This window comes from Canis lupus, chromosome 17 (assembly GCF_011100685.1).
Source record: "Canis lupus familiaris isolate Mischka breed German Shepherd chromosome 17, alternate assembly UU_Cfam_GSD_1.0, whole genome shotgun sequence".
Lineage (NCBI taxonomy): Eukaryota > Metazoa > Chordata > Mammalia > Carnivora > Canidae > Canis > Canis lupus.
Window position 1 is genome coordinate 56600440 of NC_049238.1, and position 144179 is coordinate 56744618.

General features: G+C 44.5%; 1 protein-coding gene and 1 long non-coding RNA gene across 6 annotated transcripts; one reads left to right on the top strand and one right to left on the bottom strand.

The window, feature by feature from the left end:
• Positions 1–10433: 10433 nt before the first annotated feature.
• Positions 10434–120595, bottom strand: TBX15 (T-box transcription factor 15). Of its 5 annotated transcripts, none has more exons than XM_038561905.1 (8): positions 119879–120595; positions 60659–60872; positions 55579–55680; positions 53645–53816; positions 52199–52366; positions 40432–40496; positions 25207–25304; positions 10434–12889 (listed from the first exon to the last, which is right to left on the bottom strand). In XM_038561905.1, the coding sequence occupies exons 1-8, from the start codon at positions 120081–120083 to the stop codon at positions 12105–12107; spliced, it is 1809 nt and encodes a 602-aa protein (XP_038417833.1). In that variant the 5' UTR covers positions 120084–120595; the 3' UTR covers positions 10434–12104. The 5 variants fall into 5 exon arrangements, with proteins under 5 accessions (XP_038417833.1, XP_038417837.1, XP_038417836.1 ...); XM_038561909.1 differs by lacking the exon at positions 119879–120595 and adding an exon at positions 116895–116999; XM_038561908.1 differs by lacking the exon at positions 119879–120595 and adding an exon at positions 93261–93353.
• On the top strand, positions 12537–18847 carry LOC111090688. Its single transcript, XR_005372665.1, has 3 exons — positions 12537–16572; positions 16789–16817; positions 17772–18847. It is a non-coding gene; the product is annotated as an uncharacterized LOC111090688 (long non-coding RNA).
• Positions 120596–144179: the final 23584 nt, after the last annotated feature.

Consider the following 144179-nt stretch of genomic DNA (forward strand, 5'->3'; position numbering starts at 1 on the left):
TCTGCTGCAAATATTGACCAAAAACATAGATAAGACCCAGCTATGTCTCATGGAGCATCAGAGATGGCAGAGACCCTAAAAAACACCTCTTGTCCCATCTCTATTTTTAAGACAGGAAACTGAGGCCCAGAAAGACCTGAAGACTGTCACACAGCTGACCAGGGACAGGACTAGGATTTGAATCTATGGCCTTTTCAGCATATTCATGCCACGCTCCTCCTCATGAATAACCTAGTGACACATCAAACTAGCACTCCTAGGTATCCCAGTTAATGAGGCAGGTGCTCCCACCAAATGCAATCTAACGTTGGTTCAAAGTCTCCCAAATCAGCTTTGATGGAGCAAGCAGTCATTCTCCTCTAATCGTGTCTTCCTTGGAACAGTTTTTGCTATCCTGGTATTTTCTACCAGGAAGACAGGACAAACACCAGCACAATGAACATTTACCAAGTGCCTGTTATACAGCCCTCACTGAGAGTAGGGCTTTCGATTATATTATCTTTTAACAATCTAGGAAGTAGACTATGATCTCCATTTCACAGCTAATAAATGATATAACCAAAGGCTCAAATCCAGGCCTTTTAAAAATATGTCTAAGACATGTTCCCTGTGTGCTGCCTTCCATGTAGCAGGAAAAAAAAAAGAAAAAGAAAAGAAAAGAAAAGAAAAGAAAAGAAAAGAAAAGAAAAGAAAAGAAAAACCCATTGGATATGGCCCAAAGACTGTAGCTTCTTTAGAAGCAAAACATGTTAATAAAATCTCTGCTTCCAGGGGTGAGTCAATGAAAATCAAATAAGAGTGCATTTCATTCTGTCATCTCCTGACCTATAAAAGTGAGTTAGAAGACTAGACTCCTGGAGAGTCACTGCCTCCAGGCTCTACAAGAATCTCTGCTCATTTCTCAATGTTCCAGATTTCTGGATCTTGTCTTTAGGCCAGCTTCCTGCTCTCCTCTAATCACAGCAGCACTCCATTCTGTGCTTGGACAGTCTGTGAAATCTGTGCTCCCTTGGAGCTGATGATAGGCCTCAGGCTTAAAAATCCTATAAATTCCATCCTCTGAGTTTCTTGAGGTAGCCACTGAGGAGAGCTGAAAGCAAAAATTGATGTACCTCAGTGAAGTCTAAGTGTTACTCTACCACCCTCCCACTCCTCCTTAATGTCTCCTAGTTCTGATCAGATCTACTGTGTAGTGAGTGCAGTGGAGAAAAAGGATGATTTTGTGTGCACCAGCAGGTCCCTTTAAAGCTCATGCTCCTACAGTACAACTCTTTGCAAAGCAGCATTTTCCAAGATAATGAGCTGGAATGAATAAATCCCCTACTGCTGGTTCTTCTTTAATTATTTCCCTAAACAGAAAGGACTATGTCATTGAAAGTATAAAATGCACCTAAAATAATATTCTTCAGTAAAGTGCAACAGAATCAAGGTGTGACATCCCCAAGAACGGCCAAGTCACAAAAGACCTAGTCATGCTAGAGGCCAAGGTAAATAACTCATAATTTTGGATCTCTGGGTCCTGCTAGCACTCCTGAGTGGGCTTATGAAATGCCTGAACAGGCAAGACGGCCCCTGTTGAATCTTGCTTGACTTGGCCCTCGCATGGGTAACTCTTCTGTGCTTTGGCTTTCCCCACACATCTCACACCTTCCCACAAGTGACCTTTTCACTCTGTGCTTGGCTTTTCTATGGTGGGTTAAGTGTCTGCACACATTCACGTCATCAGGTTTATGGTGTGAAGATGACGTGGTATTGCTCTCCAAATATGCAAGAGGGGTTGAAGTTCTGCTTTTGTTCCTACGATCTTTTCTGGGATGATTATGGATAAAAAGGACAAAGTAAGAGGATGTATGTCCTCCCTTTTCTCCATGACACTGCCTCTTATAGCTCTTTGAGCTGCCCAGTACTTTTTATCAAAGTGAGATTCCACATATCCAGTGGTGCTTACTTCCTTGGATTCCTAAACTTAGACCTTTGCTGTTGCTATTTTCTACCACCCCAGAGCCTTTTTCTCTCATATGAAATTTCCCAGAATTCCACAGGTATACTGCATCATGCAGCACTGGATACCTAAATTTCCTTAGAACATTACTATAGGACACCCTGATTACAATCATCAGTCCTCCACTTATCCTACGTCTGTGCTAAGCAGTCTTACTTTTTTTTTTTTAAGCAGTCTTACTTTTAACTATCCATTGTCATCTCCAAGAAGTCTTCCTCGACCTCTGGATTGACCCAACTGCTTCTCTTTTGTGCGTAACATCCATGTTTATCTCCATCATAGCATTTTCTTACTACAATAATTGCTTCTGCTTATGATCTGCCTCCATGCTGGGCTGTGAGCTTCTAAAATGTATGGACTAGTGCTGGCCTGTTTCAGGAGAATGAGCCCATTAGGGCAGGGCCTGGAGAGCTTAATAAGAAGACATATGTAAGCCCATATAGCAAAAAAACAAAACCAACATTTAGGAAAAAGACTTTATTGATGAAGCATTAAATCCTCTGAAGAACAGAGTAGACTGATAATGGGGTATGAAACCTGTGACCATTGACCGAGGTGTTTCTGGGAATCATTTCTGGATGATGGAATTGCTAAACTAGTTCTTCTCTGAAAAGAATATGATTGGTGAAGGGACATGAGATGGTTGTTGGCTTGTACTGGGTGCTTCACTTTGTAAGCATCCTTTCTGAAGAGCATCACCAGCAGCATTCTGAGGCCCAGATCTTGTGCTGTAATAGGGTTAAACAAAGCCTAGTTCTAGAAACCTAGTTTGGAAGCCACATAGGAAGATTTTACTGCATCTTTGGGTCTCTGGGTCTTTGCACAGTACCCCATGTTCTTACTTTGGGGTAGAAAGTGTCACCTGAACACCTGCAAAACTACAAGCTGAACAGAATGTGATCCTGACACTCTAGAAAGATGGCTTATATGTCCATGTTCACTTTGTGTTGGCCTCAGCCTATTGATAGTGATTATAGGAATGACTGGGGTACTCACCTGAGCCCCAACTACTCTTGGCAACCCCCCACAATCTCCCTGATTGACTGGAACCAATTCTGTGGCTGAACCAGCCCTTGTGGTCCTTACTATAATTGCAAGGTACATCTTTGAAACAGCCATCAGGGAACTTTGAAAAAAAAAAAAAAAAAAACAAGGTTCTTTTCACAGGTTCTGGAGGGTACATGGCATACCCAGAGCTACACAATGAGGTCACGAGGGACATGGACCTGACCTGGGACTCTCTCTTGCTGGGGCTGCAAGTGGGGTGCCTAGAGTTTCTCAAGTTCACTCTTTATTGGTGAATTTAAAACATAAGAATAGGAAATAGAGCATGGGAAGAAAAAAGCAGGGTCACTCCAGTGGGCTTTTCTAAAACGGGGAACTTCATGGGCAGGGTGGCTTTATTTAGTTGCATAATTATCAGTATGTTGGATGTTTTTAAAAAACAGTAATCTAAAAAAATTTAAAAATTAAATAAAAAATTTAAAAAATTAAAAAAACAGTAATCAAAAGCTTACTATTGAGCACTTATATTACAATTTTTTTTTAAAAGCTAATTGTTAGGCACTTAACACTACAGGGTTATGCTTGGGATCTTTCTGGATGAAACCCAGTAAGAACTGAGAATGGTGAAAATTAACAAGGCAGGAAACAACAAATGTTGGAGCAGATGTGGAAAAGGGGGAATCCTTTCTTTTTTTTTTTTAATTTTATTTATTTGTTCATGGGAGACACAGAAAGAATCAGGGACGTAAGCAGAGGGAGAAATAGGCTCCATGCAGGGAGCCTGATATGGGACTCATCCCAGGACCTCGGGATCATGCCCTGAGCCAAAAGCAGACGCTCAACCACTGATCCACCCAGACATCCCCGAAAGGGGAATCCTCTTACACTGTTGGTGGGAATGCAAGCTGGTACAGCCACTCTGGAAAATAGTGTGGAGGTTCCTCAAAAAGTTAAAAATAGATCTACCCTATGACCCAGCAGTTGCACTACTGGGTATTTATCCCAAAAATACAGATGCAGTGAAATGCTGGGACACCTGCACCCCAATGTTTATAGCAGGATTGTCCACAATAGCCAAACTGTGGAAGGAGCCATGGTGTCCTTCGACAGATGAATGGATAAAGAAGATGTATATATATAGAATGGAATATTACTCAGCCATCAGAAAGGACAAATACCCACCATTTGCTTCAATGTGGATGACACTGGAGGGTATTATGCTGAGTGAAGGAAGTCAATCAGAGGAGGACAACCATTATATGGTTTCACTCATATGGGGAATATCAGAAATAATGAAGGGGATTATAAGTGAAAGGAGGGGACCTGAGTGGGAAAATTTAGAGAGGGAGACAAACCATGAGAGACTCCTAACTCTGGGAAATGAACAAAGGGTTGTGGAAGGGGAGGTGGGGAGGAGGCTGGGGTAACTGGGTGATGGGCACTGAGGAGGGCACTTGATGGGATGAGCACTGGGTGTTATGCTGTATGTCGGCAAATCAAACTTCAATAAAAACAAATAAACAAGGTCAAAAAAAAAAAAAAAAGAACTGATTCTTTCTGGGCAGCCCAGGTGGCTCAGCGGTTTAGCGCCATCTTCAGCTCCAGGCGTGATCCTGGAGTCCTGGGATAGAGTCCCATGTTGGGCTCCCTGCGTGGAGCCTGCTTCTCCCTCTGCCTGTATCTCTGCCTCTCTCCCTCTCTCTGTGTGTGTGTCTCTCATAAATAAATAAAATCTTAAAAGAAAAGAACTGATTTCTTCTATAGTATAAGCTTTCTTACGGTAGGGAATATGACTTATCAATAGTATTCTTGGCATTTTGCACAAGTAAATAAATATAAAATTAAAAATCCATAACTACCTTATGTTAATGAACAGTGCAAACTCTGAGTAGGATTGCCTGAGTATGACCCTGTGCAAGATTCTTGGCCTCTGTAATTTTTCTCTTACCTGCTTGATATAGGCATAAAAATAATAATATTTTGGCTCACCTGGGTGGCTCAGTGGTTGAGCAACTGATTTTAGCTCAGGTCGTGATCTCAGGGTCCTGGGATTGAGTCCCGCATCATGCTCCCCACTGGGAGCCTGCTTCTCCCTGTGCCTATATCTCTGCCTCTGTGTGTGTGTGTGTATGTGTGTGTCATAAATAAATAAGAATCCTTAAAATAATAATAATAGTAATGCTGGCATGTAATAAGCACTCAATAAACATTTCTTGTTTTAGAGTTATTACCACTTGGGAAAAGTTCATTCTGCATTGCATAAATCTTTGAGATATTTTAGGAGAATAGGAAGGAACTCCTACTGAAAGATACATCTTACTGATGAGCTGACCTCTAGTGGGGTAAAGTCAACTGCTCCAGATAGTTTTGCCAAACATTCGAGAAGCTGGGACTTGATGTTAGCCTTACCTTTACCGGCTGGGTTTACAAGAAAAACAGATCAGAGAAAGTAAGTGTAGTTCAGTTCCGGGGCTTGCAGGGACTCCCTGATGCCTACCAAATCTGTCCCCAATTCTTCCTAGGCACTCACCTAGACTGTATATTTCCCAGTTTCTGCAGGTAGACATGGCCATTGGAGTTCAAACTACAAAGAGGAAGCCATGCAACCAGTTCCAGGACTGATAAATCTCCCAAATTCAAGTTTCCACTCTTTCTCCATCTGCTGCCTGAACAGAGAGGTACCAAACTTAAGTGTTGAAGACAGTAGGGCCTAAAAGGAGCCTAGTTTCCAGAATTGTTGCTTGGAGGAGAAGCCACCTAACCAGGAAGCCCAGATCGGATTGCAAGATGAGTGAGAAGTTAACACTAATGTGTTACTATTTGAGGGTTCATATGTTACATCATCCAAAGACAACTTAGAGGGGCTCTCCCTGCTGGTAGGTAGAAGAGGGATGTGCAGCATGGCAAGAAGGGGAAACTCCACAAATCCTTCTCATGGAGCCCAGAAACTTCCAGAGTGAGGACTGCTGGAGGATTGACCTGGCAGTCCTCTGGCAGTCTCCTTTGTCCACTTCAGCTTCACTGGGTGAAAACACTAAAAAGGATTCAAAACCTCTTTGGTTTTCTGTGCCTCTACAGGGCCTGCAATAAAGTCTAATAAAAGCAGAAAGTGTGAGTAGGAAGCATCTGAAGTGGGAAATGCCGTTAGGCTGGCCCATAAAAGATGAGTGCTATGAGCAGTAAAATGAGCTAAGAAGGAAAACATGATGAATGTTTTCTCGGCCTTAAACAGCAAGATCCCCTTTCACAGTCCCACGTGGCACTGCAGGCCTGGCTGGAGAAGCAAGGGGCTCTGTGCAGAGCTTGACTCAGGGACTGTGGCAGTGAGCCTGTGCCTATGGACCCTGGTGGGTTTGGGGGGATGTATATCGATGTATATTATCACGTCCCAGCCCCCCTGGTCCTTACCAGGATGAAGGCTTCCACAGAGGCCCTGGAGGAAATTCTGAATTGCCCATGTTACAGAGCTAGGACATCTCACATATGGAAAGGAAATCCAGATTCACAGTACCAGGAGCAGACAGGGAGAACATTTGACTTAAGAAGTTTGAGATTTGACTTGAGAAGGTAAACATCCTCCCCCCACTGCCTACTGCCATAACTCACTGTCCCATATAGAAAGGACTTGTATTTCCTGTGCTGCTCCCCACACTCACACTTAGACACCTCTCTCCTCAGTTTATGTAGTTGCCAGGAGTTCCTCAAACAATTCAAGTTTGTCTTCCTCCATGAACACTTCTCTCTTTATTACAGTCCCTTTGAATCTCATTTTTAGAAAAACATCAGAGTGGAAAGACCTGGGCTGAAGCCCTGTCTTTGTTACTTACAAGCTCTGTGATTTTGTGCACATTGCTAACCTCTAGGAGTTTCTATTTCCCCATCTATAAAATAGGGATTAAAATACAAATTCTGTAGGGTAGTTGCAAAGATTATGGGATAAACTTGCATAATGTGTAACATGTAATAAAAACTCAATAAAAACATGTTTCCTTCTAAAATTCTGCAGAATATATGGTCATTACTACAAGTGTAATGCTTTTTACTGTTCACTGTTTCTTATGCACGTATCTTGACTTCTCAACCAAACCGAAATCTTCTTGAAGGTAGAAATTTTCTACATCTCTGTATTATATAGAACAGTTCTGAGAAAAATTATAGAATATCAAGCCATATTTAGTACTTTTTTATTAATTGTTACACATAATTTATCTGATTGCTATTAGTTAACAAATAGTTTTAACCTTCTAAGGAAGTCAGATAGAAGGGTTGGATGACACTCATCCTTGGCCAAGGAAGTCATGAAAATAGGACTGTACCGGGGCCATCAGAAGACAGATCAAATTTGAGGAGTCTCTAAATGGCCCCAGTCCCAGAAGACCAGCAGCCAGGCTTCAGCAAATAAGAATCAATGCCACAAAACCCTGGGAAGAACAAAAATACCTGGTCTCAGCTGGTGCCAGACTAGCAGAGCATGTCCTCCAGTGAGGATATGGCTGCCCTCAGGGTAATCTGGAGCAAGCAAATTCTGAGATGTTTACATGTGTACTTGACCAAATGTCATCTCCTTAGAGCAGTGCTCTTAGAAAACACTATTTAAATGAGTGTTCATCCTCATTCTCCAATCACTCTCTATCATCCTGTTATTTGTAATTCCTTCAGGATGATTCTTACAACCTGAAATTATATTATTCATTTGTTTGCTAGTGTATCCTACAGCAGTCTCTCACCAGACCATGAACTCCTCAGAAGCAGGAATATGTCTAATTTTCCACCTCTGTGTCCTCATGCCAAGGACAGTGCTTGACACAGAATAGGCATGAAATAAATGTTTACTGAAATTGAACCAGATGAATGAATGAAGCTAGTCACAGGCATGGCCCTCTCTGGAATTCAGATCTCCAACTGACAACTGTAAGCACAAAAGAGAAAATTTATCTTTGTGTCTAGGTTTCCTCAGGAGGATAACTGTCCTTTAGCTTATTGAATGCAAATTAATACAGCAGAGCTTCTCTGAAATCCTCCAAGTACTAAGCAATGAATCAAACATTTGGCATCAGCCAAACTGCTCTGTCCTTTCATCTCTACTCTCTATATGCTCACTAATGATAACATATTTCACAGGAGAGAATATTAGTTTATAGGCTACAAGAAGATTATGAATTCTTATTTTATTAAATTACTAGGCTTGAATTGAGATGCTATCATTTTTCCTCCAAAACTTGTTTATTTATTGACTTTTAAATTATCTCATTCTTAACCCACCATTTCTGCTATAAAAATTCTGAGCATGATTCAAAGTTCAATCAGGTACTACCTCCCAGAGAAAACAGTTCCAACCTTACCTTCTTACACTGAGCATCTCCTCTGAATTTTCAGTCTTTTATATCATTTGACTCACAGGCACATGACTGCCTGAAAAGCGAACCCTTTCAAGAAAGAAACCATGACATGCATTTTTTTTTTACCCCTCCATTATGTATTAGTGGATCCCAACAAGCTAGTATCTACATTAGATTTATATTAATCTGCCATGGAATGCTATATGGGGAATAATCTTTGTTCATTTGGGCCCATTAATTTGGAGTGAATGATAATTCAGCCATACAACCATTTTGCACTATTCTTGAAAAATGGGCTTGGTCAACAAATTCAGCAGTAAGAATAACTATGCATTGAGATTCTGTTGCAGGCCACAAACTTTCCAAGGATGCAAAGAGGAACAAGACAGCCTTTCCTCCAGAAACATGAGTGAGGGCAGAACAGATTTCTAATAGCTCTTTGTATGTAATCAGTGTGCCAATTATAAGGAATTTTCACCATTACATTAAAGAGAATTGGGTAGAGCATATTCTCAACAATTTTTTATCCAGTTTGTTAAAATAAATATTTTTATTACTTCCCCATTTGTAGATAGAAACACATGCCATAATTGAGATGTAATTGACTTGGACTGCTCTAATTAATCCAAATAACAGAAATTTTGTACTTAACACTCATAAATGATTACTGAAATTCTTATTCTGTTAAATGAAATTTCTATGTAAAGCTTGCTCTTTGGCATACAATGATTATCTATTGCCTAAAAAACCTCAAACACAATTAGGTCAGTGCATAATATCTGGTATGCTGCTAAGTCATAAAGAAATAACTGTAAGCTTTATATGTGGTTGCTTTCAGTCTGCCATTATGAAGCCAAAGATTTCCACATAAATAGAATTCAATGGAGATCGGATTCTACAATCCATGGAGATTCTCATCAGCCATCATCCCAGCTCTTTCAGCAACCATGTGATAGCTAATGGAATTACTCCGCATTTCAGTCTTTGAAGTTATTTATAAAATCAATGCAATGATTAAAATTTTTGCTTCCCCAAATCAAGCTCCATTTCCAGTGAATGAGTGTGTGGTAGTGGACAACTTGACCCCTCAAATTAAGCTCTGGTGAAATGGGTCATGGGGCTCCCAGTGTCACTGTCAACCAGGGAAACAGTCCCAGATAGAGGTAAAGTGGGAGGTGTAGAGTTCTGGCTCTGCTGCTTCCCAGCCACTTTGAAGTACAAGCAGGTCACAACCTTTAGAATCCTTGTCTCCCATTTGCAAAACAATACTTCCTACCTTTTCCATCCATTGTGGTTACTGTGAAGCACAAATGAGAGAATCTAGAAAGAGAGAAGATGGAAAAGTGCTCCTAAGTGGAACAGCCCGAGGCACTTTATTGATCTCTTATAAGTCGTCATTTGGTATAGGACAATTCAAAATCACTCCTCCAGCGCTGTGGTGACCCATTTAAAGGGGAGGGTATAAATGTATGACTAAAGGGCCTCAGAGGCACACTCACCTCACTCCCTTAGGTTGTAACTTCTTTCCTGATTGTTCAAGTGCCTCATGGGACTGCTGCTGGGGCTCTGGCAGCAAGACTCATGCTAACTGCACAGACCAGGAGGTGAAATTGCCAGCTTAATCACCTGCTACCTGAGGGACTTAATCAAGTACTTAATATTTTAAAGGCTTGTCTCCAGATCTCTGAAATGATGATAAAAAACAATACCTATCTCACAGTACTGTGGGAGGATGAGGTGAGATATGCACATTAAGAATGGTATAATGCACGGGGCACAGAGCCGGGGTGAGGATCACTGCTGGACTCCCTGGTTTCTGCAGCCAGCATGAAAGCGAACATCCCACTGGAGTCAGACCTGGTTTCAAGTCCTCTTTCCCTCTCCAACTGGCGCTAGGGTCCCGGATAACCCGCTCAACCTCTCTGGAGCTCAGTTACTACTCAAAATGAGAATGGCAAAACCTACATCATGAAGCCTTATGTATAAAGATCACATAAAGTAGCCTAGACGAGGGCACTGGGCTCATTGTAAAGCATAATGCAAATGCATACACGGCTCTTTACTTTTTCCGCACAAACACGCAATAATACAATTGCAAAGATTTTATTTAGCGGCTTTCTGTGCTTGGCACTTAGAAACAGAGTTCCGTGCATAAGGGCAAACTTTTTATACACCTTTACTTCATACATATTTTACATACCCTTTTTATTGCCCCCTTTTTTAATATTCATAATATTGGATTCCCCACTAGGCACATAAATACATTTATCTACAACACCTCAAAACCAAAAAATCTTAATAATATCTGTATTATTTTACTTGGTATTATTTGCATTTCCACACCACTTAAAAAGTTTAGCTTGCACCAAACTTCACTTGTTTTCTTAACATTAAAGGATCTGAAGGGGAAGGGAAAGATAAGGAAAAAAAAAAAAACCCAAACTTCAAAATGCAATAAACTATTTGATAAAAATGGAGATCTAAGGGCAGGTGGAAGGATGTAGAAGGCCCATCTGCTATTCCCTGGGACGTGCCCGGATTTCTCCTGCCACAGGGGCTACAGGGCAGCCAATCCAGGTCAGGTGTCTGGATCTGGCATATGAAAGGTCAGGCCTCTATTTGTCGCCTCTGCTCTTGGTATCATCTGTTGGGATTATAACACCCTTCCTTCTTCACATTCCTTCTGTTCCCCCCTCCCTGCCAGGCTGTGTGCTCTGGAATCGGCCCTCCCTCTTACAGGGTACCCCTCTTCTAGATCACGGTGCTCAAAGCTGTGGGATCGAAGTGCATTCCTTGCCCGGGTCCCTGTCACCAGCACCTTGACTCTGCAGTGTCCCAGAGAGGCTTCCTCCTTAGTAATGCCACAATTCTTTCTATAACCTGTAAGGGGGAGGGCAGGAAACAAACCAAAACCAATTTCCTTGGTGCGTTAAAACTTCCACCATTGCTCATACTTCCTCTCTCTCAGTCTTGCTCACCGCCTCTCTCTTGCTCATTCCTCCTTCTCCTCCTTTCTCCTTCAGCTGCTCTAAGCTCTAACTCTTTCCCCAGGCACCGCTGGGAACGTCAGCGACAGCACACCGAGCCCGGGAGCCAAAGTTCAAAAGCAATCTTGTTCAGGAAGCCCAGTCCAGTTGTAGTGCTGACGTCTGTCTACGCTCGTGGATGGAAAGGGACTCCAGGATACATGGTTCATTCCAGAAACAGGGTAGGCTGTGGGGGAGAAAGGTTGACAGCTACTGCTGGCCCAGTCCATCTAGTGTTGTACCTAGACCAATTCTTGGTGAAAGCACCCATCTGGGCCCCCCCCTCCAGAGTTCACCCACTTCCGAGTCAGTGTGCATGTATGTTGGTGTGTGTAAGAGTCTATGTGTGGATATATATGTGTGTGTATGCATGCATGCACGTATGTATGTATGTATCATGTATAGGTAGGTCTGTATTTGTGTAGGGGTAAATTTTCATGGCTGCTACATGCTAGCATCTCCCTTAACATTATTATAAAATGATTATTCAGTTTCTTCAAAGGCCACTCTGGAGTAGACAATGCTTTATAAAACTAAGGTTTGGGAAGGCAGGGGAATGGCCACCGAGTCAGAGATGATACCACTGCAAGTATCCTTCAGTGGCTTAAACGTCTTTTGCTGTTCTTGGGTATGTGCTTTCCTCCTCCAGAAAACAAAACAAAACACAGTTCCCGTTCTTCAAAGGCTTGGGCTCCCAAAGAGGACCTGCCCATGGAGACTCTGGGCTGGCCCTTAAACCATGTGCACGGACATCTGGGAGGAGGAGCCCGGGACCGCCCCATACTGCCGGCCATCACAGGTGTTAGTCGCCTGCTGGTTATTGGGCGAAGGGCTAATCATGTGCATGCTGTGCTCCATCCCCGTGGGTAGGTACTGCCTCTCTCCAAAGGCCCCATTGGAAGGAGAAGAACAGAGTAAAGTGCTTTGAGAGGCGCTCAGTTTTTCTGGGCTTGCAGCTAGCCTGGGAGAAGTGGGGAAATTGTATCCATAGAGATTGTAAGGGTTGTGGAGAGAGAAGGCGTTGTAGGAGCTCTGCTGCATGTGGCTGCCCCCGAACATGTGTGGGGATGAGGAGCTAGAGGCTGCGTTGCCGGCCTGCATGACGTACTGGAACTGGGAGGTGGGGAAGGACCCCAGCTGGCCACCATAGGCTTCCATCTTGCTGTTGCTAGGCAACGAGGGAGGAGTCGGTATTCCTGAGATCAGGGATGGAGTCCTCTGAGGCATGAAGGTTTCGGAGGGCTGAGTGGCGGAAGCAGTGCCACTCTGAAGCCTGTTGTAGCCACTGTCACTCAGCCCTGGGTAGCTCTGCAAGGCAGCCATGTTGCTTCGGGCACAGGGCGGATAATCAGAGAGGTTGAGATTGCACAGCTGGCTCTCTCGACAGCCCACGTTGAAAGTGTTGGGGGCCAGATGAAATGTTGGAGGAGAACAGGATGGAGACAGAAGGTGAGAGGAAGCTGAAGGGGATGGTGTCCCGGTGCTGGAGGTGGTCGGGGAAGTGCCTGTGCTGCCCCCTGAAAAATAAAAGGTGAACACCATTGAGCCAGAGGCCTTTCAAGAGGAGTCTGTCTGGCCAGATGCAAGCCACACAGGAGGAAGCTTCAGATGTCCAAGATGGGCTGATTTTTACAGAACCATAGCTTTCTCTTAACCGACGTACGCTAAGTGATTCCAACTGTGCACACAAACACATGCACACACACACCTCCGAAAGAGAAGAGGACAAAGAGGTGACACACAAGAACACTAAACTCTTGTGTCCCTGTGTGTAAGTGCCTTCAAAGTCTTGTTTGAGAAAGCAATAAGGCTTCCAGTATCCACTTTGCCATCTCTCACCGTCAGATCCACTTTCCAGTAAGACCTCTGGTAATCAGCATTAAAATCCACCACCTCAACTTCCCCCCTTGTCCACGGAAATATGTTAAATACGTGTTGTCACCTGAGACTATTGCTGACCTTGCCAGCTAAAAACAAATCTCAGGCCCTGACCCTCAGAGGAAATGGGGTACTGGGGTAAGGTGTCAAGTCAAGGTTGAGGCCTGGAAAGGCTGAGCAGGGAGGACCAGGCAGTGGGAAGTGAGGTATGGGATCGAAGTTCTGTCGTATGATATTACAAGCACAACCAGAAAAGCTAAGCTAACCTGTAACAAAACCGTTATAATCCAGAGGCTCTGCTAATGTCTCTCTAGAAGAGCCTGCCATCTGTCTCAGAGACTGGAACAAAGACTGCAAATGTAGTCTGTGGATTTGGGGTATTTCTGAGGGCAAGAGTCCAGACAGGTCACAAAGTCAAGAGATCTGGGTTCTCACAGCTCTGCCACACAAACCCCCCATCTGACCCTGGGCATGTCACTTATCTTCTCTGGGTTTGTTTCTTTATCCAGAAGATGAAAAATTGAATTAGCTCAGTAGTTCTTAAGCTAGGAGAAGCTGCAAACTTCAAGTTCCAGGATCCCACCCACCTCAGACCAACTAAATGAGAAGCAAAGGATTCTAATGTGCAACCAGGGTTGAAAACCAGTGATACCACCCAAATCCCTTATATCAGAATACCTAGCAGAGTGATTCTTAAACTTTAGGGTGCAAGAGAATCACCTGGAAAGCTTATTAAAACAAATTGCTGACTCTGTCCCCAGAGTTTCTAATTCTACAGGTCCAGGGCAGGGCCAAAGAATTTGCGTTTCTGAGACTCATGCTGCTTGCTAGCCTAGAGACCACACTTTGGGTTAGGAGATCTCCACGTCCCTTTCATCTCAAGTTCCTGAAACTGCATTTGACAGAGTTGCTCTTCTGACGTGTGGATATTAGAAATGGATTGGTGGCTGATGCACCAACAGATAAAGGGAAGGTTCAACCCAACCTACTTCATGTGTGTTCTCACATAGTCTACGAAGGTAAAAATGACCTTTCCAAGCCTCTCCTTTCACGGGCTACAAAGCAGCTGGGCAGCAGCCACTTCTTGCCTCAAGGGCCGGGGCTGCTGAACCTTCCAATTGAATTCCAGAATGGGAGGCTGCTCTGTCTTCCATAGGCATGCTCCCATGATGGAATTCCTCCTTCAGGACAAGGTTGGGAGCTTCCCAGAGTTGTTGAGAGCCCCAGTTCCCCCAAGGAGCATGGTACCCTTAGGTCATCCACAACTCAGGTGAGGATTTTTAGAACCTAAGATTCTATAAAAGGGTAAAGGATATTTTAAGTGGGAAGGAGTAGTAATAAAGTTTTTATTAGTGAGAAAAATGTGAAGAAAACTGGCAGGATTCCAGAGATATTGGAATAGAGAGAAACCATCAACAGTGTGCCAGGGAGGTGGGTCCAGATGTGCAAATTTGGAGGCAGATACCTCAAAGAGAAACCCAAAGTTAATTTTTAGCCTCAGCCTACATACACAGATATGGTAGTAGTATTGACTATGGAAGTACAAATTTATATCCTGTTAATAGTTTTTCAATTTTCACAAAACCCAACTAGTATCATCTCTTCCTTGGTCAAAAAAATTTCCCAATGAACTTCCAAAGTAGAACAGTAAACAGTTGCTGATTTTAAAGTCATTTCAGGAAATTCACCTTCCTGTTTCTTCTTTATGCCTTAAATTCCTTTAAGAGAGGTAAAAAGAGTTTTATTCCACAAAGCCAACAGCTGACCATTGGTAGGAAGAGCACCCAGTCTAATTCTAGGTCCGTTGGCCTCTGTCCATCTCATGACCACAGGCAACATGGGCTACCTCTTCATTCTCCCCATCCTTAAAGAGAGTCTCAAACTGATAGGCTTCAGTCCTTCTCAGAATTACATGTGTGTCTAAGGATTAAATTTGTGGTAGAGTGTACATGGGCAATAACAAGTACTTTTCAAGGAACCATTTTAATACAAAGAAGGAGTTTTGGAAGGGGAGAGCTGAGCAGAAAAAGGAAGAACATTTCCCACTTCTTGTCTATGGACCACTGAGTGGCCTAGCCTACCGGGCCTTATAGGAAGTTCAGAGATTCATTTTCTGCAGGAGGCATTCTACACATTTTCCTCCTCTTCCACCCTAACCACTATGAGCTTCAGTGAAATAAGTGCTATGGCACACATGGAGAAACTTGACTCCAGCTGTAAAGAGATTTGTGTTTTATGGGATATGTATCTGGTCTCCTCTCTTTGAAAGTCCGTCCTTGCTTTCCCAGATCTGGTGTTTATGTGATCCCTGAAGAGACCCCCTGTTCAGCACCCCGCACTGTCCTGTTATAGGTACACTCCATCAGGCACCAGCCCTAGCCCTGCAGCAGGAAGTGCAAGATGGAGCAGATGACTTTTTACAACTCTAAATGGTTTTCTCAGATGGCCCAAGATAGAACGAATGGTACTGATTTAAGGCCTCAATTGGTTTCACTACAAAAAAATAAGAAGGGAACTATTAACAAGTTACAGAGATTTCTGCTGAGCAGATGAGAGGTACATGTTAAAAAGTTTGTAGTCAGCTTGCTTTGGCTTTTAAATGACACTCACTGGAAATGAGACTTGGTGGCCTGCTGAGTTTCAGGGGGTGGGAACCCCCACATGAACTAGCGTTTGAAGAAATGCTCTTCTGCATTAAAAAGACTCAATATAAATAACAGCTATTTTTCAAGGTCCATGGAGAAAGAGAAGACTATGGTACTCATTTTGTAGAGAAGCAAATCGAGATACTGAGAGGTCTTTACTCTCTTATGATCTCACAGCTTGTCGGCTGTTAAACAAGATCAGGAGTGCCAGCCAAGTGCTAAGTAAGCACAAGGAGGCAGGCTGCCCTCCCTGTGCATTTCAACACTTGGCTGCCTTGAGGCCTCACATCACCAAAGAGCTAGGGCAGAGTAGGAGGCCAGGCCACACTGATACAGAAGGGTCAGAGCTGCCTCTCAAAGAAAAGCATACCTCCCTTTCCTGCGTAACATTCTCATCTCACCCCCTCTGGTTCAGCCAGGTCCTGAATGCTCTAAGGGTCTTGATTTAAACCTGCTGTAATAGATGAGAATGGACTGGATGGATCTGGATATTTTTTTTAATATTTGTCAAAATTAAATACATTGTAAATATTGTTTCCTTTTTTCTTCCCTTCTGTAAGTGAAGGAGGAGTGAAAGAAGGAGTAAGGAATCCTAGTGCATTTGAGTTCTGATGGAAAGACTCTCAGGTGTTGGCTTCTGTCCATGCAGCTGAGCATCTTGGCCTCCCCACACACTGGTGAGCACATGTCATAGCTAGATGCCTGGATGTAACAGGCTGGAGGAGCCTCCATGGCTGCCAATGATAAAGCACTGGGCCCTTGACCCCTACAGGCCCATTAAGCCTGTATTCCCAAAAGTTAAACCAACTCTGTTTCCCTTCTGACCTGTCTTTTCCTCCCCACCCCCACCCAGAATGGAAATTTGATGCCCCATGTCTCTTTTCTCTTCTCAGACCAAGCAAGTGGAATTGAAAACAAGTAGGTAGGTTGGTATCTTTCCCACTGTCCTCAGAGGCCCTAATCCACTTCTGAGAGGTAATTAAAATGTAATGCCCTAAGTAGCTGAAAACTCCCTGGTATTCCAGGACCAATCCCCTACCCGCCACACCTCCCTGCATCCTGTCTTACCCATTGACTTAAGTCAGGAGGTACTCCTTGAAATTCATATTCAACATTAACTTGCTCTAATGTTCAAGGCTCACAGCCAAATTAACCAAAAAGACTGTGTTTAGCAGTGATTCCATATGAGGACAACAACCTAGAATATACTTGTATACCATGAGGACAAGTTAAATGTGACCATGAAAATCCTGGATACCAAACCTGCTGACTTTTGCATCTTTAAATTGATCACTTCCAGACTGTAATATGGAGGCTTTCACATACAGTTTCCTTTTGGGTTTATTTTGTTGTGTTTTATTCCCCCCTGCCCTCTCCTTATACACACAAAAATTGAAAAACAGTAAAAAAAAAAAAAAAAATCCCATCTGAGCTAGAAAATAATGAATTTCCATGTAATTACTTGGTTCTACGAGCCAGACTCTTCTCTCATATAACTTGGTGGCTTGTGTCTCTGAAGAATGTGGAATCACTGTGTCCCTGAGTGGCCTTCTTTGAGGCTTTCAGATAAAAGATAAAATGTCAGTACTCTATGGACTTAACCCAGGAATAAACCCAGAGGCCATAAAGTTAATGATCATGATCACAGCCTGCCCATCCCTATTAAGGAATCACCCTTAGTTGAAATGAGTACCCTTTTTAAAATGCAAATGTGTAACATTACGGTACTAATGAGAATTGTGTAGTTTCAAACTTAGAAGACTCCTAACGCAACATTCTCCATAAAGTTTAAAGATATACATTGATCTGAACCTCTTCCTTTTAAAATAGCTTTTAATATATTCACCCCTTCCCCATTTTTCACATTGGTCCTCAGGGTTCTGAGTCTCTGTGCTTCCTGGATGGTCCTGTTTCACACTTGCCACACTGCCCAGGTGGGCTGTTCCTGGTGTTTCCCCTTCCATTAACTGGTTTGTTTTCTCTGCTACTTCTTTTACTGCCTTCCTTGCTACCACGTACACTTCAGTTGTGATTGCCATTTAGAGCTGATCCGCCTCTCTCCTAGTCACAGTACCCAGCTTCCCACTGAGTATCCTCCTCCCCACTCTCAACCCTTCACTCCTACCTCTAGGAAGGCATGTGACTAAGGGCAGGATGGTGCAAGCACCGTATTCCCCAGTCCCCACCATAGTAATTGGTTCAGAGGTGATGAGAGTTAGAGTTAATGAGACTCCATGAGATTTTGCTAGGAACCTTAAGGACACATGGCCTTTCCCATCAGATTTAAATTTAAGAAGATGTAGGTCTAGGGCTACTGGCAGCTATGTTACCACCATGGAGCAGAGGAGGTGCCTGAGAATGAAGTCAGGTGGGAGCCTGGAGCAGGGTGGTGGCAAGGGAAATTAGAGGTATGGATGGATTCCTGAACTTGATGACATTTAGCTATGCTGGATAGGGATGGAGGGAAACACCCAGGATGGTGAGTGGATAGCAGAGTCCTTCCCCCAGGAGAGGGCGCCAAGTCTGCGAGGTAAATCATGGACTCAATTTTGGACATGTTGAGCATAAAGGACTTTGGGACGAAATAGAATATGTCACCAATAACGGCTTGTTTTAGCGGACTGAATTGAGATGCTCTCCAATCCCTGTTATAAGCGCCTCACGGGCATCATTCCTGATCTCAGTGATAAATGAGATATGCATAAGTGGCTATCTGAATTGTTAGAGTGATCCACAATAGTTCAAAGACAAGCTGTTCATTGAACTGTCTTCCATTCCTGATCTTTTACTGGTATGAATTTCTCAGTATCTGATCCTCTTCAAGGATCAACCTCTAATTATTACAAATCAAACTGATGAAAATCCCAACACTGAGAGAAATGCTCACAATCCCATTAACTGCCTGACAAACATTAAAAGACCCAGTGGAAAAAAAAAAAAAAAAAAGACCCAGTGGTGTTGAAATCTCTCTAGTGATGTCTGCTCTCAGCTGAGGATAAGGGAGGGCTTCTGTAAATGACAGGTCTCCTTATCTCAGCAGATGGAGATGTACTGCCACCTCTGGTGTCCCTGATCCAGGATTATCCCTTAGAGTACAGCAGCTGTCAGACCCCTTGGAGATGGATGGTGCTCACAGCAGCTCCCTCAGCTTGGGCCATACAAATAGCTCTGCTGTATGTATCATCAGAACAATAGGACTGCACTTGGCCACAACAGACCCAAGCTCTTGTTTCTCTCTTTCTTCTCTATCTGTGTTGCCTCGGTCAGTGTCCCCAAGCACCACTTACTTGGTGAGTTCTTTTTGTCCCTGCCACCAGCAGTATTCAGGCAGAAGCCACTCCTGAAATATAATCCCTATCTCCAGACTCTCCAACCACATAAACTCCCTTGCTGATTCTAAATAAAGATATCTGAAGGTTAAAACCATCTACTTGACTTGATATAAAATAAAATAAAATAAAATAAAATAAATAAAATAAAATAAAATAAAATAAATAAAATAAAATAAAATATTGACCTAGAGTTAATGCTCAAGCTGTTGACAAGAAAACATCAAGTGGAAGAGTAAACTAATTTAATTTGTTGTGGCAAATTAAAGCTCTAGTAAGTAGGAATGAAGAGAGCAAAGGTGGTCTGGTGGAAAGGAGAGTGCCCTGTCAAGATGGAGATCCACTTGGGAATCCTCAACTCAGTTCCTCAGCTATGTGAGTAGCCTGCTCTGTGCCTTGGTTTCTTTTTGTGTAAAGGGCAGACAATGATGAATCCTATGCACTCTTCTCCATGGGAGAAAACCACTATACAGACTAACCCACTCAATATATCTTTCAAAATATAAAGATTTGAGTTTTTACAAAATGGTGGCCAATTCAACTAGGGTGCTTTCCTTGAAATTTTATCAACAAATGGGTCTTAATGCAGGAGGAACAAAAATGACAGCAAGGGTGGGATGAAGAAAGCCTCCTTAACCTCACTCAGAAGAGTGGGTTCAGCCTCCAGCAGCAGCAGTGGCAGCAGGAGCCCAAAACTGGCCTAAGGCCATGGATGTGATGTGTCAGATATTCATGTGTTTGAAGGAATGAGGTTATATGGATACTGGGTGAGTCAATCGTTATATGGAGCTTAGGTTTGGTGCCAATGCTGCCAATACTGTCTTCACCAAGAGGGAGTTACTCCAAAATCAGTCTACCACTAGAAGTTTCCACTAGAAGTTCAACACTCTCTACTTCTTCTAAGACACAAAACAGTTCAACACAGATGGCTCTCTTTTCTTCATTTTATGGGTGATACTGTCCAGAGCTACTGGAACTTTTAGTTCTTAAGGGAAGAGGGAGTGGATGTTGTTTCTTTTACGTCAAGAAACCAAGCCACATATTTTTTAATAATGAGAATCTGGATCAAGTTCAGTGTATAGTTCAAAAATGTATTCCAATTAAACAGTTTAATAGAATTTTGGCTTTTCCTCTAGCCCCATCCCACTACCATATGTATCCAATAATTCCAAGTTCATCCTCCACCCCACTAATAAAAAATGGAGTCACTAAATAAGTGTGACATTTTGCTTTAAAAATTCAGTTTCTCCAACCAGCAAAACTAAAAGGCAGCCAATGGAATGGGAGATATTTGCAAGTGACATATCTGATAAAGGGTTAGTAACCAAAATCTATAAAGAACGTATCAAACTCAACACACAAAAAATAAATAATCCAATTTAGAAAAGGGTAGAAGACACGAATAGACACTTTTTCCAAAGAAGACATTCAGATGACTAACAGACACATGGCAAGATGCTCATCATCACTCATCACCAGGGAAATACAAATCAAAACCACAATGACCTATCTCCTCACACTTGTCAGAATGGCTGAAATCAACAACACAAGAAACAAGTGTTGGCGAGGATGCAGAGAAAGGGGAACCCTCTTACACTGTTGGTGGGAATGCAAACTGGTGCAGCCACTCTGAAGAACAGTTTGGAGGTTCCTCAAAAAGTTAAAAATAGAATTACCCTGTGATCCAGTAATTGTACCACTAGGTATTTACCCGAAGGATACAAAAATACAAATTTGAAGGAGTAGATGCACCCCAATGTTTACAGAAGCATTATCAAAAATAGCCAAACTGTGGAAAGAGCCCAAATGTTCATCAACTGATGAATGAATAAAGAACATGTGATATATATACAATGGAATATTATTCAGCCATCAAGAAGAATGAAATCTTGTCATTTGCAACAACATGGATGGAGCTAGAGAGTATAATGCTAAGTGAAAAAAGTCAGAGAAAGACAAATACCATATGATCTCACTCATATGTGGAACTTAAGAAAGAAAATAGATGGACATATGGGAAGGAGGAAAAGAAAAAAAAGAGGGAAACAAACCATAAGAGACTCTTAACAATAGAAAATAAACTGAGGGTTGATGAAGGGAGATGGGTGAAGGGAAGGGCTAGATGAGTGATGGGTATTCAGGAGGGCATTTGTGATGAGCACTGGTGTTTATGTAATTGGTGAATCACTGAATTCTACTCCAAAAATCAATATTGCATTGTATGTTCACTAAAATTTAAATTATTTTTTTTAAAAAATAGGGGTGCCTGGGTGGCTCAGTCAGTTAGGCATCTGCCTTCAGCTCAGGTCATGATCCCAGGATCCTGGGATTCAGCCTCACATTGAGCTCTCCTTTCAGCAGGGAGTTTGCTTCTCCCTCTTCCTCTGCCTCTCCCTTGCTCATGCGTTTTCTCTTTCTTTCTCAAATAAATAAGCAAAATCTTTAAGAAAATTAAAAATAAACATTCTTCAAAAAGTTAAAAATAAAATTACTCTATGACCCAGAAATTGCACTGCTGGGGATTTACCCCAAAGATACAGATGCAGTGAAACACCGGGACACCTGCACCCCAATGTTTCTAGCAGCAGTGTCCACAATAGCCAAACTGTGGAAGTAGCCTTGGTGTCCATCGAAAGATGAATGGATAAAGAAGATGTGGTCTATATATACAATGGAATATTACTCAGCCTTTAGAAGCGACAAATACCCACCATTTGCTTCAATGTGGATGGAACTAGGGGGTACTATGCTGAGTGAAGTAAGTCAATTGAAGAAGGACAAACATTATATGGTCTCATTCATTTGGGGGAATATAAAATGTAAAGAAATAGTGAAAGGGAATAAAGGGAAAGGAGAGAAAATGAGTGGGAAATATCAGAGAGGGTGACAGAACCTGAGAGACTCCTAACTCTGGGAAACGAACAAGGGGTGGTGGAAAGGGAGGTGGGCAGGGGGGTGGGGTGACTGGGTGATGGGCACTGAGGGGGACACTTGATGGGATGAGCACTGGGTGTTATGCTTATATGTTGGCAAATTGAACTCCAATAAAAAATATACAAAAAATAAAATAAGCAATCCAAAATAAAAGAAATAAGAAATTTTAAAAAAGAAAGAAAGTTCAGTTTCTCTTAAACCACTGTTTTCCAAGGGTCAACACTAAATTTATCATATGGACAAATTTTCAGTAGAAGCCCTGTGAAACCTGCCATGCTACACACCTAAGTACTCCGTGCCTGCTTCTGCTCAACCGCCCCACATGCCAGTGAAATGTAGATTGTCAACTCCAAACAATCATCACTCCACATCCATATCCACACACATATTAGGTGGTTGTGCTCCAGACACGTGTTTCAGCGACCCTGCCTACCTGAGCCACAGTGCCACCAAGTAACTTCATTTCATTAGGTACATTAAGAAGTACCTGGGTGCAAGGCCCTGTGACAGTTCTTGAGAAGACAGCAGTAAACACAGTGTTACCACCAGTGCCTGTTCTTGGCAACTGGCAATATCCCCACCAATATTCTCATGCCAGCCTCCACGATACGAACTCCTGCTTAGATAGAGTTTGGGAGGTCAACCAGTAAAGCAAGGACAGAGAAGCAAGAAGCCACCTCAGAAATAAACAGAATCAAGTAAGTGTCTTTGCATGAAAATGACCTCACACAAAATTTACCCCTCTTTGGTAGGTGAGAGAACAGACTCACTAGAAGTAACTTCCCCAAGGTTATAGAGAGAATCAAGTTGAAGGCTCAGATCTCCAAATTGTCATAAAACCTCTGCCTCTCTAGGGCCACAAGGGCCTTAGAGGGAGATCAACACTCTGAATATGAACTGACCCTGCTTCTCTCACAGAATTATGAGAAGAAAGTTGCTTCATGCAGAGTGCTTCCCTTTCTCCTCTATTTATTAAAAAAACAAACAAACACTAGATGTAATTTCTGCCTCCCCAGATCCTTGTGAAGATGGTCTAATCCTGTTTTAAATAGCTAATCATCAGAAAAGCAGTATCTCTTGTTGCTGATGCATCTTCCTCAGGTATCCACGTCCAGGGCCATGGAGGGGGCGGGGGGGGGGGGGGCAGTGGTACAGATGATGTGGTCATAGTGGTCATGGTGGTGATATGATGATGATCACCACCACAATTGCTGAGCACTTACTCCATTTTTAAATGCATTCATTTAATCCTCACAAGAATTCTATTACAATCTTCCATTTTGCAGATGAGAAAACGAAGTGTCAGAAAGGATGGGGGACTTGGCCAAAGTCACAAAGCTAGGAAGGAGCAGTGATAAGAGCCTAAGCCAAGGGGTGCCTGGGTGGCTCAGTGGTTGAGCATCTGCCTTTCGCTCAGGGCATGATCCCAGGGTCCTGAGATCAAGCCCCGCATTGGGCTCCCTGTAGGGAGCCTGCTTCTCCCTCTGCCAATGTCTCTGCCTCTCTTTCTGTGTCTCTCATGAATAAATAGATAAAATCCTAAAAAAAAAAAAAAAAAAAAAAAAAAAGAGCTTAAGCCAAGTGGTCTGATCCCAGAGCCTATACTTTTAATCACCTTTTCTTCATTTTAAAACCCGAGAGACTTCAGTAATTTAGGTTACAGAACCTAATTTAGTTTGCAGACTCCTGGAAGCTCCTCTGGGAGGGCAACGTAATGTCACATGTTATCAAGTCCTAGAAGGGTTTCCCATACAGCAGAGCCACAATTTGAAAACTTAGGGTTCTGTTAATGGCAGCCGTGTGACAGAACAGAATAAGCTCTATATGTAAGTGTCACTTCGGGGTGGGAGGAGGTTGTATAAAGAGACTCAAAAAGTGTCTGACACTCTGGGAAGCTTCCTGAGCTAAAAGGGTGCTGCCATGGGAAGAGCACAGACTGAGGAAGAGAAGTGAGGTCAGCCCACAAGCCTTCTGTGCTAAGGCTACAGGCTTCCCCACCTGAGCTGCCAGAGAAGGAGAAACGGGAAGAAAAGCACAAAGCAGTGCAAGGAAGAAGTTCACCCAGCCCATCAGCTTGAGACAAGTGTTGAGGGAGCAAGTTGCAAGCTTCAGATGGGCTCCCAGAAGTCCCCTCCTCACTGTAGGGCCTGAGCAATCTACTTCCATTGTTCGGACTGAGGTTTTTCTCTCCTCTATATAACCAGAATAAGGTTTTTGCCATGAGGTATCAATGAAGTGCTGGAGAATCTGGTAAAAGCACCATTGTGAAGCAGATGAGGATCCTGCATGTTAATGAGTTTAATGGAGAGGGCTTCGAAGTGGACCCGCAAGCTGCGAGGAGCAACAGCGGTGGAATATATTATCCCTAGATGATGGCTACAGTTTCTCATCTTCCTGGCTATGTCCTATCACACTTTGCATGCTGGAATTGCCTGGTCTTAGGAACTTCTAATAAGAATAGTATTCTGTTGTGGAGGGGCGGGGGATGGGGCCCTACCATCCTAACCTCTAAAGATAACCGAAAACCAAAAAAATTTCAAAAAAAAAAAAAAAAACAATTTACAAAAACCCCACAAAAGAAATACATGACATGAAATCCTTCATTGGCAAAAACTTAGTGTAACAGCAATCCAAAGGCATCTACGTAAAAGTGACCGTTTACTGTACCAAAAGTTGGCGTTTGAGAACTACCTGACAAGCCCTTAACTGAACCACCTACTGTGTACTAGACCCTTGCACCCTACTAATACCTTGCCTGCACTTCTGTGACTCTGTTCTGCAAGTAAATATAAGAATTAACATACGTGATAAATAAAAATTCTCTGCATGTCTCAGCAAAAAAAAAAAAAATACCAAGGGCTTTGCTTAGGCAAAGAAATAAAAAATTCACTGCCATCATAATCATGAACATAACCTTGCTTTTCGGAAGGGGGAGAGAGTACTGCCTCTGGGGCAGGTCTGTTCGCACAAGTGGTGATGCTTTGGTTATTAACAGAGCTACCGGGTACTCTTCATTCTAGAAGAATTGGTGTGACCCCAGGACTCTACCTTGCTGCTTTTGCATGGTGGTGAAATCCTCAAAGGTGAGTGTGCGCACAGGGGGTCTCCAGAATGCATAAGTCTCCATAATGGCTTCCAGGCCAGTTCTGCAGAGAGAAAAGCCAACAGAGGAGGTTGTAAATACTGCCAAGAAACACATTGACTTTTTTAAAGATCCTGTGGTGATTTGTCTGACAAGTGGTATATATGTAGGCACTGACAGACATCACCACCAGGTAAACCAGTCTAGAAGAGCACAAGGTACCGATGACACCGATATGCATAAGGAAGAAGAAATGAACGCAGTTCAGATTATTTGCCAGAAAGTCACAACTATGATGAAATTTAACTCTAAGCCTTCTTCCAAGAAGGTTCCAGACTGCATGAAAAAAAAAAAGCCAATATTAATTGTTAAAAGTCAGAGTCACTAATATCATGAATGGAATTGAGCCAAGAGTAGCACTGACTGCTTCTCAAGCTCAGTACAATATCATTATTACCACAGCACATAGACACAGCTTGCAACAGAGTCAACTCCAGCAATGGGTATGAGGAGTCCATGAAACTGTGAAATTGCTGTGGCTTTACAGTTGTCTTAAATCAACAGAAATAAAATAAAAGAAGAGGTGAGCAAGCAAATATGCCTGAGTTTCTGTTGCGACAAAAAATAACCACCTGAAGGTAAAGAAAAGGGCTTGGCCCAGAAATTATACCTCAGGCAAAAAGGCCAACACATTTCCATAAATATTTATCTGTATTTTATAATCTGATAATCAAGCTGGCCTTTGAGGGTCACATACCTGAGACTGTCAGACCTCAGAAAACATCCAGTATTTTACAAATTCACTAAGGCCTCTGTTTCATCGATACTGGAGATTCTATTAATTAAAATATGTACATACTGCCTGATTTACCCTTGAATAAGTTCTCTCTCTAGCATATGTATGAGGTACTAATGGATATCATTTCAACATAACTCTCCAAGTTATCTCAGAGGTCATATTCTTGTGGATATTCCATATCCTCAAAACAGAGCATTAGTTGGGGGCTTTGTTTAAAGCTTTGAACACAGCCTCTGATTATGGACTTTTCTTTAAAACTAACTGCTTCACTTGCCTTCACTAACTGGAGGGAGTGGAAGTAAAGGGCCTATGGAGACCGTAGGACAAGGAGGGCAGAGAAGAGTGGGTGTCATTGTCCCTTCATTGCCAATTTACTAGAAGGTAACATGGTGTCCCATCCTGCAAAAGATAAGCGTTCCCTCTTTAGATGAAATTTATGCTGCCTGTCCTTCTCCCTAGACAATACATTTCCAAAGTTCTCTTCAGTCCTGCAGACCAAGAATAAAGTGAGAAGTTTTATTCCAAGTGAGAACAAATATTCTTTCCTATGAACAACTATAAGAACCCCTGAGGTTCTTCTCAGATGAGCTACTGATACACTGATTGGCTCTTTGTGTTGGAAAATTTCCTCTCTTAACAGACTTTACTTGCACAGTTAACTTTCTAAAGTCTTCCCTGGAATCTTGGAGGCTTTAAATACACCAATGTTGGCAAATCAAACTCTGTATTTTTAGAAGAGGTTGAGAAGAGAGGGTGTTGCATGGTGTTTATTAGCTGTTAATCTGTTAAAAGTAGGAATAGAAGACATGTCCACATAGTCAACTACATTAATGCCGAATACAGTACATGCAACTATTTGTAGAGAGAAAGTGTCCAGGCAATTAGGGAGTTCAGAATAATAAGGGGATAGGCAGATAAAGCCATGCCGAGCTTTGAAGAATATAAGAAAGAGATAGGCCAGACATGGATCTCACTGCCTTGTTTTGGAATGTTGGCTGCCCACCAGAACATCTTAGGATTCCCTTTAATGGTATGGGAGGCTCACTGCAAATGGCAAGGGCTTTGTTGTTCACCTCCTATTCCATTCTTCCCAGGAACATGTACCAATGAGGGACAAAATATTAGCTCAAGGACAAAGAACAGTCCCTTCTCATTTCACAAGAAGGTGGCAAAAGATTGAAGTAACAGTTACACACTGATACATTGCCCATATTCTGTTTATTCAAGAAGTAGAAAAAGCTTTGATTTTGTTTTCATAACAGGCAAAAAAGACTGCGGCAAAGGTATTAATAATTTTTTAAAGATTTTATTTATTTATTTGACAGAGAGAGAGCACAAGCAGGGGGAGCTACAGGCAGAAGGAGAGGAAGAAGCAGGCTCCTTGCTAAGCAGGCTTGATTCCGGGACCCTGGGATCATGACCTGAGCCAAATGCAGATGCTTAACCAACTGAGCCACTCAGACACCCTAGGTATAATTTTATGTAAGCTGTCAATTCTGTGTAGGATAGTAGCCACTTACTCATATGTCCAAATCTAAAATCCAACAGAAAGACTGAGTTATAGAATCACAGATTTAAAAATTGGGAAAGTTGTTGGGTATCAGCTACTTCTACCTACTTCTACCTCTAACCTTGGATGGCTACCCAGCCTCTGTTGGGGTATTTCCCAAGGAAAACATTCAGTTTTCTAACAGATGTTAGAAAGTTCTTTCTGACCTTGGGCTGAAATCTCTGATGAAACTTTTACCCTCTGTTTCCATTAGCAATGAGTAAATGGTGACAGTGACACACACTTTCCACATCCTCACCAGGAAGACTTTCCTTAACTGCTAAGAATGTAAATACAGGGGTGCCTGGGTGGCTCAGTTAATTAAGAAGCTGCCTTCAGCTCAGATCATGATCCTAGGGTCCTGCAATCAAGCCCTGCATCAGGTTCCCTGCTCATTGGGAAGCCGGTTTCTCCCTCTTCCTCTGCCTACCACTCCCCTTACTTGTGCTCTCTCTCTCTCCCTCTATCAAATAAATAAAACCTTTGAAAAAAAAAAAAAGAATGCAATTTACCAGATGGCACATGTGGACACAGCTACGGTCCAGGGATCTGTCACAACATTCATTTTGGTGGTGGAGTTATGGAGGAGGGGTCCCAACTATTGAAAAATAATGACTAAGACCACACGTTTCTCACCACACTTTGCTGTGGATCTACCTCTCTTGGATTTATCCCAGACACTTCCTGAACCTACTTATATATTCAAAGTATATCTCTTTTTAGAAAAATTAATCCTATTTGTTTACTATCTGCCACATCTTATTTGTCCTCAAACTCCAGTAGGCCTCATTGGATAGATCTAATTGTTAGAAAGTACTAGTCCTAGATATCAGGATTTGGTGACATGCCATGGTAAGATAAGTATTAGATAATCCACCTCTTTCCACCACCAGCATGTCTACTTTGGATCCCATGTTCCTCAATGTCCCAGTGCTTAGGATGATGCCTGTTGCATGGTAAGATCTCAATTTGCATGCATTGAATTTATAAATAAAGGAGTAAGTTTTCACCCTATGTTTTATGACTGTGCCATGATTTCATGAATTTTAGCCAGCCTAAAATTTAGAAAAGCAACCTAATGTAAAATCAAGATTCCGAAGACAAAAGGAATCCTTTAGTTCTGGAGACTTGGGAATTGTTTCTATAGCTTCTGGTGCCTTTCTTGACTCAGGTCTCAGAGGAGTTTCAGTTTCCCTTTGGTTTCATCTTTTCCGGTCACAGAATTTCTGACCTGTAGCAAGCAGTCTGAGTCCCCTTTCCTGGGCCAGTCATTTCTACCCTCATATTCTCTTACACGAGTCTTTGCCAACTACCCATTAACATCTTTGGCCACTTGGACATCTACTCAAAGCCTATCATGAGCAATATATTGCTTACTTATTCATCATCATCCTACCCTAGTTTTGGAAAATTTTATCTTAAGGGGTTTTTTTTAAAGATTTTATTTATTTATTCATGAGAGACACAGAGAGAGAGGCAGAGAGATAGGCAGAGGGAGAAGCAGGCTCCCTGCAAGGAGCCCGATGTGGGACTTGATCCCGGGAATCCAGGATCATACCCCAAGCTGAAGGCAGACACTCAACCACTGAGCCACACAGGCATCCCTATCTTAAGGTTTTTAAAGTGAATTCATTGTCTAACAGATAAAAGAGCAGTCTTAGGTAACCTCACATCGTTAACATGTTCCACATGGTGGGCCTCTCAGGTCTGTTACACACCAGAGACCTGATGTCTGAGGTTTACAATCAGAAATGATCATATTGACAAGTGCCTCCCTCTTGCTTACTTTTCCCTGTTTTCTCCAATGACAGCTGAGGCCATATCCAATCCCTCTATGTTCAACAGTCCTTTGGCTGGAATCACCTCTCTGATTTCTAGGCCTCTTCCCTTTAGACTTTTCAGTCTGCTCAGTGGCCAAACCAACAGAATGTGCTGAAGAGGAGGGAGAAAAGGAAGGAAAGGAAGCAAGCCAAGGATCTCTTTTGCAAATTGATGATGCCTCAAGACCAACTGCTTTGGAAAAACAGCCAGACTGTAAAGAATTTTTTCTTCTGAACTTTCTCATAAAAAAAAAAAAAGTGGGACTACCACCTTTGAAGCTCAGCAAATATGTGATAACAACTATGATTACATTCATGAACCTATTAGGTAGCGCACTGCTGCATACTTTCTGTGATTTATTTGTGTTGAGATAGAGGGTTGCTTTTTATGTTTTTTCCATTTATTTTCTCTGTAGTTCTGACTTTTAACCCTTCCCCAGACTATTGGCTGGTGATTCTGGCAACAAAGGGAACACACTCAAGGGGTTGATAAGGTCATTGGTCATCTGTCAACAGAAGACAGTCAAGCGCTACAGAGATGGGGTTTTGAAATCATAAAGAAGTTTTCCAACCAGTAAATATGCTCAGTTCAGGAGATATAGAGACAAACAAGGACATAGGATCTTTACCCTAATTTAAGAGTGTCTTGTTCAACAAAAAGAGAACGGCATGTAAAAGACTAATTTCTGAACAGTGAGATGAATGTTACATTGAAGATACATAGAAGAGGTCAATGGAGCAAGAAGTACTTCATACACCTGGAAAATTCAAGGAACACTCCTTAAAAAGACCAGTCATTTCAGCTGAATATTAAAGGATTCTCGGCAGTTTTCCACACAAAAAAGAGACAGAAAGAACTTTCCCAGGAGAGTTCACAGTATGTACAAAACCTTGGAGGTATGGAAGAGAAGGAATGTTCTGGAAACTGAAAACGGTTGAGTGTGGCTGGAGCTCCAGTTGCAAGATGAGATGATGGGGTGGATACCAGGGATACTCACTCCATGTTAGGGGCTTGGATTTTATCCCAGGGGCGGTACTGCACCTCTGATCTTCTTTCCTTTCTCCTCCCGTTCCAGCATTTGAAAAGACACAGACCTAGAATATACTGTTCTTTCAGATCTAATTACTGTATCTCAACTTTCTAATCCTCTTCCTTAGACTGTCCTTTACCCACTGAGGTGAGGTCAAACCTTCCACACATCCTTCTCCTTCCCTGGATCTGGAGTTGGCTCCTAAAGATTTGTTGTCCAGGAATATTCTAAAAGACCTCTCAGCAGAGGTCTGTAGATTGGCAGGAAAAAAAAGCCATCAATCAAAACTTGGCTTTAGATGGTACAATAAGCCTATCTACATGATGAACTGGCTGTCACTGATGTGCCTTATGGTGGTTTGGAAGCACAGGTATCCAGTGGACAGATTCTGGGAGCTGAGTCAAAATCACTCGTTGCCCAGTGATCCCCAACTTGAGACCCCTGTCCCCACATGGAGTCTGAACAGGCAGCTATGGCAGTCCCTAAGGAGTTTTCATTGCCTCAAGAAGTGTGATAAAAATCCCTGATGACACAACACAACCCTAACTAAAAATGAAGTTTTTTTAGTGACTGGAATGGTCTGACTTTAACTCAGTAACACAAAACTGCACGTGGGGCAGAATGGTTAAGAAGAGAAAAAGCTGGGACTCCTGGGTGGCTCAGCGGTTGAGCATTGGCCTTTGGCTCAGGGTGTGATCCCAGGGTCCTGGGGTCGAGTTCCACATCGGGGTCCCCGCAGGGAGCCTGCTTCTCCCTCTGCCTATGTCTCTGCCTCTCTCTGTGTGTGTCTCTCATGAATAAATAAATAAAATCTTTTTAAAAAAGAAGGAGGAGGAGGAGGAGGAGAAGGAGAAAGAAGAAAGAAGAAAGAAAAGAAGAAGAAGAAGAAGAAGAAGAAGAAGAAGAAGAAGAAGAAGAAGAAGAAGAAGAAGAAGAAGAAGAAGAGGAGGAGGAGGAGGAGGAGGAGGAGGAGGAGGAGGAGGAGGAAGAGGAGGAGGAGGAGGAGGAGGAGGAAGAGGAGGAGGAGGAGGAGGAAGAGCTCTGGAGCTGGTCTGCCTGGATTCACGTGGCAACCCTGCTGCTTACTGGTGCCATCTCAGCCGGGTCATATCACTTTCTCATGCCTAAGGCTCCTGACCTATAAAACGGAGATAACAGTACTCCCTCCTAATTGTTACTTAACAAATGCAGATAGATTGATTAAAGACAAAATATATCAAAGCAAGGGAAAAAAAAAGAATGAAAGCTTGTGGACCACTGGTCTACAAAGAAACACCACCACCGTCTGCTCAGGTTGTGACTTGTAACTAGAGAAAACATTCTCACTTCACTGGTATTCCAACCTGTGTCAGCCCTCTGGCTCTGGACTGAACGTGGAAGGACCTGCATGTTACCTAATCCCATTTCTCATTCTCTCTTCAAAGAACCAAAAACGTGTCCCTCAAGCCTCTGTAGGCTTCATTATCTTGCAGATATTTCAGACTCCAATATGTTAGCCATTAAAAAGACGTCACTCTGTTAGATGACACCATCCCTGGGCTAGAGCCATAGATAATAAAACAACTGCCAACTTTCCCTGGCAAACCCACATGGCCAAGAGGACAATGGTGGAAAAGGTTCATGACAGGAGGGAGAACAAATAACAAGGCAGAGAAAAATGTCAAATACTGGCTGGAAGACAAGCTAGGGGACATGATAAACAGCCAGGGTGTGGAAGAAGAGGGGGAATCTGGCAGGAGGCTGCCACCAGGGCCTAGTACGGAGCCAGCTACCTTGAACTGTAGATGCAACAGTTCCTGAGAGGGAGCCCAGCACTGATGACTTACTTTCGATCTGCTAAAATGGCACCCGTGCCAGGGATAACAAAAGAGTCTGTAAAATCCACAGGGGCTAGTAAGATTGCCAGGAATGAGCAGGATGAGATTGGCTGGAAAAATACAGTCAATGGCTCCAGGGAGGACAAACAAATACAGAAATTGAAAGTGAGGGAGATCCTTGGAAGTCGTGCTGGTTGAAAGAAGGCAAGTGGTCAGCTCACTGCCTCTCCACTTGCTACATGAGCCCTTCAGGAGCAACAGGGACCGGGACAGGGACACGGGCAGCCCTGTCTGCTCGCTGGCAAGTTATGCCTCACAGAGTTGAGGGACAACACCCTCTGGATGCTGCCACAGGCTGGATTTGAAAATTCTGAAAGCTAGTACCTCACTCTACTCAGTTTTACCATCTATAAAATGAGAAACACTCTAGCAATACCAATCAGGTCAGAGATAAAAAGGGACTGCAGATACTCTGTGAAATGATTATTACTATTTTTACTGTATTCCTAGGATCTGAATACCTAGAAATAAATATGCAAGGTTGAACTGTATGAAATTACCGGTATTTTACCTCTCTGGCCCACAAATATAATAATTTCATAGGTTCAGCTTAATAGGTTGGTAAAAGTGTGGACGAGAGTTGAGACACTTGGTTAAAACAGAGAACCCTTCTGACAGACTTTGAGACCCATCCTGCACACTTCTTCCCCAACTCACAAAGAAAAATGGCTTCTTTCAGATCTAAGCACAGATGACCTGGGCCTGGGGCTGGTGTCTAGCTGACTCTTCCTTTTTTTTTTCCTTCTCATTTCCATTAACTGGAGGCACTCCAATTTCATACTGGGTTTTGAGAGAAGGAGCTGGGCCTTGACAGGGCTTCCTGTCTGTGCCCGAGGAGATGGGTCTTCACTCTATGAACGTGGCCTTGAGGCAACAGCTGTTTAAGAATGGGTCAACAGGAAAATCCTTTACTCCCAAATATTTTTCTCCCCATCCATGGAGATTCCTTCCTTTGGGTTAAGGACTAGCCTCATTAAGCATCCTCCTCCAGCAAGCAAATATATCTATTCCCATAATGCAGTTAATGGCTCCATTTTTAGATCACTCTCCCCTGACACATTATGTAAAGGGACGCTGGGTACCAAGCAGGACTGGCAGCCACATTCCCAGAAGACAGCAGTGCTGGGTGAGAATTAGCTCAGGCTCACACTGCCTCATACACCTCATCCTGCAGGCCCTCTTGCTTTTTCAGTGAGGGGCAACCTATCAAAGCTAGTTACCCATATGAACCAACCACCCCACGATACAGGGCCTGTCCCCAGTTCCTTTCTGTCACTTCCTAAATTGTGGAATTTAAGTGTCATGGTTAAGCCTCCAAGGGTGGCCTCCCTAGAGAAAAAGATACCCTTTTAAAGAGCTGCACCAGTTCCCTGCACTGCAGAAGGCCCACCCAACCTGGGACCTATTGTGGCACCAACAGCGATGGCTCCTGGGGCACCATGATGGCTAGGAGTATCCAGAGGAACCCATGTCACATGGGACAGTCCCCCCTGCAGTTGCCTTAGATGCAATGAAACCCAGAGTCGTATATTCCGTGGCACTTTTTAAAACAAGTTCATAGAACCTTTACTCTCCAGACAGATCATAATTTTAATCCTCTCCTTTTTATGTACATGTTTGCTTTGGAGGAAGTCCCTGGGAATTATATAAAATTTCCTAAGCTTACTTGGGCTTTCTGTAAAATCTTGGCAGCCATTCTCAGCAGAGACAAGGCTCTCACATCAGATGTGGACTGGGGACTCACAGAGTCCTTTTTCTTTCTGCTCCTCCAGCTATGCCTTTAAACTACAAGGTCTTTGCAGTTGTGATGCTCCCTCTAGCTGAGCACAGTGGGTTCACCAGGTATGTGGACAGAGGTGCCTCCCAAGGCTGCTTAGTGATCATGGGACTCAATGTAAACACTCTTGCTTCTCTTCAGTCCATGACTTTTGTCTTCTCTTTGGAATGTGCTGCCCACTGGGGTGGCCCCCCATAAAGATGTAATTTTACCTCTCTGCTCACCACTGAGCAACTTTTCTCTCTCTTTTTAAGATTTCATTTATTTATTTGAGAGAGGGAGAGCACAGAGGGAGGAGCAGAATCCCCACTGAGCAGGGAGCCCGATGTGGGGCTCAATCCCCACATCGTGATCCTGGGATCACGATCTGAGCCAAAGGCAGATGCTTCACCAACTGAGCCACCCGGGTGCCCCTGAGCAACCTTGCTCAACTAAACCTCATTCTGCTTGGCTCAGCCTCTGGGACCCCTTCTTTCCTGATGCTCATGGACTCTGAAACTTGCTGGCTGTCTTCCTCTTCTCCAGCTAGCATAAATGTGTCCCCACTGTGCAGAGACAGCTCTGATGGCCTGAAGGGTGTGCATGTTTAATATGGGAATAGGCTAAATCCGTGTCTTTTTTTTAAGATTTTATTTATTTATTCATGAGAGACACAGAGAGAGAGAGACAGGCAGGGACACAGGCAGAGGGAGAAGCGGGCTCCATGCAGGGAGCCTGACATGGGACTCGATCCCAGGTCTCCAGGATCACACCTTGGGCTGCAGGCGGCGCTAAACCGCTGCGCCACAGGGGCTGCCCCGCTAAATCCGTGTCTACAGTATCAGTCCACACCAGGTTTGAATCAATATTGCCCTTTGTCTTCGAACTAAGCCTATGTATAGATTCACTTTTTCTTCCCTTCTTAGTTGGTATCTAAAACTAGCTCCCTACTGTTGCTACACCTGATTCACTATTGGTTGGGGTAAGGTTTTCTCTCTCCAGAGGTCCTGGTTTTTAATTTCTTTGCCACTCATCAACTCTGTTTGCTATTTTGCAACTAAGTGAATGATTATTTTACTCTGTGTACCTGGCACTGTAGGAAAGAATCTAAAACTAGAATCCTGAAAAAGGTACAGTCCCAGTGTTCAAGGAACTTACATTCTAGCATTAGGCAGAGCCCAGGAACACAGACCACAGGACACCAATTCATCACACTGAGGGGAATCTGTTTTCCCTAGGAATAAGAGGTGCTACTGCCTCCTCCTGGAAGGAGAAATCTTCCAGAGGTAACGCTGGATATTGTGCTCTGAGTCTAGGCCTGATTGAAAGCAAACATGCATGGATCCCCTCCAACCTACCCAAAACCAGATCTGGGCCACATAATTTCTGAGAAATCTAGGAACAATTTAGAAGTAAACACAACTGCTCTTCCACTGCAGAGACAATGCCTGGAAGCAAGATCTGTCAGTGTCTCCATCCAAAAGAACCAGCTGTCTGCTACTCTTCCTCTCAACACGAACATACACTCATGCACACACGCTCTTCTGGGGGAGATTCCTAAGGAGGGGACACAATTACATGAGAAGACAAAGTAATAGCTTGGTAAGTACAGTCTGAAGAGTGGTGACATTTTCACACTGAAGCCTGTGAATGGCACTTCCCAAAGAAGCAGGGAGGATTGTGACAAGCTCTGGTGATGGTGACACCACAGGACTGACACTGTGGAGTCACTGGGACTTCTGCTGGGGTTCTGAAAGGCCCAAAGAATGCCACTTCTTGTCCCCATTTGAACTCAGAATAAAATCTGAGAAAGACCTAGGACCCCGAAGCAGCAGAGACTGAAATACCAGCTTTATAATTCATAAAGGTGTCTGGATACTATGGCAGAGGTGTAGGGGCTGAACAAGTGGGCCAGAACTCCCCTGAAACAAGCCAGCTCCCCAGAACGGCAGGCCTCCTCTGCTGGACTGGCCACAGGATGGTAAGAGCCCAGGATTTATGCTGTCTGCAGGAAACAGGTCCTCCGGAGTTCCCTCTCCCAGACTCAGTAAGCAGATGGGTCGCTCTGGTGCCCAGTGAGGGGACGGAGAAAGCAAGAAGACTAGAAGCCAGGAGTGTTCTCCATGGATATCTCTTTACCCGAAAATGTGAGGAATGGAAATCAGTATCTTCATCCCGCCCCACCCCCACCCCTGGGGTTCTTTTCTCTGCCCAGGACACTGCTGTCTGGCCAGCTGCACTCAGAGGGTACCACAGCGAGAGGCTAGCAGGGCAGGAGGGACTCAGGAGAGGCACTGGAAGGGAGCACAGCAGCTGCTGTGTCCTTCCCATCTTCCCTCCACGCCCCTCCCTTCCTGAGCCTTGGGATGGTGCACTGGGATAGACTGAGATCAACAAACCTAAACATGTTTTGGTTTGAGGTTTGGCAAATTCCGTAACTCCAAAGTATTCCACAAATGTTTTGTGTTCTGCAAAACCAAAAAACATTGGCCAAGCACTTTCCCCCCTCCTAATTTTTAAGCCCATGTGTTTTTAAAGGAAATGTAATCCGTATGTTTTGGGTACGTTTATATGCAACTCATCAAACCATGCTTGTCTCTATGAGTCATTTGATGTCTAAAACTCATGGGGAAGATCATAGATTCATAAAAATTCTGTTAGCACCAGAGGGGCAATAAGTGAGGCACTGGTTGGAAGGTGAGGAACTGGATTCTGGTGTTGGCACAGAACAACCAGATCCCAGAAGATGTACAAATAATCCCTTCTATCCTCACTCATCCATCACTCTTTCCCATCTGCAAAATGACCTTAATAATTCTTGCCCTCATCAGATCCTACAGGCAGCTAGTGAGATTTCAAGACTGATTATCAGGTAATTCTGAGCTTTTTAAAGAGAAAATACAAGGGCACTTGTACCTGCCATGGGTCTATATTAATCTAGCTTCTTAGAGTGCTGGAAGAGAAAAAAGTTTCTGTATTTAATTATTTATCTTTGCCCTATCGTGAGACAGGGGATTTCAGGGTCATTATGTCACAGTTTCACCTGCTAGGGAAGGTCAGCCTGACTTCCTGCCCTCTGCTAGGGAACCCCTTGTTTATAGAGGGTATAGCAGGCAGATGACAAAGCCATGGGGAAGTCTACAGAGATAGGTGGAGAACATACAGGTTGTTTTATTTGGAAAAGTGAAGGTTCTGAGTACTTGAGTAGTATCTCTAAGTAAATGATGGGTTTTTAGAGGAAGAGTTCTAGTCTCCATATCTGTTGAAGATAAGTCAAGTTTAAACTGTTAACATGGTAGAGCTCAAAGTTCACAGGCTTCGAGGTCAGGCAGACCTGGGAGTTACTCTGTGCTCCAGCTTTGCTATATGATATTAGGGAAGTTGCTTAGGCTCTCTGAGCCTCAGTTTCTTCATTTGTAAAATATGGGTCATTTTAAAGATTAGAAAAAATAGACTAAATAAAAGGTCTAGAACAGTGTAAGTGTTCAATCACAGATAATTTCTATCATTACTAATGTTACTTAAAGTAGCCTACAGCTTTTAATGGGGCATCATAATGAAAAATCACCACAATACCAGAAAAATAAATAAATAAGGCATTGCAATGGGCTAGTGAGGATCCATACCTCTGCTTTCCTGGAGTCCTTACAAAGAAGAGTAGCCCACCAGGCAGGACAAACAAAAAACTGTCTGTCCTGAGCAGGACGACATTCACCAGCCCCAAAGCAGACCCAGGACAAATATCAAGGTTCCTTCTAGCTCAGTGAGGGGACAGGAGGACCCCAGGACTTGAACCAAGTTGTCACCACAACTTCCCAACCAGAGTCAAATGCTTCAAGATACATGGTCTTATTCTCAAGATTAAAGTGTGGCTCCAGTTCTCAGAGCATAGCTCCAAAACTGGTCAATACAGTCTATCTTTTTCAATTTTCTGTTCTGGGTCATGCCTCTGAAAAACAAGGACTCCAATGGAAGAAAAAAGCAAAGAAAATAATCAAAACAATCTTTGGAGTGCCAAGAAGAAAATACATACTCAATGTCACTGAGGAGACAGAAGCAAAGAAAGAGAAAATAGTTGAATAACTAAAGTCACTAGGGTTGACCCTAACTGTGTCTAGGACAGAAATTCTTAACTTTTGGACATGGAACTTTTCAAAAACCTGTTGAAAACTATAAACCTTTCCCCAGAAAAATGCACACCTGCTCATCCACACACATTTTTCCTTATAATTTCAGGGAATTCACAAAACCCCTGGAATCCACCCATGGACTCCAAGCTAATGGATTTTAAATACCCTAGAGGCTTCTTTATGAAAGGCCGTCTTCTACTGAGCACACCATTACTACTAGCAAGGTCCTTGATAAGCCTAGAATTCAAAAAAAAAAAAAAAAAGGAAAAAGGAAAGAAGAAAGAAAGAAAGAAAGAAAGAAAGAAAGAAAGAAAGAAAGAAGAAAGAAAGAAAGAAAGCCTAAAATGCAGAGCCCTGAAAAGAAAGCAACAGGAAACAGTTCAAAGGCAAGTCCTGAACATGGAATATAAATAACTGGCAGGAGAGAACTGTCTCAAATGGAAAGAATAAGTACGCATCCCTCACTGGCTGAATTTTAAAGACAAAGGTCTTCACTGAAGAGGGAAGCATTTGGCCTTGGAGTTCTCATGCCTGAGTTCTAGTGTGGCCACACAACTAACCAGTTGCTTGATCTAGGACACATTATTCAATTTTGTCATCTTCAAACTAGAAGTTTAGGTGAATTTTACTTTACTCAATAGATGTAACCTTAAGAAATTCTGAGGTAAATAAAATTTTATAGCAATCTAAGTGTATTTTAAATGTATCCTAAGAGCTTCATAAAGAAGTGCTTCCTTAGGGGATTAAGAGTACATTTATCTCGATGAGCATTGAGTGATATATAGAACTGCTGAATCACTATATTCAACACCTGAAACAAATATAACATTGTACACTAGTTATACTGGAATTTTAAAAATAAATAAATTAAAAAAAAAAAAAAGCAGTGCTTCCAGGGGTCCTGGGTGGTGCAATCACTTAAGTACCTGACCTTTGGTTTCAGTTCAGGTTATGCTCTCAAAGTCCTAAGATCAAGCCCCGCATTGGGCTCTGAGCTCAGCGAAGAGTCTGCTAAAGTTTCTCTCTCCTTCTCCCTTTCCCTCTGCTCCTCCCTGTCCTCACTTTCTCTCACCCTCTCAAATAGATAATCTTTTTTTTTAAAAAAAAAGTGCTTCCATACATCATTTTGTAAAGGAAATGGTCACTACAGAGGATTTTTAGCATAAATCTGGATTCAAATAGAATGTGCTATATAGTTCATGAAGTGATTCTAAATATGATACTAGATAGTTTATCTGAAAATTCTTGCAGAAAAAAAATAGCAAAAGTAACTCCAGACAGTCTCTGTCATTCAGATGTAAAGAAATGCCCCCAAAAGGGAAAAATGTCTGAACACTAACGTAAATAGTTAACTGCAAAGCCTACACACTTTACAACACACACGTGTCACATTTGTGGTTTCAGTATAGTTTATATAAAATGAAATTTTTTTGACTGACTAACCTTAGATAGATCTGTGCTCTCTGAGAATTTCAGTTCTCCCCTAGCTCTCTGGATAACAGATTCTGATTTTATATAGGAAGGGTGGGAAAGAAAGAATTTAGAGAGAAGCAGAATTAATGAGAAAAATGCCACAGCCGCTAAGACCATTTACAATAAGTGCAAATAGTCCTGCAAACGTCAGCAGTTCCTAAAAGTTTCCCCATGTGACAATCTAATCCTAATGATGATGCTGAGGCATCAAGAAAGGTCATGTTCTATACACTGTCTTTACTAAGGCAGGCAACATATTTTGGGGACATTTCTTGGGAGAAAAATGGTTAATTTTTAAACAACGTTTTTTAGCTCTTAAAGGTAATAATTTTCTGATAATTTTTATTTGTTCACACTTCCTTGTTTCCTGATAATACAAAATAAATGAGATACCACTGTAGGTGCTGCTGCCACCTATAGTACTCATGAGAAAAAGTAGCAATCTTTCAATGATCATCAATCACCAGAAAACGTGGTTTAAGTGCCTGGATTACCTAGCATGATGCAGGGAGAAAACCACCATGAGGGATCCAATCTGGTGATGTACAGTGTGTTAACAAAAATTGGAAAACTCAACCTTTGGAGGATGGTGTTTTGATTCCCAGATCAGCTTGCCATCTCTCTTTGCCTGAGTCAGCACAGAGGCACAGTGTGCCAGTGTTCCCCGAAAAGCAGGAGTCAAAAGCCACCAAAGGGGTGGGAATAATGTCACACAGCAGAGAAATGTTGGTGAGTCTATTTCCCGATTATTCTTACCTGTTTCTTCCAGAATCTCTGAATCCTTTAGCAAAGGGGTTTCGATCAATTTTTAATCTGGTGATCTAGAAACAAACAAAGAGCATAAATTGTGTTTACATTAACTGATTTCTTTTCTGGTAACTCCTAGAAAATTAGCAAAAAAATCACTCTGTTAGTAACAGCTGTTGTTTTTATTTAGTTTCCTTTAAGTCTGAGATTTAAATGTAAGTTGATATAGGACTTGGGCCTGGCACACAGATGTCTGACCCACCTGACCCACTTCTCCTTAAAAACCAAGGTCTTCCCAGTATGTGACTGTAAACTCTCCTCTGCTCACCTTTCTTGCCCCCAGAAAAGGTGATAAATCACTTGCCTAGACAAAGGCATGGAAATAGAAAACTGGGCAATGGTCAAGTCCTTGGTACATGACATATAGGAAGCACTTGAAAAGCACTTGTTGAGTGAATGAATGAGTGAGCGAATAATGAACAAATGGATTCAGTCAGTCCAATCCAATGGCATCAGGCCACCAGACAACCCACCTCAGCCTGAGAGAAACATATAATTGACTGCCCTTCCCATTTCACTTTATTTGTCCCTTCTCTGGCCCTAGAGATCGTTCATTTAATGACCAAAAATGGTCTTGTAAAAGACACAAAAAGTAGCTACACTTTTATCAAGCTTGCACCCCAAGGAAAATCTATAAACAAGGGACTCAGTGGGGCAGGCTACACCAGTCTCCAAGGCTCACAAGCAAATCAGAAGGCACAAACAACTGTGTGAGCCAGGTGGATGAGTCCTCAGGGGTCATTCTGCTTCAACATCCGCTCAGCACATAAGCCCCTCTCTACCACATCTTATCATTGTCCCCCTCAAACTCGGCGAGGGTCCTACCCATCACCCTCATGCCCCCAGAATAAAACAAGCCTGACCAACAAATTCCACATGTGCTCTTATGTTTCCACTTTCAGCCTTGGTCATGGGAGGCATTTTTGATATTTTTGTGTCTAAACCAGATGTTAATGACTCACTATCTTCAAGCAACAGAGGCGTCAGGGTTGGGGTGAGGGAGTATAGGAAAGGAGGCAAAGCACTTCAATGGAAGGGAATTGTAGAAAGAAGGGAATCTCATTACTGAAGACCACCTTTCCATTTCTGATCATTGCAGAACTTATCATGTCAGGCGGCTAAAGTTATTTCTTATGTTGCAGATCTTTCTGAGTGCCTCTTCCATCTCACTGTGTCAGAGTGGAATTGCCCAAAGCCACAATCTTTAAAGGTCTTTAAAATGCAATGTGAGATTCTGACCAACAGACTTTGACTTGAAAGTACCAAAGTTGTTTTTTTTTTCCCCTAAAAACATTCCTTGCCTCGAGAATGGTACACTAATAATGTAGCACTAATAACGTAGCAAGAGCAATTTTACATCTATTTTATAGACCAGAGCAGGAGCCTTCAGGCCTTGGTTTTCTAAAGTCTAGTGTCTGCCCTGTGAATATTGTATTGAGTTTAAAGACTGTCACTGCTTTTCTGTTTCTGACTTAAAATTCTTTCTTTTTTCCTCCATAATCCACAGCAATAAACTGCACACCATATTTTCTTTTCAAGTTGGGGTTATAATATTTTATTTTCTCTTTCAAGTTGACTTATCCTGTCCGGCTCATTTACGATAGGGTTTTCTGATATATGATTGTGCTGCCATGTTTTGGGGGCCTCCACAGACCCCTGTAAATAAAATGACATTCTATTTCATGGATCTGGGAGAAAAGATTGCAAATCTGCTTCCCACAGCTCAGTCTATCTCTGGCCAAGAACTCTGTGTGAAGATTTAATAGAAAAGTGCCACCAAATGTTAGGAAAAACAGCACCTCTATACTTGTTTCAAAGTTTTTAATGGAGATTTAGAGAGCTTCATGTAGTGTGGTTGCTTACTCATTATTTATTTATTATCAAGTACCTTTATGTGCAAAGCAAGGTGACAGAAGGCACAGGTGACAGTGATATATAGTCCATATATGTCTGGTTCCCCCTACCCCAGAAGCTTATAATCTAGAAGAAAAAAGTAAACATATACACTAACACAAAACAGAAATTGGTAAGGTTTGCAAGGAAGGCAAAGCTTCCATGAGAGCTTAAGGGGAAGTAGCAATGAGTCCCAAGTTGAAGGGCTCTGAGGTTTCACCTTAGAGATAGCACATGACCCAGGCCTTGAAAGATGTGCAGGACTTTAATGAAAAATGCAAAAAGGGGTGAAAGGAACAGTGAAGCATGTCATAAGACATGTCCTATGTAAGCCAGAGCATTGAAGTAGAGAAGCATGAAGGAATGAAGTGCGCCAGAGAAGCACAAGAGTCCAATCTGGCCAGAGTGCAGGTCAGCGGAACAGAGCCAGAGAGGTTGCCCCAAGGCCATATCCCAGAAAGCTTTCACTGCCCTGCTTAGTCATTTATAAAGCCTAGAGGCAGAAGATAGCAATTCAAACAATGTAAACCAAACTACCACCCCAGTTGATGCTCGTGCTGACAACTTTGCCTATGTCTACCAATACCAAGGGTAACAAGGACAATAATTTGGAGGAATAAACCAATGTATTTTCAACCTTCATAATCCATAGTCTCATGATTCCCATATCAAGAGCTAGCCTGGGGGGATCCCTGGGTGGCTCAGCGGTTTAGTGCCTGCCTTTGGCCCAAGGCGTGATCCTGGAGCCCCGGGATCGAGTCCTGCATTGGTCTCCCAGCATGGAACCTACTTCTCCTTCTGCCTGTGTCTCTGCCCCTCTCTCTCTTTCTGTGTCTATCATGAGTAAATAAATAAAATCTTAAAAAAAAAAAAAGAGCTAGCCTGGTAGCCTCAGATCTTACAAGAGTATGTCATATAGCATAGAAAAGGATGCAAATGACAGTGATCACAAAGGAAAGCAGGTCACAAAGCCTGCTGTCCTCTGGAAGATAAGGATGTAACATAAGGTGAATGCTTATCAAATGGGAAAAGAAGTAAAAAAGCTTCCCCTTCCACCCCAGCTGGAGTATGAAAAAAAAAAAAAGAGAGGAAACAGATGAAAGAGAAGCAAGCAGGTAGATTTACATGTGCCTTAGCTCCCCACTCAAACAAAGTTCGAGGGGTGCAGGTGGTGAGCTTCAGAGGAAGACTGGCAGGGCAACCTCCACACACACACAGGGCTTGCTGCATCAAAGTAAAAATGCTGCCTGGTCTGAAGAATCAGGAAGAGGACCAGGTTAGCATCTCCAGGCCTCCTACCACCCTTCTGTGGTAGGTCAGGGACTTAGAAGTCCTCACATCCCATGACAGGGAAGCCAGGGTGACCTTAACACAGAAGTGCTACAGCCCAGGCAGGAGCCCAACAGAGGACCTAGATGAGCACTGAGGTGAGGCTGAGCCATCCAGGGAGGCCCAGGGAGGCCCAGGTGAGGCAAAGACACAAAAGTACAAGCTCAGCCATCCTCTATCAGTAGAGCATGTCCACACAAGGAACCCAAGGCATGGAACCCAAGGAACACAAGAACCAGACATGACGGTCTCCAGCAAGAGCCAGTGAGGCCCATAGCAGAGGGACCCACAAGAAACCACATGAGGACTCATAACCCCCACTACCTCTGCCCTATGCACACACAACACATCTAGAGGCCATCTGGAGTAGTGTAGGATGCTCATTTGAATAGTTCATTTTCATCCCTACTCCACAGTTGTGTGTATCAATTAGACCCAAATATGGCTGTCAGCCTCCATCTCCCCACTTTTGACCAGAACACAGTCATCTTTTCACTCAACTACTCTATATAACCTTTGGACTAATCTCTCTTCTTCCACTTTTGTCCCTGTCTGGTCTCTTCTCTACACAGCAACCAAAGTGATCTTTGTTAACACATATATGGACCACATCATTCTCATCAGTGACTATCACTCTACTCAAAACTCAACCCAAACTCCCTGGCTGGCCTTGCAGAGCCAGCATGGCCCCAGACTACCTCTCCACCCCCACCCATGCTCCTCTACACCTGGCTCACAGTCTCCCACCAAACTCAGATGCTCTCAGGCTACAGTGTGTCAAACTCTTTCCCTGCTCAGGCCGCTCACACTCACTCTACCCCTGAACAAAAATATTCTTTTCTGCACTCTTCACATAGCTGATGCCTAATCCTAAGTCTCAGTCTAAATGTTACCTCCTGAGAGAGATCTTTCTTGATCATCCCTCCAAAATAGGATGCTTTCAGGTAAGAACCATGTCTATTTCCTACACCATTTTACTAAGAGCCTAACATGACATGCTATCTGTGCTCAATGAATATTTGTTCAGTGACTGAATGAGTGGTGAGTGCATGAATGAATAATGTGGGAAACAGGGATCACCAGCCCCAAAGCCATAACATGCCTTGGAAAATACAGACCAGACAACTCCCTTGACCCTATCTGCTTTCACTGCAGCATTATATAGACAGAAGTCTCAAGTGTCCTACTAAGCAGAACAAGGTCTATTAGTAACTGCCCGTGCAGCTAAAGTTATTCTACAGTGGTCATGTTCAAACTTACTCCAAGGATAATGAGGAGACATGGAAAGTACAGAGGTTGGGGGAGCATTTTTCTTCACTGATTTGATTTCCATAACCTTACAGTTTTTTGTGGGTTTTTTTGCGTTTTTGTTATTTTTTTTTATTTTTTTATTGGAATTCAATTCACCAACATATAGCATTACACCCAATGCTCATCCCACCAAGTGCCCCCCTCATTGTCCATCACCCAGTCACCCCAACCCCCACCCACTTCCCCTTCTACTACCCCTTGCTCATTTCCCAGAGTTAGGCGTCTCTCATGTTTTGTCACCCTCACACTGATATTTTCACTCATTTCCTCGCCTTTCCCTTTATTCTCTTTCACTAATTTTTATATTCCCCAAATGAATGAGACCATATAATGTTTGTCCTTTTCTGATTGACTTATTTCACATACTGATTTGTATAGTCTGCATCGTAGAAGACCGTAGCACATGAAGAGGTGTTTGCTGGCTTGCCACCTTTGGTTTTAATAATTTTCACTGACTTTTTGCCTAGTAACATGCAGGCAGTTAATAAATGAGGTATACGTCACAGTGCACAGTGTAGACATAAATAGCACAACCTACAAAGAAAATGAAACTTCAATATCCTGAGTATGATTTTACAATACTGAGGCTGAAAATGCCTCCCCTTATTAACACTCTCTTAGTTATTCTTTTTTTTTTTTACCATATTTCTTTGAAAGGTGTTCATCAAGGAAGAAAAAGAAACTTAGCCCATATAAAAAATAAAAAAATAGAAAACCTCTGTGCTGATTTGATTGAAAAGTTAGAGCACAACTGGCTCAATAGTTTAGGATATAATGAGTGGCTCATAACTCCTATTGGATTTGCTTACACAAACCTGGCTGTGGTTTCAGACTTCCTATCTGGTTCATGTAGCCAATTCTCATCAAGAAATAAGACTGTGTTACCTGAGGAGAACAGGGCTGTGTCTTTTTGAAATCTAGTTTCCTGTTTGGGAAAAAAAAAAAAATCAAGGCTCAGCAGCCTTTTCCCCTTAGAAAAGACAAAGACTCTGCAATGGAAATTTCCTGCTAATTCCATGAGGACAGGCTGGCGTCAGCTTCTTCCAAGAAAAAGCATTCGGTGTAGAGTCACCTTTATTCCCACCTCTACTACTTCATTCTCCACGATGAGATTCTGGGCATGGCATACCTTTCCTCTCTGCCTTAGGCCTGCCAAGTTGGCACTCCAAGAGCAAATAATAGTAATAATAACTTCAGTATGCTAGCAGCCCTGGGAGTCTATGGGTCAGTCAGCAAGGGTGGGAGGAAGGAATGGGAAGGGGGGAAAGAAAAGCATAAAATATTTCATGAAAATAGAAACTCTTTCTTCACATTTCACTATTACTTATGTCCAAAGAAGCAGAACCACAGATATGTAAGGAGACTGGTAGTGGAGGTATGCTGGCTAATTATTCATGCAGTCATTTTCCAAGCACATATTCAGTGCTATGCACCATGGGACAGACACAAATGCCTTAGAGTTACACAGATGGAAGACTCCTTCCTCTTAATTAGTGGTTTCTGGGCTTCAGGGCAATTCTAATTCCCTCCCTCCAACATCTGAGGGATCAACATTGATATTCCAGTTACTTATTCTATCAAACAAAAAGAGTTACATCTACCTACCATCTCTTGCCATCATCATTTCATAAAATAAATGACATTTTAGTATCAAAAAAGTAAAACGGACAAAATAAAATACAGTCTATTTAAATGAATGTTTAGGTATAAAACGCCCGCATATTATCTGTATTTTTTTCATTTCTCAGTGGACTATAAAATTTTTCTCCATAAATTGGTAGCTGAGAGGTAAACCATTGATTTGTAAATGAGGATTCTGAGGTGGAGTGATTTGTCAGAGGCAGTACATTCTATCAGCTGCAGAGGTGGATCTAAACCGTGAGTTTCCTAACTCCCGACCTGGTGTTTTCTACCATGTCAAACTGGGTTTTGTAGAGGCACAATGTTTTGTTCTCAAAAAGCTCAAAATGCTGAGAGGAAGACTGGGCAGGCACATAGCTTAGAATGGGACAGGGTCACGAGAGAAGTAGAGTTTGATGAGGGAAAGCTCATTCACAGCTGAAAAGGTAAGGAATGTGGTAGAGGAAAATGTAAGGAAGGTTGGTGTTTGTACTGAACTTGAAGAATGGAAGGAAGCTAGATGAATAAAGATGAACAGAAAATTCATTCCTGAAAAGACAACAGCACACGCAAAAGCAAAGCAGCTTCAAAGTGCCAATAACAGTAAAACTCTCACTAGATTGCTGAACTTTTGTGGGCACGTGATGTAGATTAGCAGGGAAATGAGCCTAGAAATGTAGCTGGTAGCTAGCTACAGAGGACCTTAATAGAAATACTTGGGGGGATCCCTGGGTGGCTCAGCAGTTTAGTGCTGCCTTCGGTCCAGGGCGTGATCCTGGAGTCCTGAGATCGAGTTCTGCATCAGGCTCCCTGCATGGAGCCTGCTTCTCCCTCTGCCTGTGTCTCTGCCTCTCTCTCAATCTCTCTCTCTCCTCTCTCTCTCTCTCTCTCTCTCTCCCTCTGTGTGTGTGTCTCATTAATAAATAAATAAAATCTTTAAATAAAAATAGAAAGACTTGGGATCTTGGACTATACTTACTTTAGCACTGAGGAGTTGACAATTTTTGACAGGGAAAGGATGCAGTTGGAGCTACGCTTTAGGGAGACCCATCCCCCCAAAAAATAAAATAAAATAAAAAAGGAAGACCCATCCCTCAGTGACTATATGTGATGGCTCATAAGACCATAAGACTCAGTTGGAAGCTGTCATAACAGCCCAAGGTGAAGAGAGGGCAGGTCCAGAACAAGGGCAAAAGCAATAAGATTAGAAAGAAAAAAATATTCCATCAGTAGAAGCAATACAGTCTGGTGGCACATTGGATGTGTGGAGAGTCAGGTGTCCAGCCAGCCTGGGTGTCATGATAGAAGCCAACAGGAGACATAGGCTTTAACAATGGAGAGGACCAGTGGGAGTGACAAATGAATAGAATATCTTGGAATATTTTGCTTACCAGCAACAAAACACCAAGTTCCCACCATTCCAAATGTGAACTTGCTACAACTCTATTGGTCTAGACTGGTATGGGGGTTAAAAAAGAGTTGACACACACAAACATTCAAATAATTTCCAACACTTGTGTGTGTTAGCTGCCTCTGCTTGAGAACAATTAATTGTTTTCCGCCCTCACTCATTAAAAAGAATGCAGAAAAAAAGAGGAAGAAATTATTATTTCAGAGCTAACAGAGAACTTAGAAAACACAGGCTAACTGCTCATTTTCTTGAAGAACTCAAAGCCCAGAAAGAAAATACTTTGCTCAGAATGACACAGGTAGCTAGTGGGACATTTAGGATGAAAACTTAGGTCTCCAGTGTGGAGGTTTCTTAAAGAGTTAAAAATAGATCTGCCCTATGACCCAGCAATTGCACTGCTGGGGATTTACCTCAAAGATACAGATGCAGTGAAACGCCGGGACACCTGCACCCCGATGTTTCTAGCAGCAATGTCCACAATAGCCAAACTGTGGAAGGAGCCTTGGTGTCCATCGAAAGATGAATGGATAAAGAAGTTGTGGTCTATGTATACAATGGAATATTACTCAGCCATTAGAAACGACAAATACCCACCATTTGCTTCGACGTGGATGGAACTGGAGGGTATTATGCTGAGTGAAATAAGTCAATCGGAGAAGGACAAACATTATATGGTCTCATTCATTTGGGGAATATAAAAATAGTGAAAGGGAATAGAGGGGAAAGGATAAAAAATGAGCAGGAAATATCAGAAAGGGAGACAAAACTTGAGAGACTCCTAACTCTGGGAAACGAACTAGGGGTGGTAGAAAGGGAGGTGGGCAGGGGGTGGGGGTGACTGGGTGATAGGCACTGAGGGGGGCACTTGATGGGATGAGCACTGGGTGCTATTCTATATGTTGGCAAATTGAACACCAATAAAAAATAAATTTATAAAAAAAAAAGAAAAGAAAACTCAGGTCTCCAAAGGGCTAGCCTACTGTTGTCTGTGGAAAGTACACTGCCTTTCCTTAGGAAGACTGGATAACATTTCATTTCAATTCCTCTTTTCTCTCCTAGGCCTCCTAACCATTCCCTTAAAAAGAAATACATAAGGTAAATAATTTTGCCCTGAAATGTTAATTGTTCTCATTCAAGACAGTTGAGGGAAATAAAAACACGGTAGTAGGTGATCTAGCTCACAGAAGAGAATAGTTTATGCTACCTGGCGTCTCCACGACAAGTCTGAAAATGATTGCTAGGTAACAGAATGCAGACCTCAAGATTCCTGGGGGAAATACCTGAGGTTATTTTGCTTTACTAGAAGACATTATGTTATATGAAATCATATCTACAGCCAAAGGGAATGTTTAATAATCATGTACATTGATGTATTCAGGGACTGGAGACTTGTGAAACAGGCAAAAACCATTATCTTGATATCAAACTGGGCAGAATTGGGTGTACATGACTCATCTCTTGAATTCACCAACACAACATGAGAACAGAAAGATAAAAGTAGTTACCTATTGATTATAATACCTTCAAGGGCCAATGCAGGTCCTCTGATTCCCAACGATCCACTTTCTTCTTTTTTTTTTTTATTTATTATTTATGATAGTTACAGAGAGAGAGAGAGGCAGAGACACAGGCAGAGGGAGAAGCAGGCTCCATGCACCGGGAGCCTGATGTGGGATTCGATCCCGGGTCTCCAGGATCGCTCCCTGGGCCAAAGGCAGGCGCCAAACCGCTGCGCCCCACTTTCTTCTTAATAAGCAATTTATTTTGTAAAATTGCCTCTACTCCCCACTCTCCTTCATGCCTGTGCTGACCCAGCAATTTCCCAACATAGGCTGACTACTAGTAATCAGATGCTGGGTGTGTGCCAGAGGCTTTACTCATGTTCCCTCATCTAGTCCTCATCACTAACTCGATGAAGCCAGGACATTTTCAGACGAGGAAACACTGATGAGTGGAGGTAAGAAATTTGCTCAAAGTCATCAGTGGAAAGGTCAGAAATGAGACCAGATATGTCTGCTACCAAATCCTATGAACTTAATCATGGTGTCCAGCCCCCAACCAACCACCAAGACCCCCACCCCAGTTCAGATGAAGACAAAATATTCATATGAGAAGAATGTACTCAGACATGGGAATGCTGTGAGAGAAGGCAAAGGAATTGGGAGGAATTTCAGGCAGCCATGTTTGGTCTTCTTTCATTGTCATTGTCGCGGTGAATTGTGGCTGTCTAGTTTCAGTTTGGGTCACAGTACTGATGCTCTTGACCTCTACAACTGATCTCAGTGAGGCAGCAGAATGTCCATTCACCAGTGTTCTAGTTTGCCCTACAATTAAATTCTAAAATTGTAATATTTGTTACATATCTCTGCTTTCATAAGAAACTAATAATTAAAATGGTGGCTGGGTGTCTTGGAAAAAAGTCTAATCAGTTATTCAGAAAACTTAACGTTGTGCTCCCCCTCTCCTGAACCACACAGTTAATTTCAAGATTCCAGTTGCTCCAAAGGGCATGTCTATATTGCTGCACTATCTTGTTTCAGAGCTTTAAAAATCTTGATTATTAAAGATTCCTGTAAGGACCCTCTGTGGCCTCTGTTATTTTGCTATCTAAGGAGCTTGAGAGGATTCAATAGCTTTTAAATGCTACCCAAAGCAAACTAAAACCCTTTCTCTACTTTAGATCAAATGTGGCAACCACAAGGAAAAACCTAAAATCGGGCACACTTTACAGCTGCTGAGAAAGCCCAACAAGTGTATAGTACTTGTCTACCAGACTAAAGGGTTGTTGTATATCAAGTTCCTCTGGAGGCAACATCTAAGGAGAAAACATCTTAAGAGTTTTATCCACATGCAGTATGAAAGATCAAAATACTCTTACTATATGAACCAAAGATTATATCACTCACCTTCACTTGCCTGACACATAGTAAGCACTCAATAAATACTTAGTAAATGAGTATTTTTCCTCGATTTCTTTCTTTGTCAGAGCACCAAGCATAGTATCCAACACAAAAAGATATCTAATATTGTGGTAGAAGTTCATTTTGCTCCAAGCAGGCCCAAAATCAAAATATGCAGACTTTCAAGCAAAATAAACAAGCAAAAACTCTTCTTTTTAGAAAAGTATTCACCTCAGGATCCTATTAATTAGACAAATTGTCAAAAGATGAAATACAGTGTAATTTGCAAAAAAAATGAGATGCATATGCAACTTTCAGGGAATTGCATAAAGTGAGATCACTTGTAAGTCCATCTACTTACCCTCCTTGAAAAAAAGAACATTGTCTAGAATGCCCACAACAATTCCAGACTTGGCATCTCTCTTCCCTCTCCCCGTACCTCACTCCCACTTACTTCCCCCATTAGTCTGCCAATTCTCATGTGTGTCTTATCATCAGAGAAAGCATCAGCTCTTCCAGGAAACCTTCCCTCATTCCCTAAACCCAAAAGCACCCTGTCCACATCTCTGTCATTAAATTATTCCACTGTTTTATCATTATTTATTTACATGTCTTTCACTCAACTAAAACTCTTCTTGCTTATGGAGAAATAAGTCAATCTGCTCGATTTCTCTATTAAGACTGGAATATTGTAAGTTCTCAAACATTTATGGAGTGAATGAACATATTGCTGACCTAAAAACACAGATGTTAGGGTGTGGTTGGTGATCACACAGAGGTAAATTTAGTCTGATAGTGTAAATGGAAGCAGTGGGTCTTCAATGGATTTTGAGAGGCTTGATGACTTTGATGTAGCTGATGCAGGGATACATGGAAAATTGCAGAAAAGAGGGAAGGAATGAATCAAACCTTGGTACTTGCAAAGGAATTGCAAATGATGAAGAACGAACGTTTGCCACATTGCAGGAGAGACCATGAACACGGGTACAAGTGCAGAGAGACATGAAAATGACTTAGGAGATTCAGTCCTCCTGGTCAAAGATTTTGTCTTTGATCTAAATCTAGACTATACCAGCTGCTACTAGGCATCATGGCCTTGTCATCACCAACATAGCATTTGCACAGCAAGCCTGGCATCTCTCATTCCAGCTTTTCGGTGTCATGTAGAAGGACAAAGCATTTCTTATCAAAAGCATGAATAAGCTCCTTTAAAAGCAGATACAGCAGAAGACTCTCAAAGGCAGCCTCTTACCTGCTGGTTCTGGTAGGCTGTGACCGTGGTAAACACTGTCTCAGGGAAGTTGAATGTTTTCACGCCATCCCCAACAGGGACAGGTTTGGTGGGCGACAGGTCACTGCTGAAATCCTTGCGGATCACGTGAACCCGAGGCTGGTATTTGTGCATAGAGTGCAGAATGATCTGAAATGAGAAGGGGCCATGTTATGCCAGAGTTGCTCAAAAGTCCCTACATCTTTTCAAACTCTCATGCAAACACAACCACAGGAAAGAAGCACTATAGGAAGAACGTGGATTAGGGGGCTGGGATGTGTAGGAAACTGGAAGTCAGTGTACTTGCCTATGGCAAGAAGGACTAAGTGACTGGATAGCACTACATGGACCCAAACAGCAGAGTATCCCAATCATGGGGGGTGGGGTGGATGTGGTAGTGCCTTAATTGGACCATACTGAATAACTGTCCCAATACCAAAGACAGCACTCTGCTAAAAAGTCTCAGAATCTCAGGGATCCCTGGGTGGCTCAGGGGTTTAGCAGAGTGTGATCCTGGAGTCCCAGGATCCTGGAGTCCTTCGGCCCAGAGTGTGATCCTGGAGTCCCAGGATCAAGTCCCACATCAGGCCTGCATGGAGCCTGCTTCTCCCTCTGCCTGTATCTGTCTGTCTGTGTGTGTGTGTGATTAATAAGTAAATAAAATCTTTTTTTTTTTAAAAAGGGCTCAGAATCTCTATGTGATAGTTGCTCCCTCTTTCACATTTTCATCATGGGCTCATGCTATCTTTACATTCTTTAAGCTGTTATCTACACTTTGTTACCAAATTTATTGCCACTCTCTCATATCCTGTGAGTGAATGGTGTATGTGTGTTCTTTCTTCCTTGGAAAATTGTCATTTCCTTAAAGACAAGAGCCATGGTTTTAGTTATTCCATCTTCCTGTAGCACCCATCTGGATCCTGGCATTTAGTGAAAGTTCTATGTACTCCTGGCCATGAAATATAAATTAATAACATCAAGTGCCCTAATGATACCTGGAAAGTTTTAAGATCTATTCTTCTCTTAAAAATAGATACATTTTCTTGACAAATCAGCCCAAACCATCACTTCAATCATTTCTCTGAGTTTATTGTCCCATGAGTCATTCCACTGAATGTTGTGATTTCCTTCACCATTTTTAAACGTGTCCTGTGTTTCTGCCTTCAGACTCTCCCCTGTCTAGACTTCGGGTCCCTGGAACATGAGAACTCTGATAAACACAACCCAATGCACAGCAGACATTTGCTAAATGTTGGATTTGTAATAAATGAAATTTCATGGGAGGAAAAAAAAGAACGTATGCTTATACTTAAAATGATTCAAAGTGGCATAGAGATTCTTATTTTACCTGTTTGAAAAAGCCTAGAACTAGTCAGCTCTAGAGCCAAAAGGGAGGAAGAAGGAGATGGATGGGATTCTTTGACTCACATGTCCTTGATCATCCAACTCATTGTTGGTCAGCTTGAGTTTGTCGAAACTGACCACCTGTCTCATCCAAGTGTCTCCAGAAGCTAGAGAATCAGGGTGTATATAAACTCTTGGGGGCACAGGGGAGTCCGCGTTGCCAGCCACCATCCACTTGGAGCTGTGGTACACATATCTGAGGTGGAAAGGAAGAGAGGAGAAATCAGAGACAGAAACAGAGAGGGAAGAGAGGCCCAAGAAGCCAGAAGAGACAGGAGGGGGAGAGATGGAGAGAAAGCAAGATGGAAAATAGTAGGGATTAAACAGAGAATACAAGACAGCAAAAGAGTAGCATAAAGAACCAGGGACAATAAGATAGAGATGAAAACATAGAAGGAGGTGGGGTGGGGGAGGGCAGCAAAGGGTTGTGGTTAATGATCAAAGCTGCTGCCCTCACAAGGAAAACATTCTCACAGTCCTTTTTCTTTCTTCTCCTTCTCCTTGCCTTGCACCCCTGTGTGCTCACAGGCATCCTGAATCCACGTGTCTAGCTATGGAAAAGGTATTTTACTGCAACCTTTCACCTTTCAAATGCAAACCATATAATCCGTTGGCCACTTGTTCAGGATTTGGTTCCTTATTAAAAACATCTTCCATATTGTCCTATAAAACACAGCCATGTGCAGAGACCCTCCAAGCCCCTCACTTGTTAACCATTTCCTTGCTGAGAATCTGAATTTTGAGGCATTTCTGGAGACCCTTTGCCTCAGTGCAACCATTCCCAGAAACACCACCAAGTCCTCCCAGTTAGTGTTTAGTGTTTCTTTGATGAACCCAGTTTTGAATATCACCATCATCCACATTCTCCCACAAAGCCACTGGAAGTGATATGATGTTAGTAGCAAAGGAGGTCAGTTTTCTGGAGTTTGTCAATTGCCCTGCAGTTCTAAAGAGAGTTCTCTATGGATTTGTCACCTCCTTGCTTCTCACTAACAAAGAACCACACAGGATCTGGATGCTAGCAAACAGAGGCACTCAGTCCAAATCACAAGATCCTCTAAAATTGATTGGAAGCATCTCTTGTCCTAAGTCCTGCATCCAGATCACTTCTCTCTTAATCAGCTCTCTCCCTCTGCCATACTAGTGCTGGCATTTCCCATTCATTCATTCATTCATTCATTCATCTCTCCCCTCCTAATTCATAGAGCTAGCACCAAGTTCTCAAATATTTCAAGAATAAGACATGATTCACTGATCTGATTGAAATCTCAAGAGATTGGTTAAGCCACAACTTGTTTCAAATAAGACTGATGTATAACCCATCCAAGAGACATAGACATTGTGTTGGACACTTACTATAATGACTTTGAAGGAAAGTTATTTAACAACTCACTCACAACCCATATTGATAAGCAATAATTCTGCTTCACTAAGTGTCCTTCTTGAAATCTTACCCAATTCTCCTCTTCTTCCCTTCCATCATCCACAAGATAATCCATCAGTTATATGATTGAATATACTGCACTGGTCCACTTCTCCTCTGCCTCTCCAAAATAAATCATCTCAACTCACTTAGCATTTCATAAACCAAATCATTCAATGTGTTAATCACTTTCAATGTGAACTGAATTAACTTTAGACTTAATCCATAAAGTCTAAATCCATTGATTTTTGCAACCCTGACAGACACTATACAATCCCACTCTCTACAGAGATGGGGAGGGTTCCATACCAAATGATTACTAAGTCCTGATTTCCAACCATGAGTGACTACTTCCTACATGATGCTTTGCTACAAGCTATTGGTACTTCCTCCATCCTTGTTCCCTATATAGTATACGATACAGTGCATTGTTAAAATACTTCATCTAAGGAGTTTAAAGAACTGTCTTGGAATGATAATGGAATTACCTTGGAATGGTAATGTCCACAATTCCACATCCCAGAGTCATCATTACCTGTATCTTTTATTGTCCACAGGCACAATGTCCATTGCTATGTAATACTGCTGGTGTGGATCCAGGCCAGTGATTTTCACTCTCATGGCAGGAAACATCCTCCTATAAAGGGGAATAGGCAGTAAGCTCAACAATCACAGAGGGAGAAGGAGCAGGAGTAAAGGCTTGGAGAGCTTCTTCTTATGAAGAATGATAAGCAAACCAAAGTCCAGTTCCTCCAATTCTCAAAGTTGCCTGCTTTTTTACACTTTGGAAATTATTACTATAAAATATGCTGAGGACTCACTGAAATGGCACCTCTTCTTGCTGCTTTAAGGATCTTCTCTTTATCTTTGGAATTTGCAAGTTTCACTATTAAATGTCGAGGTGTTGAGCGGCTTTTATTGATTTGGGGGGGGGGTCTCTCTATTTCCTGAATCTAAATGCCTGTTTCCCTTCCCAAATTAGGAAAGTTCTCAGCTATGATTTGTTCAAATACATATTCTGGACCTCTGTCCCTTTCAGTGCCCTCGGGAACCCCAATTAACCTTAGATTTTTCCTTCTGAGGCTGTCATTTATTTCCCTTAACCTATCCTCATGATCTTTTAATTGTTTTTCTCTTTTTTCCTCAGTTTCCCTCCTTGCCATCAACTTGTCTTCTATATCACTCACTCGTTCTACCTCGTTAACCCTTGTCGTTAGGACCTCTAGTTTGGATTGCATCTCATTTAATTGATTTTTAATTTCTGCCTGATTGGATCTAAATTCTGCAGTCATGAAGTCTCTTGAATCCTTTATGCTTTTTCTAGAGCCACCAGTAGCTTTATAATTGTGCTTCTGAATTGGCTTTCTGACATTAAATTGTAATCCAAATTTTGTAACTCTGTGGGAGAGAGGACTGTTTCTGATTCTTTCTTTTGAGGTGAGTTTTTCCTTCTAGTCATTTTGCTCAGTGCAGAGTGGAAATGGCACCTCTTCTTAACTTAAATTGACCTACTTGATGACTCACACACTTCCAAGAGCTCCTACCATGCCCTGATTTATATTATTAACCTTTAATGTGATTAGATTGATAATGTATGTGTATTTATACATACATTTCCTATCAGATTATAATATTCTTGAAAATGCTTACACTCTTACACTTAACATATTTGAGTAACTTATGTTCTTATGACTCAAGTAGCTTATCACAGTTGATTGTAGGTGATGATGAAATATTTTTGATTGGTTGAGTCTATTTAAAAGTAGTCTCTCAAGAAAAGAAGAAAAAAGGAAGAGACTATCAATCTCCAAAGTACCAACAAAGTTGCAGGGTTTTTTAAGCATAAAACTGTAGAAAAATTTCTGCAAGTTCTCAGGCTGTCAACATATGTGTCAGAAGAGGACCCTGTGGAATAAGGAGCGAATACCAAATGAATTCTAGTGGCCTCTGGGCAATACCTTGTTTCTACCACAATGGCTTGTTAAACTTGCCAAAGCAAGCGAGGTCAGGATACGGCACTTTACAACTACTCTCATAATTGAAGAGGAGGAGAGAGAGCAACCCAGAAGAGTATTGAGTTTCAAGGGTCTAGAATAAAATTCTCCATTTTTCTTTAACCATAAAAAAGTAGAAAAACATCAAGCTCTTTTGTATGTCATTCATTTTGGAGTCAGACATAAAAAGTGCTCAGTTCAAAAATTTGGATTGCATGAATGTGTTCTAGGGTACTTGTACACAAAATGCTGCATTAAGCTTAACCATCTGGGGCCAGTTAGTTGAGCTGGGCAGGGCACAGTGCTAATGAGGTCAAGGTCACAGGCTTGATCCACATACAGCCTAATTGGCTTTGCTCCATTTCACGGCCATAGACCATACTCTGACCCCAGACAGCCATCTTGCATATGTGCCCTAGTTGTTTACACATGGGGCTTTCTGTGCTAGTCACACACTGCATTGCTCACTGGAAGCAACTCAACATGCAAATGTCCTGTGGTAGTAGGTTAGTGGCATAATCATATCCAGGTGGCGAGTGGGGGGGAACACAAAAACTTAATGGGAATGATGGCTAATTCTTAAATATTACCAAATAATAATATACAACCATTCCTTCTTTCCTACTTTATAACTTCTCAGAAGCTTCTATTGGTATATAATTCTGGATATTCTACCTCTAGCCTCACAAGTTTAATTACAAAGCCTTATATTTTTGTCTTATGGTGAGATAATGAAATTCAATGGTGGATTTCTCATAATGATTAAATCTAGCATTCACTATAGGTTAGGCACTAGAATCCACATTAATTCTTTCCAAAAACTTGGGAACATTGGTCTATATATATTTACATTTAAACCAGTAATTCCTTTCTTAATAACAATGACTTATGACTGCCTTGTATTTATAAATGGTTGGAGAATACCTTAACAGGGATAGAGAGAAAGTCCTCTCACTTGCTATCTGAGGTAATAAAATGTGGTTCCTCTCAGCTATCTACATAGGATGTGTTACACTGCAAGAGATGAATTTCTTTCCTTCATGATTCCAAGAAAAAAGGTTAGATGTTTTTAAATTCAATACCTGTTTTGTCTGGAACACTCACATGACCTTGAGTGAGGAAGCTACCGTTTCTTACCAATACCCAACTTCTAAATGAATGAGATGTGTGACTTTTGAAAAGTTACTTAACATTATCATCGATAAAAAAAACAAGAGGGGCTATAAAATCTCTAAGATGCCTTCTTGCTTTAAAATTCTATGACAACATTTGAATTCTCTTCTTAAAAATTTACCAAAAGTTGCTTTTTCTTTTTGCCAGTATTTTAGCACATAATATCAAATGAAGTCATAACACCCTAGGGAAAAATTAATCTTCCATATTCAAAAAATGACTATGTTTGGTTTTAATTTAATGGCTAAATTTAGGCCAATTCTGTGTCTTCCAAACCCATTAATCCCTACAACCACCTCTGTCCATGGTGCTGATTCTACAGATTATATTGGTACATTAAAAGATTGAGGGTTCTGTAGATTGCAGTAGCTCTCAACCAATATATTACAGTTTGGGATGTGAGAAGAAGTAGAGTGTGGCTAAAATGTAAGCAAGAAAAAGGACAGAGAGTCATACAAAACTAATGAAACTAAGAAAATGAAAATTAAGATTAAAATTGGAAAGGACACAACAAAGGAAGGAAAAGGAAAAGAAAGAAACAGACGTGGCAGGAAGTGAAGACAAGTCACAGAAGAGAAAGCTTTCTTTGAATGCTTCTGAATTATCCCAGAATTACTTGAGTGGAGTTACACAGAGCAATAGCAAAGGCTGAGGCAATCCCATAAATAAGCAATGAATAATGTATCTAAACCTAAACAAAGGAATATGGCTAAAGAACAAACCATATATATTTGTATTCGAAATATCTGGGTAGATCCAGGTATCAAGTGAATCTGGGAAGACAGAGAGGTGGAAATGAAAACAGTGCAGAACAAATCTTGAAATGAGATCACAGGAGAGCTGTGAAAACCAACCCACTTGCCAAAAACGAAGAATAAAAACTTTGTCCTTGAATTGCTGTTTCCTTCTAAGCCATAACATCTCAAAATGTGGAATAGAAGTAGACTGAAACTCATGCAACAAAAGGTATGGTATTGGAAATAATTCCTCTTCAGAGTTGCTCCTCCTAAGAAGCCTTTTAATGATTATATTCACTACCAAAACTTAGAGAAGGAAGAAGGTTCCAAAGGAGAAATAAAATGAACTAGATTTCAGGCTTATTTTGACCTCATGCTTTTGTGATGTCTTATATTGGGAGCTTTCTCTACATGCATTCAAATACTCCTTTACTTTAAATGTCTATGTTCATGAAGGCAACCAATGACCAATCAGGTGGGTCCTTTTAGTCCTTATGATGGGTTAGTCCTACATAGATTGGGTTTAAAACATGAAATCAGTATAACTGTTTTAACTTTAATTATTCCTACACATTCAAAAGCTTAGTCCAAATTTATTTTTACTTAAATCATTTTGGGGGCACCTGGGTATCTCAGTGGTTGAGCATCTGCCTTTGGCTCAGGTCATGATCCAGGGGTCCTGGCATCAAGTCCCACATCAGGCTCCCCACGGGGAGCCTGCTTCTCTCTTTGCCTATGTCTCTGCTTCTCTGTCTCTCATGAATAAATAAATAAAATCTCTTTTAAAAATTAAAAAATAAATAAATAATTTTTAGATTTTTTAATCCAAGGGCAAAAACTACAACCATTTCTTAATAGTGCAGAATTATAAATAGTTAAGACCACTGCTTTAGAGCCAGATAGATCTGTGTGGAATTCTGGAGCTGCCCTTTCCTATCAATGTGACCTTAGTCAAGTTCATTAACCTCTTTCAGCCTTTGTGTCTTCATCCATGTATGAGATTATACTATTGTATCTCATAGGATTCCTGTGATGTCTAAATGATATAATATAGGTTGAGTACCTGGTATGAAACAGAGACCTAACTACAGGAAAACCGAAAGCTGTCAATGAATGAATAGCTTAATTAAAAGTGTTTATTTCAAGCAAAATTGTATTTTAAAAACTTTTATCATCCTACATAGTTTTGCAAGAGTTTCCATCGGGTCACCTTTAAAGTTTTGTAATAATTTCAAGCCAACAATAAAGCAGGGCTCAGACACAAAACACGCCCAATTCTTACCAAAAATAAAATTCTTACAAAAACACCTGGTTGCTTTTAATGCCTTAGAAGATGCAACCTGTTATTTGGGAAGCAAATTTTTTCTCTTGAAAACATTGGATGGTGAAGTACCACTTGCTTTGAAAATCTACCATTTGGTTCTTACGTACCACATCAACCTCTCTTACGAGCTGAAATACATTTGTAGGCAGAAGATGTTTGTGAGTGTAGAGGTGATTTAGAGGTTGTAATGGCCCTTAGAGGAAAATAGCAAAATCACCATAAACACAAGATCACTTTACCAAGATGTCTGCATGCAGAAAAGAGAGTACAAGTTGCTTTGGCTTCAGCAATGCTACCTACCACAAATAAGTGGAAAGAAAAATATAACAGCTCCTACTTCTGTTCTCCATTCTTGGAATCTGGACATTCAAAGGACCTTGTCCTTACCTGCCTGCTTTGGTGATAATCATCTCAGTTCCAATATCATGGAACCTCTTCCAGAGGTCAGCACACTGCAGCTCCACCTGAATTTCTTCCATGGAAGACATGGCTGCAGGCACAGGGCCTGCAGCACCAGGGCCCAAGTCAGTGTGAGTGTCAAAGGAGCAGGAAGTACGCTCAGTGAGCACCTCAGAGTCTGAACCAGTGCTTTGCTCGGAATCTGCAAAATAAGCAATCAAGTTTTAAGTGAGAAACTGCTGAGCTTCCCCCTGCAACCATGGCCCTAAAAGATGGGAGGTTGGGTTGGGGGCATAATGGAGTAGGAAGGGGGTGAACAAAAGAAGGCTTAAAGCTGGGAAGCTCCAGAGCACAGCACTCAGGGTATTTTATTATTTTTTTTATGGTTTGTTTTGGTGATTTATGACCATCTTTTAGGTTTTGTGTTTCCAACATGACATCTGGCATTTTAGCAACAGCTGAAGAAAACTGGTCCACAAAAGGCAATATAAAGAGTACTACTAATGTCACCACAGTGAAGGGAAGAAGCCAAACCGGGACAGTAAAGTAAATAAATGCCAAATTAAAAAATGATAATAATAATAATTACAGACCACAGCTCCAAATCTAGACAATTTCACTGGGGGTGTGAGTGTGGGAGGGGGATTGTTCAGTGCTAATAATAACGTGTTCTTTAATGTCATACCACTCAGCATCATTGCCCATCAGTCAGTAATTTTTAAACAAAGCTATTTTTCCTCTATATATCCTGGTCATCAAAAGTAATGAAAAGTTGTTTGGGATCTTTAGAAGCACTTTGTCATATATCTGAGTAAATGGCTTTTCCTAAGAGTTCCAATCAGGCCATTTTGGATGAAAAGAGGGGGGAAAATGTCTGTTGTAAGGCAAGGATATAAGCATATGGAAAAAGTTACCCAAGAAAGCAGTTGAAACAAAGGGAATAAATGAGTTCAGGAGACACCTTGATTGGTTTCTGAAGTATGAGCAGAGGGGAGGGGTGATCCAAACAGGAAGGTAGGATTGAGAGCAACCAAATAAAAAGCTGGCATGCTGTGCCAGATGGTGCTTTCTTCCTGTGTCTTCTGTACTCATGAAGGAGTTTGGGCGGAGGGTGGGGGGAGGGGGGCATGGTGAGTGATAGAGAAAGCTGGAGTCAGATTTACCAGGAAATTTACTGTAATTTTTAAAGCTTTTTACTTTTAGAAGCTCAATGCCAAGAATTGTATCTCATAAGATTTTCCAAATTCAGATTAGCTGATACAATCTTCTTACATCAAATGATACTGCAAGCTAAGCCTGAGAATCTATTTCTCCAACCCTCCCTTAACATCTAGGATTCTGATTGCTTCTCCTATAAATAAATACATACATGAATAGAGTTGGAAACAGCAGTTCTTATGCTGACAACTGACTGTTCAGTGTTGTCAAAGGTCAGGGCCTCTTGGACATCTGTCCTTGACACTAACAGGATGAAGAAGGATGGGATGGAAAGTCAGACCATCTTTCAGCCATCTTCACCTACCTGCAGCAGGTTCCTAGGCTTGTGAAAACCCATCCCACAAGCCCTTCCCTTTTCTTTCATTCTAGCCCTGACATGTTCCTCTTTAAAACCCAAGCAGCATTGCTGGCAAGTCTCCCACATGCTGCCAGCACCCACAGGGAGCAAAGTGCCACTTATCTCTTCCCAGTTCCTCACCCTTCACTTCTGAAGACATTCAGGGTACTGCAGAACTGAACCAAGCTCTAAAATGACAGGAAAGTCTTTGCCCCAAATCTAGATTATCCACAGTCACTATATATAGGTTTTACATGTTTAAGCATACAATTTTATACTTGGAGCTAAACAGGAGCTAACTTTGGTTTCCTTCAAGCACAGAAAAGTGGAGCTACTTATCTAAGATGAGAGCTGCTGCTGAGTGACAAATCTCCATCATAGCTTGATTCTATATGCCTAACCACTTCAGAGGCATTATATCATCATCAAACACTCGGCCAAACACAGTAATTCTGATCCCCTGAGACATGGATTCCCAAACCCCATTGTTCCTGTGATATGCCAAGAGCTCCTCACTTATCATGAGTGTTTTGAACTTTTCAGAAACTTCCGAAAGCAAGAGTTTCAAAAAACAATTTTGTCCTACCTTTGGAAGTAAAGTGGTATGAAATTCCCTTACATAATGTGCTATAATTATGAAAAAGTTGGAAATTTTGGACATATGATCTCCCCAATAAGTGTTTAGGAAGAAGGAGAGGAGAAAACATCACTGCACTAAGTGAGAACTTTTTAATGGTGGCCAAATTGGGGTTGGGATTTGAATGGGGACTATGGCTGGAGAACTGGGAAACCAGAGATTCTACTTTTAACTCGCCATGTCATCAGAAATAAAATGGAATCTCAAAATGTAACATTAAATGGACTAATGAATCACCTTAGACAAGTCACTTAACTATAATGGATATATTTCCTTATGGTGCATTTAGAAGGACTTAGCTGAAAACTTTTATAATCTCTTCCACCTCTAAGGACTTGAAAAGTGTCAACACATACTTTCTAATGTGACTTTCAGTGATAACCCAAGAAACCTCAATTAGAAGCATCAAATTAAAATGGCTTGGGCAAGACAAGTTAAATGAGGAAAAACATTGGGGACTTAGATTCACATTATCATAGAAGTTAAAGAATTCAGTGGGTATTCTGTTTATAGTTTCAATCAAATCAATCAATAAGCACCTATCAGCATGTGGCCCTATATGAGGTACCATGTAGGTAATTTGAAACAGAATCCCAGACCTTGCGAAGTTTCCCAGTTAGTGTTGATTAATTATGTGTTTATTGGGTGCTTACTTTGTGCCCAGCACTGTGCCAAATCCTAAAAAATACCAAAGTACAGAATGAGGCTCTGTTGTGTATTGTGTATACACAATTGTGTGTGTGTATACACAATTACATACTGCCTTGTTTGTCTCATAGAAACCTAGTAAAAAGAAGGATCTGAGAGGACTGGAAAAGTTCTGGGGAACTCATGCTTACTAGAAAAAAAAAGTGGACAAGATGTAAAGACATAGGAGTATTTGCCCATGAAGAGGATTTTCGGACACAGTTGTTTGTTTCCCTGGAAATACTCTGTGGTCCTGGATTCTCACTCCCACACAAAATACAGTCCAAGTGACTTTTATATACAGAATACAGGCACCAGTCCACATTTTCAATAACATAAATTAAGCTACCCTATAATTAAATAGGGATAAGATCAACTCCCTAGGTAAAAATAAAATGTAATTCCTTTGTAAAATACATTTCTAAATCATAGTTAGATAAAATATGTAGGCTAACTAAATCATTTATTTCAGCTATTAATCAGAATGTATAATCAAGTTAACTAAGTCATTAAATAAGAAATGCAGAGCAGGTTACTTCAATCAAATAGGGCCATCCATTCAGAAATACAACCAGTCTCTTGAATATCAGAAAACACCTCTGTGTTTTCAAGTTGTTTTTTTTTATTCTTGGCAATTTGTGACTTCCTGCCTTCAAAAAATAACCATGAGGAACTCATTTGAATGACCTAGAAAGACATTTTGACTGTCAGATGTCTCTTGTGGATAGCATTGTAACAAGTGAACTTTTAGAAAATCAGGAACGTAAATGATAAAGTCACACATCACTAAGGAAGTTAAAGAAAACTTTGGGAACTTGCATGGAGCCAGTTACAGGTCACTGGAGAACATCAGGTGACTCATATAGTCAAACCAACATACCTATTACCATCCAAAAAAGTCCGTAAACAAGAGATTCTAACCGTTAGCTTATAGTGTCACTTGTTTTCTATCTCTGATCTATTTCATGTTGATAATAATGGACACTGTCAACACCAAGTTCCTATAGAAAGTTGAGTTTAGCTTATAGCAAGTTCAATTCTCAATTCACACAAAATAATAGCATAAGAGAAATAGATGTTTCATTTACATTTTACACATTATTTAATATATCCTTCCATTTGATAGGTAGAGATGGTATATTTTTATGTCCAATATATTGATGAGGAAATTGAGACTAAGAAAATTAAAAAACAACAACATGGCCTAGAAGGCAGGTCTTTTGCCTCCTAATCCAATGATCCAGTCTCTCCCAAGAACATATTAGATCCAACCCTGGTCAAAATAGCCAGCAATTCTGTAATAACCCTCAACTATTGTAACCATCCTTACAAATGAAATGGCTTAATATGTTTGATCCTGGCCAAGTCATATAAGTATTTTGGCCCTCATTTTCCTTAGTCATTTTAGCATAGCACATGCACATTTAATTAGAGGTGCTATAAAGTCCCTTTTAATCTAATTTTTACTGGATGGATTGGTAGTGCAGCATAAAGACTTGACTATGGTAAGTTGAGTTGGTTGGCACGCACAGAAAATGCCTAAATTATGTGTATTTTGACTTAATATCAAAACCAGGCATTATTAAACATATTTCACAGTCTTCCAGGTGATTTTCATTTCCACTTAACTAATAACTTTGAGCAATAATTCACTCCTACAGTAAACACAACATATTTACTCTTTGGGCTCTGCTATTCTCTATGAGTATGTTAGAATGTCATTTCATTTTATGGAGTCTCAGTTTCCATATCTTTATTATTTATATTTATCTATTACTATTTTCTTATCTTTGCTATTATGGGCTTGGGGAAGATATCTTCTTACTTAAAAAATTATATTTATATCCTTATGATAAAAGAGAAATTAATGATTCTGTTGATAACAATGCTAGTGACTTTGACAGTGAGATGAATATAAGCCCACAAGAACTATCCCAACCAAACAGTTAATGGTCAAAATCTATTGAACACTTACTAAGTATCTGGCACTTTATATATATATAAATATAAATTATTTATTTATAATTTATAATTTATAATTATTATTTATATTTTTATAAATTTATTTATATTATTTATATTTTATATATTTATATATATCATATCTAAAAGGGAATATATATTATATATATAATTTAATAAAATAAATCTAAGAGTTATTATTATCTCCATTTTATATATTATGGACACAAAAATTCAGATTATATCAGCTATACCTCCTGAAGATTGCAGGAATGTGAGACTATATTTAATTCCACTTTTATTTCACCAAACATTTCTGCTTTGTATAGATCAGGTTACATAGTAATGGACCAAGACAGATAAAATATATTCTTGCTTACAATCTGATAGGAAAGGACATACATACTGTTAAAAAAAGACTGGCTATGATAGGTGTTCCAACAGATATGAGAGCAAGGTATTAAGGAGCTTTGAAGAACAAGCAAGTCAATGATTTAAGATCAAGAAGACTTCGCAAGGTGACATTTGAGGATGGACTTGAAACAGAAGTTCAATATGCACACACAAAGACATTATGGGAATGGAATTTAAGGTAAAGGGAATAGCATGATGAAGGACTTGCCATTTTTAGATAATTGCAAGCACACTGATATGACCTGAGCTTAAAATACATAGGGATGAGAGGAGGTGAGATAAGAAGGTTGAAAATCAGATTCAACTCAAACTCAACTAAACGACTATTTATTTAACATTTACTATGTGTCAGTCACTCTTCTAGATCTTTGAGACATCAAGGGGAAAAAAAATCTCTGGTCACATGGAATTCATATCCCAAGAGGAACATGGGTGTCATAATATGGAGTTTAGACTTTGTTTTCATTATTTCGTTAAAAGAAAGTCTTCTTTTAAATGAAGGTGATGAGGGCAGCCTCGGTGGTTCAGCGGTTTAGCACTGCCTTCAACCCAGGGTATGATCCTGGAGACCCAGGATCAAGTCCCACATTGGGTTCCCTGCATGGAGCCTGCTTCTCCCTCTGCCTCTCTCTGTCTCTTTCTGTATCTCTCATGAATAAATAAGTAAAATATTTTTTAAAAAACTAAATGAAGGTGATTATAGTTCTATCTTCCTTTCTAGACTATGAATTCCACAAGCTGAATTTAATGCTTTGCACATTTCCTATATGAATGATGTACAGTAGCCCAGTTTCAGTGCAGGAGATGCGTAATAGAAGACTACTATCAAAGTCAGATAAGAGATGCAGAATTTTCTGAGATTGGATATACAGTGCCACTTCCATAAGCCTGGACTTCAGCTATCAAATTTTAGTCCAAGGAAGAAAGTAGTTTGAAACAAAGGAGAAAGACACAACCCAGATGATAATCAGTCTTTTTTTTTTTCTGCCAATAACTAGAACATGACTATACTGAGTGGTATTTCCTATCTGATATTGGTGGAACAGCCACCCCCTGGTCTATTTCCTACATCCTAAAGTCTCAAAAACCAAGAGTCCCATAGCCATCCAAGGGTTCCCATTCATACCAGGGAAGACATCAGAAGCTTATAACTTAGGCAGCACTCTCTGTACCAGGCTCAAGTAAACTCTATTTCTAGAGGACCTCAGCGGTGGAAATTGGTTCTAGAATGTCAAATTTTATCAGGCAGCTTAGCAAAATCTGGTGATGAAACTTTTCATGAGTAATTCTAAATATGGCCAAAGCAGAGCATTTGGCACTGACCTGAGTACGAACTGAGCCCAAATTTGATACCCAGTCCAGAGCTTCAAGGGAATGAACTCTAACCTGAGTTGGATTAAAGTAAAATTATGGTGAGAGCAAACACTCAGACAAGTCTGTTAGATGACTTTAATGATGGAATGAAGTCTCTGAGCTCTCCATGCCCTCCAAGTTCTATTTGGGAAAAGAAGGGAGGTAACCTGAAGCCTGCAATTCTCATGCCAATAAACCAATTAAGGAGAGTAAAAGCACATATCTCTCAGCTGCCTAAAGCACTCTCCACCTGACAACCAGCATCTCTCTCAGTGATACACAGTACCAGAGGCAAGGACCCAAATTCATCCCTGAGAACTCAGCTTTCTAAAGAGGCTTTGCAAAGAAGTGGCAGCAGTAATTTTTATATCTATTTCTTGTTGATCGAACGAAGGCTCAATGTGATGAAAGGTTCAGACTCTAATGTTCCAGCATACTTTGAAGGTGGAGGCAAAAGGGAAGAAAAGTCATGAGCACTACACTAAATACTCCATATACACTATCTCATGCAATTTTCATAGAAAACCCTATGAAGTAGGCACTACTGTTGCTATTTTACAAAGGAGGAAACTGAGGCTTGGTGGGACTGAGAGGCTTTCTCATATTTTATAACTAGCTGTCATCATAGGATCTGACAACAGAGTTGATGCTCTTTCTACTACACACTCTTTCTCCATTTTCAGAATAATACCTGCATAGCTGGGTGCTTCCCACACTGAACTTGGAAATGCAGAGCTAATGCTCAGGCTGTTTAGTCAGAAGATAGCTCTAAGGAAACTTAAGACATTGTCAATTCTTTGGGGAGAAGAGAAAAGTCAAGGCAAAGTCAGACAGGAATTTTCCTTTCTCAGTAGCAAGGGAATTGTGTTCAGGAATATCTGAGGCATTTTCACCAACTTAGTATTATTTAATAAGTAAGTACAAGTGCAAAAGGCCCCCTCTTCTTGCATTTCACTTCCTGTCCCCAGTCTCCCCTGGGTAAAGCATCCAAAGGTGACAGGTCACTGAAGATTGCTGTCAATGTCAAGTCATTCTTTCACTCTAGCCTAGACCATAAGCAAAACATTAGAAGGTGCTTGGAAAATATTTGGACTTTGAGAATTGTATAATGACAGCATTGAAGGACAATAAAAGGCAGCTGAGGTAGTTCCTACTTGTGCAGGATTTGGTTTATTTAGAATTAACTCAAGTCACAGTTCACAGCCCAAAAGTTTTTGATAGCCCTAAATGGATATCTATATTTGAGGAGAATTCGTCTGATAACAATGTATGTGAAAACATTTATAAACAGTAAAGTAACAAATTAACATATAGGATTATATGCCAATGATGAAGTTCATCAGAAAGACCAAGAAAAAATAAAGACAAATATGGGTCTCAGTTTTTTTAGGACAGTCCTAGTTCCAAATATTTTATCTCATTCTTCCTATAAAATTAAAATTTTTGAGATTGACTTTTGGCTTAGAAAATGCATAAATGGATAAATAAAAAATTGGTCACAAGCCACATGGCAATATTCAATCTAAACACCTCTTATACCAGAGGTCCTCCAAAAGTTGATCCTAATTGACAGGGTGGTCTTCAAGATTTACCAGTCAATTTTGAGCCAGCAGCTGTCAACACAGGCCCCTCCTTGAGGCTCTTGGCATGTTTTCTGGATGAAGTGACACATTAGCTCATCCCCAAGCCAGTTCTTGTTTACTCTTTGCAACCACAACTACTTCTAACCTCCCACCACCACCCTGCCCATTGCCATAGCACAATCGTCATCTGCCATAGTGGTCTTTTAATTTCCATGAAGTGAGAAGGAGCCCTTCCCCTATATGCTCTAGAAGAACTTGCCTTATACCTTGTTATGATATTCTCACTGAGCACCAATAAATAAACAAATTCATGCTAATACACAAAAGGGGAAGAAATAAACAGCCAACTTCCAAAAAATAAGCATAATTTAACATCCAGAGACAGTGCCCTTGGAAATGGCAATTTTAATCATGAGGACACAGAGAGAGGCAGAGACATAGGCAGAGGGAGAAGCAAGCTCCCCATAGGGAGCCTGACATGGGACCAGATCCCTGGACTCCGAGATCATGCCCTGAGCCAAAGGCAGACATTCAACTGGTGAGCCGCCCAGGCATCCCTGGAGATGGCAATTTTGAACATGAAACTGAAAATAAACAAACAAATAAATAAACAAACATGTAACTGGATAGACATTTGAGTACAACCAGGAACATGAAATTCCCTTCAAATTATACTCAAGAGACCACCAGCTACACTAAGTTTAAAACCCAACATATCATGCCAAACATAGAGAACCATCCCATTTATTTTTTTTAAGATTTTATTTATTTATTCATGAGAGACACAAAGAGAGAGGCAAAGATGTAGGCAGAGGAAGAAGTAGGCTCCCTGTGGGGAGCCTGATACAGGACTCAATCCCAGGACCCAGGGATCACGACCTGATCCAAAGGCAGATGTTCAACCACTGAGCCACCCAGGTGCCCCAAAACCATCCTATTCAATGATTATAAGAGAACTACATGGCTGGAAACTATGTAACAACCTCCCCAATAATCTTCTAAATCCATCCATTTGATAAATCATTTATTTATTCAGCAAATAATTATTGATTAACTAGCTTGGACCTAGAGATGTACTAGGTACTTTGAGGGGCACAACATTGAATAAGATGTGTTCTCTGTTTCCAGGAACTCACAAAATCACCTAGGAGACAGTATAGGTCAATAAATAATCTAATAAAAGTAGAACAGTCAAAATCCAACATGGCACATAGCACACTGGGGATTGGAATTTGGAACGAAAAACACCAAGTTCTAAAGTTCACCTCTTCCTTTCCAACTGCCTAATCTTAAACAAGTCACTTAACCTCCTGATGTCTTCGTTTTATCATTTGTAAAATGAGGATATCACTAGTACCTATTGTGTGAATCACTAACAAAGCATGTATGTTTATGCAAATACCTTATCAGTAGTAAAAGGGAGAGATAAATGGTAATTTTAATGTACTATTATCTAAGAGAAATATCAATAGAATGCTATGAGAGTTTAGAGATGAGAAGAATCTCTTCCAGTCCAGTGGTCTTTTCTGGAACTAATGAAGGAAGGTCTGTAAGATAAAAAGGCAGAAATGGGGAAAGGAGAAGGATCTTCAGGAAAAGGGAACTTTACGGCAGAGGCATGGCAGTAAAGTCTACCAGACAGGTTTAGAGAATAGCAAGTAATTCAGAACACATCTGCATTAGTCCTCTGATATCCTCAGCACCTGGGACAGTGCCTGGCACCTACAATGCATTCAATAAAATATTGGTCTTGTTGAATACATAAATGTATTAAATGCTATGTTTAGCAAGGCAAGAGGAGAGATGTGACCAAAGAGCTGGAACGTAGACTGAAGCCAGAGGGAGAAATGTGAATGCTATTCATCTTCCAATCTTCTTCCAGAGACCAATACACCTCTGGTAAAGAGGTATCTTCACTCAATGCCATGTTCCCAATTTAATCCCAACAGAGTCACTTTTGTGTGTAACCTGCATTATTGGAATCCCACCCACACTTTTCCTCCATGACTGAGTTGTGTTAAGCTGATTGACAAGGTCTGACCTGAGGTCATTCATGGGCTTCAAATGAGTTCAGTGAATTCAGTCATTTCTGTGAGTAGCACTCCCTGCCAAGCATCTGAGAAATGTTCAGACACTAACTCACCTCCATAGAAACTCAAGAAGACAAGGTGCCAGCGGTCATGAGGATAAAAATGGGGAAAAGAGTAAGGCCTTCAAGTACTAGAGATGGTGATACTGAGGGAGAAGTAGTGTGGCACACGAGCCCTCTCCTTCAGAAACAGAATGACTCCTGCCCCCTGTACACCCCCATTCAGCTAGGGTCTGTGCTATCTGCAGTAAAGCAGGGTTTTCAGAGATGCAGCCAGGAAGGGGGTAAAGTACAGTCCTTCTTTGGATCACACAGACTTAGATGTATGACTGAGCAAGTGACTTAACCTTTCCTGGCCAATTTCCTCATCTAAAATAGAGATTCCAATAACTCTCAGTAAAGCCCCTGGAACACAACAGGAGTATATTAAATGTTAGTTCCTTATATCATTTGGAAAGGTGAGTGACCGCAAGGGTTAGATCTTTTCCCAATCACTTCCCTGTCCATATCTAAGAGAGAGAAAGAAGCTTTGTGTTCTTTCAAATAGAGAAAAGGAAATCCTAATAAAGAAAATGTAGAGCAGGAAAAGATCACATGGTGAAGAAAATAATTCAGGGCCTGGAGCAGAAACCATCAAAACTGAATGGTGTTACAAGAAATGGCAGAAAGGCAGAAGGAAAGAAAGCAAAGAAACAGTAAAAATGTCAGCTAAGAAAGGCTACTTTTGTGTGGGTCTGCCTGTGTGATGCTCTCCTGGTCCACAGTGGCCACCACACTATTGAGAAGGAAAATGACTAGAATCTGAAAGAAGAGATAATGGGGAATACCACTGAGCAAAGGCGTATGTTGGACCTTCAGTAAGGAAATGGGGCTGAGGAAGCAAAACCTAACCTTGAGCAGAGAAACAGATAGATCAATCTTGGCTGGAGAAGCAATCCAAGGGTACTGTTCCACAAGAAAGGGGGGAACACAGGAAAGAGCCAGAAGGCTGTAGCATCCCCTAATTCTAAATTAATGCCCTTGTCAAGAGCCCTCACCCTCTGGCTCAGGCTAGGGAAAATACACAGTAAGGAGGCAGGAAAGATCTAGAGCTTAAGGGAGTCTCCCAGGGAACACGGGGATAAGGTCTGAGAGCTGGGCACTATAACCCTATTGCTGAGACTTAGCCAAGGTGACCGGCCCAGTGTAACCCACCCAGAACTACCAGAAAGAAGGACTCAGTCATGCTCCAAAGCTTGAACTCAACCACTGTGCTACACTTCCTTCAGAAATTCTAAAGCCAAATGCTTTGATGTGGGAAAAGAATCCACTTTGGGGTACAGAGCAAGTGTTGAGAGTGAAATAAACACCCTGGATTAACCACATTCATGGCATATTTACAATTCACCACCAGCTTGAGATGCTTACCAGATTTGGAATCCCGTCTTCATATCCCAAGTCCCCAGAACCCTCCAGGAAAAGCTCCCCTTCTGTCTTCTCCAGCCTTCTTTTTCCCCTCTAAAGCCCTCCCCAGAAGAGAATGGGTTGTCAAAGGATGCTTACCCTAGGGTAGAATTTGGTGATGGTCAAGAAGAGGGTGGGGCAAGTTAAGGGATTGCCTAACACTGTCCTCTGTGTAAAGGCTGATTTGGGAATCCCAAAGTCAACATGTTATTCCTAACTCCATTCCTGACTCCTTGAGTAATCTTGCCCAGATCATTTAACTCCACCCATTCCTCGGCCAACACCTTGGCTACAGCACACTTCTCTTTTTCCCCAGGCCTACCTACCTTGGTCAGAATGACTCTTGAAGAAACAGTGTCCTCCAAGTGTGTCAGCAATTCAGAAACTGACAGCTTCTAAAATAGCTGGTGTGTTGTTGCTGAGTGTCTGTTGCTTTCCGAAGGAGTGGTGGTGTCACTGAGGCAGCAGGATTTCCTTGCCAACGTTGCTCCTACCCTCCTCCCCAGAAGGCTCTGCCATGCCTCTCCCTGTCCCGACCCAGGAAGACTTGGAGCTCAGGGGCTGTGGCATTTAAGCACTGACAGAGTTCCCACTTCAATCCCCGTCGTGGTGCCAGTTCAGCATCTGTCATGATGACCCAGCCTGAACCGTATTTAGAAGCTTCTGACATGGCACCGTGTCCCAGCCCATCTCAGAGTGACAGGAGATTTCCTGAGCACCTGGGCTTGTGATTCCTTCCAGAGAATGGGGGTCAAAATGACTTTCCTAATGGTCTGTTTCCTTCTCAGGAGGGTACCCACCTGCTAGAGGCCTCTCTCAGAGATTCAATCTCCATCAATGCTATTATATCATGCTATTTTAAAAATCCAGACTTTTTATAAAGCTTACAAGACATGTTGGAGGAAAGAGAGAATAATGGGAAAATCTATCAGAAAATGGGTTTAGTGGTCTGTCCATGGACTATTCTTACAAACATAAATGTCCCTAGAATTCTATCCTGGGAATGCACAGAATCTACCAAATATTGCCAGTGAACAGGGAGAGCCTGCCTAGGACTCTTAACTTCTTGGGGGACAGAACATAGTAATTCACTTCATCTTTGTGGCAGCCCCTGTGCCCATCTTGAAAATAGCCTACTGGAGTCTTAAAAAAATTGTAAGTTATTCCCTGTTACTGGTTCAAAAACAACAACAGCAACAAAAACTTTTTTATTTATACTCTAATGTAATCTCCACCCAGTCAGGCAGACTGGTAATTGTATAACACTAATTGGGTAGGCCATCATTTTTGAGGGTTACTGCACATGGAATGAGTCTAGTCCTCAACTCTACTAGAAAAAAAGACTTTCCCTATTCACCCTCAACTCTCTGTGCCAGTGTCCCTGACCAGAGTCCCATGGAGATATCCTGTCATTTAAAAGGCATCAGTGTTTGGCCTCTCCCCGTTTCTGGGCAAGGACCCAACACTCAGAGAATGTGGTTTTAGGATCATGGCATCTAATCCATTCAAGGATTATTTTCCCCCCTACTGCTCAGATGGGTGTGTTAATCATCACCTCCCTTTGTTCTGTAATAAATTCAGCCCTGGCTAATTCCAAGCCTCTATGCATCAGTGGAGTTTAAAGATGGAGTTTTGACAGGTCAGATATTTAGAATCAATAGACCACCAACTAGTCAAAAATCTTAAGTAGTTTTAGGAACATGTGGAAGTAATTTTTTCCCAGAATTCACAAGTCTGAAGGATGAGATCTTATTGATGGCATGTGGGCTGTTGTATATATTAAAATATTACTTTATAACCATATTCTATGTATAATCAAAATTGATTTAACAGTGAAGGCAGATTTTCCTTATTATACCAAATATCACATGTATTATCAGATACAAATTACATTGGAGTACACACTACACAGTATCTTTAAAAAAAAACAATAAAAAAGTAAGATAAAATTATAAGTGAATGTGAGAGCACCTGGCTGGCTCAGTCAGTGGAGCATATGACTCTTGATCTCAGGGTCGTGAGTTAGAGCACCATGCTGAGTGTAGAGCTTACTTAAAAAATATATGTATATATATAAAACACTAAATGTTGTAGGCTATGGAACTTCACAGAAATCAGAATATTTTGTGTGACATTGGCTGTATACCTACATTTTAATTATAAACATCTCAGTTGCATGCAGTAAATCTTTTTGCAAAGGAAAAGTTGTTCATAAAATATTAATTTCTAATTTTCTCAATGAAAAGGTTATTAACCTAATGTCAGTGGATGGGCTTTGGGGGTTTATATGACCTAAAGTCATAAGTTAAATTTGAAAGAGCTTGCATTTCTCTGGGAAGAGAATGTATGGTATTTATGGGATTCTTAAAGCAACCGATGACTTTAAAAGGATGAGGGCCACTGGTTTGATAGGCTTTCTCAAGTGGGGAAACTGTCCAATTTCTAAGTTCTTCTGCTGTAATGTAAAGCATTTCCCCTTTGCCAGATATTTTCAACAAGGGAAATATTCAAAAAACGACATAGAATACTAGTGGTGCTTCTTCACAAAAATGCATTCTTTGTCTCCCTTACAAGGATAAAGTGGTTGTGTTTCTCTGGGAGCATTAAACTTTCTCTGTATGGTTCCTTATTCCTTAATTATCTGTATTTTAACCACATATATATGTATGTATAAATGTTTTTATTTTAATTTTAGTCCATATCTGGGGCACCTGGGTGGCTCAGTTGGTTAAGTGTCTGCCTTCAGCTCAGTTCATGATCCCAGAGTCCCAGGATGGAGCCCCGAGTCAGGATCCCTGCTTAGCGGGGAGCCTGCTTCTCCTTCCCCCTCTGCCTCTGCCTCTGCCCCTGCTTGTGCTCTCTCTCTCTCTAAATCACTCTCTTCCTTTCAAATAAAATCTCTATAAATAAATAGATAAATAAATAAATAAATAAATAAATCAGACAGATCATTTGGTAAGGTAGGGGGAATTAAAAATTATCTTTAAGTAAACAAAAATGAGGCCTTGTCTTCAGCCTTGCTGCTTTTGCTCTTCATACTCCCTCACCCTCCTCTTGCCCTGCCACTCAGAAAATCCTCGGTGGCAAAGGAACCTCAGGCTCCCTAGGCTGTTTCTCTTCACATGTACCAAAACCCCAGTAAGTTTGCTACTGTGGGACACACAGTGTGGCCCCCTCACCAGGGCTGGGCTCCAGGTCAGTAGTTCCCATACCTCAGAAGAAACCCTACTCCCAGCCCTCACCCCTCACCCGCTGCCCTGTGTCCTCTAGGGCAGTGCCGGCAAGAGGCAGCTCCTCAGGGAAGGCTGGGCACAGTGAGTAGGTGACACCGCCTGCTGTGGGACTGCCAAGGCTTTTCTAAAGGCCATGGCAACCGAGCCTGCCCACGAGAACATTTTGGTGAGCTCAGTTTGTTTGCTACTGAGAACCTCTTTGCTCTCACAGTCTATTTTTACCAAGCTGTGACGCTGAAGACTCTTCTGTCACAAAAGTGAATGATAAATAGAGTAAACTCTCCATTATCTATCATTCTGTGGTCAAAGGAACCCTGGATTCAGAACCAGGAGGCAGGAGTTTGCACCCTGGCTCTGACCTTGCTGTGACCTTGAGGAAGCCATCTCATCCCGCTCAGTAGCAGCTAAGGCATCCATAGAAAGTGGCTAAGGAATCCCACTGCTTATTACCCCACTCGAGGAGTCCTCAGCAGGGTGACATAATGCAGATGAAAGCACTTTATCAACTATAAGGTGCCTTCCAAATACAAGTCATCAGCACTACGTTTCATCTCTTCACAGAGATTTCTCCCTGTGCTCCTAACAGGATGCTAAACCTACATTTATTTGTCCACGCCCAGTAAAGTTAGGAAACTGAGGCTCAGAAGCAAAGTGGTAATTTGAGAAGGTCTGCTGGCTGGAAGCCCACTCTCTCTCCTCTCACTCCCCCACGCCTCCCCACCTCGTGCACTTAACTTACTCTCACTAAGCAACTACCGCCTCCTTTTAAAATGGACTTGATGAGAATCCCTAGCTCCTTGAGGCAAAGATCTAGACAAAATGCCTTCCCCGGCATCTCATCCCATGACCTATGATTTTGCTAGATCTGAGCAAGGTGTCAGGGTGGTACCTAATGGTAAGGAGAATCAGTAACCAGGTCTGCTGACCAATGGATCCCATTGCATCATTGCTGCCATGACCCCTAAGCTGCAACACCTGGTCATTACCCCAGTAATGACCCTGCAACATGGCAAGATCCTGAATTATCAGTGAGAAATCACGGTACAGTTTGGGTCTCTCCCAGGCTTTGCATGCATTTTACTATATTCTCATTCTCTGTTAATCAGTGTGTGGCGTTTTTTTCACTGATCAAGAAAAACAGCCCATACCCTAATGAGGGCAGGCAGATAGTTGTCTTTAAATGATCAGATTACATTATGTACTCCAGGATATCTGTTCCATCACAAACTGCTTTATCACTGGGCTGTAGGACAGTTATTATAGTCAGTCATTATCAGTGACAGGAAGTTTGTTCACTCCAATGATAAAATGTTTTGTGGATAACCCCATGGGATTCACAGACCTGCAGCAGAACTGTCCTTCTGCCCCCTTAGTGTGAAATAAAGGCCCATCCCAGAGAAACTGCAAGTTCTCCATAGAGTTACTCGGCTTCTCTAGGGTCCAACATTCCTGTCTCCCTTCTCTCTGGGTTTCCGTGAAGCTCTTCTCTCAAAACATACCTCACTTCTTTGCCCCACTGAGTCATTATGAAGGCAGGACTCGACAACATTTACAAACTCTGTGAGGAAATGCCTAATGAAGGATGCTGCTATTCTCATTCCTCAAAGGAATTTCTGGAGCATACTGCTTGTTGCCACAGAGGAAGTGACTTCTCTTCCCTCCAGAAAGACCCTACTGTGGTTTGAGTTGAGATTGCACATCTGGATTCAGTTCTCACAAAACTATTTACCCATGGAGATGGATGTTCTGCTAACTTAGCCTTTAGAAGAAAGAATGTTTCTTGTCATGCTTTTGAACTAAACTACCTGTGAAAGACTTCCTTCTGTCATTATAATTTAATTATGAACTATTGTGGTCCATACTAAAATACACTCCATTAAGCAAGAAGGGAAAGTGAGTTTTAACACATATATCAACTCTGGTCATTTGATGGTGGGAGTCAGGTGCACAAAACTGAGGAGTATGAGGCCCAATCCAAGCTCAAAGGAAAGAGCGCCAGATTGATTAGTGATGTCTGCCATGAGCACAGAGGTGGGGGATAGCAGCCTATGTGCTGCATATTCACTACTATATTCTTTCCAAGGTTTCTACTAAAATGCTGTCACGCATGAATCAGCACGCTGTCCCTCTTACCTGCTTGAGGGGAATAAAGGCTATGTGTTATTGTTCATGTCTTGCGCCATTCTTTCCAAGTGGACCAGGATTTCTAAAGGCAACAGATAGGCCACTACTCTTTCTCCTGTAGCAATACGGTCATCATGTTAGCAAACTTCCTCTGCTCTGACACAGTTGTGGTTTTAATGGAGAACTAATGTCTTCATCAGTATCTGTGCTATTTCACACTTCATTTCCTTCCCCAACTCTTGGATGAAAACCATCCGGTCCTGGTGATTTACTTTGTGGGAGTTTCTTTCAAGTTAGTTTCCTTCCCTAGGGATGCCATGTAAGCATTTTCAGGGCTCCAGCTGGGGAGCACCCAGCCTTGAAACATCACTGTGTGATCAAGTCATTTAAGAAAGCCAAAGGCCTTGGCAGGGACCTAGCAGTGAGGTCCTTAGCCTCCGTCTTTGAGGCTGATCGTAACAGAAGCAGCTGCTACTTTTTCTGCCTCTCAGGCAGCACTGGCTCAGTGGCATGACATGGTCTAGATTGTTAGGACCCTGAGTGCCAGGAGCACATAGAAGGGAAAACACAGACTCTTTGAACTGTGATCCACAGTTCAGGCCTCTCCATATCTCTCAGTGCAGTTCACACAATCTCCAAACAAACCTCAAGGCAAGAATGGTCTTTTTTTTTAAGATTTTATTTATTTATTTATTCATGAGAGACACAGAGAGAGAGGCAGAGACACAAGCAGAGGGAGAAGAAGGCTCTCCCTGCAGGGAGCCTGATGCAGGACTCGATCCCAGGAACCCAGGATCACAACCTGAGCCAAAGGCAGATGCTCAACCACTCAGCCACCCAGGTGCCTGCAAGAATGGCCTTAAACTTCTTTTCTATGGGGATCCCTGGGTGGCGCAGCGGTTTGGCGCCTGCCTTTGGCCCAGGGCGTGATCCTGGAGACCTGGGATCAAATCCCACGTCGGGCTCCTGGTGCATGGAGCCTGCTTCTCCCTCTGCCTGTGTCTCTGCCTCTCTCTCTCTCTCTCTCTCTCTGTGACTATCATAAATAAATTAATTAAAACCTTAAAAAAAAAAACTTCTTTTCTATGACCTCTAAGACAGTCATAATTTCAAATATCCCATTCTGTGGCTTTTGAAATACATTTGCATTTAAAACATATAGATAGGAGATAACATCTGTCTTGAAATGCCATCCCTGGGCAGCCGGGGTGGCTCAGTGGTTTAGCGCCGCCTGCAGCCCAGGGCCTGATCCTGGAGACCCAGGATCAAGTCCCACATCGGGCTCCCGGCATGGAGCCTGCTTCTCCCTCTGCCTGTGTCTCTGCCTCTCTCTCTCTCTCTCTCTCTCTCTCTCTCTCTGTGTGTGTGTGTGTGTGTCTCATGAATAAATAAATAAAATCTTAAAAAAAAAAGAAATGCCATCCCTTAGCATAAGTACACAATAAAATACTTAACTTTTAATTTGGTACATTCTGGCCAAATGGCACAACTGGCAGGAGTGGGAAAGAAGGGTCAAGGAAAAAGGGGCACGACTTCAAAAAAAAAAAGAAAAAAGCCTTAAGAAACAAAGTATCACTTGGTTGTAACAGTCTCACAGCCTTGAGGGCTGGGCATACATGGCTGGTGAAGGACAGGTTCCTCCACAGCTTCATCAGGCAAGGCCACATCTTTTTTTTTTTTTTTTAAGGTTTTATTTATTTATTCATGAGAGACAGAGAGAGAGAGAGAGAGAGAGAGAGAGAGGCAGAGACACAGGCAGAGGGAGAAGCAGGCTCCATGCAGGGAGCCCGACGTGGGACTCGATCCCGGGTCTCCAGGATCATGCCCTGAGCCGAAGGCAGGCGCTAAACCGCTGAGCCACCCAGGCGGTCCCAAGGCCACATCTTATTCTCCACCGAGACACTTCTCAAAAGGATTGAGGATAAAAGACCCAAGATGAAGCTGCCTGTTGCAGAATCAAAACCCACTGGCATAAAGGAGACCTCTCTCCAAATGCATCTTTAGGGCAGAAGCCCACATGACGTGGTCTCATTTTTAGCCTTGAACATAATTTAAGGAGGCCAGAGCCATGATGGACCAATGAAGTACCTGCCAACTTCAGCAGAAGACACATGAGCACCTTCCCTCAAACTCCACATATTGTGCCAAGCCTGAGACCTTCCCAGAAAGCCTGTTCAGTGGCATTGGCCTGAGCTGTGTAACCTCTGATGTGATTTTGCTGCTACTATTTTGGGGTTTTTTTTTAATATCTGATACTCATACCTTGATAACTATGAGCCTGCCCTTCACCATCCGACAGGTAAGCTTTAATCAGAACACCAGACAGAGTTCAAACATTATTACCAAGAAGAGTAAGAAAGAACAGCTTCAACTGCTCAATGCTTGCTGGTATTAAAGCACAGTGTGCGACATATTTCTCATTGGAGGACCTGGTGGGTCATTCTCAACATCAGTATGTGGGACCTTGGGTCTTTGCCAAAAGAGGCAGTCAAAACAGGAAAGCCTAGCACGTCACACTGGCACTCTGAATAAGTGTTAGCATTTATGCCACCCAAAGAAAGGTAGCACCCATGAGCCATTTTCATACTATAGCAAATGCAAATTTTTAAGAACAGATGAAATCATTACACTGTTCAGATGTCATCTAGCCATATACAATCAGATAGAATATTCCAGAAAACAAATGACTAGGAAAAAAATTATATCCGTAACGTCAGAAAACACCTAGTTTGGAATAAATTTCCTTGACAACAGAGAAACAATTTTCCTTACCCAAAGACTAGAAATGTCCGAATTCCAGCTGTCAGAGGATAACAAATTAATGGTGAGTTTATGTCTCCATTGATAGGAGATACTGTCTCTGCTTGGCTAGGTATTCTAAGTTCTTAGTAAAGCCCAACATTGACTTCAGTGGAGTTCCACGCACAGTCAGCTGCTCACATGCAGTCCCCCTGAATAAGAATCAGGGATGTTTCTCTGCTAAGGAATAGGAGTAAGCTGGGTGGCTCCCCCTTCTTGCAGTAGGAGAAAGGCCACTTGACAAGTTCTGAGTAACAATAATACCAATCATTGGCTCCAAACCTGGGGCAGGAGATCTGTCAAATCCCAAGCTCTGGTCCTCCCCCTTTGCAGGGCAGGGTCTCCAAATGGCTCTTGAGCTCTCCTTGGCAGTCATTAAAGTTCACTTTGCTGCAACCACAGGTGCCATGTTCTACTCCACCTCATAGCCTTGGTTGCAACACCTCATTGTTTTTGATCTTGGGGGGCAAACATGAAAGTCACCATTGGCCTGGTAAAAAATAGCTTCCTGCTCCATTCCCTGCCAATTTGCAGCACACACTCCCAAAGGTCACTGGCGCGATGTGAGTGCTTCCTATGCCTACTTGAGTCTTGCTGGTTCTCCAGACCTACAGCCCCTAAGGGGTTCTCTCTTCTGTGCTGTCCCTGCTGCATGTGGGAGAGGGCCCTGTCCCCAGCTGTGTTGAATATCTGAATGGGACTCTTGAGCAGTTTCTTCAGCTCCTAGGAATGTAGGGCTGTGGTGGCAGATGATGTAAGTGTGCTACAAGGAGCGCAATTTTTCTGTGCTTGAAAGCAACAGGGTCTTCAGACTGAAACCAAGACTCCCAGTTCTCGAATGGGCCATTACCGAGAGGCAAACTTGTTAGGCACTCTCTTTTTCTAAGCCTTGTTACAATCCTGGAGCCAACCAGTAGTGCCAGGTGTTTAACCCCTCTGTCTCCTTGGCAGCCTACCCTAACATAGCCTTGAACATCTACAAATGTCCAGACTGTGTGCCCACACGAAGTATGGCTGAACTTCCCAGGTGGGCTAGCCATAGGAGGCTCCATAGTTACTCTTTGGCTCTGGGAAGGCTGACAAAGACTTTTTTCTTGTCCAGGAAACTGCCCTAGAGCCCACAAAAACAAACAAACAAAAGACAACAGAAATCCAAGACTTCTTTTACCTGAAATTCTGCTGTCTCAGAACACCAAGCACAGGACACCACCAGGAAAAGGCTCTTACCACTTTAAGGAATGGTACATCCCCAGCTATTTAGATCTACCCTCAGTTCAAGCATTTTAGAGCAGTATAGAAACAGAGAAAGCAGCCCTGAAAAGAGGTTGGGAGAAAGAGAGGCACTTCATTTTTTTTAAGTACAAAGACCCAATCCTGACATTTTTCCACATTGCTAGCAATTGGCTTTCAGCCTGTTCTCTTTAAGACTTAATTTTGTGACAAAATTCATCAAGGCCACTGCTTCTAATTATAAAACACATTTTAAAATGCAGTTTCACTATTTTGCAGTTCACACAATAAGGTTTCAGATGGGAATGGAAGATGCAGGAGAAAAGCTGTGTGCCCATAATATGTATGATGCTACACATATGGGAATTGTCTTAAACTCCTGTCTTCCTAACTCAGCACTAATATTTCACACATAAGGTTGTTTCACATTTTTCTTTCTTTTTCCTTTCCAGTTTATTGGCCTTCATGCTTATGTAAGACAGTAATTCTCTCCATGAGATTTTTTTCAATAAAAATTGGTGAATATTTTCTTGCCCCCTACAAAGGTAGACATTATTTCAGCAAATCTGAATTCATTCTATATAAAAGCTCTAAAATTAAAAAGGCCAAGAAGTGGTCTGTATTTGGAGTGGGAGTGGCCTTAACATGAACACTATAGCCTGTCTATAATGGCTTTGTCCACCTTTCCAAGTCTTATTACCAGAAAGGCCAAACAAAGCCCAAAGTCCTAGCTCTCAAGAGTTGTCACATGACAGCCAGGTGATGACTGGGGGATCACTAATCTTCATGTGAACACTTGGAAAAGCCTCAGTCTGATCAGCTACTTTCTGGCATACTGGCAAAGCCTTCTTTTTCTCCAATCTGCAGTCAAGTCAAACTATAATTTTAAGACTAAATGTCACAAATGGACAAAGTCAGATGAACCTCTGGGGACCAAGGAGTCCCCTACTTGGGCTTGCCAAACCCAGGATCAAAGGAAGCTTGGAGTTGGTGCAATATCACAGCCCTGGAACAGAGGTCAGGTATTTGGCCTTTTCCCAGCTTCCAATGATACTGAATACAACAGATAAATTAAGATCAAGGCACACGGCAGTTCTAAAAGCACCAGCCTGTCCCCAGGAGATCCCAGGGGAGAGCCATCATCCACTGCAGTCCAGATCTTGTCGTCACTTGGAGGAATGCCTGTTAACATGGGGATGAATTACAGACAACAATGTCTAATCAAAAGCCCTACAACATGATCACAGAAGGAGGCAAACTCATCAAGAACATTCACTTGGCCAAGGAAGGATCCTAATGCAACACAGGACAAAGTTGACAAAACTCCCTATGCTCCGGCTCCTTATTAAGCATATGTGTGTGAAGAGGTGATTACCCAAAATAGCAAGAGAGCTCAAGTGCTTACGGGAAAATCTGACCCTTTAACTTGAGGCAAGCGTGGCCTACCAGCAAATCTCAAAGACATGAAATATTTCTGGGCTGGATAACTCAAGCCAATATTCATTTCAGGGTGGGGGATTTCCTTAATCCAACTCTGGTTTCCAACATTGATGCACACAGGCATTCCAGCTGTAAGCACTGCATGATTTGATAGTTCCTTGTTCAGTAGAGCCTTGGTGTTCTACCAGAACCTACCACTGCCATTAAGAGGGCAGAGTCCCAAGGCCTCCTTGGCTGGAAGAATTATAAGACACTAAGCTTCAGGCTTCACTGGCCCAAGAGTAAGGCCCAAGAAGGGAGCATAAAGAATGTAAACCATCTTTCCAGGAGCCATCTTCATGGGCAGCAGAGAAGTCACCTGTCTGCTTTTATTTTAGGGTTGCCAGGAAGGCCTCTCTTGCTTTAAGTTTGCCTACAGTTCAATACTGAAGATCATCTCGGTCATAGTTTTCATTTTATTTAAAGGAGACTTTTCAATATATAGGAGCTCCTTTCTTTTAAAAGGCCATCTGCTTTTTAAATAAAGAACAATGTGCTTAAAAAAATGTTTTGGGTACCTGGATGGCTCAGTTGGTTATGCATTTGCCTTCAGCTGAGGTCATGATCCCAGGGTCCTGGGATCAACTCCCACACCAGGCTTCCCACTCAGTGAGGAATCTGCCTCCCCCTCTGCCCTTTCCTCTGCTTGTGATCTCTCTCTCTCTCTCTCTCTCTCATATTCTCTCTCCCTCTCAAATAAATAAATAAAGTCTTTTAAAAATATATATTTAAAAATGTTTAGGAAAAGTGAGGTCTGGAACTGCTACAGTGATTTTGCTTCTACAAGGAACTATAGAGCCACTCCAGGGCCACAAGACTAAGCTAACACACATAAGAAAGCTTTATATTTACACAACTCAATACATCTCATTACTGTATCTCCCATGTTACACATCCCAAAACAATTGGAGTTATTTCAGAAAAGCAATCAATCAATGAATAATTCGTAGACAGACACAATGGGAGATGCCAATAAGTAAAATAAGGGGCTCTGCCCCAAGGCATTTACAACCTAAAGTACAGACAGTATGGAGATATAAAATTATTGGGCCAGAAAAAAACCTTGGCATGCTTATCTGCTAGGTAATATTCTCTCTGCAAGAGTCTGGCAACATCATTCTCAAGAGCAATTTTACAAAGACTCAGAGTTCCTTGCTCTAGGATAATTGGGAGTGAATAAAGGCAGACAATGTCATAGGTCATGCTATCCTACTTCAACTCCATGATCCTGGTCTAGGCTCCAAGGAATGCTTATGTATGGAAATTCAGTGAGACCCAAGACTTTGTTACAGCAGCCCATTCTTCCCTATCTGTGTCCCATTGAGATTTATAGCCCAGGTGTAAAAGGTCATCTATGAAACAGTTCATCTTTCTAGGCAAGGTAAATGTTCAGAGTTTATCCTAGGTCTTGCTTGCCTTCTCCATCCTCATCCATAAGAATTAGCACAGACTTACTACTGGCACCCATATAATGCAGTGGTGATTTATATACTTTCATGTGGCATTTGTCATGGCTTAGTGTAGGCTCTTCTTGTCTTCCCTACTAGAATATAAATGACTTGGGAGCAGGGACCATATTTTATGCCCTAGAGAATCAACAAGGACTAAGCCCAGAACCAGCCATCACTAGATATATTAACTGTCAGTTTTAGTTGCAGTTCTTAACGAACACACCCAAATAAAGCATGCTTTATTTGGTCAAATATATATATCAGTCAAAATGTCAAAATGATATATCAATGCACCTGTGCAAATTATACCCAGGCCTGAAATGCTAAATAAACCAAAGCAGAACAATGGATTCAAAGAAGACTAACTGATGACACCTTTTTATAGGAAATGCTGATGATGTCACATTTGGAACATGCTGCCTAGTACAATGAACGTAACAAATGACATGGAGGGCGTCTGGGTGGCTCAGTTGGTTAAGCAGCTGCCTTCAGCTCAGGTAATGATCCCAGCATTCTGGGATCAAGCCCTGCATTGGGCTCCCTGCTCTGTGGGGAGCCTGCTTTTCCCTCTCCCTCTGCTGGCCACTACCCCTGCTTGTCCTCTTTCTCTCTCTTTCTGTCAAATAAATAAATAAATAACATTTTTTTAAAAATGACATGGAATCCAATCTCTGTCTTCAGCTAGAATAACCTCTCCAAAAAAAGAAAGGAGTTAATGAACTAAAATTTAATAATATTGTTCTAGAGATGGAGCTTGAAAAGTGCAAGACTCATCTGGAACATCTTGTTGCATCAGAAAGTAAGAAAGTGCTCAATGAAAAATGAGAACATGTCAAAGTATACAAGAATATGCAAAGCATATACAAAGCAGACCTCACTTTTCCTAAACATTTTTAAATATATATTTTTAAAAGATTTTATTTATTTATTTGAGAGGGAGAGAGAATATGAGAGAGAGAGAGAGAGAGAGAGATCACAAGCAGAGGAAAGGGCAGAGGGAGAGGCAGATTCCTCACTGAGTGGGAAGCCTGGTGTGGGAGTTCATCCAAAAGACTTCCACTGGCCAAGTCAGGAGTGATCTGAGTATCAACATAAATAAGAACAGGTTATAATCCATTAAATAATATAGGAACCTATGAGTCTAAGAGACTATTTAAATAAACAAATGCATAAATACATAAACATTTCACTTAGGTAACTAATAAAAAATAAAAGCTCCTCCTGCACTAGAAGGTCAACTAATACATACAGAAGGAATGACGGAGATAAAGATATCATCATCAATGGACTTCCAGTCCAGTTTCTGAGCCAGCATGTAAGGAGCTTAGACCTGAACAACTGAAAAGCCAACAACTCTTCTTGGATGTGTCAGAGAAATGAGGTCACAGAGCAAACCACTTTCGCCCAGAATTGAAGAGATAGACAGAAAGATACTAAGAATCAAAACTTACAGGAGAAAACCATGAGCACAAACTCCTGCAGGAATAGTGCAAGTCAGAAAAACTGATTATAATTGACCAACTGCTAGAGGCTCAATCTGGACAAGTATGAGAGTTAGAAACTCCAGGGGAACCTAGTCATAGGGGGCTCCCACACTTGTGTAAGTTTTCCTTCCAAGAGCTCTACCAGGAACTCTTCATAGCAACTAGCAAAGAAAAACCTCCTCGTGTTTCCAGCCTGGGGAGAAAACAAGGAACCATTTTGAAATATGCCACAGCATTCTAGTCTTAAAAAGGCCCACCATCAGGAAAAACTATTTACCAGAGCCTAACCTACATAGAGAAGAGAAATGCTCAACTCTGGCCACCCTCTAGGCATCCAGTCCCAACCACAAGGGAGAGAGGAGGATACTGGTGAGAGACACCAGAAAGATATGGGTGAAGTTCATGGTCCAGGGGCACAGGCTCACCTGTGCCCCAATCACAGGAGACTACAGAACACTCTCCTCCCTTGACAATGTCTACTCGCACTCCATTGTGGAACTAAATTAAAAAGCAGTAACAGAGCTGGAAAATCCCCAAATCCTTGGAAATTAAACAACACACTTTTTTCTAAAGATTTTATTTATTTATTCATGAGAGACAGAGAGAGAGAGGCAAAGACATACGCAGAAGGAGAACAGACACTCAACCACTGAGCCACCCAGGTGCTCCTAAATAACACACTTCTAAACAACACATAAATCAAAGAAAAAAAATCCCAAGAGAATTTTTTGAATACTTTAAATGAAAATGGGAAATAATCAACAATGGATACTAAAACAAATGGGTGAAAGTTTGATTAGGAACAAAACATACAGTCTCAAAATAACTCTATAAATTGTTTATTAATTTCAAAGTAGAACCAACTAACTTTATGGTGGAGAGAACCATCTGGCACTATCTTACCCAAGTGACCAAAGTGAATATCACCAAGATGGTGCGACTAACCCTATTGTGTCAATTATTTCACAATGTAATCATATATCAAATTATCACATTGTACCCCTAAAATTTATACAATGTTATATTTCAATGAAATCTTAATACAAGTGGGAGAAAAAAAAAAAACAAGGGGCAAGGAAAGCAGCTGGGTGATATTGTCTCAAAAAAAAAAAAAAAGGAAATTAAACATCACCAAAATTGGGATAAACCACTACCATGAGCTTTTGATATGGCAAACTGAGGATATATCACTTCTGGTATATATGGCAGTGGTATTCCTGCCAAAGATGTATAATCTGAATCTAAACATGAGAAAACAATAGACAAACCAAATTTAGGAACAGTCTACAAAATAACTGTGCCCTTCAAAAACTTAACAAGGTCAAGAAAGAAAAGGAAATGCTGAGGAACTGTTCCAGATTAAAGGAGATTAAAGGAATTTGACAACCAAATGTGATGCATGATCTTGGATTAGACCGTGGATCCAGGAAAAAGGAATAGCTGTAATGAATGTTAGGACAACTGGTGAAAATTGAATATGGACTGTGGATTATATAACAGATTAGATTAATGAATGAGGCCTCTAATTTACTAACAAATATTTCAGAAAACAATTATATATTTATATGTATACCTGTGTGTACATATGTACATGCATGTGCAGCTCATATGTATTATGTGTGTTCATATATAAATGTGTGTTCATGCATATACATGTTTATTCATACCTGTGTGTGCTCATATGTATATGTGTATGCATGTATGCACACAGAAAGAGCTAATAAAGCAAAATATAAACAATTAGTGAATCTCAGTAAAGGGTATATAGATAGAAATCCTTTGCACAGTTCCTATAACATTCCTGTAAATTTGATATTCTTTCAAAATCAAAAGTTTAAAAAAATACTTAATTCTGGGAAACTATCAAAAAGATTGTGAAAAAAGTCACGCTGAGAGCTGAAACAATACTTACAGTTTTTAAAATTAGATTAAATCTGCAAACACACCAAAATTACAGACGTTACAGCAAAAGTTTGCCTAATAAAGCTGAAGATTCAAAATGGGTTCTCTAGCTCCTGACTACCTCCTGACTACCTCCATTCACGTGAAAATTTTTAAAAGTTATATTTGATTGGGGCACCTGGGTGGCTCAGTTGGTTAAGCATATGCCTCCGGCTCAGCTCGTGATCTCGGGGTCCTGGGACTGAGTCCTATGGCCAGCTCCCTGCTTAGCCTGTATACCTCCCTGCTCATGCTCTCTGAGTCCTATGGCCAGCTCCCTCTGCCTGTATACTTCCCTGCTCATGTTCTCTGTCTCTCTCAAATAAATAAATAAAATCTTTTTTTAAAAAAATCAGATTTAAAAATAAAATAAAAATAAAAAAAAATAAAATAAAAAAATCAGATTTGATTATGGAATATTATGTTTAACTAGTTATTGCAGCACTGGATGAAATGCAAGGTCCTGTGGAGCAACAGAAATAATTAAGTTTTGAAAATACAACCATACCCTTGACAATAATCAAAATAATCAAATAATCAAAAAGGAAATGAAGAATTTGGTCAACATTGGACCAATCCAATGAGTGATCAACCTTTAATTCAGGGTAATGCCTTGGCCCAATGTCCCTTTCCCAGATCCAGGAGTTGGGGTCTCCCTAGAGCAGGGCCAGGACAAGGACAAGGTGAATAAGGCAAAATTGAAAGCAGCACCAAAAACATCAGTAATCAAAATACACAAAATTTTAATGCAATATTCTTAAAAATAAAAATACAAAAGCCAGTGATAAAATATCAAATATCATATAAAGACAGTGTTATGGATGGACTGTGTCCCCCTAAAATTTGTATGCTAAAACTTTAATCCCCAATGTGATGGTATTTGAAAGGGGGACTTGGAAAAATAACCAGAGCAAGAGGAGACCATGAGGATGGGGCCCTCATAATGGGATTAGTGCCCTTTTAGGAAGGGACACACCAGAGTGTGCTCTCTGACTGGTGTACACCCTGACTCTTTGCCCCTCTCTATCTCTGACTCTGTCTCTATCTCTGTATTTCTCCCTCTCTTTCTACCACATGCAGCCATATGCAAGCCAGGAAGAGAGCTCTCCCCAGAAACTGACTCCACCAAACCTTGATCTTGGACTCCCAGCCTCTAAAACTGAGGGAAATAAATGTCTGCTGTTTAAGCCACCCAGTGTGTTGTGGCAGCCTGAGCTGACTAAAACAGACAAGATCGGTATTACTGCCACCCCAATGTTTTGACAGGTTAGCTCACCATAGATTTTTTTTCACGTTGAATTCAATTATTGTCAATATTGCACTAAAACATTACTCACCTTGATAGTGAGGTCAGTGTGCCTCGCCCAAGTGCTGGCCCTCCCCTGGGAACATGGTCTAGAGCTGAACTCTGCTCCCACCACAACATCCTCACCTGTTGCCAGTGGCCCGCCCTCCTGCAGCAAAGCAGCCAAAGCCCCGTGGTTCCTGGCCGGTGTTCCGCCAATGTCTTGCCTTGTTAGGCAATGTTGAGGTGCTCACCAGCTCCCTGCCAATTCCACCTGGCCAGCCCTGCCTTGTCTGCTTTCCAATGGCCTGGTTCCAAAGAAGGAAAATATTAAACAGATGTCTCACCCCCCTCCCTGAGGGGGCAAAGATAAAGGCTGAATAGTAAGTGAGATGGCAAGTTGATAAAGGAGGGGTCGAAGACCGTGATTGGCGGCCCAGGGTTACTTATACTACTTAATAGGGAGTCTGGGAGAAGAGGCGTCCTACCAGTCATCAAAGAATATAATGTCTTCCGTTATACATGTACACATAATGGGACACTAAACACATGTTCTGGTAAGTTCCCTCAAGAGAGAAGGTAGGAATGAAGATGAAAGGGGAGGTGGAACGGAGGAAGGGAAGCTGAAGATTAAATGCCTACTCTGCACCAGGAGCTGTGCTAGGTGCTTCCCATATTCACTCACCGAGTCCTCCCACCACATGCTGAGCCGGGAAGGAATCACTCTGCCCCTCTGCCAGAAAGCTTTCAGGCGCATAAGAGCGTGTATTTATAGACATCTGCATGAGAGACCATCAGCCCTCCCTGCTGGAAGGCAGAAAGCTGTGGCCTGCCAGGTGTGCTTCTGCATCTGAACACGAAACGTACGAGGTGTCTCGGGCCGGTGCCTGGGAGATGATGGTCCTTGATATTTCCAGAACCTGACCTCTGTCAGCACTGCATGGGCTCCAGCCTCTGTAGCTGGAAAACACACACCATTGCTGCCAAGCTGGGCGGGGCCCTCCCCAGAGTTACTGCTGCGGCAGCACCTGTTTCGTTGCTATGTGTTTTACCCATCTCCTAAACTCACCCTGCCATGCTGAACGCTAGCAAAATACAGAGTTGTGCTCTGCAGAACCATGTCTGTCCTCCGCCGGGCTCCTAATCCATCACTCCCAAATAGGGGATGAACTCAGTTCAGGGTGTTCCGAGAGCTACCCGCAGACCAAGTGAGAAAGAGACAAGATCTGACTTCAAAACCAGAATAAGCACAAATATCTGCAACGAATTCAACATATCCAAAAACACCCTGATTAAAAGTTGAGTTAGGAGCCAATTTCTCCTCCTTGTAGAAGAAACACCTGGAATATATTGCCTCGGGGTGGAACAGAGAGGCATGTTTCCGGTGGCTTCCCAGAGAGGAGAAATCCATGGAGGAGACCAGCTTTCTCTGCATCTCTCCTGCACTCCAAAAAAAAAAAAGACCTAGCAACTCCAAGATTATCAAGCCAACTGCAGCCCTGCAGGCCAGCTGAGGAGTCCCTGGAGCAAAACAAAACTTGGAGAGAGAAAGAAAAACAAAGAAGAGGAAGAGGGAAGGGAGAGCAAAGGAGGGGAACGTCTGGCGGGAGCTGGCGGGTTTGAGTGAGGTGGGATGGGGGACCCCTCCGCTATTTCTGCTTCTGCTTTTGGTGGCCTCTCCATCTTGCTGTGTTTATGGACCTGACATGACTTTCTGCCCAAGTACACTCCCTAGGCTTGCACTGGAAAACTTGCCACCTTCCCCACAGTTCAGGTTCCATCTGATTCATACCAGGAAGTTCTGGTTTCCGGAGCCCAATGCATTTTTACAACTGGATGGAAAAAAAACGATGCAAATCAGATGCCGAGAACATCTGTAGCTCCTCACTGCACTTGTGCACTTGCACCATCCCTCTTGCCACCAGCTAGCTCCCCCATCTAACCTTCCAGGTAACTGACTTGAGTGACCAGATTCAGTGACTGAAGTCCTCCACACTTTGGTGTCCACCAGCTGCCAGCTTCCCAGGACCCCCAAAAGAGGGAGCCAGTTCCCAAAAGCACCAAAATTTCCACAACAACACAGGGTGAGGCAGGAGCCCAAATAGCAGAATGAAGGAAAGGTCTGCGCGAATGTAGGCCAGGGCAGGAAGCACAGGGTTGTAATTTATGGGACATGACACAGCCTCCCAGGCAGGCCAGTGTGTGAGCCGACAGTTTCCCTCAGGATCAGGCCTTCGTGTTTCAAAGCTGAGCAGGCATGAGGAAACAGGGACAAGTCGTCACTCTGACTCAATCAAATGTTTGCTACTCATTGCTTGAAGCGGGGGAGGGAAGGTTAGAACGGAGGTCTGGTCCACACAGCAGTGGCTCAAAGTGCAATTTAATCATCCTGGGCTTGATCCAACCTATCCTGTCAGTGTGAGGGAGGAACAATTTGTTACCGCTGCTGTCATGGGCACTGGGCAACCTTAGCCAGGGACCTGCAGGCAGCAGTCCCAGCAGAGGCTAAAGCAGAAGAAGGGGGGGGGGGGTGGCAGCAGTATGGACCATGAGGGCAGCAGGAGAGAGATGTCTCCACAACGACAGGGGATTCATGCAAGATCTTCCTTCATCTAGGCCCTGCTGCTGGGACACCTGGGGGGAATCAAGAAACTACGAATGACCTCCGGCTCCCTCCCAGCCCAGGCGAGGTCAGCTGTCCCTGCTCTGTGCTCCCACAGACTCTGCACATACTCCGTGGGAGTACTCATCACCTGTGTTACATTGATCTGTGGACGCATCTGTCTTCTTGAGAGCAGGGCCTGTGTTCATCTGCTTTCTGCTTCCCAGCACCTAGGAGCCTGTCTGCCTAGGTTCATGCTTGAATGAATGAACTACCACTATGACCAGAGTGTGATTCTTTCTCTCTCTGCCTCCTGATGGGGGGCAAGGGGGGGGCGGGTACTGCTGTGCTGTAGAGAAGTCTCTACTTTTTGGGATTGGCAGCCATCTTTGTGAGAACTAGTTGGGATCAAGGCAGCCGTCTTTGCAAGGACAAAGGAGCATGACTCAGGGTTGGTTTGTCACTGCCCTGCAGACTTACCTGTCCCAACTAAACTCTGATCTCCCTGGGGTTGCCTGGGTGGCTCAGTGGTTGAGGATCTGCCTTCAATTCAGGGTGTGATCCCAGGGTCCTGGGATCCAGTCCCACATTGGGCTGCCCGTGGGGAGCCTGCTTCTCCCTCTGCCTGTGTCTCTGCCTCTCTGTGTGTGTCTCTCATGAATAAATAAAATCTTTAAAAATAAATAAATAAACTCTGGTCTCCCTGTTCCTTTCTTCCCCCATCCCACATGTTATCATCTTATTTGCTACCGTCACATGAATCTTCCTAAGGCACAATCCTGATGACCCACTGGCATTAACTGATCACTACCCATGGACAACTTTATGTAATTCATAAAACAAACCTTTACAGGTATGGAAATTGAAGCAAGAATTTAGGCAATCTGCCCATGTTTTCAGAGCCTGTGAAGGACACAGTCACAGCTGAAACCCAGTCTAAGCTCATCACTATGCTCCTCAAAATCCTGCATGGATTCCAAATACCTAGTTACTTATTCTTTGTGACTACATTTTAAACTGTTCCTTACTCATCTACCTGCTGTAAGTGTTCAAAAAATACTTGTTGAACTTGTTGAATAGTTGAATGGACTATTTTGTCTTAGGGCTTTTGTAAAAACAACTTGAAAAGCTAGTGTATGGGTCAAAGAAGCATAGCACAGGGATGGAATAAGCACCGAGGATCGCAACTGCTAACAGCCACTCTCTGGGGAAAGAGGGATAGTCATGCAGGAATCTTACCCTGAGTACCCCTCCAGGCTTTTCCAGGGGTCCCAATTCTTTCCTACTACAGGAAGGGATAAACACCCTTCATAGATTTCCTCTCACTCCCAACTGCAAGGAAAACAGTAACACTAATTAGTTGTAACAGGGTGTTCATTTCACACAGTTCTCAGCAGGTTGCCCTGCTGTTCTTTGAAATGGCCTGGAAACAGCCTTGATTTTAAACATCTGAAGATAATTGAACCAAAGTTGCACCCAGAAACCCTGAGTGACATGCCTTTTATTCTCTCCCTCACTAACAAGAAATGTTTGCTGCCATTTCTTATTTACTCAACACCTTGAAAGCCTCCGGCACTGACGACTTGCACCCCAGGATCCTAAAAGAGTAACTTAAAGTAATGATTGGTAGTCAATGGAGGAGCAGAGAAGCCTGAGAGATTAAACAAAACCCTACGCCTGTTTAAAGGGAAGAAGGAATTGCCCTATAGACCTATAAACTGAGGCTCTGTATCTGGAAAAAAAAATTGGGAAGTCGGGGGGAAGAACTGAAGAGAACTCATGACAAGATCAATTTGCAAATATTTTTCAAAAACAGGGATATTAGAGAAAATGGAAACATTTTCTAATCTATTGTTGGCAAGTGGGTGAGAAAATAGGCGGTCGCACGCGGTGGGTGGAAGTGTAAATTGCACCTTTTGGGGAGGACAATTTGGGAACACCTATCAAAATGATAAACGCCGTAACTTCTATGCAGCTCTACTTCTAGAATTTATTCTATAAATGCCATCATGAGGGTGGTCCAAAATGACGATGGAGCTGTATTTATAGAAGCAAATAACTGAAAACAACCTAAAAATCCATTAACATAGGTTCGATAAAACCTAGGCTAGACTTACACAATAGAATACTAGGTGTCAGGATCCCTGGGTGGCGCAGCGGTTTGGCGCCTGCCTTTGGCCCAGGGCGCAATCCTGGAGACCCGGGATCGAATCCCACGTCTGGCTCCCAGTGCATGGAGCCTGCTTCTCCCTCTGCCTATGTCTCTGCCTCTCTCTCTTTCTCTCTCTGTGACTATCATAAATAAATAAAAATTAAAAAAAAAAGAATACTAGGTGTCCTGTGAAACAGCAGGGAGGCGAACTCCTAAGTATGTCCATTCAATGCTCTCTAGTGTAACAGTTCAAAACTAAAGTCAAAAAAAAAAAAAAAAAAAAAACTAAAGTCATAAAGTCCAAAGTTATGTGCACTATGCCACAGTTAGTGTTTTAACTTTAAAGGCTTGCATATTTGCATATGTATGTACTTATACATAATGATTCAGACATATCATTTATATAATGACTCGTTATACATCCTGTATATATCTGAAGTGATGAAAAAGCCACCGGTAACAGCAACAGATCCTGGGATCATTAACTAGAAGGCCAGGGATGGGAGATTACTTTTCACTTTATGCTTTTCAGTAATTACTTTTTGTGCTGTTGGAACTAATTTATATGTACACAAATTATCTGAGCAGGGTTTTTTAAATTATTTATAAGTAAAAGAGGAGAGTAACAACTGTCCCAGCCTATTAGAGAATAGAACTTTGTAGGTCACCATGATCAGACATGCTTTAAGGGGAAAAGGAGACTAGAACTCATCCTGTGATTTTGAGGCTTTGATTTCAATCTTTCAGCGAAAACCTACAAACACACTTGCCAAGTAGACAGTGATTCAACAGATATAGAGGTAACCAGAGGCCAATCACACTGACAGGCCCAAGGAAGTACCTGATGATCTCTGTCCTTCAGCAGGGATTTAGCAAATAGTGCAGAGCAGGTGCTCCTGGGCAGGAGGAGGAAACAAACAGTAGACATTTGGGGCCAGAAACACTGGCTCCTCAAAAAGAATGAAGGAGGGACGCCAGGGTGGCTCAGTGGTTGAGCCTTCGGCTCAGGGTATGATCCTGGGTCCTGGGATCTAGTCCCACATCGGACACCCCACAGGGAGCCTGCTTCTCCCTCTGCCTATGCCTCTGCCTCTCTCTGTGTCTCTCACGAATAAATAAATAAAATCTTTAAAAAAAAAAAAAAAAGGAAACCATCCGTTTCACTACCACCTGCCGAAGGCACAGCCCTCAGCCAGACCCCTGCAGAACTAGAGGAAAACTCACTGCATACTTGGAGGTCCACACAGTGTAACACAGTATCCTGCCTGCCTCCAGCGCACGCTCTCATCTCCTTTTTTTTTTTAATTTTTTTTTATTTATGATAGTCACACAGAGAGAGAGAGAGAGGCAGAGACATAGGCAGAGGGAGAAGCAGGCTCCATTCCCCGGGAGCCTGACATGGGATTCGATCCTGGGTCTCCAGGATCGCGCCCTGGGCCAAAGGCAGGCACTAAACCACTGCGCCACCCAGGGTTCCCACGCTCTCATCTCCTACCCTACTGCCAGCATAAGAGAAGCACAGTGTGTGGAAGCTGGGGGTGGGATGAGGATGTTCGCAGGAAATCCACAGGTCTATCCTGGAGCTCTACTCACACCTGGCTATTTTTGATGCAACTTGTCTTCATTTGCTTTCCCATCCCTAAAATAAGAGGACAAGTGGCTCCATTCTGTGTGGTTTCGAGAGAATCAAAGGAGATTATCATGATTTTTCATACAAGGATGGACAATGCTTTGAGAAAATAAACTTCTATACAAATGTAAAATATTAGCAATATTGCACAAGTGATCTTTCTGGTGAAAAGTCGGCAATTTGACTACAATCGTAGAATAAGTTGGTTCAGTCAAAACAGTCAACACTAACAGAACCCAAAGCTATGATTCGTTAATTAACTGCCACGCACATAAAATAAGCGCTTCTTGCAAGGCAGGGGTGTTGTGAGGACTGCACATAGAGAAGCCAGACTCCTGACTCAGAAAATGCCAGGTCTAGTCAAGGAAAAATGTGAACAAATAATTGTATCCCCATATCATCACTACTGTGTTTTATTAGAGGTATAAATACAGTGCCACAGGAGAAAAAGCATTAAGCCTGTGGTATGGCATTGACTCCAAATACAGACAAACCCAAAAACCAAAGTATACACACTAATGACAACTGCTCACTACACTGCACACGTATTTGGTAAGGGATCTGAAAGATATTAGTAATACTTTTTGTAACAAAATATTAATCAACGTATTTCTTTAGTATCATTCTGATTGAGTTAAGGCTCTCATCAAACAATCACAAAACTAAAGAACCAAAAATGACCCTATCATGGGTGAATCATTTCAGATTTCAGTCATAGGAACACTGGGGAAAAATTAAAGAAATGGAGACACCTGGGTGGCTCAGTTGGTTAAGGGTCTGCCTTCAGTTCAGGTCATGATTTTGGGGTCCCGGGATCAAGCCTCATGCCTGACACCCTGCTCAGTGGGGAATCTACTTGTCCCTCTCCCTCTGGCCCTAGACACCCCCCACCCGTGGCTCATGCTCTCTCTAATTGTCTTTCTCTCAAATAAATAAAATCTTTTTTAAAAATCAAGGAAATAACCTGCAAGGAGCAGCATTATTAGGCAATATTTTAATCAAGATAACTTCAAATAACATGTTCACCACCAAGTTCAGATTTTTTGTTCTCCATGTGCCTGAAAAATATAGCTGTATTCCTCCCTCCAACTCGATATATCCCATGCATCAGTTAAGAGGAGACTGAGAAGTAGAAGATAAAACATGCCAAGCAGTTGCCTAGAGCCATTGAGACAAAAGGAAAGGTTAACCAAATGTTTCACTTCTAAACTTGTGTTTTATTCAACCTGGTGTTCCATTCAGGACTAAATATCATTCTATGAGTTGCAAATGTTGAGCAGAGCTCCCTGAATTAACCTGCATAAAATTAAATTTAATTCTAATTTAATTCCCTTCCAGAATGGTATTCTATTGCCAATATGAAAACCCTGAAGGAGTTTCATTTTCCATGACCTCTATAAAGCAGCAAGTTGTATTTGCCACAACCAGAAAAACATTCTGAGCCTTATTTGCCTAGGGAGCCTGTAATCAGATATGACTTACTGGCACACATTATTTCAATAGCCACTCGTCATTCCTATTAAAACAAAAAGTAATTTTCTGATGTTGTTACAATAACAGCTGTTCTCAGATATGACATTTATTTGGGTGCTGATAGAACAATAGTTTTAAAAATACAGGTTCCAGAGAATTCTTGTCATATGCAAACATACACTGTCCCTCGTCTCCTGTGAATTTCTAAGGAAAACACAGTGGTAGAGAAGAGTGGTTTCCAAACCTGATTGCCCATTAAAATCATCTGAGGACTTCTCTAAAACACAGACTTCGCCACCTCCTCCAGTTCAGATCTCCTAAGAGAAGTCAACCATGTTGGGGCCCCAGAATCTGTCCTAGAAAGGCACCCTTTAGATATATTAGGCAGTCAACCTAGTATAGACCATTGTTTGGTGCATGGCATCCTCTAAAAAAACAAACAAAAACAGGTGGGCAAATTAGGGGAGAAAAGTTGGCCCTGAGGGCTTAGCAGTTTCTGAACAAATCAAGGAAATTTGAGTGTGGCTTGACTAAGATGATATCAAGGAATCAGTGTTGATCATGGTATGTGTGATGATGTGATTATATCTAAGTCAGCAGATGATCCTCTTTGGAGGTCTCCTCAAGTACTGAAATGCTTAGTGGTAAAATGCCAGAAAGCCTAAGGTTTGCTTTTTAAAATGCTCCAGCAGGGGCGCCTGGGTGGCTCAGTCACTTTTAAGCATCTGCCTTTAGTTCTTTGATCCTGGGATCAAGCCCCAAGCCCCACGTTGGGCTTCTAACTCATCTGGGAGCCTACTTCTCCCTCTCCCTCTGCCCCTTCCCCTGCTTGTGATCTCGTGCATGTGTTCTCTCTCTCTCTCTCTCTCAAATAAATAAATTAAATTGTTCTTAAAAATATAAATAGGGGGCACCTGGGTGGCCCCTGGTTGAGCAGCTGCCTTGGCTCAGGGCATGATCCTGGGATGCCAGGATCCAGTCCCACATTGGGATCCCCAAAAAGAGCCTGCTTCTCCCTCTGCCTATGTCTCTGCCTCGCTCTGTGTGTCTCTCGTGAATAAATAAATAAGATCTTTTAAATAATAATAATAAATATATAAATATAAATAAATAAACAAACAAATAAATAAGTAGATGAAATATTCCAGCAAGAAAGAAAAGAGATGGTGGGACAAGTACAGAAAGAATGGTGATAACACTGATGAAGGTGGAGGGAGGGCTCCCAGTATTTCCATGGTGAGAAAGTTTCCTAATAAAATGTTTAGTTGTCTGAAAGAGAACAATAATAGTAACCAGAGCCCGTTTCTGCCACTACCTTTGAAAGAGCTGGATGGCATGCTGCCTCCTCCCCTGGTTGCATGGAGAAGTAAGAGGGCAGAGAGGGCAGATCATGTACCTGGACCTCCAGTACCTGGAGGTACCTGATATTTTTTCCTTATAAGAAGACTTTCCAAAACTTTGAAAAAAAATGAAGAAGAAGAAGACTTCCCATTCAATATTCTACCCTGAAAATGGAATTAGGGCCCTTTCCCTCACCATAACGTAAGCAATGTTTTTGAAATTGACCCTTGTATCTTGAATTTTTCTTTAAGAAATTCCCCCTTTTTAAAAATATTTATTTATTCATGAGAGACACAGAGAGAGAGAGCCAGAGACACAGGTAGAGGGAGAAGCAGGCTCCATGCAGGGAGCCCGACGTGGGACTCGATCCCGGTCTCCAGGATCACACCCTGGGCTGAAGGCAGCGCTAAACCGCTGAGCCACCAGGGCGATGGGGGAGGTGGGGGAAGCGATAGGGTAACTGGTGATGGGTATTAAGGAGGGCACCTGATGTGATGAGCACTGTATTATATGCAACTGATGAATTACTGCACTCCACATCTGAAACTAATGATGTTCTATATGTTGGCTAATTGAATTTAAATTCAAAAAGAAGAAGAAGGGGGTGCCTGCTTGGCTCAGTCAGTTAAGCGTCTGCCCTGGGCTCAGATCATGATCTCAGGGTCCTAGGGCTGAGCCCTGTGTTGGGCTCCTTATTCACTGGGGAGCCTGCTTCTTCCTCTCCCTCTGCCGCTCCCACTACTTGTGTGCGCTCTCTCTCTCTCACTCTCTCTCTTTCTCTCTCAAATAAATAAATAAAATCTTCTTAAAAAAATGAAGAAGAAGAAGACTTCCCATTCAATATTCTACCCTGAAAATGGAATTAGGGCCCTTTCCCTCACCATAACGTAAGCAATGTTTTTGAAGTTGACCCTTGTATTTTGAATTTTTCTTTAAGAAATTCCCTGAAACAGGACACTTTCATTTTTAAGCAGTAATACACAGAATCTCTGAGTTTGGCAGTGCAAGAGGTGAAATCCAAGTCATTAACAGAATGAATCCATTTTTCAGACCCAACAAAAATACAAAATCTGCCACAGGAAGATATGACTTTTAGCAAATTTGATATATGAAAATTTGGCATTACTGAAGTGATAGGAATTTGCTTTCACTTTATCAAAGGATTTTTTTTCTTGTCCTGCATGGCATTTCACTCTAGAATACCTAAAAACAGCAAACAACTTTTGTATATTGAAAAGTAAGTTTATTATCCAATAATTCTATTACCTATTTGTCAAAAATTCATATAATTCAGAGTCAGGTATAGCAGCACCTTATTATAAGTCCCACTGATTAAAGTTAAGTAGAAATTTATTTACAGGGTTTATTCAGATATCAGAAGAATTGGTACTGATAATATTTTGCACTGATATGTAAATAGGCTGTTTTGTTGATGCTGCCACATGAGGAAGGAAATATCCAGAAGCTCTAAGCATAGGAATGAGTTTGAGGGACTGTTGGCTCTGGTTTGGGCTTCTGAAAAAGGGCATTGGTGCCACACTTCTCATCTAAAATGAACATGCAATGTAGATATCAGATACTGGTTTGCAATGAACAGAGTCCCTGAGCCAGGCACAGAGAGCTTCTCTGTCCAGAGCCCCGTCCAGACAAAGATATCAGGCCTCAAACTCAAGCTTGATTACCAGGCACTTCAGGTTGTTTTTGTTTTTGTTTTCATTTTTAAAAATAAACATGGGTGAGATTAGAAAATCAATCTGGGGGGTTTCCCTAAGACAGAATAGCATGGATATCATAACCACTGCATCACCTACCATGGACTATGGTTAAAGAGAAGCTTTGCATGTCACAAAAGGCAGCTGGCACAAGAGTCAGAGCATCTCTTTCCCCAGAGAATCTGTGCCAAGTTCTGGAACATCCTGGACAAATGTACTTACTCTCTGTAGTGCAACTCAAAGGAGAGGCCTCTCCCCTCCTCCTATTGCTCAAGATCCTATCATCCTCTCCTCTGCTCTACATCTTTGCGAAACAGAAAAAAAAGGAGCTCAATCCATGTGATTATTACAAGGGCCACAAGGCAGCGACCTTCTAAAGTTAGTATCTTTAGAAGATACTAACTCTAACTCTAGGTTCTTTAGAAGATACCTGCTCCTGATCTTCTAAACCATGAGAGACCTTAAGGGAAGTCTATCATTTTGTTAAGAATCAGGATGGCAATGAGTGAATAACAAACTTTTAGACCTCTTGTAGACAATCCATGCTCCAGAGGACACACTCCAACATCTGAAGAGCCCTGTTGTCTTTCAGAGGTATGCCAATAGGGTCCTTCATGACCCCCAAACAGATCTGAGTGAGTGGCCATGTGACCCATTCCCAAGTTTGGGAATTTTCTTTCTAAAGAGGATCCATAATAAGCACTACATTGGAATGGTGGGCTCCCAAAAGACACCAGGACATTGAACAATTCCCTTGAGTCTGTTGGCAATTAACATTTAGCAGCCCACAAATTCATCTTGAAGAAGTATCCTCATGATTTAGGATCAAAGATATTCAACCGGAGAAAGGCAGACTCAGAGTCATCCCACTTGTTTACATATAAAGTGCAGAGAAGCTCTCTTTTCCCACAACTGGGAGCTTCAGGTCGATTGACCTCCAGGTAATTCTGCCTCCACTTTGCTGTGTTCAGAATGTAATAATGGCTCAGAGCCATGATCCCAGAAAAACCCATGACATCGGTTGCTCCCAGTGATCAGCCGCCACTGTAGGGATGGTAGCTGAGAGCCTAAACAAAGGTAGGTTTGGAAAGCTCTTCCTCTAAAGTAGGTTCCAGCTACTCACAGTTGTATGGCACCTCACAAGGCACAAAGGATGAAGAGAAATATCAAACTGAGGCTGTTTTTCCCCTTGATGCTCTGAGTCAGACCCAGGACAGTCCTAAGGGTCTTATATGTAAATGACAGGTACCAAAAAGTACTTGGCACTTAACACTTAGAAAAGTCTTGATCCCTGACTTTTCTTTATGACTGTGCTGGTTCCAAAATGTGTTCTCACAGAACTCCCTCACCTTCCTCAAGCCCCTACCCTGCTCAAAACTTACCTTATGTTTCAGAGGATTTTTCTCCTTTTTTTTCCTCCTGACAATTTGCCTTCTCCCATATCTTGGGGCAGAGCCCTGAGATGGGACCTCCTGTCAGCTCACTCAAGTATTTCTACTGCTCATGGGAAGGGACCGTCAGAAGAATTTCTGTCATTCTGTTTCAGCTACATGTAACTCTATGCTGCCTTCTTGGGCAAACTCATGCAATCTGTCTTTCATTTGGGGATATTTTTGCACTTCAGTTTAGCACTGGGGATTTTCAGATGCCCTTTTATTCTATTTCTTTTTCTCTCATGCTGGGCAGGAAACAGAGGCTGCCATAGACATAAGGCCTGAAACAAATAAGGTAAGATGGGGCAGAGGTACTCCCACAAGCTAATAGTGCTTCTATAGGCTAATGCCTCATCAGGAGGGAGCTTCCAAAATAGGCTCCATGCAGAAAGCATTCAGCAATCAGCTACAAAAATGCCTTGTTAATAGTACAATGAGGTATCCTCTCCTTCTTACTAAAATTCAGTGGTCTTATGTCCATTAGAGATAGAAAGACTCCAGAGTATAGAGACATCAATTGACACATCCAAGATCACACCTACAGGCAACTGGCAGACACCTCATGCTGGGTGTCTAGGACCATCTTGAAGCCAAATTATCTGCAAAGTGGCTGTAGCGGTTACAAAATCCATCACTAAAGTTTGACAGCTACTGATTCCATTTTACAAATGTTCAGGGAGAGCTAACAGGGATTCAGCAATGAGTAAGACACAGTGGTCCCCAGGGTTTTCCACTCTAGCCAATTTATAAAACAAATATGCTCTCCAAAAAGTTATCTTTCAAGGCAAAATATCTTAAGTGTCATAAGAAAGGTACAAAGCATTAAGTTGTATAGGCTTCTACTTAACCCCTTCTTCAGTGACCAGTTTTAAAATGTAGAAAAACACAATCAAAAGCACTGTGCGTGTGTGTGTGTGTGTGTGTGTGTGTGTACATATGCGCAAAGATAGCCACAGAACAAAGAGAGATGGCCAAGACCATCTCCTTGGCTATAGGCATTAGTTGTTCAAGAGTCAAAAAGTATATGTCAATCTAACAGGACAGCAAAAAGATAGCAGGCATATATCCCACCCAGGAAAGAAAGACTAAAGTCCTATTACTGGCCTGTTGGTATTCTATGAAGCCGAAAGAAGGACAGAAGCCTTGCCCAGAAATGGTCTAATCATATTACTTGGTGAAGACAAGCTCTCAAGAGGAGCTTGCTGATGATGGTAGCCAACAAGGAACCCCTGCATTTTTACCATCTTGGCTACTCCTTTGAGAGCCAAATATCATCTAGCTGAGACTCCTTTGTGACTATAAAACGACAGAAGTGCACTGGTACCATTTTGATAGGAAATCATAGAGACCCCTGAAAGTTTCCTTCATAGGACTCCTGAAAGACACCTAAAAAGTCTCCAGGGCAGACTTCAAGTGAAAAATAAAGCTGGTGGCACCCAAGAACTTCCTTCCATTAGCACAATACCCAAACCGTACGTGAGCTCTGCGTGTTTGAATCTGTGCATCGTGTCAATTCACATTTGTATCAAATTGTCCTTTTTCATCAGGGAATATTTATGTCATGCTAGGTACTTAAGATGGATCTTGAAAGCAGGACAAATAAACTCTTTTAGGAACTTTAGGATAAAAGAAGGAAGAAAGTGTTTCAAACAGAAGGAGGAGCAGGTGCAACTGCATAGAGAATGATTAGAAAGCCTGCATACAAAGGAAACAAAAGCAGGATCTCAAAAAAGATATGTGCACTCCTATGTTCCCTGTAGCATTATTCACAATAGCCAAGCTATGGAAACAAGCGTCCATCAATGGGTGAGCAAATAAAGAAGATGTTACATACTGACAGAGTGGAGTATTACTCGGAGAAAGAAGGAAATCCTCCCATTTGCCACAGTATGGTTGGACTTGGAGCACATTATGCTGAGTGAAATAAGTCAGACAGAGAAAGGCAGATCCTGCATGATCTCACCTCTATGTAAAATCTAAAAAAGCTGGGCTCATAGAAACAGAGTAGAATGCTGGTTACCAAGGGCTGGGGGGGTAGGGGAATCAGGGAGATGTCAGTCGAAGAATACAAAACTTGCAGTGAGATGGATAAATACTAGAGATTTAATGCAAAGCATTGTGATTATAATTGACAACACTGTATTACATACTTTAAAGTTGTTAAGAGACTACATCTTAAAATTTCCTCACCCCAAAAGGTGGTAATCATATTGCAATATATAAATGTATCGAGTCAACACGCTGTATGCCATAAACTGATACAACACATGTCAGTTATGTGTCCACTTAAAAAAAAAATGTCAGCCTGTGTGAAGGGATGTGTTATGAATGGGGCAGCAATGGAATCAACTAAGAAAGGTAGTTTGGGATGATCCTGTGTCTGACACTCACCAAAAGTTTTCATAAGAACACTGAAGAGCTTCTGAGTTTTCTCAATTTACTAAAAGTCTAATTATGATCAAAGGAGACAGATGCTAATATTGGGTACTTTCTATGTGCCTGGCATTGTGCTAAGTATTTTGCATTTGCTATCTCCCTGAATTCTCACAGCAGCCCTGCAGCAGGCAGTGTTATCCTCATCTTCCATGTACTCAACTGAGGCAGAGTGAAGTCCCTTGCCCAAAGTCACATGGCTAGAATTATGTGCCCTGACGGGTCCACACCCCATGTTCTCCACCGTGTTCTGCTGCCTCCTTGATCCCAATCTATTGTCCTAGTCTCTCATACTAGCCAGTTCCTTCTGCCTCTAGGATATGAAGGGCCATCTGCTTCCCAAACATTTCATACTGATCCCTAAGAAAAGTCATCTGATGAAATAACAGGATTGGTACTAAGCTGACAAGATGATGCCCCACTTCAAAAAAAAAAAAAAAAAAAAAAAAAAAAACTCCTCAAATTTTATGAAACATACTGGATAAAAACCTCACAAAAGTTTACCTATACATATGCCCCAAAATTGCCCTTGCAATAAAGCCAGATCTGTCATTCTCAACACTCACCAGCAATGAGCCCCACAGCTGTGGAGGCCTAACAGTTTGGGCAGGAAAACAGACAGGCAAAGAAAAAGAAGAATGTAGTCAAGCCCCAAGGAAAAAAATGTTAACATCCGGAACCAATTCACCCACGCAGGCTGGGGGAACTGTTCCTCCCAGCTCTCCATAACACCCCTCGGCACCCCTGCCAGCCCTCCCCTACACACACGCACACACACACACACACACACACACACAAACACACGGTCGCCAGAACTTCATTCACTCTTTGCTCATTCCTACAGCCATCAGATGTGTCTGTAGGAAGAGCTTCCTGCAATACCTACCACCCAGTCAGAATATCACAGAGATGCCTTAAATCTCTGTGATGTCACAGTCTAATCTGGGTAATGCACAGTTGCACCAGATGGGATCTAACGTTCCCAGGATTAATGCTGGCCGTGCAACCAGGGCTCTGAATGCTGGAGGAAAAATGAAATGGCCAAGGCCTGGCTGGTTTCATATCTTACAGAATCTACCTTTGTAATTGAACAGATCTCTTGAGTGACATCCAGCAAACCATCCAAGATTACAGAATTCATCTCATCCTCTGCCACACTCTATATTTCAAGAGTCTGGCTCCACATGGGTTCCTTGGGAAAGGAAGTGGGCACAGAGATTCATATGCTTCTGTTGAGGCAAGAGTATATTGAATCCTATGAATCGCTGCCTGCACAGAATGAGGTGGGCAGTAGGGAAAGGCAAAGCCTTAAAACAGAGATGGACTTTATTTCTCTTTTTAGTTTCTAGAAGCCACTTTTCTAACACGGGCACAACAAACAGGAATATGATAGACCTTACCATTACATAGCCAAGAAACACATTAATATACAGTCCACACACTGAAATCGGGGGTGTAGCTTTTCTCCAAATCCCTGTGAGAGACATCAGACTTCCTAAGAGAGGAATGTTACTTGGAGTGGAAGGGAAAGTGATGGAAAGACAGTGAACAGGTGGACCAGAAACCCTGAAGCCCATTACTCAGCAACCTGAAACTCACTGTTGGGCACACAACCATGTAGAACATGCTAGAAGAGTAAAGGAATACTTTGTAGAAGTATGTATAGGAATGAGAGATCTCTGCAAACAATCAATCCCATGCTAAACAAGGCTGCTCTAAATAGAGCTGTTATAAAATAAATGAATCGGAGCAGTCACTCAAAGGTTAAAGTTAAAGCCGAGACTCTGAGAGCTGGTGTTCTTGCTGTGGGTCCTCAAGGCGGTTACCTAATCCTGGGGCATTAAAAAGAAGCCACTGTGGAAATCAGAATCTCTTCCTTTGTAAATTCAATCCATGGCAAAGGGATTTCAGCTGTGATTGCTGAGTTTGAAAAAATCAGCAGTACTTAGAAATGCACAAATTGCTCGTCACTGCAACTGATACGTTTCTAAGCTGTTCCATTTTGAATCAATTACCAATAAGATTCCACCCATCCCGTTGTGAATGGAGAAGGGAATGGCTAAAACAGGGCAGTTACAGTCTCCCCTGAATTTCACTGCATGAGAGGATTTAGGATGAGCAGGTTTTAGATCAAATTCAGTATGTAGCCACCACGTTTCAGACACGGAGATTTCTGTGCATGAAGTCAAAGAGAAGTAAGTCAGGTTGGCATGGCTGCTCATGCCCTATTCCAAAGACCATGGCTCAGAAACTCCTCCCAGTATCACTGTCACACAGAGGCTTCCTCTAAGCCCAAATAGAGAAGGCACCTTAAGACAGAGACCCAGAGACTGTAAATGAGCTCTCTCTCATTTATGATTTAATTATTTCTGTTTGGGGGAACAGCACAGGTAGCAAGCACAAATTTCCATCTACAAAAGTTCAAAGTTCTCTCTAGAGTGCTGAAGAGCTATCTACAGGGGGAGGCAATCTGGTGCAGTGGTTAAGGACAGTGGCAAATTATTTAATCTCTTTGGGCCTCAATGCCTTCATCCATAAAATGGGGAAACAGGAGCACCTGGGTGGCTCAGTCGCTGACTGTCTGCCTTTGACTCAGGTTGTGATCCCAGGGTCCTCGGATCAAGTCCTGCATTGGGCTCCCCATGGGGAGCCTGCTTCTCCCTCTGCCTACGTCTCTGCATCTCTCTCTCTCTCTCTCTCTCTCATATGAATAAATAAATAAAATATTTTTTTAAAAAATGGGGAAACAATCACCTCCCTTCAAGGACTATTGGGTGAATGCAATAAGACACTGAATAAAATCATGAGCACTGGGTGGCTCAGTGGTTTCGTGCCGCCTTCAGCCCAGGGCCTGATCCTGGAGGCCCAGGATCAAGTCCCACGTCGGACTCCCTGCATGGAGCCTGCTTCTCCCTCTGCCTGTGTCTCTACCTCTCTGTGTGTGTGTCTCTCTCATGAATAAATAAATAAAATGTTTTTTAAAAAAAAAATCAAGAGCACAGTGCCTGATACAGAGTACGCCTCAACCCATCAGAGTTTTTATTGGTCAGCACCGGAAGCACTCTGAGAGAAGAGGATATCTGTAAGATTGGGGAAGGAAAGAAACAGCTGTCTTGAAGATAAAATGTGGTGCACAGATCTGTTGGGAAGACTGAAGCCTGAATGCCAGCCAGGGCAGAGCAGCTCCTCCTCCCCTGGATGGTCAGGAAGGGCCTGAGTGCTGCTGCTGAAGGGTGCTGGGCTACATGAAGGAGGCCTTTGGAGGGATCTTCTCTATGTTCCTCTTCCCCTGGGAATGCACTTTCCCCCTCTGTTACCAGGAACCAATACAAACAAAGTCTGGGGTGTAACTAGTTTTGAAAAAAAAAAAAAAAAAAGCAAATGATCAAATCCAGGCTTCTGTTTGTTGGAAGGAAGAAAAGTGCAAAATCGTGCAACCAGATGTAAGTTCTAACACAACGGCTGGGGCTTCTGCTGTTTCTTCTTCCAGAAAACAAAAAAAAAAAAAAAAAGGCTTCCCAGTCTCCTCTTCCTGACAGTCAACTTACAGATTCTCCTTAAACCATTTTTGTAACTTACAAAGCAACACCTACAAATCCTTTTCTTCAGTTTCATTCTTTTTTTTTCTTTTATTTATGATTTATGATAGTCACACAGAGAGAGGGAGAGAGGCAGAGACATAGGCAGAGCGAGAAGCATGCCCCATGCTTCGGGAGCCCGACGTGGGATTCGATCCCGGGTCTCCAGGATTGCGCCCTGGGCCAAAGGCAGGCGCCAAACCGCTGCGCCACCCAGGGATCCCTACTTTTCTTCAGTTTCAAATTAATGGATGCAACCAGTTCATTTTGCCCAAAAACCTTGGAGGCCATCAGAACACAGGCTTTACAAAAATGAATCTTCTTTATTTCTCATACGATAAAACCTGACCATTTGGGGATTTCTGAGCTCCAGGCAGGAATATCAGAAACTAACCAGAGAAACATGCTTGTGTTCTTTCACTTCCCGGCGTCCAGAAAGGCCCCTCTGTCCTCTGCCAGAGCCCAGTTCCCGGGGAGTTGGTAAAGCCGAGGCTCCCTGCCCCACCCTCCACCTACCCTCTCTTCCTACCACATGCCAGACAGCTGGTCCTCACCCTTGAAGCCTTCTCTCCCTCCCACAGATGCTTACTCCAAGGCTAGCTTTCTGTCTCAGCAGAACCCTGAATATCAACAGTCTGCAAAGTCCTATTTGACTTCCCTAGCCAGCCATTCATACTCAGATTCTCTACTCTGTTTCTAACCATGGGCTCTAGACCAAATGCTGATCACCCTCCAAGTCCCAAACATCCCACTGAAAGCAAAAGACTGAGGGAGCGGAATAGTGCCTGCTAGATTTATAGGTTGCGACAATTTATCATCAAGCAGGTCACTGAGGTGCATGATCACTATCAATTCAATTGATAGGAATAACGGACACTGCTAAATCCTTTGTTCCTCTATGCGTACTAATTTAATCCTCACAACCACCAACCTTTTTGATGAATGTTTATTATTACAATGTCATAGGTGCAGAAACAGGGGATGGGAGAGATTAAGGAACTTGCCCAAGGTCATGCAACTAGCAAGTTGGAACCAGGCAGGGCTCAGAAAAAAAAACCTGAGCTTTTTTTTTTTTTTTTTGGTATATTTTTTATTGGAGTTCAATTTGCCAACATATAGCATAACACCCAGTGCTCATCCCGCCAAGTGCCCCCCTCAGTGCCCGTCACCCAGTCACCCCATGCCCCCACCCACCTTCCTTTCCACTACCCCTTGTTCGTTTCACAGAGATGGGTGTCTCTCGTGTTCTGTCACTCTCACTGATATTTCCCACTCATTTCCTCTCCTTTCCCCTTTATTCCCTTTCACTATTTTTTATAGTCCCCAAATGAATGAGACCATATAATGTTTGTCCTTCTCCGATTGACTTACTTCACTGAACATAATATCCTCCAGTTCCATCCACGTTGAAGCAAATAGTGGGTATTTGTTGTTTCTAATGGCTGAGTAAGCTTTTAACCACTATACTGTATCATTCATTCATTCATTGCACCAAACAGAAATGATTAAAAGATAATAGTAAGAGTATTACCATCTCACACCAGTGTATGCATATATATGTATATACACACACACACACACACACACACACTATGTATATCCTATACACACACATTCCATATATATAGTTGCGTATTATCTGGAATATATATACAGTTATATACTGTGATTTGGAATACATAAATTGTATATTATACAATAATATAACATAACTATACTATATATTTTAATACATATTATGTAAACTATAGATTTTATCACCATATATATAATATATAACACATAACTTAGCACAGTGACTGGTACATAGTGTTCAACAAATGCTGCTATTTATTATCATTATATATGAAGTGTTGCTCTGTGCCAGCCACTCATGCTGGGCTCTGGAGATACAAAAGTAGTGAAGACAAGGTCCCTGCCCTACAGCAGTTTATGGGGTGGTAGTGAGCAAGGATGACAGTAAATTCATAAGCTCCTTGATGACACAAGTCTACACAGGGGCTGTGGCTGCAGAGAATGGGACCACCAAATACAAGTGTGGAGCTGTCACTGGCCCAGCTATATTAGTCTATAAGGAGAGACAGTCCCACAGATAGAAATCTGAGAACCTCTCCTAGGTGTGTGTTGGGCCCAGTTTTTTGTCTGACCCTGCCCTCAAGTTCAGCAGCTATGAATAGAGGTCTTGAATGCTAAGCTGTCTTCTGATCTATCTTGTTGACAAGCGTTTTGCCTGTTACTAAGTCATCCTTTTAGCATTCTCATATCTCTGCCAGATCAAGACCTCGGCTTAGCAGACTAGACATGGAAAATAGTTACTAGTGCTTTCCATCAGGCTTAGAGAATAATGAGGAGCAACTGATTTTCTTGGTGGAGGGGGGTGTCCCACCAATACAATCTACTAGTGATAAAGTTATTTTTCTCAGTCTTCCTTTCAAATCCATAGTTTTTCCAGCTATTTCTGGGGATGGCACAAAAAAATGTCCAAAGCATAGATAACTTACATGTCCTTTAAATTCACTAATGCCATAGAATTCTCCCAGCAGGAGGGTCCTGGGCAGTCACACAAGCAACAATAGGTTATATCAAACAGAAAGGACTAGATCCAGCACTTCTGAACATGTGATATTAATCTAAAAACTTTTCAAGAGCTTTATGGAAGCTCTTAATTCTAGCTGTAAAAATATTTTTGGGGGTGGGGTGGGGGGCTTGTGTTACTATTACTGTTACTTTCTACAATTGCAGTAAAACTTCCCTTGTTCCAACAAAGGGATGAGTCAAGTGATGGCGAAGGTACATTAGGAGAGAATGTTAATATTTTTAAAAAGTTAACAGCATCACAGAATCTTACAGCTAAAGGGGCTTCACATGTCACATGAATCTCTCTCCCTCATTTCACAAACCAGGAACTGAAGCCTCATCAGTGGCTATGAAACAACTTTAAAACATTTTTTTCACATTTATACATCTGCCTTTAGAACAAATATCCCTGGTTCCAAAATTAATGATAAAGCTAGTACTAGACTCTAGGTCTTGTTTAAGCTATTTGAGCCCTCTTTCTGTCATAAGACATGGATATTATCTTGAATATGAGAGCCCACGTTAAAAGCTTTGTAGCACAGTAAGGACTCAAAGATGTCCACATAACCAATTAAGGTTCCTGAAATATTTTACAATTCAGTATTCTTCTGCAAGCTTACTCATAGGATCCATTTTCTCACAAATCCTTTTATCCCCTCATTAGTGCATAGGTATATAACCCCTCCCCCAGCTTTGCTGCAAATCAATCAATCAATCAAAGTAGAAGACCACTAAATGGAGGAAGCTTTGTCAAACCTAGGGAAAGCACGGCTGTGCTCACCATCACTTATTAACACCAATGCTTGCTCCTCCCTACAAATCAGTTGTATATTTTTCAGGAGCAGGAACACAAGCCCTGAACCACCCAAGTTCCCTAAGCCCCCGAGGTTACAATTCAGGGCCCTGGGGCCCAGTGTGATGGACACTTTGAGCCTCCAGGACAGACTTCCTTCTCAGCTAACCTTGAGTTGCTGAACTGTAGCAGGGAAACCATTCCTCCCTGTTTCTTACGTAGTAAGAATGTAGTAGTCAGAGATTAGTAGTCATTTTTATGGGTGGTTGTTTTTTTTTTAATTTATTTTTAGGAGAAGAATTACTTCACTGTTTTTAATCTCCAAGTATAGCGTGAAGGACCATTGTTTGCTGTCCTTTTGTCTCAATTGAGCAATGCCAGCTTTCTAGAGGGCAGGGGGCATCTCTGTCATCACGGACCATCTGAGGCACCCGGGGATCCTCTGTTTCTCGAAGAACCGACAGAATGATTTTCCTTTTTAACTGACTGGCTAGGATATTTACTGACCCTAGAATTACCCATTTGGAAATGGTTAAGGATTAAAAGTACTTCAGGCCGAAGGATTCTTGGTTTCTAATTGCTAATGTTTGAAGTCAGTTTGATTCCTTGGAAATTTGTTCAGCCTGATGAAAGCCAAAGCTCAAACTCCCCTCAGGGCGCGAGGTGTAGGATCCTTGGGTTCCGTTAGGGGCTTTTTGTTTTGGGGGGTTTTGTTTGTTTGGTTGGTTGGTTTGGTTTGGTTTGGTTTGGTTGGGTTGGGTTTGGTTTGGTTGGGGAGGGGTTCTTTGGCTTTTGTTTTTGTTTTGCGGGGTGGGGGGGAGAAGGATCTTTTACCCAGGCCTTCGGGATTACCCCTGGCGGCCCGCACCCCTCCAGGCTGGGACCGAGCTGCGAAGGGCGCCGGCCCTCCCCGGGAGCGCGCACTCCCCGGTTTCCAGCGGCGGTGCTGACCCGCCGGCGGGGCCCGAGCTCCGAGCGCCGAGCGCCGGGGCAGGAGCGGGGCTGGTGCGCGCTGCGGTCAGGCCCGAGCGCTCCTGCCCCCGCAGCTGCTCCCGCCCCAAGGCGCCGCCGAGGCCCGGGCGAGGGGCCGGGGCAGGGCAGGCGCGCCCGGGGCCCAGTTCGCGCCCTTGGGAAGGTTACCCGAGTCGCCCCATGTTCCCAGGGTTGGTTTCACGGGAAGAGAAGCAATCCCACCTCCTTCCTCGGTGAAATTTCATCTCAACTTCTTTTAGAGAGAGAGAGACAGAGAGAGAGAGAGAGAGAGAGAGAGAGAGAGAGAGAGAGGAAAACTATGGGCGTTCCACTGAGCGTGTAGGAAGTGGGGGGAGGGGAACAGGATATGGGGGGAGGGGAAGTGGGGGGAGAAGAGAGCATAAGGGGGGTTGACTGCTTTCCGAGCCCACGTCTGGGGCTTCGACGATACTTTCATACTTTCGGGGCTATGAGACAGCAGAGAAGGCAGCCGGTGCTGGGAGTGAGAATTTCGGTTCACCCCGTTAAGAACCAGACGCTAAAATGCCAGGGCTCCCGGCTAGGTGCATAATAATGACCTCTAATGATCTCTTCAAGGGAACTCTACAGTTGTCTGTAGTATTCCGGTTTTTAAAAGAAGGCTATATTAGGATATTACGTGTGCAATCCAAACTTGGGGGGGGGGCGGGGTTGCTGTTAATTTTCTAAAGTGTGTGGCAATTTGGAAACAGCTCATTTAGCCTCGGCGACTATACTGAAGAAAATACAAGAGACTAACAGAGATTTTTCCACATATTTCCTGTGTTGTTAAAGTACTGTCCCCAAATCACAGTTTCTCTAGTTATTTCTATTAACAGATTTCCCTTTGTAATCCCATTAACTCTCTGCATGGAAGAACATGAAATTATTCTTCAGTATAAGCCAGCATTCTGTCCATCTGAAATGAAGGTGGCATTACTCACAAAATTAAATGTCAAATTTAGTTAGAAAAAAAAATTCCACTCTTCCTGGTCTTTTCAATCGTATCCATCCAGTCTCATTTTTTCTGCTGTTTTCTTAGACTTTGGTCAAAATCTTCAATTAATTTGACAGCTACATGGAAATGCCAATACTTTGAAGTTTCAAATCTGGGATTCTCTTGAATTGTCAAGTGATACCTAGAGATGACAAAATTTCTGGCCCCCCAAATTTTAGGTGTTTCCAGTTTATTAACTGGCTCCACAAATAAGGAAGGGGCACTTTACTTTCTCTAATATTTTTCTGATATTTCCTGAAATATTATCTATGTCTCATTCAGAGCTGCAGAGTTCAAACATAAATTGGTTTGCAAAGACATACAACTGTTTACATACTCTTTAATACATTTTATACACTTAGGTGTAAAGGGCATTGCCAAACACTGGCTGGCAAAAAGAGCATAGAATAGAGTATCAAGTGCAAGGCCTATTTTCACTTCTGGTATCAAAAGCTCATCATCAGTTTGTAGTCAGCAAAATGTCCTGCCTCAAAGTGAAGCCATTAATGGCACTGCATAAATGTTGATTTGTCGTCACCAGTTGCTTAATTCCCCACCTCTTCCCATTTCACCTCCTGTCCTCCCTACTGAGTCTCATTTTCCATCCTGACACTGAGAGCAGGGGCCTCACTTAAATTAAGTAATGATTATCCTTGCCCAAAGACGTGTAAACAGACCCTAATTTATAAATTTGCTAATTGCTATTCCAGTGCAGACCCCTGTATCTCAGCCATGCACATATAAAATTTAGAGCTTACTGGAAACCAGAAAAGGCAAGGCAAAAATAAACCACATGGAAGAAAGAAAGAAAAAAAAAAGAAAGAAAGAAAGAAAGAAAGAAAGAAAGAAAGAAAGAAAGAAAGAAAGAAAGAAAAAGAAAGAAAGAAGAAAGAAAGATTCCACATTCCACCAGTTCCCTACTTTTTCCCTGTGGAAAAATATCCCAAAACGTCAAAACTAGAAAACCACTAAATATTCTCTCCCGCGGAACTACTTTGTCTTTGTCTTTTGGGAGTAAAAAAGCAATAACCAGCTACCCCCCCCCATAATAATCACTAGATGGATTTCAGCATTTCCAGAAAAGAACGTGAAATGCCAGTCTGCCCTCTGCGCTTTATCCCTGTGGAATCTTCTCAGTGCAGTCTTGTTTCTGTTTTTAACTCTACAGTCACCTAGAGAAGGAATTGACAGATTTAAGAAGTAATCATTTTACTCCTGGGTGCGAGAAATAAACTTCCAACAGAGTCCATAATCAGGATCTCAAAAAAGAAAAAGATCCTGCATCTTATTAATATTATATTTTTGGCAACAGAGAGAACAATTGTGACAGGCCTGAAATATTTCTCTCTTTAATACTAGCAGTGCCCTTGGAGAAGCTTGGATGAACAAAATGTTTCAGGTCTTCTGAGCCAATACGTGTTTGTCCCTCTCCTCTTATGGCCCAACATGAAGGATTAATGATGAGGGACTTGCTTCCATTAAATGCATGTCCTCACACACAAAGGAAATTATACAAATAAATGGGGGAACACCAACCACCAATACCCAATCATCTCAGTTTGGGCTCCCAGGCTAGGTATCATACCATTCTTCAGGCGCTCCTAGCGAGCTCGATGTATTAATTTTTATTTGAAACTAATTTCCTTTAATATTTAAAAAAATGGTCTTGATACCATTTGAAGTAATGGGGGGGGCAGGCAAACGGCAGAGGATACATGTCAGTATAATTTCAGTATTAACTCCACTATTAAAAATTTAATTCCCCCTTCTCCTTGCATGAATGCCACGCCGCGAACTTTTCTTTCTGAGTGTTTAACTTATAAAATCGGGAAACCTCAAGTGGCCAGCTCTGAACCCAAAGAAAGTGTTCGATAAGAAAGGGTGTCGGGTGGGGCGTGGCAGATGCAAATTCAGAAGCGCTGCGCGCCTAGGCTGCGAGCTGATCTGTCCGGAGCTGATCTGTCCGGGAGAGGTTGCTCCCGGCGTTAAGCTCGTGCGCGTCGGACGGGGTCTCGGAGGGACAGAGGTGGGCGGCGGGGCCGGGCGAGGGGCCTGGCACCGCCTAGACGCCAAAGGAGGGACCCTCACCCCGCATGCTGGCCTGCCTGTTACCCCAGCACCTTCCGCACTCAGCCCGAGGACCTGTGAAGCGCGCGGGGAACGCGAGAAGACCGGAGGAGGTGCAAGACACAGCACACTCCGCCTCCCTTCCTTCGCCATTCCAAACGCTGGGCACGAGGGTCCTCCCAATTCCCTGTCCTCCCCTCTGCCCTCCAGCAGTTTGCTCCAAGTGCGGGATGGAGGGGATTAGAACTGTTTCCTCCTCCCTGGGGACTCCTACTGTGCCACCGCGCCACTGCCGGGCTTTTACAAAGAACGTCTGCAGGACCCTGCCTGCCCATCACCCGGGAACGACTGCAGTGCGCTCTCCCAGCCCGGAGTAGCCAGAGGGCGTCCGATTTAGCCACCGTCCGACCTGCGCGACAGAAGGGCCTTTGGCAGTCATCCCGAGCACAACCATCCTCAGCAGCCTGTGACAATTCAGATCTAGCCTACCCCCGCACTCCCCTTCACACAAGGTCACTCACCAAACAGGCGGCCACCGCGGAAGGCCATTTCGACTCGACAAGCGAGAGCCTTGCGCATGTCCAGCAGGCACCCCACTTGGCTCATCCTCGTTTCCAGGCCTGGCACCTTCCGAGGCCTGCACTGGCGTAGGGGCGCACGCACCACTGAGGAACCAGTGCTCCTTGCCCCGGACTCTCCCTCAGGCACGCACCTTGGCTTCTCGCCCTGCGCACCCCGTTACCCTTGCCCCACCGTCTGTGCTCCGACCTGCGCCCAGGCTAGTTCTTGCCCCGCACAAGTGCACTCTCCCCACTGGCTTCAAACTCAACGCTCTTTCTCCATTACTTAAACTTCAATGAAGAGGCACTTCCTCCGTTTTGACCCTGTGTTTCCCTATTGGGGCGTGGGGTGGGTGGAGGGGTGATGTCAGGATTAAAATCTTGGGTTTTACTCTGAGCAAACAAGCCATAAAACTGGCAGATTAATTCTCAACAGTTGATCTCGGTCATTGGAAAGAAGAGCGAGCCCTGAGGCACTGCACGGGCTTTTCCTGTCTCCTTTCACTAGGGATTGTGCAGATAGGTGCGCGGGACCCGCGATCCTGACACGTGTGCACATGTGCGCGGAGAGCAGATCCGCCTGCATGTTCTTGAGTGTGCCTGCTTTGTGTGCCCACCCGCGTACGCCGCCACCTTCTTAAGACTTCCGGAGCGCCGCGGCTGCGAGGCTTAGGGCCGCAGGCCCTGGAGGGGGAAATCCTTTCGCAGAAGGTTTGAATTATTTCGCTCCGCGGGAGACCGGACCTCGGCCGCACTCGGCAGTGGATTTGGGCGGGAAAGGCCCAAACTCGAGCTGGGGAAGCCGGGCGGAGCCGGGGCTGGGGTCCCAGCGCAGATGGCGCTGCCGCGTGCCTGAAATACACTTCCAAGGCCGCAGCCGGAGCAGCTGTTCCGGGCGATCCCGGCTCAAAAGTTTTCCCTGTTGCAGCAGAGGCGGGGGCCAGCAGGCCGGAGAATCAGGAGTCAGTCTCCTCGGAGACCCTCCCGTGCCCGCGGCGGCTGCGTCCTGCCGGCTTCTCCAAAAGACGCAGAGTTATAGCAATAATGAGGGCACCTCACAGGCCCTTCTCCAAGACCCTGTGGGTCTCAGGGTTTTTCGGGACCAGCAGGCTCGGTGGAAAATTTTGAAATACATACTGTGTGTCCTCTGATGTGTGAGTTCCTACAGTGCGCAGGCTGGGCTGGTCCCCGGCTGCTGTAGGTTGGCGCCCCCCCCGGGGCTGCGGGCTCTGGGCACCAACTAAAGCCAGCTCTGTCCGGAGGCAGAAAGAAAAATGGGCTGTGAAAAAGCAAAAGGCCACGTCTTTGAATAAAAGTTAAACGTTAAAATCTAACCCTTGCGTTATCTCAGGATCCTGGGATTTTGAGGCACCAGAAGGGAGGGCTGGAAACGGAGGTACCAGTCAGAGCCAGGAAATGGTGAAAATGATAAACACAGTTGCTTTAGGCGGGTGTCCTGTGTGTATCTGTGTGCGTGTTTGTTTAATCCTCCCCCAAGCTCCGTGGCAATTTTGTTTTTGTTGTCCTTTTTTCCCCCATTCCTGACTTCTTATCATCGGCCTAGCGCAGGCAAGCCACGCGGCGGGTCCAGCCTGCTCTCGGTCCTAATCCAAAAAGGGGGTTTAAATCATTTGAGGCCAAGGCCGGCAGAGGCATGGCCCAGGGCACAAGGGAGTCGCCTGTGTCCCTCTCTGACCTCCACCACCACACACATACCTTTAAAGGTGGTGTGTGTGCGTGCATTAGGGCGCTGTACCAGAGGAAAAAGAAAGGCCTACTTGGGGACCCCAAGCCCTGGCCTCGCCTGCCTTCCGCCAGGATCCAGGCCCAGAGGCTGCAGCTCCGCCTCCTCCACTCTAGGGACTGCGGAGGCTGCACACCACCGTGCAGTTTTTCTGAAAGATCTTTTCTCTTTCTATGTCCGGTTGGTAAGAAAGCTTTGGCCATTGCGGAGGGGGCTCCAGCTTGGAGATTCCCTGGGTGCAGGGTGCAGCCAGGCCCAGCTGGTAGCCTGGCCCCACAGGAGGCCCGAAAATGCTCTGGTCTTTCAGCTCCTTCTTTCTCCCCGGCCTTAGCCCCACAAACATATTTCGTTTTCTCTAACCCAAACGCCCATCTTTTTCTTAAAACAAAACAAAACAAAACAAAAACGATAAGATGAAATGGGAAAGGTTCAGCCGAACTCTGTGTGACATAAAGTTCTGTGTTAGGTCATCACCCCCTACCCCTATACTGTGAGAGCAAGAAAACAGCATTTTGGAAAACAAGTCCTGGCCTTTATGTCTCTGGACTGGTCTCTCCTTCTTCCAACCTTTTCTCTCCTCACTATAGTTGAGAAGAACGGCAGAAAGAGAAAACTGTAAAAACCGAGTCTCTGATTATGACTCTAGGTGTTGGTCCTTTTGAACCAGTGACCCTAGACCCAGCTTCAGCCGACCTGGCCTCCTCTCCTTGGAGAAAAGTACCCGCGGCCACGGTGCCTGCCACACGCAGTTAAATAATTTCTGTCTCTTCCACCATCAGCAAAGTAAAATAAACTAACTTCCCTAATCATGAGTTGTCACGAGGCCTTGAAAGAACTTCCACTAAACTGTGTGAAGGCCCAAGTGAGATTCTGACAACATCTAAATGCGGTGTGGAAATAGGGTCTGGCCAGAGATGGGAAACACACATTAGCCACGCGTTCCTTTCTGGATTGCCCACACAGGGGTCCGCGTGGACAGGCACCCGCATCCAAATACAGGGAAAGATTTGAGCGGACGAAATAAATCTCCTTTTAATTTTCTTTTCATCGACTAATAAAAATAATTCCCCAGCACTAAACTCAAATACCGTAACGGGCCACAAGAACACGGAGAATTCATAAAACTCTGGTCTCTGCAAGTCACCCGCTAATCGCGTTATTATTAGCCTCGGGAGCATGGAAATTGAACTGTCACTGCCGAAAGAGAAAATGTAAGCGACAGCTGTCCCTCCTTGGGTCGGCCAGTTTTCCAGCCCCCAAGCCCCTGGGCCCCAAGCTCGGTCCCCAAGCTCTTGGGCCCGTGGCCGCCCCCCATCCCTTTGCGAGTCGCCGCCCCCACCCTGGCTTTCCGCTTTCCGGCGCGCTGACCCAGGTTTACTCCCCAACCCTAGCTGGTCAGCAGGAGCACCTCCAGAATAGCAGTAGAAGTCCTGGCTGGAAAGTTTCTGAAACCGCTAGACCAAGCTGCAAGCGTACGTGTATAAGTGTGTGTGTGTATGTGTGTGTGTGTGTGCGCGCGCGCGCGCAAGATTCTTCCGACAACAGCTGTTCCCAGGGGCTGTTTTGCACAGTGGAAATCTTGGCACTTAATACAAAACGTTAAGTTGTCTCCCCCTTCCTTCAACAGCCCATCCAGGTTTCTGCTAAAATACAGATACCAACGTCGGCTCTGTGTTTTACGTGTGGTGTGCATACACTGTGCATAGATCCGAGACACAAATTAATCGCTCTGCTCCCCCCAATACACAGACCTGTGGGCCCTTAAGAGTGACCCAGGGAGCAGGGTGAGAGGTCTAACATACAACCTTTTCCCATAAGCACTGTGAAGGAGAAATATAATTATGCTCCGTCGTCTCCCGAGTAGGGGAAACACAAGAACTTGAGTCCCCGAAAAATTGATGGGGGAAGGGCGAGGACCGAGGTCGAAGGCTAAATGGGACAGACCGGGCATTTCCCGAGACTGGGTATCGAGCCCGAGAACTCCGCGCCGGTCCTCTGGAGCTCTCAGAAGCGAATCCCAGCCCCTCTCCACTCCTGTGGCCGCCTTCGATCTGCGCCCCTCCTCAACCCCAGGGGCCTGCGGCCGCTCAGCTGTAAACCCCAGAACCGTGCGCTCCGGTCCCAGAACGGAAAGGGATGGGACCGAGGCCTCTCTGCTTGAGGTTGGCGAGGAAAATGCGAGGCTCGGTTCCCCCAAATTGTCCGCGGCGAACTTGGGGAAGGCTCCTGACATTTGCGCAAAGAAAGGGAAACCCGCGTTGGAGCAAGGCAGGGCGTCAGCGAGCAGGGCCTCCCTCCACACCAGTCCGCCCTTCGCCGGCGGGCCGCCCGCGTCCCCGCTCCGCCCGCCTCCGTCGGTCCGGTCCTGCGCACTCACCCGGGTGAGGCTCCAGGCCGTGTGCGGCCGCGTCCTCCGCGTCTCCGAGTGGGCCCGCGGGGCTCAGCGCCTCCATGGACAGGTCCAACCCCTTCTCCTCCCAGTCTCTCAGTTTCCGCTTTTTATTCGAGCCGATCAGGGCTTCAACCGAGAAGGCATGTGCTCGCGAGCTCAGGGCGACTGCAGATCTTCTCCTTTCACTCATCTTAGCCGCCCGCACCCCGGCCTCCGCTCGCCCCCGCTACTCAGGGAACAGCCCGCGCCCTCACGCTCGGAGCTCCCGCCGGGCCGGGCCCGGGAGAGGCGGCGGCCCTGCGGCTCCTCTGCACCCTCCCCCTGCGTCCTCCCCCGCCCTCCGCTGCCGGCCGGGACCGGCGCCCCTGGCTGCCCCAGCGGCTAGGAACGAGCGCCCGGAGCGCCGCCCGCTCGCTGCATGAGCGCCCGAGTCCTGCTTCCCACCCACCGGGGCAGGCGCTCACAGGCTGTGCAGACTGGACTTCATCTTTTTTTTTTTTTTTTTTTTATTCTCTCTCTCTCCTCCCTCTCCCTTTTCTCTCCTCCCTCTCCCTCTTCCTCTCTCGGTCTTCCCGTCCTTCCTCTGATCCAAACTTCTGGGAAACTTTTTTTCTGAATTCCTCCCTTCCCAAGGAGCTGGGGGCAGGCGGTGCGCTCCTGTCCGTGGGGTGAGGGAGAGGGAGGGGGAGGAAGAGAAAGTCTGAGGGGAAAAAAAGCCAGCCCCCGACCAATGGCGAGGAGGGAACAGGAGAAACCCTGGGAGCTCGGGCCAATGGAAGAAGGGGAGAGACTGAGGCCCGGGCCAAGGCTCGGCGCGGGTAGTCCGGGGATGCTCCCGGGCCGACTTTAACCCCTGGCTCCCCGGTCCCCCACGAGTTCTTCATGGGGGAGGGAGGAAAGCCGAAAGTCGAGGTCTGATCGGTGCCTCTCCATACTCCTGCCAGTCCCAAATCCGTACCTTTTCCTCCCAAATCTGCTAAGTTTCACAGACGCTGCAAGCCCAGAGTCATTTTAATGACCGATCTGGAATGGGGGGGGGGGGCTCTCAACCTGTCCAAAAACGCCCAGAAAACGACCCCGATAATCTCGCGCCTGCCTCCAGACGCTATAAGTCTTCGGGTTCTGTCGGGATTTCGCCACACAGGTTATTTTCCCGTGGTACGATTTCGAAGCAACCCTGGCTAACGCAAAACGAAAGAAATAAACAAAGTCGGCCCGTTACTATCGAGGGTCTTGTAACTGTGGATCTCAAGGCGCTTCCTCCTTCCAGTTCTACCTGGTGGCGAAGGAGACGTAGGCTCTGCTCCGTCCAAGCAAGAGGCCGGCGGCGGGGCGCCCGGCGGACCGCGCGCTCCCAAGGCTTCTCCCGCCTGGGCCCGCACGCAGCAAACGCTCGCCTTCCCCTCGGCGTGGATGCTCAGCTGAGCTTTGCCTGCTCGGGGCGCCTGCTCTGAAGAACCCACGGAGAGGGGATGCGCAAGGGCAGCCAGCGACTTTGACAGCGGAAGAGCTTTTTCAGAATTCCCTTCAAATCTGATCACCTCGGGAACCAGCTGTCCCGGCTCACTGACCCTCCCACCACCCTCAAAAAAAAAAAAAAATTTTTTTTTTTTTTTCCAGGACAGCGCGGTCGTCAGAGATTTCTCTGGAATTTACAATCCAGCCCTCTGGCCATTCTCATTTCCCACACCCCCTCCTGGGCCATGCCACTGGTCGCGGGCCGCTGGAGACCCCGAGCGCAGCTCAACGCAGAGCCAGTTCACAGGGGCCGCGAAGTTGATCCTGCCAAGCAGAAAAGAAGGTCTCGGATTTCGCGGACGGCGGCCTAACCACAGCCTGATCTTTCCATCCCAACGCCTTGGTCCAGACGCTTCTATCCCGGAGCGAAGAGGGAGGAAAGAGCCGGCTCCCTGGGTGCGAGCGACAGACCGAGAGGATTAGCAGACAAGTGTCTCGGAAAGCCAAGCCGGGAGCAGGGTCAGCAAACCTAGGGCAGAGGACACCTTCTCTCCTCCCCCCCACCCCCCGCAAAGAACAAGCGCCCATCTCCCTCCCCTTCCACTTTGGGGCGACAGCGGAGGGCCTGTCTGGCCTCTGAAACGGCCACATTCCCCTCCGGACCCTGCGGTAAATCTAGTCCTTGATATTATAGTTGGAAGTGTTCTGGTGCTGCAGGGAACGGCTGAGTGTCACCATTGCACCTTGGGCTTTTTCGGAGAAAAGCAAAAAAGAACATTTTTAGAGCTCCCTCAAATTGGGCGTCAGCAAGGTGAGAGGAAGCTAGCCGAGCAGCAAATGAAGAAAGAATAATGGAAGCCACAGGTTGAGTGCGATTCGGGCAGGCTTGGCCTCCAGTGACTTCCAGGAGCCTTCCTCAGGCTTGGGGATCCCCAGCAGCACTCCAAGAACCTTGGGATCTAGAAGCTACTCACAAAGCCCCTCTGTGTCTCCCACCGCGCTTGGGAGACTGCAGGGCAAGGCACAGGGTCTCCCACCTCAGTCACCCTTCAGCGTTGCTGCCATGAGCTGGGGCAGAAAGTGACAGCACAATCACCACAACGGGGCCTCAGCAAAAGAGGGGGAGACAAAGGCCAGCCAGGAGCGCACAGTTACCTTTTCCAGTGGCTTATACTTCTCTTTGGGCTCCTGGCTCCTGATTCTGGTTTCACTGCCCTTCTGGTGGCTGGGGCCGGTTGGGACCAGGCCCAGTGGGATAGCATAGATGGGGCCAGCCTCTCTTCCTTCCCAGGGTTTTCCTCCTCCCCTTGCCCGTATCTCCCATCTCCCTCTGGCAGCCTCTTGCCTTGGCCTTCCCACACAGACCTGGTTTGGATTGAGAAGTAGATGTACCATAGGCCATACCCCCTCCTTGAGACTGTGAAAGCTTCTCAAAAAGAGGACTTTGGCTTATCCACATACCTAGATGCAGGTCCAGAAAGCCTGTACAATGTAGATGACCATTTACACATGTTGGAGAGACACACATAGAAAAGAGAGCACTGGCTTCAATAGCATGCATCTGCACCTCACCCCAAAACACACATTCTGCATAGAGTTCTCAGAGGAGTTCCTATTACCCTTCCTTCAGGTCTACACATAGGTTGCCCCTGCCTCCATTGCAGTATATACACATATCCTAGAATTGTGAATTAGACCATTAAAACAAATCAGATGATCATGAAGCCACATTGCTTTGGATCATTATTCATGAAAACAGAAGCTTTCCTTCAGGTAAATGGGAGGGCCGGGGATATTTTCTTTTTGTGACTGCAGCAGTCATTCTAAGTACCCCTCCCCCCAGGGGCATGCATTCCTTGGTTTGTGACCCAGTACTGACTGGCAGGACGATCTGAAGAAAGATTAAGCAGGATGGTTTACTGTCTGTGACTTAAGTGTATAATTTTATGCGGTTGGGAAAAGAAAAAAAGGCTTGGGGGATGAAACGTAGAAATCTGGGAGTGTGCTATACATTTTCTCCACTCATTATATCAAAGCATTTTCAAAATCTCATGACCCAATCTGTCCCCCCTTTAATGTTTAGGAATTAAAAGTAGGATGCCCAATGCATGAGGCTAATTCCTGAGGCAATCCCCAGATTTCCCAGCCACCAACCTTAGGTCTTGAGTGGAGTCTACAGGTCTATTTCAGGCCTGAAGCTGATGGAAAAGGAACAAGCTGGAGGTCCCCTACCCTATTGCCCTGCAGGTCCTAAAGAGGAAGAGGTTATTAAGCACCCAAAGAGTCAGAAGGAATCAAGGGGAAAGTGGGAGACAGGACCTCACTGACCACCTGTAGGAACCTATGGGAAACGGATACAGAGTCCCAGCCTTGACAGGAAGAAAGCCCAAAAGGAAAGAGCAGCATAATAACTGCTCACCTAAAACTGACCATGTCTAGATATTCTGATTTTTTTTTTTTTCAAAGGAACAACAGAGTTCTGCTGTGTAAGGACAAGAGTCCTGGCAACACAGCCTCTACATCCCCCACATACCAGTCTTCCTTCTGTTTCTTCACACTAAATGCCATCACTGCTAATACCTCAATGCAAGGTGATCTTACCAGGCTCTGGGATTTTGCAGTTTTGTGTAAGTGAAAACAAAGTAAAAAATAGTTGCCAGCAGGACACCTTAGTCTGCCCTTAAACACGTGGGCCAGGACACCCGGCGGGGGGTGAGGCAATCACAATGAATTCAAGCCTGTCTAGGCACTAGTTATAAAACATTAGGAAGCGACTATGGGGTGGGAGGTAACCCTCTGGACTCCAAGGCAGGTGAAGCCTAGTGAACAGGTCCCCCTCGGTCTAAACTATGTGACCTTCCACAAGCCAGTTCATGGCCCGTGCCTCAGTTTCCCTGTCGGCAGAGTGAAGGAGCAGGCAAGCAAAGCAGGCAAGATTTTCAATCGGAGGCTGAACAGACCTGAGGTTTTATTGTTCCTGTGATCGAATCCTCCGGGAATATGAGGCCAACGTACCCACTTTGCACTTCTTCCAAACTGGCGCCCAGTTAGGGGGTGGCACACCTGGCCTGGAGCCCTTGGGTGGGCGTGGGAGGGAGCTGATTTCTGGAAACGCCCGCCCGCCGGGTGCCAGCGCGGCGGACACTGCGCAGGCCCACTCGGGCAGACCTGGCGGACCGCATCTCCAGTCTCCGGGCTGGTTCAGGTTGCCCCGCGCTTCGGGACCGGGCGTGCGTCCTCGACTGTGCAACCACCCCCTCACACTTTTTAAAATAAATGCCCGTGGGGGCGAAAGGGTCTTTAATGATGTTTTTTTGTTTTCGCGAAATAAAATCTTTTGTTTTTATTTTAAACCAGCAGCGTGCCCACCTCTTGGTCCTTCCAGATGTTTGCAATAAAATCGCAGGTTTTGCCTTTGGGACTGGAAATAAAATTTAACGGCCTTCACCCTGTAATTATTCTCTTAGCTCGCCCTTCATAAATTTATCTGCTTTCTATCGGCGTTGGGGTAGGGGGCGAGCGAAAGGGGAGAAAGCCCCGATTTTATATTTGTGACTATAAAAAAGCGCCACCCGGTTTCCTCGCCTTCGGCGGCCGTGGTGTAACCGGGAGAGCCTGGCCCGGCGGGCGGCAACATTGCGCTATTGTTCGCCGCCTTCGGTCTGCGCAGGAGCTGGGCCCCTCCACAAAGGGGGCCTTGTGCGGCCGTGCCCAGAGCGGCCGCGCCCAGGAGGCGAGGAAATCCTGTTCCCCCAGGCCCAGCGCCTCTTTTCCCCGCGAGGATGGTGCAGCCCGGCAGTCGGACCTTCGCCTTCAGCCTGCGCCCGCCGTGGGGGCCGCCGGCTCCTGCCCTGCCAGCCTTCGCAGGAAGCGAAACCTCGAGCCTGCGCTCAGCCCACTGAGGGTGAGGGAGGAGCCTGCCTCTGCATACCCAGGAGCTCGGGAAGGCGGCTGTGTGGCCGTGAGGCTGAGGGGCTTTCTGGAAGGCCGTCCAGCGCCTTTCTTTCGCCTTGCTTGGGCTGGAAAGTACCATTCCGGTACCTTCCTGAGCTCAAGGGAAGGTACCATTCCGGTACCTTCCTGAGCTCAAGGCTGCCGGGCAACCCTACACAACCCAACCCACAGTCGCAGATTTTGAAGACACCAGCGTGCACCCCCAAATAAACGTGCGTACACCGTAACTCCTATAGACTTGTATAGGAAGCTTGTTAAGTACAAGGTTCCTGCGTATATTTTGCATGATTATACAAAGCCATGGTTGTATCTGTCTAGCAGCATACCCATGCATGGACACACCAAGTGCAGCCATATGCATGTGCCTGCATGCCTTTCTAGAATCAAACTTGCATGTAGAAACAACCCAGGGTTGGGTACAAAGCATCACGCACAGCCATATGAGGAAACATTCTAGCTGGCCACACACTCAGCTAGCCCTAAAGTCGGCAGAAATCTACTGGAATTCCGCCTGCTCTATCTTTCCCCCAACTCCTCAGCTCCCTTGGGCGCTCTCTCTCTCTCTCACCTGCCTAAGCTGAATCCATGTGGCTGTCCCCCGACCTCTCCTTCATCTGCATGGAGCTTCCTCTGTCCCTGGGCAAGGTCTCTTAGGTGACAAAAGAAGGGGGAAATGATGAGCACCCATCCTTGAGGCCTCACCCCTTGGGAGACCTACTCAGTGCCTGGGCAAGACCAAGGCATTCCCAAGCCCTGGAGACCCAGCAGGGACTGGAAAACTGGGCAGTGAGAAATGACACCAAACAGGAGCAGGAGGGTTTTGTCTTGTTTTGTTTTTAATCACATGCAGACCATTTCACCTTCCAGCCAGCCTGCCTTGGGCCAGAATGCCAAACCCCAGGAGCCAGACACTTCTTAGGCAAAGCATTCTTTTGAGTTCCTTCTGACATGAGGACTCCCAGCTCTCTCCTAGGTTTGCCCTTACATGTGACTCCATCTCTCTTCTCCTGCTGGTTTTTGCAGGTGCTTGGCTAAGCAAGGTTAAGAGTTCCCTTTGGTTTTTCCACTGAGAGGAAGGATTATCTAAAGCTTATGGGGGTGATGGGGGGAGAAGCCCCAGGCCCCACAGTCTAACACAGTGGGCCAAAGTCCTGGGACCTACAAGAGGATACTTAGGGGTTCCTGGGGTTGGGATGGGAAGGCTGGCAGTGGTGAGGCAGAAAGGCACTTAGGGGACTGAAATGGGGCAGCCCACAAGGACCAGCAGCTAAAAGCAAATGATTTGACGCATTAGGACCTTGATGTGATGGCTTTTTTGCCAGATGTGTTTGGATTTCGCTTGTCACTAATAAAAATCGGCCACCCAGGAGCAAAATGCCTTCGGTAGAACTAGCCGAGCTGTCTGGGCCTGAGCCTGCACTGGCAAACACCGACAAGTAGATTTTAGATTTTTACAGCCTCCTTATGGATCAATCTCTCCCTCTTCAGGAGTGAAGAACGAATTGTCCATTATATAAAGAGATTGGAAAACTGGCTCTCTGAACACACAGCTCCGAGGACGGGCTGGGGAACTAAATCCTTCCAAGTGGGTGTGCGGGAGTGGGGCGGGGAGGCGTAGCTACACTGGCCAGACCAGTGCTTGCTTCTGCCCTCTGGCTGGGGAAGGAGGAGCTGGGAAGAGGTGCGTGAGCTAGGTCACGGGTGGCTTTTCATCAGTGTCAGTCCATAATTCATAAGCCACCTCTTCTACCCTTCTTAAGCAAAACCAAATCAGTATGGGTGGAAAAAATATCTAGAACTCTTAGGCGATGTGCATCACATCCCTAGTGACATGGAAACTAGCTGGGATAGGGATGTCACCAACAGGTTGCTGGGCAATCCCATGGCTACACTTGGTGTGTCCATGCATGGGAGCCTCATGGTCGCGACAAATGAGCCCCTTGAAATGTTTATATATGTAAAACATTATTACATATATAAAACATACACCATATAATATAAAACCAATTACATATATGTGCATACAGACAGTCGTTTTACCACTCTGATGGGCTTTCAGAACAAAGACACACACGATAAGTGTCTGTGGAGAGGCTGACTTTGCCAGAGTTACAGGGCTTGTTCTGGGAGGAGGGGGAGGAGGCAGTCCGATGCTGGTGGCACTCAAATAGCAGTAAGGACCATCGTACTCTAGCCCACAGCCAAGTACAACAGGAAGCCAGGGACAAGGAAGGCTACCTATGCCTAAGCAGGAAAAATATTCACTGAACTTTGTATACTTTACAGACTTCATAGGTCAACAAACCCAGGCAAATGAAGGTGTTTCCAGGACAGAACAATCAGAGCTTGCATATTCTCCCAAACCCCAGTGGTGTCTGCAGCACCAGAGGCCCAAGATGTTTGGGAATTCTGTGAGGCAACAGCAGTGGCACCATGGTGAGCCACTACACCCACCAACATGTGCCCCCAATATTGCTCTCCTTGTCTGCTTTCACGGGAAAGAGAACTTCTGACCCAGCTTGGAAAAACAGCAGAGGATTTGCCATCCAGAGGAAACCGCTTCCAGGAAAGTCAGAGAGAAAAGTTAAGAAGCACGGATTTCCACAGCCTTCATCTCATGCCGCCAAATCTCATTCCGGATCTCTTCTCTTTCTAGTCTGCACCATTTAGGAAGAACTCATACCCACCGGGCCTTTTACTTTGTGCCAGGCCTTGTGCTAAGTGCTTTCCATAAACCAACTCATTCTACCCACTTTGAGCTCTGTGAACCAAGAACCAGTGCTACCAGCCCCATTTTACAGAGGAGGCAACTGAGGTACAAAGGGAGATATGTAACTTGGCATGGGTCTCACACCTTTCAGTGCAGGTATTATAGCTCTACAGCCAGAATTCTTTTTTTTCCCCCATTTTCTTTTTTTTTTTTTATTGGAGTTCAATTTGCCAACATATAGCATAACACCCAGTGCTCATCCCATCAAGTGCCCCCCTCAGTGCTCGTCACCCAGTCACCCCCACCCCCTGCCCACCTCCCTTTCTCCACTCCTGTTTGTTTCCCAGAGTTAGGTGTCTCTCATGTTCTGTCTCCCTTTCTGGTATTTCCCACTCATTTTTTTTCTCCTTTCCCCTATTCCCTTTCACTATTTTTTATATTCCCCAAATGAATGAGACCATATAATGTTTGTCCTTCTCCAACTGACTTAATTTCACTCAGCATATAATACCCTCCAGTTTTATCCACATTGACGCAAATGGTGGGTATTCATTGTTTCTAATGGCGGAGTAATATTCCATTGTATACATAGACCACATCTTCTTTATCCATTCATCTTTTGATGGACACCGAGGCTCCTTCCACAGTTTGGCTATTGTGGACATTGTACAGCCAGAATTCTTAATCCCTAATACCCCCAGCCTCTCTGGGTGCAAAGACACTAACATGCCATTTACACACCTGCGTTGTCTCTGCCTTTAAGTGACTCTAACAAAGGTGGCGGAGCTGGGGAGGAACTGATGGAATTGTCTCACACAGGCCAAAGAAAGCCCACCCCATCTAAAATACACCCAGATGGCCTTCCCAGCTTGAGTGCAGTGTCCTTGCCAGGGAGGAGATAGAAGGGCAAGAGCTCCACCCTGTCTTTCCTCACCTGACCATGCTGAACAGAAAAGATACAACACCACCAATCATACTGGAAGGGAAGGGGATGGCTGCTGGCTCTCTAAGGAAGATCAAGCCGCCAAGCTCTGGTTGGCTCCCGTGGCTCCTCCTTGGTACTCACCTCAAGTTGGCTTCTACCTGTACCCACAGACTTGCCACCCCTGGACCTTCCCTCCTGGTGAGGCTGGACCCGGGCTGCTTTGCTTTATTAGCATGGGGTTTATGTGACTAGATCCTTTATTGATTGAACCCCCAAACCACCTATTGCCTGTAGGCTTCCTGCCTGATGGGGCCGTCCACTCCCCCAGGCACAGATCTTCCATGAGATACTTTCAGGCTGATAACTGAGCAATAGGAGGCAACTGAGCCCCACTCCACCCCAGCTCAGTTCACAGCACCTGTCCTTCCCCAGTGACATTTGTCCACCCAGCAGTGGATGGTAGCCAGACCACTTCTGCCCTCAGATTGGGAATTTCCTGAACAGATTAACAGTGTGTTAATCTGGCATAAGAGTCATAACTCCAAGGTCACTAGGGAGATACTGCTCCCTATGGTGGGCCCTCAAATGTTTTCTTTCTTGCTTGCTTTTCCTTCCTTCCTTCCTTCCTTCCTTCCTTCCTTCCTTCCTTCCTTCCTTCTTTCCTTCCTCTCTCTCTCTCTATTTCTTAAAAATATTTTATTTATTTATTCATGAGACACACAGAGAGAGAGAAAGGCAGAGACACAGGCAGAGGGAGAAGCAGGCTCCTTGCAGGGAGCCCGACGTGGGACTCCATCCTGGGGCTCCAGGATCACGCCCTGGGCTGAAGGTGGCGCTAAACCGCTGAGCCACCTGGGTGGCTCTTTCTCGATTTTATTTATTTTTTCATGACAGACGCGCAGAGAGAGAGGCAGAGATATAGGCAGAGGGAGAAGCAGGCTCCCCGCAGGGAGCCTGATGCAGGGACACATCCCAGGATCCCGGGATCAGTCCTGAGCCAACGGTAGATGCTCAACCCCTGAGCCACCCAGGTGCCCCTCGTCAAACATTTTCAACGTGAGTTCTCCTCCCATCTCCCTCCCCCTCTCACCTATACACACATTCACATGGCTCAATTTAGCGGTCCATAGTATATTTTAGTCCTTATTTCTCCAGCTCAGATCTGTTTAAAATGCAAATAAGGAAAAGGTGTCCCCTGATTGGTATCAGCAGTTTATTCTTCAAGATAGCTGAGGCCTCAGATATCCGATTTGTCACATAAAAGGGGACAGAGAAGGAAAACTCCTAGGGCCTTAGGACCCGGCATAATAAGGGAGAACTTTGGAGTTTGGAAGAAATACCTGGGTTTGGCTTGAGAAGGATAGCTTTTTGGTTTAATTTGGTGGGAAAGAAGAGTAAAGCAGAGGTCCCTGGTGTCCAAGGAGGGCTCCCTGTGGAGCCGCAGAACAACTGGGCTTGGGCAGGAGACAGACTCATCATCTGGAGTCCCCACCCCTCAAAGGGTGCACCTCTGCAGTGATGCCCCAAAGTCCCAGGAAACCTTCAGGCTCTGTGGTACTCAGACTGAGTCAGATCTTGTTTCCATGCGAGGGGTGGGGGCATTGCCTCCATTCACCCAAGTCACAGGGCTAGCTCTTGCTTCCTACACAAAGTGAAGGCAGGCCTGGGGGAGTTGGGGCTGTGTGGGTGCAGGAAGATTTTCAGAGAACAGTCCCTGGGATGGCCCTGGGCACTGGTCGAAGCCAGCAGGATCTTCCTGCAGGATCCAGAAAGAGGGAAGAGGGTAGAACTCCAGCAGATCATACCTTCTCCTTTTTCCCTTTTCCTGATTTTGGTTTCTTGGTGGAATGTTGGCAGCCTCTCTTCTTGGGCTATTTTTTCTCTCTCCCTGATGGCAAATCCAGTCTCCCTGGCAAACTTGCTTAGAGCAAACACTGCATTAAAATTCCTGTTGAGGGGCGCCTGGGTGGCTCAGTCGGTTAAGCATCTGCCTTTGGCTCAGGTCATGATCCCAGGGTCCTGGGATAGAGCCCCTCATCACACACCCTGCTCTGTGTAGAGCCTGCTTCTCCCTCTCCCTCTGCCTGCTGCTCCCCCAGCTTGTGCTCTCCACCCCCCCACACCGTGTGTGTATGTGTGTCAAATAAATAAATAGAATCTTTTAAAAAATTAAATAAAACTCCTGTTGAAGCAATGTTGTATTATGCCCGAGTCCTTGGTGTGGCTGTTTCCCCAGGCAGGAGCTCCATGCTGCTCTCAAACCCCCTTGTGCCCTCACTGGTAACGTCCACTCCTGTCTCTCTTCCTATGGAGCTTCCCTCAGTGCCACAGATGCATCTTTTCACCCAACCAGCTGACCTGGTCCACTTTTCTACCTGCCCTGAGACTCCCACTTGCTTCCTTTCCATCTATTTTTCCTGAATGTTTACACTGTCACTGGCAGCAGAGCTCACAGGTGTCCTGCAAGGTGGAGAGAGAGGTGAGTGAATGGGAGTGTCAGGGCAAGGGAGAGGAAAAGAACGTGCAGGGGGAGCCAGCTCCTCTCCTGGGCCTTTGCCTCAGGCCCTACAGTGCCCCTTGACCACTCTAAGGTGGTCAGCTTCTGTTCTGCTCCCAATTCCCCAGATGCTCTGCTGGCTCTATCTCGATCTAGCAGTGAGGGTGGGCAAGTTGACAGTGGCCGCCTCAGAGCCTGAGAAGCATGATTGGGACTTTTAGACTGAGAGGCTACAGAAAATAAAAGCCAGAGAAACATGAGAGGAAAAGGAAGGATCGAAGGGCAAGACAAAACTTAGGGAGGGAGGGAGGGAGGGAGGGAGGGAGGGAGGGAGGGAGGGAGGGAGGAGTAACAAAAGGAAAAAGAGGAAAAAAAAAAAAGAAAATTGAAGGAAAGCGGACAGGACTATTTCACCTCCTGAAATCCTAACCCTGGCCTGGGCATAAAATCAAGATATCCGGCTCTGATCCATCTTCCCAAAGTAAGATTTAGGGTGAGTCTGAAGAAAGGACTAGGGAGAGGGCCTGGACCGGGTCTTTCTCATACAGGGCAGAGCTCCTGTAGCCAATGGCCTAGCTGAGACCAGACTCCTACAGAGACCCAGGAGCCTAGTAAGACCCACCCGCAGACAGAAGATGGGTGAGGCTCCTGCATTGCTTCCTCAAGCTGTGATGCGTTGGATACACAGTCCCCACGTCTCAGGGAGAGGAAAGAGAAGAGATTCCAAGTAGAGAATAGAAAGTAATGGGGTGAAAGGGCTGGTGGGCTGAGGACCTCAGGGAATCCGAGACTTCTCGCTGTGCCCTAGAGTGGTGGGAGTTCGGCCTCCTTGGCCTTGGCAGAAAACGGAGGGCCTCTCTGGGGAGTGTGCGAGTGGGAGGAGTCGGTGTGAAGCCTGCGGTGTTTGACTGGCGCTGTATGGAGTTTAATATTCTTGAGAATCTAATCCAATTTGAGGCCATTAGGCCAAGTGCCAGAACAGGTTGCACGTCGGTTTTATTTCAGTAAATCCCAGTGGCTGGACAGACCGATGGAACGGGTAGGTATTGGCCCTCCACCCACCGAGTCTGCAGCTGCCCCTTTCCTGGCAGGGCATAAGGTGGCAGGTACCCAGTTCTTCGTTGTAAGGTAGGGGGTGATTTCTCTCTCTGAGCTCCTCCTTCCCTCTCTTCCAATTCAATTCACAGAATGTGAAGTTAGAGTCTCAGCTTTTCCAATAGCACCCCGGCTTCCCCTCTCTGCCCCCGCCCTGGTCAACCTTTCCACACCTCCACTAGCATCTCTAGGTCAAAGACGAATAAAGCCCAGCTTCCTGCCTGGGGTGAATGCGGACCGGTCCGCTGGGAGACAGGAAGAAAAAAAAAAAAAAAAAAGAAAGAAAGAAAGGAAAAAAAAAAAAAACCTTAGCGAAGAGGAATGCGCTGCAAACCGGGGAGAGCAGATGTGCCTGGCATCCCCGGCCCAGCCCTGGCCGGGCCCAGAAAGCCGCTCCTCAGCCCCGCACCCGTGGAATTGTATTATGGTCTCCCCGGTCCAATCATCTTTTTACAGAAAAAAAATTTTTTTTTAAATATAAATTACTGCTTTGCGAGATCAAAGTGCCGCTTTCTGGTGCATCTGGCTGAGCGGGGAGATGGGGGAGGGAGTGGGGCAGAGTGGCGCAGTCCTAGTTACCCAACTTCAAAGTGTTTTCAAGAATGAATTTTGGCCAGTATATTTTAAATTTTCTTCCTCCTCCATCTTCGCCCGGTGCTCAGCGGGGAAGCGCGTAACTGCGCTGGTTCTGGGCGGGCGGAGAAACCTCGCCTTCACCAACTCCACTCGCACTAGATCGAGAGCCCCGGGGCTGCAGCCAAAGCACTGACTCCCTGACTGCGCAGGGGCATGGTGAGCGGGAGGGCGCCGGTGGCTAACCACGGATGCTGGGGTCACCACACACCCAAATAACCCGCGGGGACGCCACCAAATCGCCAAGTGACTACCAGGCAGCTGCCAGAGGCTCCTTGTCAGCCTCCTCTGCGCTCAGGCTGGCAAGTCCCTTGTGCTCCGCCGGAAGAACTGGGGAGAACTAGGTTAGGATTCGAATTATTCCGGGGACTCAGGCCAGTCCCAGGCTTTCCAGGCAGAAGGTCGCAAAGATCTTGATTGTGGATTTGTTTCTACATGACAGGTCAACTGGGCAACTATGCAGGCCTGGTCAACTAGGCCCGGCTCCCTTGAGCCCCCTCGCGCTTTCCTTAAGTGAAGCGCGGGGCTTGGCAATGGCCAAGCCAAAATTTCGCAAGGGTGGTGGGGGGCACCAGTGGCAGAAGCCGCGCGCGAGACGGGCGCGGCGAGTTGCAGGGCTTGGAAATGTTTGCGGCTGAAGAGGCTGAGTCCAGGTTGGGTTGGATCCCGGGGAGGGACTGGCCGCCTCTTGGCGCTGGCCGCCTGGTTACCGCGGAGCCGGGCGGCAGAGATCTAAAGGCTCTGTCCCGCGCGTCTGCTGAACCCAGCTCCGGAGCGAGGCGCGTAGGAGGACCGCCACGTCCCCACTGGGCTCCCTGCGCCCTTCGGGGCCCGCCCGGGGCAAGCCCGAAGGCTCTCGGCTGCTCCCAAACCGCTGCGGTCTTTCCTTTCCTGGAAAGACCAAGTGAGCAAGTATCACCTCGATTGTACTTGATCTGCGTTGTCCCTGCGTGGCCATCTCTGACGTTTTAAATTTCAGATTTTCCTGCCAGAGTAGGACGGGTTAAAACCACGGAGAGCGCGCCGGCTTTTTTCCTACCTCGGGTTCCGCTTCTCCCCTGCCGCCCTGGGGGCTGCATCTCCGACCAGAGAGCTGGGGGCGTGGGGGCCGCAGGATGCTGTTATTCTCGATTCTAGGTAAGAAAACCAAGGTCCCTAAAACTTCGTTGACTGGTCCTAAGTTATTGTGAGGCAAAATTACGTAGGACCTTTTACCCAGGTCGCCTAAAAATTCTCATTCTTCCCACTCCCTCAGGGGTGATCACCCCCCGCCTCGCACTCCCTTCTCCCGCCCGGTCCCTGGAGGATGTGGCCGCGGCAGCTCCGGCGGCCGGCGCGGGCCTGTGCGCACCCGCCCTCTAAGCGCGCGCCGGGCATCTCACCTCAGCCAGGCAGGTGCAGAGGTGGCGGGCGCGGCAGGGCAGCCGTGGGTCGTCCGGCCGTAGGGCAGGAGAAGGCTGGCCGCCTCTTCCTGCTGCCCGGTGACTGAGGGGGCAGGGGGGGGGACAGGGCTGGGGAAACCGCCGTCAGCGGGCCCCGGCCCCGCCTCCCAAGCACAATATCCAGGAAACCTCGTAACTTTCCATTGTCTTAGGAGCTTCACTAAACAAATTGTCTCTATAGCTATGGAGCCCCTTAGAAGAGCGGCTAACGGGGGGAGCGCGCTGGAGAGCAGGCCCGAGCAGGCCCGGGAGGAGCCCCGAGTCGGGAGCCCGCCTGCCGGGGAGTGTGACGGGCAGCCCCGCACCGCCTGGGCACCGCGAGGAGGGAAGCGCGCGGCGCCTGGGCTTCCCCGCGCCTCGGTCTGGGAGCTGCTCAGCCCGCGTCGAGGCCCCCGCAGGACGGGGTATCCAGGCCTGGACTCCCGGCTTCCGGATGGGCAGGGGGCTGGCTCCCGGGAGAGTGCGTGTTCCTCGGAAGACCGGGTGCCAGACTACCGACCCCAAGCTCCAGGTTTCCCGGATGTTGAGTTTGCAGCGATCCCCACCCTAGATGGTGGTGGGTGGTGAAGCCTCCCCTTCCTTGTCAGCTCAGAAGTTACACTCCTCCCCCCCAGATATTTGCTTTCCTGTCTTTGCAAGGCTTGAGTGTCCCACTTTTCCAGGCGCGCGCCTTCCTGCTTCGTGCGCTACCCTTCGCCCCACCCGGCCCTCAGAGGTGGGTTCCCCAGAGGCCCAGGGACTCTCTGAACATGAATCGCCCGTTCTTCTCTCACCGTATTGGGTAAAAACCAGGCTTCCTTTTCTTGGGATACAGATGCATGTGGGCGTGGACCCGACTCACTGGACCATCGAGTCGCGAACCAACCGTGCACAAGCCCCTTGATTACCAAGTTCACATTTATTTGTAAAATTAGGGCGATTAGAGTAGCCCAAAAGGGCTTTTCGGTTTCTGGGGACCGGACCGCCAATTGTGGCGCGGATTCCCTGCACATCGGACACATGTGCACAACCGTATTGGAATCCCTCCACCTGAAACCCTCAAACAGCGGCGCACAGACCTCCACTGTCTTTCTGTCCCTCTAGCCACTTTTCCTGCTTGCTGGGCTGGTTTCTGCTGGGTGATTAACGACCCCAGATAGTGTAAGGAATTCGGCTTCTCGAGCTCAGCATTTTCAATTCTTTAATTTGTCCCTGGGTGACCATTAGCGATCACGGCTGTAGATCACATCGGGGGCGGGTCAGGTAGAGTGAGCAGCTGATTCAACACTGTTGGGTTTGATTTCGTTTTTTAGAGGCGACTCAGAAAGCAGTCCCCAGAGAACTTCAAGAAGGCAGCAGGCGGCAGGCTGCCCAGGTCCCTGAGCTAGACTAGCCTTGGGTTGTCACCACTCTCATTCTTTATAAACTGTAAAGCACTAGCAAATCGCAAAGCCCCTCTGGGCCTTAGACGCTGATGTGGGCGGGGCAGACAGGTGAAGAAACCGGATCACAAGTATCTGACCCAAATCCAAAGCCTCACTGGGAGAACTATGCCCTGGGTCTGGCCTGTTTCTGGAACCTGCTCACTACCGGGCAGCTCCAGAGGCAACCACAGTTTGACGTTTTTCTAGCCGATCCGGGTGGAAACAAGTTAGACTCTGCTCCATCTCTACAGTCTGTTTGCGGGGCCTCTGAGCCCTATCACTGCTCGTCTCACTTAAAGAAGAGATATAAAAAAGCAAAATGAAACAAAACAAAACAAAACAAAAATAAAGAGGAGATATTATCCTTCCTGTGGGGCAGGCAGTGGGGTCTGAAACATTCTAGATTGTCGCCCAAAGAGCTGCCACTGGTTTTTGTTTGTTTGTTTGATTTGTTTGTGTGGTTTTTGTTTTTTGTTTTTTCAGTTTGGCTTTAGTGGAGTTTTAAAATGCTCCTTTCTTTGCCCCTGTTCCCACTCTCCTTCCTGATGAAGCAGGCAGCAGCCCTGGAGGCAAAGTCTTTGGAGACAGCTCCTCTCTTGGACCTCCAGGACTTCCAACTGCTAGGGGGACTATGAGGGAAGGGATGAGAGATGAGGAAGGGGAGAGCAGAGGGGAAAGGGAAAAGTCTTTGGCTCTGGTTTCCTGGGTCTTTCAGGCTCACACGGACTCTGTTCAGAGGGAACAGAATTGAGCCGGGTTCCTGCCCTGCAGTGACCAGGGCACTGGTTTGGCTGTCCTTTCCAGCCTGCCACCCTTCAGAAAGGATACAGGGGAAACAGGAGGAAGAAGGTATCCTCATCCTCTAGGTGGCAGTAGGCTGGCCGGGGCACAGAAGAGGATCCTCCAGCTCCCTCGGAGGAATGATGACTTGTGGTCTCCTGGATAGCAGTAGTGAGACCCACTGAGCTCAAAGGTCCTGGCACTGGACTCTCTTCTCAGAGGCACCAGATCTGTAATTTCTAAGTCACACTGAATTGTGATTAAGTACATGTTTTTGTAATACAAACCTAGAGCGTGGGACTAGTCTCAGCCAGATTGGGAACAGTGGCTTCTAGCCTTCCCCAGAACTGGCAGTCCTTTCCCATATTAAGACCCAAAGCTTTCCTGGGATCTTTGGCCACTCTGTGAAAATGCTGACTGAGGCTGGGTCTGTTAACAGAGGTGACCTGCCTGTTTGTAGGCCTGTGAAACCCAAGCACTATACCTCCTATAGAGAGTATAAAGGAATGTGGGGGTGTGCAGGATGAAATTAGCCAAAGAACCTTTATAGAAACATGAATGTGATCTGTGAGGGAAGTAAGGACGTGACCAAAGCAATGCATTTGCTTTTACTGGCTGACTGACAGGCTTTGGTGGGGGACGGATAAGTTTACCAACTGTTGCAGAGACCTGTGCCTCAGGCGGGGACTTGGGAGAGGGGGTCGCTCAGGAAAACTGGAAAGCATAAAGGAACAGATACAAAAATTCCCCTATATGCTGGGCACAAAATTCCCCGTCATATATATGCATATTACATATGCATATACAAGTTTACTTAGTTTTAAAATTGCCTTAGAGTGACAAGACATGAGAGACACCTAACTCTGGGAAATGAACAAGGGGTAGTGGAAGGGGAGGTGGGCAGGGGGTTGGGGTGACTGGGCGATGGGCACCGAGGGGGGCACTTGGCGGGATGAGCACTGGGTGTTATGCTATATGTAGGCAAATTGAACTCCATTTTTTAAAAAATTAATTTTAAAAATTGCCTTGGAAAGAATAACTATACATGAATTCATTCACTCAAGAAATGATCGCTGAATGTCTACCACCTGTAGGGCATTTTACTAAGCTCTCCTTTGTAAAAATGTGTGTGTGTGTGTCTGAGTACAAATTCATCCAGCAAACTCTGATTTGGCTTCTCGGCAGGTTTGTGAAACTTTCAGCTCCGAACGATCAGAGCAATGGGGCTCAGACTTCAAGATACACACACACTTTGGGTCATTGCCAGAGGTGGTAATGAGTCTGCTGGCGCCCTAGGAGTTCACACTTTTCCTCCTGTGCTGTTGTGGAAGTGGGGGAGGGACAGCCTTGAGCTCCAACTTCCAGTCCTACTACCTTTGGGGGAAATGCTGAGAAGCAGAGTGTGCTAAATCCCTTTTAAATAATGCTTTCCATTCCTAAAGCCTGTTCCCTTTCCAGGAACGGTCTAAAGAGGTTGGGAATCATAAACCCTGCAACCAAAGAATTTCTTTTCAATGCACATGCCAGAGAGAAGGAGAGACTGGTTAGGGCAATTTCCATAGGTGCATGTTTCAATATCAACCCCCCCCCCACACACACACACATGTGCACACAAATACACACACTATAACACTACTATACAATGTCATTTGCACATAGTGTAATCAGACCTACAAAAAATGCAGAATGGAGAAGAGTTCTTCCTACTTCCTAAATTCAGAAACTCTCCAAAAAAGCTGAAAATACCATTCAGTTTTGTTTTTTTTTTTTTTTGCAATCATTTTCATGAGTCTTTACTAACTTATCTGCTTTATCAGTGCATGACCTATCCTGGTGGTGAAGCAGCAAATGAGCCAGTGGCCTGTGTCTTGGTGCGGTTAAAATCTGATCTACACACCCTGGTATTGAATGCTCAGACCCTCTGAGATGTATGAGCTAGTGGACAAGGCTCAGCAGGCTTGACATAGGCATTTACATGTACAAGCATAATCCTGGGTAGTGACTTCGAATTCTAGGCCAAGCAAAGAGGTACTAATATGAGCTATTCGGTCTGGAAGTGCCTCCTTCTTTGTTTTTGGTCCACTAGGGTAGGGTATGACAAAGGAGTAGGAAGGAAGGTAAAACATCCCAAAAGATAGAAAAGCCGGCCACAAAATGCCATGGAAAATAGTGCCGCGGAAAATAATGCCGCTGGAGGGACGGGGTGGGGGAGGGAAGGGGGCAGGGGTAGGGGTTGAACGTCGCCCACCCGAAGTCGTTCAGATGTGGCTGCGCTCAAGCACACCCTACATCAACGGCCCAGGCGGGTACAGTTCTCTCGACGCGAAGGCAGTGACGAGGGGGCACTGCGAACGGGGGAGCCTTTCCTAGTACGGATTCAGGGGACGCGTAAACTGCGGGCGACCTCCCTAATTGCCCATTCGCCTTCGTTGTATCTAGTGAAGCAGGCAACAGAGAAAAATCATGCAGCTGCAAACATTTTCACTTTCACCTTAAGTAAAGCAAACGGCTTTTCCTTTTCTGAATATCGCTCTGTTTTCTGCATCTAGTTTTCAGAAACGTAGCCTTGGCCATAAACGCGCGCGATCATTTCCACTGCACCTGTACAGGTGAGAGCCGCTCACACCCCTGCGGCGCGGATTGCTAAATTACAGAGCCAGGCGGCTCCCCCCCAGGGTTGGCCGCGCGCTTCCGTCCCCAGCCCGGGCTCGGCCGCAGGGCCCTAACTGGTGAGGGCCAGGGGAAGTGACAGAGAGGCCGCTTGAGGACCCCAGCCGCCCGCCGCCGCCGCAGCTTGGCTGGAGAAGGGAGTCCCGCCGCCGGTCGCTCGAGCGCAGGAAGCGGGCAGCGCCAAACGCACCCTTCGCAGCGGGGCGCTTTCCACTCGCAGCGGAGGAGAGGGGAGGCTTCTAGGTCAGCCTCGGTCCCCACCCTGCGAAGCGCGGGAGCTCCCTGTGCGGCTCGGGCACGTAAGCGACATCCCGACCGAGCCCGGGCGGCGACGCCTGCCTTTGTCCCAGGCGGGAGGCGCCGTGCGGAACTCGGGGGGCTGCGAGAAGCAAAGAGAAAAAGGAGAAGGTTGGGGGAACTGGGGAGCAGCGCGGCCGAGCGCCTGGCCAGGGCCCTCTGGGAAGCCAGCTCGGCCTCCAAATCCGCCCCTCGGAGCGAGGCTTCCGCGGACTTCACACTCACAGGGACACGGAGGAGCCTTCGGCCGCCCCCCCCCGCCCCGCCCCGCCCCCGGCGCCCAGTGCCCCCTCCGAGGCTTCGGAGCAGGGGCTCACCCCACCCACCCCACCGCGCTAATTCCCCAAGTGGGTGGGCCGGCTAGGGGCAAAGAGGCGCCCTCGCCCTATTTCTAGGGGCTCCAGATGAAGAAGGACTGAGGCGCCTCGTCCACTCACCCTAACCCAGATATACATCTTCTGGAGGCGGGGGGGGCGGGGGGGCGAGGGGGGGAGCCCGTCTTGAGTTTTAACTTTTTTTTCTCCAGATTTTGAGGAAGCTACGGCCTCGCCCTCCTTTCCACTAAGGGCCTGCCCCTCAGGGCACAACTTCCGGAGAAATGGGTCGGCGCCGCGAGTCGCGGGGAGCTGCACGCGGTGCTCCGGGGCTCGCATCGCCCCCCTCGCGCGGCGCACGCTGGCTTGTGGTCCTGGGCCCGAGGAGGCCTCCGGAGCCCGCTCCAGGTTAAAGCCGAGGCCAAGTCCTCCGGGAAGCATCTCCCCCCCGCCCCCCGCCCTGACTTCTGCGGGTGCCCCCGTCTTTCTTCTGCCTGCACGGTGGGTCTGTGGGGAAAGGCACAGCCCCGAGGAAGTCCTCCCTGGTAAATGCAGGCTCCCCGCCGCTGTGCCGTGCAGCGAGATCTGGCTTTGTTTCGGGCCCGGCGCTCTTAGGCGTCGCCCTACAGGCTCACGGCCCGCACCCCCGGCCGCCCTGGGGCTCGGCCGCTGCGGGACTGCACCAACCAACACACGGCCCGCGGAGGGACCGGCCGTCTGGGCCCCGCGCTCCCACCCGCCGCGCGGCGGAGGCTCAGGAGGCTGCGCTCGGCTTTCCTTGCACCGGCTCGAGCCCCCAGCGCAGGAAGGTCTTAGGGGCTCTTAATGCTAAGACCCGAACCCCGTCCGAAACAGCACGCAGGGCTCGGGCAGTGGCGCCCAGACTGCCCAGGGTGCGGCCAGTGAGCCCCGGTCCCACCTCGCATGTCCCTGGCCGGCTGTGGGGGTGGGGGGAGAGGCGGGCGCCCCGGGCCGGGCTGGGGATGCTAGGTTCGGGCCGCGGAGATCTCTGGAGAGGACCAAGGAGCGCTCTAGCCCTCGCACACGAGCCAGTGCGCTCCTCGGTCCGCTGGAGTGTCCAGGTTGGTCAGTGAGCGAGCGACAGGGTCCACGCCCCCCTTCTCCCATTGCCCGCTAGTCCTCGAGCGCGCGTGGGCTGGAGTCAGGGCGTCTCGGACCCCACGGGGCAGGCCCGGCGCGGTGGGCAGGGAGGCAGTGACACGTGTGTGTGAGTGTGTGAGTGTGTGTGTGAGTGTGTGTGTGTGTGTGGGTACGCGCGCGCTGGGTCGGGGTTGGGGTCTCCGCACATCCCTGGAATCTCGGGAATCCCGGGCCTCTGGCTCTCGCCATCCGCGCCGAGGTCGCTAGTATCCCAGGACCCGCTGTCTGCGGCCCCCACCCGCCGCCTTGGCTTCTCGGGCTTTCCATTTCAAAGACCCAAAGGAAAACCTTTGTGACTGTTCACAGCCTCCTGCACAGTCTCGTGCTATCGCCTCCCGCCTGACTGAGAAGGGTGTGAGGCCTAGTTCCTGAGCCTCCTTCCCCTTTGCCCTTTTTTCTCACTCCTCAACGCCAGATAAAGAAACTGAGCACATAGAGGGAAGAAAAAAAAAAAAAAAAAAGAGTGAAATCCGTGCGTGAAGGAGGCCGAGGAAACTTAACAGTCACAAGAGTGCCCCCAGGTGATGGTTTACAGCAATGACTTTTCTGGGTAACGAGGTCTCTCTCTCTCTTCCGAGCTAATGTCATCTGTGCTAGAAGGGTTATTGAATCCAAACGTTCCCGTTAATCCCCCAAGAAAGGGAGAAATGGCCCTGAGAAACCTCCTTCTCCGCAGACGCTGAGAAATTGTTCAATTTGTCTTTCTAGCCTCACTACGTTAACATTTGATAACTGCACCTTCAAAATCAAACTCTCCCCTCCTGGAGGTGGAGGCGCAGGCCGGCCCTCTCCCATCTCCTTGTCTTCTTCCCCTTCTTCGTTGCTTCCTCCTTCTGAAACAATAGCAAGGGCTGCTGGAGTCAGTCTGATGATATAATCCTTAAGGCATTCACGGGCAGACCAAGGGCCAAGCTATCAAAGGGTTCAGCTTCTTCTTTTTTTTAAAAGCTGTTTACTATTCAGGAAATTTGGTAATTATTTTTTTTCTCCATGTAGTGGTATTACCCTCTTCCTTTTGATATTAGATCCTCCATGGGCCCCTAGCTTCATGCTGTAGAGAAAGGAGAAAGATGAAGGGGCTGAATTCTGCATCAGAATGTAATTTTCCTTTATGTCATCATTGCTGCTAAAGACCAGCTGAGGGCTTCCAAAAAAACAGGAACCCCCAGAGCAGGCAAAGTCCTCATGTTTCTAAGAGCAGAAGGGAGCGCCAATTTCATATTCTTTTACACCACAAATTTGTTTCTTTCCTACTTCACCAAAATATTTTCAGTACCTTTAAAAAAAGGTTTTGTTTATTTATTCATGGGAGACACACGGAGAGAGAGGCAGAGACATAGGCAGAGGGAGATGCAGGCCCCCTACGGGGAGCCCGATGTGGAACTCGATCCCAGGACTCTGGAGATCAGGGCCTGAGCTGATGGCAGACGCTCAACCACTGAACCGCCCAGGCATTCCTTTCAGTGCTTTCACAGTAGGATTGAAAGGGCACATCAGGAGAGGCAAGGGAAGATCATAACCAAATTTTAAAAAATCATTTGTTTAGAATGCTTCACAGTGAATCATTTTTAGGGGGTTTTATTGATCAGTATTAATATCCTTGATAAGTTGTTTACCAGGGTTTTTATCTGTACCCAGCATAGCCCTTGCTCATAGTAGGAGGCATCCAATAATTATTTGGTGAGTGAATGGACACATTGAGAGGTATAAAACAGAGGTACACAAAAGGGATTAGATATTTAACTACATTCTGTTAAAAACTCCCCAAAGGGATCCCTGGGTGGCGCAGTGGTTTGGCGCCTGCCTTTGGCCCAGGGCGCGATCCTGGAGACCCGGGATCGAATCCCACATCAGGCTCCCGGTGCATGGAGCCTGCTTCTCCCTCTGCCTATGTCTCTGCCTCTCTCTCTTTCTCTCTCTGTGACTATCATAAATAAATAAAAAATTAAAAAAACAAAAAAAAACAAAAAAAAAAAACTCCCCAAAGACACATTTCTTGAGTGAGTGTGTCATACAAATCAGTTTCTCTGGATTGTGAGGGACTGACCATGCCTGCTGGGTTTACTGTTTCATTTTTTGTTTTTGGTCTGCCACACTGTAACATACTGAGATGAGAGAATCCAAGTTAGCACTTTCATTATATACAATGTGTTGCATCTTGCTGGGTATATTGATCAATTAGAGCAGGGTGAAGGGGAAGACTCAATTTAAGATGGAAAATGTTAAGAGAAATTTAATGTTCAGACATCCCTTTGGGCAGGGCCAGGTATCCTGAGGGACAACATATCAATCAAAATATAGTAGTCCAGGGGTAGGACAGTTTCTGTTCAGATTTCTCCTTCAGTCAGGTCAGATTTCCTCCTGTCCCAATTCTTTCAAGAACCAACATCCTCTCCTCCCTTGTCTCCTCATATTAGGCTATGAAACATAGAGAAGGGGAGGAGTTAAGCTGAAGATGACTCTTCCGTGTTATTGCCCCCATTTCCCCAGCCATAGCTTTCTTAAGCTGCTCCATTGTAAGCTGTGATAACTCGCTAACTCAGTGGGTTTGTGTGAGTACTAATGGGATTGCCCCAAAGGTGTATCCACTTGGGCATTAGTCGATTTGGTCCTATTCCAAGTACTTCCTTGATAGACTTTTCTATAAATATGTGCCGTCTGGCAAAAGGGAACTGGGAAAGAGCCATGCTTAATATATCCTCAAGGGAGGTTTTATTTTTGGAAAAGGTGTGCCAATCAATTGGATTTTCCCAAGGGAGCCAAAGTATCACAGAGGCTTATGTGCTGTGTCAGACTATGTCATTAAAAAAAAAAAAAAGAAAAAAAACCCACTTTCAAGGAGCTGTCTTCCACCTCTTTTTGTATTTTTCATTTAAAATTTCTCCATGGAAGACATAGGCACTCAAGATCAAGTTGTTGGTTATTCCTTATGACTTTCCAAATAGAA

Coding starts and splice junctions, on each gene's coding strand:
- TBX15 (XM_038561905.1), bottom strand. CDS start 120,083: ATGAGTGAAAGGAGAAGATCTGCAGTCGCCCTGAGCTCGCGAGCACAT. Junction 40,497..52,198: donor CAGCCTACCAGAACCAGCAG/GTAAGAGGCTGC, acceptor GTTTGTTTCTAG/ATCACCAGATTAAAAATTGA. Junction 12,890..25,206: donor CACCATGCAAAAGCAGCAAG/GTAGAGTCCTGG, acceptor TTTATTTTTCAG/GGGGCAGCACAGGCACTTCC.